General features: G+C 42.4%; 1 protein-coding gene across 2 annotated transcripts; it reads left to right on the top strand.

The window, feature by feature from the left end:
• Positions 1 to 11,673: 11,673 nt before the first annotated feature.
• Pik3cb (phosphatidylinositol-4,5-bisphosphate 3-kinase catalytic subunit beta) lies at positions 11,674 to 120,030 on the top strand. Of its 2 annotated transcripts, none has more exons than XM_038324013.1 (24): positions 11,674 to 11,877; positions 30,160 to 30,259; positions 48,505 to 48,691; positions 53,293 to 53,518; positions 61,336 to 61,559; positions 65,332 to 65,511; positions 71,017 to 71,187; positions 72,479 to 72,556; positions 81,681 to 81,932; positions 84,250 to 84,346; positions 85,240 to 85,370; positions 89,091 to 89,141; positions 91,630 to 91,818; positions 94,344 to 94,465; positions 96,569 to 96,712; positions 100,144 to 100,243; positions 104,314 to 104,492; positions 106,043 to 106,152; positions 107,297 to 107,375; positions 113,245 to 113,412; positions 115,376 to 115,499; positions 116,974 to 117,119; positions 118,770 to 118,902; positions 119,754 to 120,030. In XM_038324013.1, the coding sequence occupies exons 3-24, from the start codon at positions 48,521 to 48,523 to the stop codon at positions 119,889 to 119,891; spliced, it is 3,213 nt and encodes a 1,070-aa protein (XP_038179941.1). In that variant the 5' UTR covers positions 11,674 to 11,877; positions 30,160 to 30,259; positions 48,505 to 48,520; the 3' UTR covers positions 119,892 to 120,030. The 2 variants fall into 2 exon arrangements, with proteins under 2 accessions (XP_038179941.1, XP_038179940.1); XM_038324012.1 differs by having other exon boundaries at positions 84,247 to 84,346.
• Positions 120,031 to 121,896: the final 1,866 nt, after the last annotated feature.

The following is a 121,896-nucleotide window of genomic DNA, read 5'->3' as shown; positions in this document are numbered from 1 at the left end:
CTATACAAGTTTCTTTTGGTAGCCTTTTCTTTTGTTCAAGATTTATTTATGAGTGTGCGTGTGCTCTGGTGTACCCACATGTGTCATGTGCTGGGTGCTTGCGCCTGCGTGTGCAGAGGCCACAGAGGGTACTGAGTATCCTCCATCGCTATCCTTTGAGGCAGAGTCTCTCCCTCCACTTGCAGCTTGTTTTCTCCTTTAGCCCGAGAGCAAGTCCCATTGATGCCCTTGTCTCTTTCTACTGTGGAACTGGGATTACTGCTATACACCAGATGTCTGACTTGTTATGTAGGTATTGGAATCAAAATGCTGATCCTCGTGCTTGCACAGCAGGGTCTCAAAAACCAAAATACTCAAACAAATAAAAAACAGAGCATCAACAATGTTGAAATCAGAATATGTAGCCTAAGTGTGCTCTGGGAAAATGGGAGATAGAGACAGAAGGACCCCTAGAAGCTGGTGGACTCACTAGCCTGGTGGGAAAACAGCAAAGAGCGCCTGTTTCAAATAAGGTAGAAGGGGGTTACTGGCACCCAAGGTTGTCACTGACCTCCATACATGTGCCGTAGCATTCCTCAGATAAATGCATCCATACATACACATGCACACATCATACACACAAATATAATTAAAAGTAAAAGAAAGTTTCTAGGGCTTTTTTAACATTAAAAATGTATTTGTATTTGAGTGTGGGTCTACGTGAATAAGTGTACACCAGGCGCGCACAGGAGCCTTCCGAGGCCAGGAAAGGGAATGGGAACTCCTGGAACTGCAGTTACAGTGGTGGGATCCACACTGCGGATGCTGGGATCAAAACCCAGGTCCCCAGAAGAACAGTAAGCAGTGTTAGCAGACAGCCCTTCAGTTCTTAAAATGTCCCTCGGTAAACACTGTGGTCTGATGGGTGAGCTGCAGGCCAACAGGAAACCCTGTCTCAGAGTAGGTGGATGACATTCCTAAGGATGACCCCAAGGTTGTCTTCTGGCCTCCACCCACATATACATACATATATATATATATATATACATACACACACACATATATATGTATGTATATATATGTGTGTGTGTGCATGTGTGTGGGCAACTGCACACACATATTCATAAGCACATGCACAGAAACAGAATTTAACTGCAAAGCTTTGAGAAGCCCACACTTCAACTCTTGAGGGTGCATTCTTCTTTCCCTGAGCATTTTTCAATTTAAAAAAAAAACCTATTTTAATTTATGTATATGGGTGTTTTGCCTGCATACATGTCTGTGTGCCTGATGTTTGAGGAGGTCAGAGGGGGACTTCAGATTCTCTGGAACTGGAGTGACAGATGGTTGAAACCCGTCATATGGATGCTGAGAATCGAACTGGTTTCTCTGAAGAGCAATCTGTGCTCTTAACTCTCTGTCCTCCTTTCTTTCAATTTTTGTTTGTCTCTTTATTTTTTTTTTTTATTTTTGAAACTGGGCTTACAACATAAACTAGGCTGACCTCGAACTCACAGAGATCTGCCTGCCTCTGCCTACCAAGTGCTGAGGCTAAAGATGCACACCACCATGCAGGCCTTTCTTTCAAGTTTTAAACCTGAATTTTGCTTTATACTGACTTCTCCTGAAATTCTTTTCAGTGGCAAAGCTAATGATCTGACTTTAGGAAGTCCCTAAATGACTGATAGACCTCGCGTGGGCTGCTGTGTGGAGCTGCGCCTCTACCCCTACCACTGCTGATGAGGCAGCCCCTCTGCACAAAGAACTTCGATTTTGTATGCTATGTAGTGTGGGCTTTTTTGCTTATTTGGTAAAGCAGGCTTTCTCACACTTGCTCTGCTACCTACAAATTCATGAATAGAAAGTTACATTAGCGGGGCTGGAGAGATGGTTCCGTGGTAGAGAGCACTGGCTGGAGAGATAGCTCACAACCGTATGGGATCTGATACCTTTTTCTGCCTTAAAGGCATACGTTCAGATAGAGCACTCGTATGCATAAAATAAATAAATAGAATCTTTATATTAGCATCTTGTTTTTATGTTTTGGATTTCTCAAGACAGGGTTTTTCTGTGTAGCACTGGCTGTACTTGAAATGGATCAGGCTGCCCTTAAACTCACAGAGATACACCTGCCTTTGCCTCCTGAATGCTGGGATTAATGGCATGCACCACTATGCCCAGCAAAAGTTACATTAGCATCTTAAGTCTCCACTCTGAGGTGCCCTTAAGCCCGAGCCAGGAGCCAGATTTAGTAGATCGGGGTGGGGGTGTCCGTGTTACTGCCTTCCTCTTTGCCAACTTTTGTTTGTTTGTTTGCTTGGTTTGTTGTTGTTGTTTTTTGAGACAGGGTTTCTCTGTGTAATAGCCCTGCCTGTCCTGGATCTCACTTTGTAGACCAAGCTAGCCTGGAACTCAGAGATCTTGTGACAAGCCTCTGACTCCCAAGTGCTGAGATTAAAGACCTGTGCCACTATTAGCAAGCCATTTCTTTTCATATGCTAAGTTTATATGGCTTTTTGGAGGTCACTTTGTCCTGTTCACCTGCCTTGCTCCCAATGAGCTATATCCCTAAACCATCTTTTGGTACATTTGCAGAAACACCTTTGTCAATTCCATTCTGAAAGTTTCATCTGGATGGCATCTTTTTCAACACTGCTAGGGATTGATTGACTTTACCACTGAGTCATACCATAGCTTCTGTATGTGTAAAGTTTGTTGTTGTTGAGTTAAAAAATATTTTTCTTATTACGTGTGTGTGTGTGTGTGTGTGTGTGTGTGTGTGTGTGTGTCCCAGGGGTTGAACTTGGTTGTCAGGCTTGGCAGCGAGCACCTTTACCAGCTGAGCCACGCCAATGACCCCAGAGTGTGAACCTTGATCATGTAGAAGGAACAGCATTTATCTGTGCAGTGTGGGGGAACTGAAGATTAGGGAAGTCACGTCAATCATTTATCTTGTCCCCACCCTCTCGATTGAGCAAGACAGGTTTTTGTTTTGGAGAGGGTTCTTGTACCTGCAAGCTTTCTCATTCATTTGCATAAGAATTTTCAAGCTTGCCACATCTTTCGGATTCACTTAACTAATTATCAAAAGCTTGTACAAGAATTCAAATTGCCTGTTGGGACACGTTTACCATCTTAGGACTCGAGTCTAGAGAGGGGGAAGTGTCCCTAAGTCAAGGCAAGCCTGAGCTACATAGAAAGACCCTGTTTCGAAAACAAAAATGAAATCCAAACTGTCTTATAACTACTGCTTTCAATTCTTTTATTAATCTAGTTATTATTTTTTATTGTAGTATGCGGATACAGCTCTGTACCTTCTCCATGCTAGGCAAGTGCACTACTCCCAAACTGTCCCGCCACGTTCTGACTTCACCTTGTTATTTCTTCTGTGGTACTAGAGATTAAACCAAATGCCTCACATGCTCGACAACTGATCCACCATTGAATCAATCCCCTAGCCCTTTCTGGTTTTCAGTTTTGTTTTTGCCTTTGCTTTGTTTTGAGACAGAACTCACTTTGTACTCCAGGTTGTCCTGGAACTCAATATGTAGCCCAGGCTAGCTTCAAACTCATAACAATCCACTTGCCTATGACTCCGGAGTGCTGGGATTACTTTGAAGCACAATGCATGGCTATTTATTCATTTATTTTAGGGGCTCACTGGCTTTGGCCTCTTTGGGATATTAAAAACCCAGATTAGTTACACTAATATTGAGGAGCAAATTGTGGTTTAAAATTTAGCTATTGTAGGATAATCACGATGGGTCAAATGGTGCTGGAGAGATGGATCAGAGTTTAAGAGCGCTGGCTGCTCTTCCAGAAGACCTGGGTTCAATTCCCAGCATCCACATGATAACTCAGAAGACACCATTACACAGACATACATGCAGAAAAAACACCAATGCACATAAAACGAAATAAATAAATTGTGTTTTAAAAAAGTGCTGTGGGGTATTCACCAGAGAGACTGCTTAGACATGGTTTGAACCAATAGAAAGTCCGTATTAGCCAGCTGATGACTACATTGGGTGTTTGGGATCCCAGTGTAGTCCAATGCCTTTGGGTTGACATACTTCAGTTAACATGAACAGTCAGCCAAAAGCTGAAGTACAGAAGGCAAAAAGTAACATTAGTGCATTTAGAGAAGACTTTGATGGATTAGGCCTTTGTTTTAGTTTTGGCAGGTAGTGCTGTCTGTGTGCTGAGTTTTACACCCTGAATGGTACTTCCATCATGGAGTCAGTTATGCTAAGGTCTGGGGACCTACTAAGGTCTGGAGCCTTGTTGTAAGAGCATTGGCTGCACTTCCTGATGACCCAGTTTCAATACCCATCTCTCACATGAGGGCTCACAACTTCTATAATTCTAAACCAGGCGGTGGTGGCACACACCTTTAATCCCAGCACTTGGGAGGCAGAGGCAGGTGGATTTCTGTGAGTTCAGGGCCAGCCTGGTCTACAAGAGCTAGTTCCAGGACAGGCTCCAAATACAGAGAAACCCTGTCAAAAAAAAGAAAGAAAGAAAGAAAGAAAGAAAGAAAGAAAGAAAGAAAGAAAGAAAGAAAAAGAAAGGATGGCCCAGAAGAAGGTAAAGGCACTGCTGCCAAGCCTGACAACCTGAGTTTGATTTGATCCTCAGGACCCACAGAGCAGAGGGGAGAACAACCAGTTCCCACAAGTTGTAGCATGGATGTGTCCCCTTCCTACAGTAAATAAAAATAAATCACTATGATACAAAATTAAAAACAAACACCAATTTATGTAAGTCATTTATGAATAATCAGAACTTATGTGCAAATACACCTCTGGATAACTGTCTTCCCAGCTCACTTAGGTGTGCCCTTTCCCCTTCTTAATAAATGCTCTCCACTTCTGCTTCTATTCCATGTGTCCCTGGTCCATTTTCTTTCTCTGGGACACAAGAACCTGGAAACCAGAGGGTTCCCACACTCAACTCAACACCTGTGATATTCTCTGGCTACTTGGTTTGTGTGTGTATATAGTTTGATTTTTTAAATTTTCCAACAGAGTACTACATTATCTCTCCAAGTTGATAAATTGCCTTGCTGGACTGTAGTCCCCACAGACCCTGAACTTTTTCTTTTCTTTTCTTTTCTTTTCTTTTCTTTTCTTTTCTTTTCTTTTCTTTTCTTTTCTTTTCTTTTCTTTTCTTCCTTCCTTCCTTCCTTCCTTCCTTCCTTCCTTCCTTCCTTTCTTTTCCCCAAGACAGGGTTCGTCTGTGTAGCTTTGGCTCTTGTCCTGGCACTTGCTCTGTAGACCAGGCTGGCCTTGAATTCACAGAGATCCACCTGCCTCTGCCTCCCAAGTGCTGTGATTAATGGCATGTGCCACCACTGCCTGGCTAGACCCTGAACTTTCAAACCTCCTGCCTCAGCCTCTTGAGTAGCTGAGATTACAGATCCAAACCACCCGAGATGGCTCTGTTTATTGAGATAAAGATTTGAGAAACTGATTGTCTGCAATTGGAGAACTGAGGAAATGGAGACAGAGGGTCATAAGTTCAAGATTATCCTCAGCTACTTGTTGAGTTAGGAGCTACGTGACAGCACGCATCAAGACAGAGACAGATGGGGGTGGGGTGGAGGTGTTTTGTTTATTTTTAAAGAAAAAGGTTGTAATGAAGTCCATTAAAGCAATTCTCTTTGAGGCTATGGTTTTGTTTTTATAGGGACGTGTAAGCTATCTAGGAAGGCCTGCTGTATCCTAAGAATTTTCTTACGAGTTACCCAGAAAGAGCTGCTGGAAGGTCACTGGGGTTGTATGGACCTTTCTGCCTAAGTCCCTCCTTTCTTTCTCTAAGACTAGAGAGGCAGGCCTTCAACTCCAAAACTTCAGACCTTTCTCTCTCTCTCTCTCTCTCTCTCTCTCTCTCTCTCTCTCTCTCTCTCTCTCTCTCTCTCTCTCCACCCCCCCATGCTGGAGAATGAACCCTAATCCACCTGAATATTCACTCTCCTGATGGAGGAGCCAGCCAACAGTCGCTCTTTTCTTAAGTAGTTTGTAGGTTGTGTAAATTGTTTATTTACTTGCATTATCTTCCTTAGATAGAAAAGAAATTTAAATTGTAGTTTAGAGAGACTTGTCCACAACAACAGGGCAGTGCCTTTGTTGATAGATAGCTCACATTCCACAAGGCAGAGTCACACTTAGGCCTCTTGGGAATCAGGGCTATACTCTTTGATCCAGCTCCTTACATACTCTGGCACAAAGTGACCTGCAAAGCACCTGATTTATTATTCCTTCTATTTCTGTGCAGAATGATACCGCTCTAGGGCCACAAGTTTACAAGATTGGGTACTGTTTATTAAAATGCAGTGTAAAATGGCCTTCTCCGCAAGGCTAGTTTCCTGCTCCCTTCCCTTGGAGCTCCCCTTGAGGCCAAACTGTCTTCCTCACTAACCATCTGGCTTCCTGCTTTTGCTTTTCTTTCTTCAATAACAGTCATTTTCAATTACAGTCCTCCCATATTTTCTTTCTTCTCTTTTGTTTTTTGTTGTTGTTGTTTTTTTTTTCCAGACAGGGTTTTTCTGTGTAACAGTTCTGGCTGTCCTAAAACTCACTTTGTAGACCTGGCTGGCCTCGAATTCACAAAAACAAAAATCTGACTGTCTTTGCCTTCCAAGTGTTGGGATTAAAGGCCTTGTGCCTGATTTCAGATTAAATCTTAAATAGCCCAAGCTAGAACTCACTAAGTAGGTAGCAGAGGCTGGCCTTGAACTTCTGACCCTCCTGCTTCCACCTACAAAGTGCTAGGATTACAAGCAGGTGCTACCACTTAGAGAATATTTATGTTTTCTTATGCATATATATGTAAATACAAAGCAGATACTTTATAGTTATACTGTATGATAAGTGGTCGTGATAAAAAATGAGCAGGGGTGGCCCATGCCCTTAATCCCAGCACTCTGGAGGCAGAGGAAGAGGCAGAGGCAGAGGCAGGCGGATCTCTGAGCTGGAGGCCAGCCTGGTCTACCGAGAGCAAGTTCCAAGACAGCCAGAGCTGTTACACAGAGAAACCCTGTCTTGAAAAACCAAACATCAAACACCAAAAACAAAACAAAACAAACAAACAAACAAATAAATAAAAAGCCTTATGGGCTTACCCTTGACTAAGAAGGTCTTTGCAATTGACAGCTTCTGTGAGAGGGACAACTGGTTTTTTTTAATAGGCTCAAGAGTAGTTAATTCACACACAGTCCATTCTGTGTTATTTTATTTTAGAGAAAGAACACAAAGTTGGGTGGGTAGGGAAGTGGGAGAAACCTGTGAGAATTTGGAGGAAAGTAAAGAATATTATAAAATATACAGTGTAAAAATCAAGTTTAAAAAAGCCATTCATACAACAGAAAAACTTGATTCAAGACAAACATGGTGACTGATATCTGCTAGCCCCTCCTTATTTTAGAAACCCAGACAGCTGAATTGCAGAGAGCTGAAAGTCAGCCAGGATCACTTAAAAAAACTGAGACTGTCTCAAAAATTAAAAATTCAAACCAAATAAATAATAAACAAATCAACCAACAAGCCATGGGTTAGGGAAGTACCTTAGTGGTAGAGCACTCGATAAGATGTTTGAGGCCCAGGGAGCAGCCACCAGCAGCCACCTTCTCACCCTTAAAGGGCCAAGTCAACATTTATATACTTACAATCCAATAATGCCAGGTCTCAAGCATTCACGGAACTATGTTTTTCTTGCCAGAGAAAAGGAGAGATGGGTGGGGCAGCTTTCTGCTTCACCTTCTCCCTCCAAAGTTCCTCCCTCTCTTATCTGCAGATTTCCCCTGGCAGCTTGTTCACCTCCGCTCAAGGGGCTGCTGTTTATTCTTCCCCCGTCCCCTTCCTCTACACCCTGTCTTCTTTCTAGATGTCTTTCTCTTTCTACCCCTTTCCTCTCAAGGTTAATGGCACTAATATGGGAGCCTAGATCTTCTGATGTTTGAAGGGAAGAGAGAGGGGCGGCAGGGAGCAGGCCAACTGTACGGGTAGTGCAGGATGAGGTTTTCTTAGCTTTCTCTAGGATGTGAGGTCACCATTTAGGCTTTCCCCACAATTCTGTGAGAGTAACTAATTTATGCCATGTGCAGTTTTCCCCACTTTTCAATAAAAAATAAGTTAACATTTTAAAAATTACATTCACTTATATATTTATTTAATTTCAGGAACTGTATGTAGCTCAGTTGGTAAATGCTTGCACAGGCCCTGGGTTCCATTCCTAGCAGACATGGTAACACAGGACTATAATCCCTGCATCTGGAAGATAGAGGAATGAGTTCTAAGGCAACCTGGAGTATAGACACTCTCTCAACACCCCCATCCCCATCCCCCAATTTTATAATGAACGTGCTGTGCAGTTTGAATTCTAAGCCTCAAATGTCCAAGTAAATAACCAGTTAAGCCTGGATACATGCCTATAATCTCAGCACTGGGAAGGCTAAAACAGAAGGACTGACTTTTTTTTTTTTTTAATTCTTTTTTCTGTTGCCCTGGAACTTGGTATTGCAGACAAGGTTGGCCTTGAACTACAGACCTCCTCCTGCTTCTGTCTGGGATTAATGCCCCGGCTAGGAGTGTCTTTAACTTGAGGCCAGCCAGGATATGCAGCAGTCTACAAACATGGATGCCCTTTTGCCTAGTAAATCTGGTTCTCTTTTGAGATCATCTCACAAAGCCCAGGCTGACCTTGAACTCCTAATTCTCCTGGCTTTCTAAATGCTGAGGTCGCAGCCATGTGTTATGATGCCAGGTTTAATAATCTGTTAGAAATTTGTTCTCTCTCTCTCTCTCTCCCTCTCCCTCTCTCCATAAAAGTGGGGAGCGGGGAGAGAAGGAACATGGTGGCACTTGGGAGGCAGAGGCAGGCGGATATTTGTGCATTCAAAGTCAACCTGGTCTACACATTAAGTTCCAGGAAAACCAAGGTCATATAGTGAGACCTAGGGCTTGGGATGCGGCTCTGTGGTAGGGTACTTGTCAAGTATGTACCAGGTCCCGGGCACAGTCCCAACATTGCATAAAGACAAAACAAACGAACAAAAAGGTGGACATCATAAAGATACATAGTACACAAGTGTGAAATTGTCAAAGGATAAATTAAAAATATTCTTTAAAAAACATATTTTATCTCAGTCAGGCAGTGGTGGCACACATCCAGCACTCAGGAGGCAGAGGCAGGCAGAACTCTTGAGTTCAATGGCAGCCTAGTCTAAAGCATGAATTCCAGAACAGTCAGGCTTCCACAAAGAAACCATTTCTCAAAAAAAATAATAATAATTAATAAGAGTAACAATATTAATAGTAATAAATATATTTTATGTATATTGGTGTTTTGCCTGTATGTGTATCTCTGTACCACTTTTGTGTCTGGTGCTCAGAGGCATCAGGAGAGGGTGTCCTATCTAGTTCCTACCTGAACTGGAGTTACAGTTTTCAGCTGCCATCTGGGTGCTGGGATCCAGTCCAGGTCCTCTGGGTAGCAACCAGAGTTCTTAAACACCAAGCTATGTCGTAGGTCCCAGATATTCTTAAACGCATAAAACACAACCAAATGAAAGGCTTGAGAGGAGACAGCTTCATCCATACAATTATCTGATCCCAAGCCTGAGGACGGAAGTTCAATCCCTGAGAGAACAGATTCCCCGAAGTAGTCCTTTGACTTCTGTTGCCATACTGTACCCCCCATTAACAAAACCCCAAACCCACAACGGAAAGATTGGTGATAGGAATGGGAGCACACACCTTCAATCCCAGCACCTCAGACATCCAAGGTTGTCAAAAATTAATAAATAAAGTAAAAACCTCTAAACAACAACAACCCAAGGTGCTGGACTGCCAATCATGTTCCCCATTTCCAGTTCTTTCTGTTGCCATGAAAAGCACTATCACAATAAGCACTTGGGCTAGTCTTTTCTCTAGTTGAGGAAATGATTGCAAAATTTGTGCTTGAAAAAATCCAGAAACTTAGTTCCTCATAGTTTTAGACTCCAAAAGTGATGTCAAGATGTCTGCAAGGCTGGTTCCTTTTAGGGAATGTAAGCCTCTGGTTTATGTCCCTCTCCTAGCTTCTGAGGCTGCTAGGACTTTAGTGTCCTTAGGTTTTAAGATGTATTACTCCTATATTCACATTCTTCATTCCGCCTTTCTGTTTGTTCAATCAATCTTTCTTTTTATTTTATTATCATTATTTTGCTTTTCAAGACATAGTTTCTTTGGTAGCCTTGGCTGTTCTGGAACTCTGCCTGCCTCTACCTCCCTCTGCCTCTCTAGTCCTGGAGTTAAAGGCATGTGTCACCCACCACGCTGGAGCCCATCTCTCTTAAGACCAACACTTCTTAGTTCTCTTTAAAGCTGGAAATATCTTCTGTTTTCAAGATATCTCAATTTTTCCTGCCATTTTCGTTGCATGGACCGTAACATTTCCATAGTCCTTTTCTGCGGGCCTGAAAGCCATTTCTAGTCTCCTGCAAGATGTTTTTGTTTCTGTCCTAGGCCTGAGGCCGATCTTGTGGTGGTGGTGGTGTGAAAGCTTGGGACTTGGGTTGAGGGTCAAGTTGTGATGGTCCTTTACTGACATTTCTGGCTGTGAGCTCACTGAGTCTTCACGGTAATTTTATTCTTTGGACATCTGAAAAGACCCGGGGTTCACTGTTGGGTTAAGCATTTTGATGGCTCCATTGGCAATGGTCTGGAGCCTCAAAGGCCAGCTCCCCTTACAATTGTTTATAAAAGCCCCACACTCCTAGGAGAATGGTGCAATAGGTTAATGTCTGTTGTTTTTTGTTTGTTTGTTTTCTTGAGATAAGAGTCCTGCTTTGCAGCTCTGCCTAGTCTGGAATTCATGCAGTAACCCAGCTGGCCTTAGGGTCCTGAACGCTGGGATTTACAAGCTTGGACCACCAACCTTGATTTTCTGAGCTACATTCCCAGAATCAAACTGTTTTGCCACCTTGCTTCATTTTCGTTCTACTTGTAGATTCTATCCCAGACCATTCAAGTATTTGCCTGAACTGTTAAGAGTAGTGTTGGGTTACAGTAGGTTTATGATACGCAAACAAAAAGACTATAGGGATCCCACGCAGGACCTCAGGCATGCTGTGTGCATGCCCTACCGCTGAGCTCTATCCCCAGCCCCCAAGGTTTGGTTGACAGCAAGTGAAATTCAAGCTAAAGGAAGGACTATGAAATTTCCCGACAGCAGGGAGATGAGGCAAGCAAAAAGCGCTGGGCGAAGTATAAGGTTCGGCAGCCAAACGTCAAGTGTGGTCGTGTGGGGAGACAACACAGAAGTGTTTCAAAGGCTGGCCACTTCAAACCTAAAGGATCGTTCATATCGCAGGGAAAGGAAGGCCAGCTGGGCCGTGGGAACAAAGGGTGTCTGCGGAGGTGCGGCTTTTCCCGAAGGCGGCGAGCTGGGTGCTGCAGACACCGCAGTGCTCCGCAAGCCAACCCAAGCGCGCCCGCAGCGCAGTAGGAAAGCGGCGCAGACAGCCGCACAGAGAGAGGCTGGCGCGGACTCTCCCGAGGGGCGGAGCCAGGACCGAGCCTTGCGCGGTAAGTGGGCGGGGATGCCTGGAGGCGGGCGTCTGGGGATTGGCCCTAGAGGGTGGGCGGGGCCGGCCAGCAGGGAGGAGAGCCCGGGAGGCCCGCGCGCGCGCTCGCGCAGGCGCGGGCACGGCGGTGGCGCGCGCGTGCTCCGTCGGGCGGTGCAGCGGCTGCGACGGAGCCGGCCATGGTCGTGGGCGGTGGGCGGGTGTTACTCTGAGCCCCGAAGGCAGCAGGAGGCTGAGTGCTGGGCATGCAGGTGCCGGAGCCGGGCGGGCGCGGCCGAGGGAGCTGTTGATCGTGCTGCGGGATCGGGAGCCGGTGGCGGCGCGCGGGGCAGGTGAGCGCGGGAGGCGGCGGCGCGGGCTGCGGCGCTGGCGGCTCGGGCGGCGCTTCCTGCCGGGCTCGGCCGCGGCCGCGCGGGCTCTGAGGTACGCGGCGCCCAGGCCTCGGGCAGCGGACACCCAACAGCTCAGAGCGCCCGGGGAGCGATCATAAGAGGCGCGGGTGCAGAGCGGCCCGTCTGGCGTCGGTGCGGACGCCCGGCTGTTGCCGACTCTCAGGTGCCTGACCGCCGCGTTCGCGGCGCTATTCCGGGTTCTCCGGCTTCGGACCGGTCAGAGTCCCGGTGCCGCCGCTGACGCGTCCCGCGGCCTTGGCTGAAATACTCCGGGGAGATGTGGGGCGGGAACTGTGAATATTCACCTCCTGGGGTTGCGGGAGGCCGAGCTAACACTACTGTAGGTACTCGGTGGATCGGAGCTCTTGGGAGCAGCCCACTGCAGCATCCTTGCTGGCGCTGACTAGTTCCTTGGTGCAGGTTGGCATTGGGGATACTTTTATTTCGGAACTGCTCTAGTATTGCAATACGCTCAACTCGAGTTGCTTAATGCAGGAGCCTGTTATCTTACAGCGGCCAGAGTGGGATTCTGTAGTCTCTTCCTAGAATTCTGTAGTTTCTCAAAGGCTGATTTGGAAACCTGTCTCAGATATGAGTGAATTAGGGCAACAAAACCCATCAAAATTGCTTTGCTGTTTAACCCATCTGAAGTGGCACTTAAAATGTCACTTGTTACAGAGTATAAACACAGGAAGAGTATGGAAACATGCTCCTTTTTTTTTTCTTCATTGCTACATCCGAAGGGAGTGACAAGTGCTTTTGTAAACATCATTGTGGGCAGTGTTACTTACTGTGTGGTGAAGTCATCATAATTAAATTAGATGAGTATTCTGAAGTGTTGAATGGATGTTTGGAAATCTGGTTCCTAATAACATCTCCACGGGAGTCTGAGTTTCCAGTTCATTATCACTTGCTGATTTTGTGCTACTTTGTGTGTGAGGATTTTTGTTTTATTTTGTTTTGGATTTTATGAGACAGAGTTTTGCGGTGTTAGCCTTCACTGGCCTAGAATTCATTCTATAGAGTAGGCTGGCCTTGGGTTTGCATCTTCTCCTTTGTCCTTACAGAACTCTGTGAAGTATATCCACTTGTAATCCCAGTGCTCTCTAGGTCCCAGGGGTTGCTGGTGGACCTCCCAGCCTGTCAGAATCCTGGCACCCTACGCCAATGAGAGAGCATATCAGAAAAATGAGATGGACACCTGAGGTTAGCTTTTAGTCAACACACACACACACTTTTTTTAAAAAAAAAGAAAGCAAAAGTGTTTAGAAACACTCTCTATAATATGGCGGAGATCGAATACTTTGGATTAGGATGTTGCCCAAGTTTCAGAAGGCAAACCCCTGAAAGTGTAAAACTGAAATAGTATTCACTAAAGCCTAAAGGACTGAAGAAACATCTCTAGTTTGCCCTTGTGATTAACACACTGACTAGAACATTCCACCTTCAGGGTGTTTTTACAAAGTGGAAAAATCAGGTGGTTTTCTTGTGGTGCTAAAGATCGTTGGCCCGACAACAAGTTGAATGTTGGATGTTATTTTTTTGAACCTAGGGCTTTGTTATATTAGGCAAGTGCTGTACTTCAGAGCTTATATGTTCCCAGCTCTCTTGTGTATTTCAAACCAACAAACAAAAATCAGACTATTGCTCTGTAGTTCAGGCTGACCTGTAACTTATTTTGTAACTTTGGCTTGTATCTGGGCAACTCTGCCTCTACTTCCCTAATTCTGGAAGTCCACCACACACCTGTAAACTACACCTGTTTTTATGCTGAGCTGGGGATCAAATTCAGGGCTTTCTTGCATGGTAGGTAAGTAAGCACTTCCAGCTGAGCTACATCTCTATGGCCGCCTTGACTCAAAAGGTTGAGGCAGGAGAATCACCAAGAGTTCAAGGCTACCCTGCATTACATATGAGTTCTAGACTACTTTTACCACATATGGAGAGAGACAATTACCTTTAAAAAAAAAAAACAAACCAGGAACTGAACCTAGGTTCTCTGTAAGACCCATAGGTGCTATTAACCACCGAGCCATCCCTTCAGCCCCATTTGTAGGCATTTTAAATATAATATGGTCAGGACTAGATCTAGAACTTATGATCTTCCTGCCTGTTCCCCCTTTTGCTGGGATTATAGGTATGTACCACCATACCAGTCGGAGCATTTTTTACCATTCTGCTGTTCCAAAGGCTTCTCATTAAGAGAAAACCCAAACCTTATTTTCATATCTTCTAATTATTTTGCTTACTCTGTATGTGTCTCCTCCTTTTGAGACAAGGGTTTCACTGTATAGCTCTGGATAGCCTGGCCTTGCTATGTAGTCCAGGCTATGCTCAAACTCACAGATATCTACCTCTTTCTCTGCCAGTGGTGTGCTGGGATCAAGGGAGTGTGCCACTAGGCCTACCTCTGCCTGGTTTCTTGTTCCCTCTTTTACGATCTTGTTCCTCCAATATAATGAGTTTTCTGATGACAGAGACATTTTCTGTCTTCCTTGAGATATTCTCAAATCAGATCATGGCCTGGAACATTAACTGGTTTACCTATCCTGCCTACTGTTTTTTTATTATTTACTTATTTTTTGAGATAGAACCCTTCTTTGTGTTCCAGATTGCGCTCAAACTTGTGGTCCTCATACTTCTTGAATACGAGGAATGTAGGTTTGGGCCACCATGCCTACCTATAATTTTTGTTCAATTAGACAATTTATTTTTGAATCTGACACCTTCCATTGTACTTATATAAATGTATATGTGTGTGTAATCTTCTCAATCATTTGTTTCAGTTACCACAAATTGCTCTATTTGGAGAAAAATCCCTGTCAGTTGGTTTGTACTGACTACTTACTTGACAGTGATGTCGTACTGTATAAAAGTGCCAAATCATTCAGGTTTCTCCCTGTCTCTTCCTGAACTGTCAGTGCTGGAAATTGCTCAGGAGGTCTGAAAGCAAAGAAAGGTTATAGAAGAATCAGAAGTGGACCATGTCTGTAATGCCAGTGCACAAAACTGAAGTAGAGGGATGGCCCAGAGTCAAAGGCTAGCCTGCACTACTAAAGTATGTGACCCTGTCTCAGAAAACACAAGAGCAAACCCGAAGTATGCACGTCCGTTGTCAAAGTAGAAATAAACATTAGGGAACGCATTGGAATTCAAAGTCTTAGAAGAATAATTTTCAATGAAGATGAAGAACAAGGGAAGAAAAGCTGTGTCAGATGTTACCAGTTTGCGGCATGTGTGTGACAGCTCTCCTTATCCCTTTCCCTTCCTCTCCCCCACCTTACATTTTACTTATGCCCTAGATTTTGACTCTTGCATTTTCTCCTCTCTTCCCCTCTCTGTGTATTTCCTGGTTGGTTTGGGCTGTTTTGTGAGTAGAGTTTATGCTCGGGGGCAGTTCACAATGCCTGTACACCTGTGAGAGGCATCCTTCCAGCTGAAAGGGCTCTTCCTGCTCCATTGTAATCAAAGTCTGCCTTTCAAAGTCCCGACATTGGCTCCACTCTGGCCTTTTAGAATGATTCTAACTAGTGGATTTATTCTTGCATGTATTCCATAATTGTTGTGTTATCTCCAGGTTAAATAATTGAGTTTCAAGGTTGTAGTCAGTGAGGAAAAGTCAAAGATTAGATGCATGGTTGGGATTAGATGGTCTGTCTGGGGAGCCCTGGCTATCCTGAAATTTGCTATGTAGACCAGGCTGGTCTCAAACTCATAATAGAAAGATCTGCCTATCTCTGTCTCCAAAGTTCTGAGATTAAAGGTATGCACTACCACTCCTGGCTGACTAAAGAGATTTTTAAATTAAAAGACATTTCTTGTTGCTTTGATTTGCTTTGAGAATGGATCTTCTTAATATGTATCCAAGTCTGGCCTGGAACTTAGATCCTTGTGTCTCAGTGTGCTGATATTTTAGACTTCCTGACATGGTTGTGTCTGGTCATTTGTTTGTTTGTTTTTTAATACATTTCTTTAGTGTGTGTGTGTGTGTGTGTGTGTGTGTGTGTGTGTAGGGGTGGGGAGAGGCTGTCACAGTGCATGTTTGGAGGACAGAGAACAAATTATCTGGACTCATTTCTTCTGTTGTGTGGGTCTTTTTGGTTTCTCAAGATAGTGTTTACTTTGTGTAGCTTTGGAGCCTATACTGGAACTCACACTGTAGACCAGGCTGGCCTAGAACTCACAGAGATCCGCCCATCTCTGCCTGCTGAGTGCGGGATTAAAGGCATGCACCACCACTGCTTGGCACATTGTGTGGGTCTTGAGGACCAAACTCAGTTTGTTAGGCTTGGCAGGCAGTGCCTTTACCTGGTGAGTCATATTCTACCCCCACCTGTGATAAAATGGAATTTCCATAGATTTATTGTTAGCATGCCAGATAGTGTGGGGATCATGTTCTGAAGTCTCAGCCTTTCTCCTCCTCCTTCTCCTCTTGTTTTTGTTTTCTGTTTGGAGACAGGGTCTCTTTGTGTAGCTCTGGATGTTGTAGAGCTCTTTATGTAGACCAGCCTGTTGAATTCACAGTCTCCTGCCTCTGCCTCCTAAGCTGGGCTTAGAGTACCAGCTGGTGTGGTGGTACATGCCTTTAATCCTAGCACTTGAGAGGCAAGAGGCAGGTGGGTCTCTGATTTTGAGGCTAGCCTGGTCTATAGATCTAGGACAACCAGGGCTACATAGAGAAAGCCAGTCTCGGAAAAATCCAAAATAAATAAGTACATAAAAAAAGTAAAGACATGCATCACTGTGCCTGGCTCAGCTTTTCCTCATTACTGCTCTCTTGCCTTCTGTATACATTCTGCTAGCCTACTCATTTTATTCCAACACTTTTGTAGATAGTTTTCTGGTGACTAAGGGATAATACACTACCTCTGCCTTAGTGCATTGCAGATATAGTTGCTCCGTTACTTACTTGATTCCATCCGAACATGGTTAATTTAGGGATATGTTACTTCCTCAGAAAATATATAAATCTTTGATTTGTCTTTTGTTTTTTTTTTTTTTCCTTTGTTGGGGAATAGGGTCTCTGTCTCTAGCCTATACAACATTAGGGTTATAAATAAGTGCGTGACTTATAAAATAGTTCTTTTAATATTGGGCAGGTGACCTGAGGTTGAGGTCCTTCATTGGGACCTCTGGAATAATACACTGCTGGAACTGAACAGTCCTGTTTCTGGTATTGTCAAGAGTCAGGTCTCCAGTCCACAGTCCTCTAGAGAAAACCTAGGAGGGGCCAAGCTTGGCATCCCTCCCTTGTTCTATGGAGTGGTTGGTCTAGTGCCTCGCCACTGGGGAGACCACCAGACAAGTGACCATTTGCCCTAGAGGGAACTGTGATCCTGATTATCCATGCCTGCACCGGAGGATTAAGTAGATTAGAAGAAATCAGTGGTAATCCAGAGCTTTATTTTAAACTACAGTTTATCCACATTCCTGACTGTGGTTTGTCCCTGGGCATTTGTAATAACTAGCTAGGAATATTTCCTAACTGTGTAATATTTACAAATTGTGCTTTTTTGTCATTTGAAGTAATTAATAGCCATTGTGAAGTAGGGAAAAGATGGAAGGCCTTTAAGGAGTTAGATGATCAACCAGCATTGCCCAAATAATTTAGTGTTGACTGTGGTCAACCACAGTGATTGCTAGACTGAAGACATGAATTCCATGAATTCTTTACCTGCTGAGCCACTGGAAGGCATTTTCAGTGGCTGTCAACAAGAGGTCAAAGCTCCGTTTGGATACATTTATAGATTACTAATTTAAAGGATTGAATTTTTCAGATCTGAATAATTGGCATTTAAGACAACCAGAATCATAATTATAATCACAGTTGGAGTTTGCTTTGTTTAAAATAATCTATGGCAGGTTTTGTAGAATTTAAATACCCAGAAAGCCTGCCTGCTAGCTGAAGTATAAGAGACACCCCTATCCCCACCCAAGGTCTCACTCTGGAGCTCAGGGTGGCCTCAACCTTGTCATCCTCCTCCCTCAGCTTCCGAGGTGAGAGGTGCTCTCTTTGAGGCCAGGTCATTCCTACCTCGTACAAATTATATATAATAACAGGATAATTTCTATCATTAGTTGACATAGAACTTAAACTTACTTTTTTTTTTCAGTGTTGGGATTGGAATCCAGGGTTTTTTTGCATTCTGGGCAAGCCCTCTGCCATTAAAACACACTCTTACTTCCAAAATCTTGTTGTTTTCCTTTGAAGCAGGGTCTTACAGTGTAGTGAAGGTTGTCTTCAGAGTCAAGTGTTCTATTCCCCTGCCTAGGTACCATCACACCCAGGCCATCATTAACTCCTGCCGTGTGACTTCACCTTTATTCCAGTATTCTGTTTGTGTGCCTCTTGTAAGTACACAGTAAATGCTCTACCACTGGATACACCTTAGCTCTCAATTAATGTTTGTTTGTTTGTTGTTGTTTGTTTGTTTTATCCCTGAGACAAGGTTTTTCTGTGTAGTCCTGGCTGTCCTGGAACTCACTCTGTAGACCAGGCTGGCCTCAAACTCATAGAACTCCACTAGCCTCTAACTGTGAACCAGAACCACGCTGTCTTTTCTTGATGAGGAACTTCTGGGTGCAAGGTTCTCATGCTGTCTTTATGAGGAGCCAGCTTGTCACTTGTTCTTGTTTGGGGCAGGGTAGAGGATGTAAGGAATTTGATTGAGACAGTCTTGCTATGTAGACCTGGTAGGCCTTGCTAGTGCTCCCTGTGTGGCTCACTCTGGTTTGGAATGTTCAGCATTTTTCCTCTCTTGGTCTTCTAAGTGCTAGGATTGCAGCAGCTCTTGTCTAGTTTATAAGTGCTGGGGACTGAACCGGGCCTCATGAATGCTAGGCAAGCATTCTGCCAAGCGAATGACTGGCCTGTCTTTTGTGTTACGTTTTAGTTTGTGAAACAAGGTCTCGAGTGGTTTAGGCTGGCCTCAAACTCACTCTGTAGCTCAGCCTCCCCTCAAAGCCCTGATCCACCTGACTCTACCTCCATAGTCTGGTATTAATGATTCTTGCTTCTGTGCCTAGCACCAGCTTCCTCTTATCGCCTTTGCCTTTTAAAGCTGTAGCTGTGCATATAGTATATTAGAAAAACTCCCAAGTGTCTCCTACTGTGTATGGAGTTAAGCAGACCAAGAATAACAAACATTTATTGAATGCTTGCTTACATGTTGGGCTGTGCTAAGTGCTTTCTCTGTAATTTTTTAACAATTCTCTAATGAAGGTACTAAAAACATCACCCTTGGAGGAAATTTGAATTTCAGGAAATTACATGTCAAATGGAGCAAAGTTTTTAAGTGGTAGATTCAGATGTAAGAACAACATATTATTTTATGTGTAAGGATATTTTGCCTGCATGTATGTTTATGGATCACTTGTGTGCCAGTTGACCAAGGAAGCCAGGAGAGGGCATCTGATTCCTTGGGACCAGAGTTACAGACAGCTGTGAGCTGCCATGCCTTGTGGGTGCTGGGAGTCAAACTTAGATTCTCTGAAAGGGCAGTGTTCTTAACTCATCTCTCAGGTTCTGAGAGTCAAATTAAAAACAAAACAATACACACACACACACACACACACACACACACGTATGTTTGTATCATGTGCATGCCTAATGCCTATGGAGGCCAGAAGAGGACATGAGATCTCTGGAGTTATAGGTGGTTAGGAGCTGCCATGAAGGTGCTAGAAGAGGAGCCAGGGTTTTTAACCACTGAGCCATCTGTCTAGCCCCACTCTAGGTCTGTCTGGTTTTCTACTCTCCTGGGTATGCAGTCCAGGCTGGCCTGATCTTCTTCCCATACCAGCCCATCGTCATCACTACCATCATCATCAAGGCTGATCTTGTCTTGAACCTGGGGCTTCATGCACGTTAGGCAAACATTCTCCCACTGAGTTATAGCCGCAGGTCTTAACAAAAATTTTTTTTCTTTCTAAATGAGATTTAAAGTCTCACTGTAGCCTAGGCTAACCTGGAGCTTGGAGTAATCCTTTTGCCTCCGCCTCCTGAATGATGGTGTTACAAGTGTAAGGCACTATACCCAGCTTCCCATTCATTGTTTCATTCATTCATTCATTCATTCATTCAGGCTTTTTGATACAGGATTTCACTATGTAGCCCTGGCCGGGAACTCTACGTAGACTGGGCTGGTTTCAGATTCCGGGATCTGCCTCTTGAGTGCTGAGGTTAAAGGCGTGTACCACCACACCCTGATCATCTATTTATTTTTTGTGGTATTTTCTGGTAGCTATTGTAGCTCTTTTCTTGGTCTCTTTTCAAGTGTAATTTACTCTAGAGTACTTCTGAATAGGCCCTTCAGACCCAGGGCTTAGTGCAGGGCTCTGCCACTGAGCTGAACCCCCCCCACTTTTTTTTTAAATAGCTAGGAAGTTGAGTGATTCAGGTGTAGTAGTAGTTCACGCCTGCAATTTCATCTGTGCTCTACATAGTGAGTTCAGGCCAGCTAGGGCCACATAGTGAGCCACCTTGCCACCCCCACCCCTGCAAATAAAAACTTCCTAGTCTTAAATGTATCATGTTAGCATAGTTAAATATCCTCCTAAGCGTGTACAAATCAATGAAAGGTTTTCAGGTCAGAAGGCTGTGAGTATTTGGTTTTTTTTTTCAATCTTGCTGGGCTGCCAGTTATGGGTGACTGGAGATTTTCCTGAGCTTAATCTTAAAGTACTGGGCAGAAAGGAAGGAAACAGATTTGCTGTTGAATACCAATACACTGCAGTAGATAAACCGTGGATGCAATTGATAACCATTCACTTTAAAAGATGAATAGAGCAAATATTTACACTGTTAGACTTTTTTTTTCTTCCCTCGTTCATGTTTGAGAAGAGAGAGGATGTGCTAACATTACATCTGTCATCAGTGGTACCTAGACTCTAAGGGAGTTCCCTTTTCTTTGCTTTTTTAATTTGAAGCTTTATTTTTACTGTTTGAAATTGTGTGTGGGTGTACACGTCTGCATGTGTGTATGTGAGTGTGAGCGCAGGTGCCTGTGGAAGCCAGAGGCATTGGATTCCCTGGAGTTGGAGTTACAGATGGTTGCGAGCTACCTGACAGGGGCTGAGAACCAAATTTGGGTCCTTTGCTGGGCTATCTGTAGGCCCCATAAGGGGGTTTTCTTTAATTTTTTTAAACATTCATTTCATTGTGTGTGTGTGTGTGTGTGTGTGTGTGTGTGTGTGTAACTAGCAAGAGTTGGGTCTCTCCACCATGTGGGTTCAGGTAATTAAACTCAGGCTGCCGAGAAGAGCAAGCAAGCACCTTGCCCTACTGAGCCATCTTATGTATGGGCTCTTCTTTCCTTTTCTTCCCCCCTTTCCACTTTCCTCTCTTCCTCTTTTTAAATAGTCCTATTTTGTGATTGTTTGCCTGTGTGTATATACGTGCACCATGTGTATGGTTGTTTTTTGCCTGCATGTATGGCAGTGTACCATGTATGTGCTTGTCATCCTCGGAGATCAGAAGATGGCATCCTAAGACAACCTCACATCCCCAGGAACTGGAGTTACAGGCAGCTGTAGGTGCTGGGAACTGAATCCAGGTCATTTGTAAGAAAAGTAAGTGCTTTAGCTGCTGAGCCATCTCTCCAGCATATATTCTCTCTCTGTGTCTCTCTCTCTCTCTGTCTGTCTCTGTCTCTGTCTGTCTGTCTCTCTGTCTCCCTCTGTCTCTGTCTCTCTCTGTCTCTCTGTTTGTCTCTCTCTCTCTCCCCCTCTTTTTGAGATGAGTTTCTGTAGCCCAGACTGGCCTCAACTCTGTATATAGGCAGAGTGCAAAGCTGGGGTTACAGATGTAAGCAATAAATTACGAAGTGATAAGTATAAGCTGGGCTAGTAATGGAAGATACCTAGAAGCCAGACTTGAATTTTATTTATCAGAGACACATGTCGCTCAGGCTGGCCCGGAACTCACTATCCTCCCAGGTGCTGGTACTTAACCATCAGGTCCCAGATGCAGGCGCATAGGCATCACATACAGCTAAGATAAGATTTGTGTGATCTGCCTTGGAATTTCTAGTTTCTCTGGCCTGCTTTATGGGGGGACTGGTCAAGACCCAAACTGTGTGTCACACTAGAGTGCATCCCAGAAATAGCTCCTAGGGGCTTGCTTTTCTGATAGCTGCTGTAGTTCTCGTAGTTCTTCACTTGCTGTTGGTCTCTTCTCAGCTTTCCTGAATCCCATCATCATTCAGTCCTAGCCCTAACTACACTGGGTCTCAGCTCGGCCTGGGACTCCATTATCCGCGTGGGGGAGAATGAATATGACAGTGATGGTCTTGTACCTTTCTCTTCACATCTGAAAAAAATCACTGAAGATTTGTAAACAAAACAAAACAAAAACCAAAAAACGCCCCCAAACATTATATTTTTAATTGTTAACATCTTTCTCCCAGTCTATGTAGACATTATTGGTTCTTTCAATTTAATTGATGCAGCTCTCATAATCCTGATTTCTTTCTTTATTATCAATATTATTATCGACACTGGGTGTCTTGTAGGCCTGTGAGTTTCTTGTAGCCCAGGCTGGTCTCATACTCTCTAATAATAGATGGGGCTGACCTTGAACTCGATCCTCCTCCCACCTTCTAAGCTTTAGGGTTACAGGTGTGCCCCACCTTCCTTATGCTCAGATCTTCTAAAGCCTGTCTACAGTAGACCTTGGAATAGCAAGGTCTTGACCCCATGGGGCAGGGGGAGGGTGCTCACCAACCCTTTCACAGGTGTTGCATATCAGATATCCTGTTTACCAGGATATTTACATTGCAACTCATAACAGCAAAATTACAGTTAAGAAGTAGCAATGAAATAATTTTATGGTTGGGTGGTCGCTACAACATGAGATGTATATTAAAGGGTCACAGCATTAAGAAAGTTGAGAACCACTGCTTTGGAAGAAGAAACTGCGAAAATGTTTGGTTTTGTGATTTTGAGACAAGATCGCATTCTGTGGGCTGGAGAGATGGCTCAGCGGTTAAGAGCATTGCCTGCTCTTCCAAAGGTCCTGAGTTCATTCCCAGCAACCACATGGTGGCTCACAACCATCTGTTATGAGGTCTGATGCCCTCTTCTGGCCTTCAGGCACACATGGAAGGAATGTTGTATACATAATAAATAAAAAAATATTTTAAAAAAGATCTCATTCTGTAGCCGGGGTGGTGTTAAACTTCTTATTCTTCTGACTCTGCATCCCAAGTGTTTTATTCTTTATTTCTAAGATTTATGTTATGTTTATGATGCTCTATCTGCACACACACCTTTATGACAGAAGAGGGCATCAGATCCCCCTATAGATGGTTGTGAGCCACCATGTGGTTGCTGGGAATTGAACTCAGGACCTCTGGAAGAGCAACCAGCGCTCTTAACTGCTGAGCCATCTCTCCAGACCCTAAAGTGTTTTATTCTTAAGTATACAACAGGAAAGCCAGTAGAAACTAAGCATTTAAAAAATAAAAAAGAAAGATTGTTTGGTCAACCAAGGCTACACAGAAAAACCCTGACTTGAAAAAAAGTGTTTGTTTGCCTGTGTCTGCATATGAGGACCCCAGCTCTGGTCCTCCTCCCACAGCAGGCACCTTCAGCCAGTCGTCTCTCCAGCCAGACATTAAGAGTCCTTCAGAGTCATCTGTCCTTCATTTACTCGAGATACCAGGCCATGTGCATAAGCAAGCGAGAAAACCGTGTGTACGTACAGACATTAAGTAATTAGATATCATAAAGAAAATGTGGTAGCAGTATCAGCTAGTTTGTAAATGACCTAACCATAATTGGATGAGTTTCCAACATGATGTTTACATCAGCGAGTTGACTGATGAGGATTCAAATCATCGGGATACCGGATTTGTTCCAAGGGCTTGAGGCTTTCTGGTATCCAAGTTAAAGAGACTCTGAAAATCACAACAGTCTCTGCATTTAGGGGTTTATTTTACAGTTTGAGAGTAGAGGTGCAGAGGAAGCTGTCAGCTGAGGCGAAGGCTGCAGTGGCTGTGGGGGAGGCTGAGGATCGCCTATGCACTCTCCTGGGTCCTACTGCAAATAGCTTATTCTCTGTGGTAAAGGTGTTTCTTCAGATATTTAATAAACACATCTCGGTGTGCTGATATATCACCAAGGTAGTAGGCCAGATGTATTTGTTTATCGCATTTATTTTGGTGTGTGTGTGTGTGTGTGTGTGTTAGTGAGACTGGAGCAGCATGGGCCTCTACACACTCTCTACCACTGTGGTCAATCCCTACCCCAGTTTTTTACACTAATATTTAATTTAGTTTTGGTGGTGGTGTTTAAGCTCAGGGCCATGCCTGCCCTCTCCACTGATCTACACCCCAGCCCTATTTTATTTCTACTTTTTAACGAAATTTTCAAATACGTATGAATTTCACAGACTGCAGATACTTGTATTAGTCCCCATGGCTGGCTTCTCCCTACCTCCTCAGCACTGCCCCTCCCGCCCTTTAAGAACAGTGGTGTGATTGTCTCCATGCCGAGGTGGATGCTTTTTCGGTCAGAGCACTGGAGCTGTGGGTGTTTGGAGTTGAGTTGCCTTTGGAATCAGCTTTCCTTGTTGCCGTAGGGCAGAACTTTGAAGGTCTGCTCTACTGTGTCTACCAGGTCTGAATGTATTCTTTATTCTTCCTCTGGCATTGCTATCAATTTATCATGAGTTTTCTTTCATACAGTTCTATTGGTTGTGGGAAAGTCTACTTCATCAACATACACTTTTAACATTAAAACATGTGAGTATTTTCCTGTATTAATTTCTTCATGGAACATTTGTTGAGAGGATGTGTTCATGCTGTGTGAGGCACTGAGCATACAAAGCTGATGAAGGTTCACGAGAGATGCAGTGGACTGGTTGTGGTGCACACACGCCTTTAATTCCAGTACTCAGGAGGCAGAGGTAGGTATGTCCCTAAGTTTGAGGCAAACCTGGTCTATATAATTAGTTCCAAGGCTACATAGTGAGACCCTTAAAATTTTTTTTTTAGGTGCTGGAGGGATGGTTCAGAGGTTAAGAGCCCTGGTTTCTCTTCCAAAGACCTGGATTTAATTCCCAGCACCCACATGGCACCTTACTACCGCATGTAACTCCAGGTCTCGGGGAAGTCCTACACCCTCTTCTGATCTCCTCAACATACCAGACATGTATGTGGTGCGGAGACATACATGCAGGCAAAACATTCATGCACATAAATAAATAAAAATAAAAAGTTGTAGCCAGGTATGGTGGAGTCCACCTATAACTCCAGCACTTGGGTGGTGGAGGCTGAAGAATCAGGAGTTACCTCATCATCAACTACATAGAGTTGAGACGCTAGTCTAGGGCACATGAAACCCTATTGTAAAAAGCACACATTTTGTTGTTTATGTAACCCTGGTTGGCCTGTAAGTCGCTGTGTGTGGTAGAAGGTTGGCCTCAGACTCAGGTCTAACTGCCTCTGCCTTCTGAGTTCTGGGATTAAAAGTGTGCTAAAAATAATTTTAATGAGGCAGGGCATACAACTTAATAGTAGAGTTCTCGATTGCCATGTTCAAGGCCTGGGTAGGACCATAAAAAAAGAGCAAGAAAAAGAATTTTAGTAACATTTTCCTTTTTTAAAGGCAGGCTCTCACTGTAACCTTGGCAGACCCACTGGCCTTAAGCTTTCAGTGATCCTCCTCTGCCTCTTGGGTGGCAGGACAGCAGGCTTTCAGCACTATGATAGCAGATAAAGTAAACCTTAAAATTAGTTGTAATTAAAATTCAGTAGATAGCAATTGCTAGAATCTAATAATAAGCCAACTTCTTGGGACCTAAATTTATCTCTTTAAATTTTGAACTAGGGCTTCCTGCATCTTCTAGCCTAGTCTTCAACACACCACACGCCTGCCTCTGCCTTCTGGCCTTCCACTGGGATTGCAATTGCTGCTGCCACACCTGGCTTCTTCTTGCTGTTTTGATTAATGACTCTCTCTTTACTCACTGTAGAGCAGGCTTCTTGTACTTTTCTCTTGGGACTTTTCACCTGAGACACTTTTAGTTGACCCCTTTAGTACATAGGCATATGAAATAGTTATACAAACCAAAGGTCTATTGATAATGATGTTTATTTTAAAATAATTCTTTGGTATGCAGTTACTTTTTATATATTAAAGATGAAAGCAAAATTTCACAACAGATGGATATACTTGTTTATATTTTATCTTTGGCTTTTATGAGACAGGATTTCTCTGTGTGGCCAGGCTGTCCTGGAACTCGTTCTGTAGATCAGGCTGGCCTCGAACTCAGAGATTCACCTGCCTCTGCCTCCCAAGTGCTGGGATTAAAAGTGTGTGCTGCTACCCCACTACCTTGCATGCTTGCTTGCTTGCTTGCTTATTTATTTATTTATTTATTTATTTATTTATTGTTTTTTCGAGACAGGGTTTCTCTGTAGCCTTGGAGCATGTCCTGGAACCAGCTTTTGTAGACCAGGCTGACCTCGAACTCACAGAGATCTGCCTGCCTCTGCTTTCCGAATGCTGGGATTAAAAGTGTGCGCCACCACCGCCCAGCTAAAACAGGATTTTTTAAAAAAATATTTATTTATTGTGTATACAATGTTCTGTGTGCATGTATGCGTGCAGGCCAGAGAGTGTGCCAGATCTCATTACAGGTGGTAATGAATAACCATGTGGTTGCTGGGAATTGAACTCAGGACCTCTGGAAGAGCAGTCAGTGCTCTTAACCACTGAGCCATCTCTCCAGCCACTTACTTATTTTTAATGGCAGAAGTATGTATAAGGTCACTTCAAAAATTGTTGAAAATCATGTTCTAATCCCAAGTCAAAATATAAGTAGCCATTTCTTATGAAACTCAAGTCAGCAACTCAAAAAACAATTAAAAAAATGTTTTTTTCCTTTTGTTTTCTTCTCTTTTCCCTGACAGCTTTATACGTGTGTACAATGTATTCTGGTGATAGTGACTCAAATATAACTTTTCTTTGGTTTTTTGGTTTGGTTTTTTAGAAAGGGTTTCTCTGTATAGCCCCAGCTGTCCTGAAACTCTCTATATAGATTAGACTGGCTTCAGACTCACAGAGCTCCACCTGCCTCTGTCTCCTAGTGCTGGGATTAAAGGCATGTGCTACCAATGCCTGGCAACAGACTAGAAGATTTTGGCACAATCTAAAGACACACTAATTTGGTACTTAGCATGCTGAGGAGTAACAGTAGGAAATAACCAAAAGTGTTGGTTTCCATAATTAAATCATGTTTATAAGAGCAGGAAACCCTGTGTGTACAGTGGAAACCTTGTAATTCATAACATGCCGTAGTCTCAGATAGGCGTCGAGCTGTTTCAGGCAACATGATGACAGCGGGTGTCTTGCACAGCGTTCTTGCTTTGTTCAGAAGCAGGGTTGCAGCAATCTCCAGATGCAATGTGCAAGCTGCAGAAATACCTACGATTCATTAGGTCATTTCTAATTAATATTTGGCTGTTGCATGTTCACAGACCTTTTAGTATTGCCAATTTTTCTGTGATCCCCAGAAAAAACCTACATGTAGTCATTACTTGTAGTTAAAGAAACTGGGTTCTAGGGACTGGAGAGATGGTTCATCAGTCAAAAGCACTGGCTAGCCTTCCAGAGAACCCTGGTTCAGTTCCCAGCACCCACATTGCAGCTCACACCTGTCCTTAACTCCAGTTCCAGTGCTCCTAACATCCTCACACAGACATACATGCAGACAAAACACCAAACATGATAAAAATAAATTGTTTATATAAAAGAGAAACTGGGTTCTAGAGAATTTTGTTAAACTCTTATTCCCAGCTCCTGTGTTTGAGAATGGGTAACTTTCAGCTCATTGTAGTAAGCGGGCTACACCTTACATGATAAATTGAACAAGAGGGCTCAGGGACCATTTGTGTGTGTCTCATGGGTGTGGACCTTGGCATGTTTATCCAGGTGTATATGCGTAGGGAGTTCAAAGTCATATAGGCTACATGGGACACTGCTTTTAAAAGCTGAAAAGGGTCTGGGGACTGACTGTTTTTCCAGAGGTCTTGAGTTCAATTCCCAGCAACCACATGGTGTCTTATAACCATCTGTAATGAGTTCTGGTGCCTTCTTTTGGCTTGCAGGGATACATGCAGTCAGAATACTATATACATAATAAAGAAATAAATCTTAAAAAAGGTCAAAAAATAGGAAGAGTGTGTTTGAAGAACATGAAATTAAGACTGTTAGTGCCTGCCTGGAAGCCTAGTCACTTGGGAGGTTGAGGCAGGAAGATTGCAGGTTCAAGATCTGCTTGAGGTAGAGTGAGTTCAAGTTCAGTCTTAGAAATGTCTGTTTAAGACAGACACACTTACTGTCTTAAAGAATGTAAACAGGACCGGAGAGGCAGCCTATTGGTAACGGGTAGGGATTTTCCTAGTGAGATGCTGTGGTCAACTAACCGTCTGAGCGGAGTGGGGAATGGAAAGATAAATGTGATTTGTTGGGTTTTTTTTGCCATAAGTTTCTGATGTAGCTCCGACTGGCTCCAAATTTACTATGTAATTGAGAATGACTTTGAAATTGTAATTCTCCTGTCTCCACCTTCTAAGTGCTGTGACACAGATACATTCCACCATGCTGTACAGATAATGCTGTTCACTTAATAGTCAGCGTCTTTTTGTTTATTAATTTATTAGACAAGGTCTCTCTGTGTAGACCAGGCTAGCCTCAAACTCAGAGATACTTCTGCCTCCAAGTACAAAGATTAAAAACATGAGCCACCATGCCCTGAATTAGTGTCTTGACTGTGGCTGACATCGTGTGTGTAATTTGGGTTTCTTACTTAAGGAAGAACTGTGCTTAATTTAATACTAAGCCATCCTCTGTCTTTAAATTCTTTTATTTTTGAACAAGTAGCTCTGCATCATTCATAGATTCATTCATTTTTTTGCTGTGAGGTTTTTTGTTTTGTTTTGTTTTGTTTTTGAGACAAGGTTTCTTTGTGTAGCTTTGGCTGTCCGAGAACTAACTCTGTAGACCAGGCTGGCATTGAACTCACAGAGATCTGCCTGCTTCTGTCTCCCAAGAGCCGGGATTACAGGCGTGCACCACCACCGCCTGCATTCATTCATTTTTGAGACTGGATCTCAACTCTGTAGCTTTGACTGGCCTCAAACTCACAGAGATCCAAGTTCCCCTGCCTCCTGGGTTCTGGGATTGAAGGTGTGAGCCACTGTGGCTGGCTTAATTTATTCAAAAATTTTTAAAAATGTATTTTTAATTACATTTAAACCAGTGTGTAGGTGCGTGTACATGAATGCACGTGCCTGTAGAGATCAGGGTTGTTTGAGTTCCCCAGAGCTGGAGTTCGAGGAGCTTTGTACGCTGCCTGATCAACATCAGTTACTGGTACTCAAACTTGGGTCCTCTGAAAGATCAATACTAAAAGTTTCTTTCTCCAGCACTAAGTATTCTTACATTTAGAATTAGCTAGCTGGGCTGTGGTGATCATGACTTTGTTGACAATGTCCAGAGAATCCTAGTCAGCAGCCAGTCGAATGGATCCTGCCTTCCTCCATTAGACTGGACCCAGGGTGTTGACCTTGGTGATGTCAGTGTTAACACAGCTTCACATCCTGTTTGAGCTGGTGCTTGTTAGCCTTGACATTTGCTGTGAGCTAAGTGTCATTGTTGTCTTCTCTCTCAATGGTCAGGGGACACCTCGTGGTAGCATCACGGTTAAGCTGGTTTTTCCTGTGGGAAGATTTCCCAAAGCCTCTGAAACTACAGTAGTAATTGGCCACCAGAATGCAGACAGACCAGGTGGACTCTGCTCAGCTTGTGTTCTTATCCTCTAAGCTTTGCTTGGATTTAGACATATTTCCTTGTAGAACTATCTTAGGGTAGGAGTTTGCAATTTGTTGTTTTTATTTTTTTTAATTTTTTTTTTTTTTTGAGACAGGGCCTGGCAGGCCTGAGGGGTCCTGCATTTCCGTTTTATTCTACATCCTATAAATTACTTAGTTAGACTTGATCCTAAATATATAAGGAAAAGGTATCGGACTTTTAAACTGGTCCAGAACTGAGAACACTGGAGCACAGATCCACAACATAAAAGTTTTTCAACCTCATTAGATCTTCAGCCTGTTTATTACATGTGTGTGCTATACGCAGTCAAATGCCACATACATGCAGTGAACGCTTAACATTAGTCTGGTTTTAATGCTTGGCTTTCAACCTTTTATTTTTCAGTTTATCTTCTAATCTGAAAGAGTCTTCATGAATATTTCACTTTAAACACAAGTAATGTCACACGTTCCTAAAACACCGAAATGGGGGCTGTTATTCTGAGGTAAGTGTCCAGTTTTGTAGGTTTTATTTCTTAGTCTCTTACAAAGTTGAATATAGAAGGAAAGTTTGAATATTGTTTAGCTTCTAATTTTTTTTTCTATTTCTTGAGACAGGGTTTATATGGGGGCAGTCCTAGGCCTCCTTTTAAGGTAGACTAAGGGCCTACTGAGGGCTGCTTAATACAGAGGAGGTTTTTGTTTGTTTATTTGCTTTTGTTATTTGTTTGAAACTGTAGTCCAAGATGGCCTGAAATTGACCATATAGCGCAGGCTAGCCTGGAGCTTGAGCTCCTTCAGTCTGGAGGAGCCCTGGGTCACAGTAGTGAAACACTATTACTATAAAGGTGTTTTTATTATTATTATTTATTATTGTTGTTTTAAATAAAGACTTATCAGGTGAGCTGGGCGGTGGTGATGCACGCCTTTAATCTCAGCACTTGGGAGGCAGAGGCAGGCAGATCTCTGAGTTTGAGGCCAGCCTGGTCTACAAGAGCTAGTTCCATGACATCTAGGGCTTTACAGAGAAACCCTGTCTCGAAAAACAAACAAACAAAAATAAAAACATTTACCAGGTGGTGGAGTTACAAGAGCACAAGGCCATTCCTAGCATGGATAACAAAAGCAAGCATAAAACAGGCTGCCGTTATTAACCTATGAGTTTGAACAGTTTATTTTTTTGTGTATATGAGTACTTTGTCTGAATGTATGTGTGTGCAATGCCTTCAGAGGCCAGAAAGAGGGCATTATATCCTCTGGAACTGGAGTTATAGTCCGTTTTGAGCCACCACGTGGGTGGTGGGAATCAGACTTGGGTGCTCCGGAAGAGCAACAAGTGTTCTTCTGAGCCATTTCTCCAGCCCCCAAGTTTGGACATTTCAGAAGAAGCTAGATAATTTTTACTGACTTATTGCTCTTTTTGGATGTATGACAGTACTGGAGATTGAACCTTGGGTGGGCCAGTGCTCTGCCAGACAGCCTTAGCTTTACCATTGTTTTATTTTGCGGGCGTTTTGCATGTTTGCCCTGTCGACACTTGTATGCGTGACTGGAGTGACAGACAGCTGTGAGCTGCTGCGTAGATGCTGGGAATTAGGCCTGGGTGCTCTGGTAGAGTAAGTAGCCGGTGCTCTTAATCACTGAGCTGTCTTTCTAGCCCCATTTTTTGGGTTGTTTGATTTTTTTTTTTTGAGGCAGAGTCTCACTACCACTATGTAGCTCTGACAGGCCTAAAACTAGCTTCAAACTCAAAGAAATCCACCTGTCTCTGCCTCCTGAGTGCTGGGATTAAAATCATGCATCGTTTATGCCCAGCTGGCAGGTTTTTGAAGTAATCAAATTAGGGAAATTTTGAAGAATGATCAGGGTGAGTCAGGAAGAGGAATAAAACACATGATGTGTAAGTGGAGAGGGGAATACCGGGAGCGGAAGGGAACAACCAGCTGCAGGGTGGAAACAGGGTAGGCAGGGTGCATGTCAGGGCACCAATCCAAACTTAATACCTATGCATGAATATCCATAGGACTTGTTACTTTATATGCTAATTTAAAAGAATGGTCAGTGTGAAGATATTTATTTGAAATATGGGCTCACTCTGTAGCCCAGGCTGGCCTTAATTCAAGACTTTTCCTGCCTTAACTTCCAGAGTGCTGCGATTAGAGGCGCGCCCCACCATGTCTGTAAACAGTGTTAATGTTATTTTCTAGGCGCTACAGCCTTAACCCAGCCTCTCACACATACTAAGCGTGTGCTCTGTCACTAACTACACATCCAGCTGAATATAGCTATTATGCTTTTCCTTGGAAAATGACGCATTTAAAATTTGTTTTTGTGTGTGTGTGTGGTTTTGTTTTTGTTTATCGGGACAGTGTCTTGTGTAGCATAGTGTGGTTTCTAATTCTTCACTGTATCTAAGGCTTTCTTTAAACTCCTGATCTTTCTGCCTTTATCTCCCCAATGTTGGGGTTGGAGGCATTCACCGTCATGTTTTTGATTTTTTTGAGACAGGGTCTTATTTAGTCCATGTTGGCTTTAAAGCCATTATGTTGCTGAAGATAACATTGAACTCCTGAACCTCCTGTCTCCCTGTTCTAAGTGCTGTGATTATAGGCAGGTGCCACCAAGCCTGGTGCTGATCTGTTTTAATTTGAAAGTTTTTTATGTTTACAAACACTGAGTGAACAGAGTGGTCTAGTTTTAGCCTGCCTGCAGTGTTTGGGGGAGCTGGTGTCCTACCTCCAGTTCTGTTTCATTGCTCAAGGGTCCTTTTCACTAATAGCACTGTGTGTTTATACAGTTGGAAATGATGTTCATAAAGATATTATTGAGTGTCTACAGTTCTGGTCCTTTGATAATGCAGCGGCAATGTGCATTTTGCTTTTAATCAGAACATAACTGGTCAGATTGTCATGTAGTCTTCCTTAGACAGTAAGGACACTATGAAAGCTGTGACTGTCTGCATAGCATGACCTTTCAAAACTGTTTTTTTATGTTGCCAGAATCTCATTTAGCCTTTTGACAGCCACACGCTAGAGGAAGTAGTAGCTAAAGGGCAGTATAAATGTCTGCCTTGTTCTCAATCCAGTTTTCCAGTGGAAGAGGGTGTTGGATTGTCCGTGCTAGTTCATGCTTATGGCTTTATGTGAAAGCTTAGGTTAAGGCAGACTTAAATTATTATTATTATTAATAATAATACATATTATTATTATTAGTGTGTGTGTGTGAGAGAGAGAGACAGAGAGAGATGGTGTATGTTCCACAGTACTCATGTATTCAGAAGATATCTTTGTCTAGTTGGTCCCCTCTGTCCACCTTTATGTAGATTTCAGGCATCAGACTCTGGCTGTCTTTCCCTGCTGCTGAAAACACCTCTGCCTGTTAAGTCATCTCACTGGTCCAGGTTTGTCTGTTTTAGATTATTTTGTTTGTTTGTTTTTGTTTTTTGTTTGTTTGAGACAGGATTTTGCTGTAGTCTTGGCTGTTCTGGAACTCTCTGAAGACCAGGCTAGCCTTGAACTCAGCTTCACCTTCCTCTGCCTCCTGAGTGCTGGGATTAAAGGCGTGCACTATCACTATCTGATAGTTTATTTTCTATGTGTATTTTGCCCCCATGTAGATAGGTATGCCTTTGCATCACACATGTGCCTGGTATCTATAGAGGGCATGGAATAATGTGGAAGTCTCTGAAACTGGATTTGTGGACAGTTGTCAGCTGCCATGGAGGTGCTGATGATCCATCCCAGGTCCTCTGTAAGAACAAGTGCTCATAACTGTTGAGCCATCTTTCCAGCCCCAAAGGGTTTCATTTCATTTTTTTTAAATATTTATTTCTTTATTATGTATACAACATTCTGCCTCCGTGTATGCCCGCACGCCAGAAGAGGGCACCAGACCTCTTTACAGATGGTTGTGAGCCACCATGTGGTTGCTGGGAATTGAACTCAGGACCTTTGGAAGAACAGGCAGTGCTCTTAACCTCTGAGCCATCTCTCCAGCCCTCATTTCATTTTTTATATACTATGTGTGTGTGTGTGTGTGTGTGTGTGTGTCTGACTGTGTGACTATATGAACGCACATATAGTATGCCTGTGTGTACACATTCCAGCTAGAAGAATTTGGGTCTCCGGCTATCATCCTGTTCCTTTGAATCACAGTTTCTTCCTGAACCTGGGGCTCACATTTTTACAACTAGGCTCAAAACCATCAAGCCTGGGCAGCCCTCATCTCCATTCTCATCAGAGCTGAGGTACCGTTGGGAGCTATGAACCCCCAGATCCTGAATTTCTTGTAAACAACTTGTTTTCCTCTGCTCTGAGACAGCTTGCAGCTGCTCTGAGCACGAGACCCTCAGGAGTTCCTGATGGCAGGGGAGTGATTTCTGGTGGGTTTGGCTGGGGCATGGCTATCCCTATATAAGCTGCCCCTGGACACAATAAAGGAGGCATTCCTGTTTCAAGGATGACCCGTGTCTCTGTCTGTGTGTTTTTGTGTGTTTCAATTTCCAGCCCCTTGCCCAGTTCACGAACTGTATGGTAGCGCTTAGAGCACTGATGGACATGGTGCGCTACAAGGTATTGATGTGTGGCTATGCCTGGCTTGCTCTGTGGGTGCTGAAATACAAACTCCAGTCCTCATGATTATGCAGGAAGTGCTCTCATCTAAGGAGCCATCTTTGAAGTCCTGGAAGTTACTGGTTTAATGCATAACACAGGATACATATAGGATATATGGTTTTGTTTTTTTTTTTTGAGACAGGGTTTTTCTGTGTAGTCCTGGCTGTCCTAGATCTTGAATTCACAAATATCCACCTGTCTCTGCTGGGATTAAAGGTGTGTGCCACCATTGCCCAGCAGGATATATTCTAAGTGAAATTTTATAAAATGGATAGTACGAATTGAGTTTCCAATTCTGAAATGCTCCATAATCCAGACTTTGTGTGAATGGAGTATTGGGAATTGAGCCCAGAGCCTTATCGGAGCTCAGGTACCATTATAATGGTGTTATAAACATCAACTATCAGGATACAAAGCCTTGCTACAGTCTATAATGTGTATTCTGTCTTAAACTTTGGAGAAAAGACAAAGTTATAACAAGCAGTTGGACAGGTACATGATAGGAACAACTTAGAGGTGGGAATCATGCGGGATGAGTCCAGTTGTAGGGACTAGAGCAGACTGGAGTTTGGCTTTGTTAACACCAATACTAACACCATAGGCTGAGAGGACTAGAGAAAGAGTTCCCATCACCCGACTCTTCATGCCAGGCCTAGCTCAGTCGGTAGAGCATGAGACTCTTAATCTCAGGGTCATGAGTTTGGGCCCCATATTGGACGCCACTTTGTAGTAGGGAGCAGGGCCCCTTGTTTGTCCTGGCCGCCCTGCTAGCTTACACCTGAAATAATCACACAGAAATGGTATTAATTAAATTACTGCCTGGCCATTAGCTCTAGCCTCTTATTGGCTAACTCTCACATCTTGATTAGCCCATTTCTATTAAATCTGTGTATCATCAGTGACTGTGGCTTAATGGCAAGATTCTAACCTACGTCTGTCTCAGGCCGGAGATTCACGGCTTCTGCCACTCTGTCCTTCTTCCCAGAATTCTTTTCTGTCTTCCCTGCCTACCTGAGTTCCTCCGTATCAACTAGGCCAAGGCAGTTTCTTTAATAACCAATGAAAGCAACACAAATACAGAAGGACCTCCTATACCATCTCTGAAAGTTTGCTTACATAAAAAACATTCAGTGGGGCTGGGGAAGTGGCTCTCTGATTAAAGTGCTTGCCGTGCAAACAGCAAATGTAAAGACCCCCTCCTCCCCGAACCTAGGAACTGCTGGCTGGACCACTCAGCCTGCCTATAATTCCAGCACTGGGGAGGTGGAAATGAGGTCCCCTAGGTAAGCTGGCTAGCCCAGCCGTACCTGTGAGCTGGGGTTTAGCTGGAGAGACTGCCTCAGTGAATATTATGGAGAGCAATGGAGGAAGGCTCTTAAATTAGCCATCCACATACACACATTTTCATATATAAACACACATGCACATCACACACAAGAAGAAAAGAGACATGCCTGTGAAGACTTAAATTTACAGAAAACCGTAAAAATAAGACCTGTGTGTGATAACCCTGGGCAATAGTGCTTTCCTCTGTTCCTTCCTTTTGGAAGAGACATTTCACTGAGTTTTGTTTCATTTCCTTAGTTTGTTTTTATATCTTTATGATCGTGATCTGTCTTTGCATCTCTAATAATATTTACCTTTTTTGAGATCTCTCTGTATAGCTCCCCCCAGTTGGCTATAGACCTGGCTGGCCTCAAACTCACAGAGACCCACCTAATTCTGCCTCCTGAGTGTTTGGACTAAAAGTACACGTCACCATTCCCAGTGGTTTTGATTTTGCTTGTTTTGAGGCAGGGTCCTACTATGTAACCAGGCTGGTCAGGAACTTATGTTGTGGCCTGGAACCAGCAGTGACTTTCCCTGCGTCAGCCACCTACGTGGGTCACCATGTCTATCTCTAATGATATTCCAAACGTTAAATGTAGTTAAGTAAATTGAATCTTATAGTATGTGTTCTTTTACTACCCCTCCCTCCTTTTTAAAATTGAGACAGTGTCTCACATTATTCCAAACTGGTGTGAAACTGAGTAGCAATTCTTCTGCCTTAGCCCCCTGAGTACTAACAGACGTGAGTTCATGCCTGGCCCTTTTGTTTCTGTTAACTGTGGTCATCAATGGTGTGTATAGAGTTATATTTGATTATTTAGTGGGTTTTTTTTTTCTTTTTTGAGATAGGGTTTTTCTGTAGCTTTGGAACCTGTCCTGGAACCCCCTCTGTAGACCAAGCTGGTCTCAAACTCATAGAGATCACCTGTCTCTGCTTCCCAAGTGCTGGTATTAAAGGCGTGCAACACCACTGCCTGGCTGAAAAATTTTAGTTTTAATGTTCACGTGCCTCTAATATTCTTGGATAAGAGTATCATAGAATAAAGACCAGTGGAGTTTTTTGGTGTTCTGTTTAGAGAAGAATAATGCTTCTGGGTTATTTGGGCTTTGGTAACTTCTGGTTGCTTTGCTTTTTAAGTTGGGTTCATATTCCCTTGATAGTCCTTTTCACATTGTAGCTCATCAGCTGTGCAAGTTGTGTGCTTTGACTCATGGCCTGTTAAGTTTGGGTTTTGGTTAAGCTATATCCCTACCCCTAAAACACGCTTCATCTCATCATTTTGGTCTTGCCTCTTGAGTATTTTTCATTGGATCTCCTCTTGTTCATCTTCATCAGGAATAACACCACATGTACTCAGCCTCCTCTTCGCTCTGTGCCTGTCCTCTGGCTCTTCTGATGTCCTGGCTAATTTCCTGTCTGCCTTAAGTCAGATTCATATTCACTACACCTCTGCAGCTGTTTTGGAAATGGTGGTTTTCAGAGGTGCTAAAGGAGAACAACTGCTGTGTTCATTTCCACGGGGCGGGAGGGGGGGGGGGTTGTGCTCTGAAATACAGTGCCAAGTAATGACCGGAGGAAAGCGGTGAATGCCGGGTAGAAGCGAGGGCTTCACTGGAGTCACTGTTACCGATAATTCTGTTTCCTGTGTGGACGGAGAAGGGAAACGCTTGATATTGGACTACCCATGACTAATGATTCTGAGTTTTAATCCTAGCCTTGCCACCACGTGTGTGTGACTAAATTAGTGAAGGTCATTGTAACAGACTGAACATTAATAATGGTCAAACATAGCAGACTCTGTGTTTTCGCTCCAGAAGCAATTGCTTCCACTCTGTGGCTGTCATTTGTTGTCTATGGGTGTTGTAAGGGGAATGCAATGATGCAGGCAGTCGTCATCCTGAGGAACCTTAGTCTCTGCATGCGGTGGAGAGAACTTCATAATCAGCCACTTGTAACTTCACAGGAAGCTACAGTCTTTGCCTTACCTGGTGTTCCATCCCAGTTCCAAGTCTGTCACGGAGGCATGGATGTAGTTATCTTATTCCTTAGGCCCCAGTTTTAAATGTTTAAGTGTTCATACTTTTTCAATCCCAGCATTCAGGGAGTTGGAGGCAGATGGATCTCTCTCTTCTTTTAATTTTATTGATTTTTATTGAGCTCTACATTTTTCTCTGCTCCCCTCCCTGCTTCTCCCCTCCCCTTCAACCCCCTCCCAAGGTCCCCATGCTCCCAATTTACACAGGAGATTTTGTTTTTTGTTTTTTTTTTACTTCCCATGTAGATTAGATCTACGCATGTCTCTTTTAGGGTCCTATTGTTGTCTAGGTTCTCTGGGATTATGATTGTAGGCTGGCATTCTTTGCTTTATGTTTAAAAACCACTTATGAGTGAGTACATGTGATAATTGTCTTTCTGGGTCTGGGTTACCTCACTCCTCACTCAAAGTGATGTTTTCTAGCTCCATCCATCCAAAATTTAAGATGTTATTTTTTTCTGCTGTGTAAATGTATCATATTTTCCTTATGCATTCTTTGGTCAAGGGGCATTTAGGTTGTTTCCATGTTCTGGCTATGACAATGTTGCTATGAACATAGTTGAGCACATGTCTTTGTGGCACGATTGAGCATCCTTTGGATAAATACCCAAAAGTGGTATTACTGGGTCTTGAGGAAGGTTGTTTCCTAACTTTCTGAGAAATCGCCACACTGACATACATCCAAAGGGGCTGTAGCAGCTTGCACTCCCATCAGCAATGCAGGAGTGTTCCCTTTACCCCACAACCTCTCCAGCATAAGTTGTCATCAGTGTTTTTGATCTTGGCTATTCTTACAGGTGTAAGATGGAATCTCAGGGTTGTTTTGATTTGCATTTCTCTGATGACTAAGGAATGTTGCACATTTCCTTAAGTGTCTTTCAACCATTTTAGATTCCTTTGTTGAGAGTTCTCTGTTTAGGTCTGTACTCCATTTTTTTTTATTGGATTATTTGTTTTTTTGATGACCAATTTCTTGAGTTCTTTGTATATTTTGGAGATCAGACCTCTGTCTGATGTGGGGTTGGTAAAGATCTTTTCCCATTCTGTAGGCTATCGTTTTGTCTTGTTGACTGTGTCCTTTGCTTTACAGAAGCTTTTTATTTTCAGGAGGTCCCACTGTGCTGCTGGGGTTCTATTTAGGAAGTGGTTCCCTATGCTAATGCGTTCAAGTGTACTTCCCACTTTCTCTTCTATGAGGTTCAGTGTGGCTGGCTTTATGTTGAGGTCTTTGATCCATTTGGACTTGACTTTTGTGCATGGTGATAGATATGGATCTTCATTCTTCTACATGTTGATATCCAGTTATGCCAGCACCATTTATTAAATATGCTTTCTTTTTTTTTTTTTTTTTTTTGCTTCTTTGTCAAAAATCAGGTGTTCAAAGGTGTGTGGGCAGATGGATCTCTCGAGGCTAGCCTTGGTCTTCAAAGTGGGTTCTAGGATAGTCAGGGCTGTTACACAGAGAAACTGTCTTGTCTTAGGGGGAAAAGAATCTATACTTTAGGGCCAGCAAGATGCCTCAGTGGGTGAATGTGCTGTCAGCAAGCCTGAGAAACCTGAGACCAGTATGGTGGAAGGAGGAGATCAGCTCTCACAAGTTGTCCTGTGACATCACACATGCTGTAATGTACACACATGCCCCCATATGCTCTCACAAAATAAATATAATTTTAAAAGTAAAAATTCATATTCTTTTTGGTTTTTCAAGACAGATCTGCCTGTCTCTGCTTCCTGAGTGCTGGGATTAAAAGCATGCTCCACCACCACCCGGCCACCATACTCTCTTTTAAAATTATTTGTTCATTTATTTTTAATTTTGGGAGGGGGTTGGAGAGAGAATTTTTTTTGTGCAGCATTGAAACCTGTCCTGGCACTAGCTCTGTAGACCAGGCTGGCCTTGAACTCACAGGGATCCACCTGCCTCTGCTTCCTGAGTGCTGAGATAAAAGGTGTGTGCCACCACCACCTGGTTTTAAATTTATTTTTATTTTATTTGCATGTATGTCTGTGTGAGGATGTCAGATCTCGGAGTTATAGACAGTTGTTAGCTATGATGTGGGTGCTGGGAATTGAACTCAGGTCATCTGGAAGAGTAGTCAGAGCTCTTAACCACTGAGTCATCTCTCCAGCCCAAGAATCCATACTCATAAGCATGTGAGCATTTCCTTAGTGACTAAATCAAAGTGTTCCCAGGCATCTCCAGTGCACAGCCCGTGTTGTAGAAATTCAGGCTGTAACAGGTGGTCCTTACCAGCTTTGTTTTCACTGTCAGGCTTTCAAAGTTCACTGGCTTTCTCCAGAGCCTGATGCAGGCTTCATCTTGGAGCCAGGCATGGTGGCACATTCTGTAATCTCAGAATAGCAAATAGAATTTATTACATGAAATATAAGATTATGCATTTGTGCAAGTTGTTGGCAGACATATTAGTAACTGGCTTTAAAGTAAATTAAGAACGTTTAAAATAGTTGTATTCTTCGGAAAATATGACTGTTTCATTTGATTATTTATATTTTATTTTTTAAGACAGGGTCTCACTATGGAACCCTGGCTTGTCTAGAATTTATTGTGTAGACAAGGTTGGTCTTCTGTCTGCCTCTGGCTCTGGAGTGCTGGGATTAAGGGTGTGCACAGCACACATACACAGCACATACACTAAACAGGCCCTATGAAAACGGCATTGAGTCTCTTGAGAGGGTGGTGCCTGTACTCACCTGCCATACTTGCTTCTAATGGCCCCTCCACTTCACCTTACCTCCTAGCTCCTTGGTGTGGTCAGACAAATACTCTCTGTAGGCCTCTTTCCCAGCAGTCACCCTCATCTCCAGCGGCTGCGGCTCCTCTAGACCGAGGTGGAAATCACCGCAATGAACCATTTAAACCTGAGCTACCTTCTCATGTGTTTCCTTCATGTAAGAAGGAACACCCTCCAGGCAAAGCAGATCAGGCATGACTCCCACTTAACATCTGTGAGTGTTTGTGTGTATGACTGTGTGCCCTATGTGTGCAGTGCCCACAGAGGCCAGAAGAGGGCATTGGAGCTCAGGGACTGGAGTTAGGGATGGTTGTGAGCTGCCATGTGGATGTGGAAGATCAGCCAATACTCTTAACTGCTGAGCCATCTCTCCAGTCCCAGTGTTCTATTTTTTAAATCTTATCTTTCCTCAAATGTGTGGTGTACCTTTAACAGAATGAATGTTTAGTAAATATTAATTGAACTCAGGACCTTGTCTTGCTAGATAGGAATTCCACCTCTGGCTAGCCTCTCTCCTCCTCTTTGCTCAATGCTTTGCACTGAATGACACTGTCAGCTTGCCTTCTGTGGCTCACTGTATCCTCTAGAGAGAAAAGACGGTTCAAGGAGACTCCAGTGACAGACACCTCCATACTATTCTTAGTTCCCTACTTCCTCTTTGTATTTTGTCATTCATAGCCAGATACATTAAGAGGAAAATTGGTCACCAAGAGGAAAAAATTAAAACAAATAAATACTGTGTAAAGCAAAGATAAACCATTGTGCAAAAGAATAGAAAGCCCTGAAATGGCTGTGGAAAAAAAGCCAGTGTTGGTAACACTCTTTTAAATTGTATGCATTATCTCTTATTTTCAAACTGATAGTAGATAAATAGTTAAAAGGCCTAGAGCCTTAGCAGTGCTTTTTCTATAGCTGAAGCTATTTAAAATTCTTCTCATGTTGCTGTTTGCCATCCAGATGGCTTTCTGGCACCGGTTCAATTCCTAGATGTGAGGCTGTCGGTTACTCACGCGCTCCACTACACACTTGTGCAGTTTGGCTCTTGACTCATCCTCACAGCAGTTATATGTGGGTATCTTTGGCTACACAGTCTTTCCTGATTACCACGGTACTTACAAGTAAGAACCAGAAGTCCTTGGAAGATTTACTAACATTCACAAAAATATGCCCAGGAGCCTGTTAGACACAACCAGTGGAGTAAGAACCAGAAAGATGCCAGCTCTTAAGCAGTGAAACTTGTGGATCATTTCCTTTTATACCAGTCAAGATTTTTTCTAGCCTTTTGGGCTTGTTTTAGGTTTTGGGAACATGGTTTTTCTGTGTAGACCAGGCCGGCCTTGAACTCACAGAGATCCACCTGTATCTGCTTCCCCGAGTGCTGGGATTAAAGGTGAGCACCACCACTGCCTGGCTCTGCTTCTTATTGGAACTCTACTCATATCCTCCTTAGCTTCTTCCGTCTTCGAAGACCCATGTGACCCTTTGTGCCAGGCAAAGTAGTGTTTGGTGGTTAGCTTCAGGGACCATGATGGCTAAACACTAGTAAGATGTGTTTTGTTGTTGTTGTTGTTGTTTTAAAGAACTACTTAAGCAAAACTGTCGTAGATGATGTTTATGTCTGGACTTGGGTTACTGTTGATTGTCTTTTACAAGCACCCCTGACCCTGCAGTGCATGCTAGCAACTTCGTGACCAGGGCATTGCTGCTTTTGATTCTGTGCATTGGCTTATAGATTAACAACCTAAGTAAAAAGCCCTATTCTTGTTGCATGGCTTTCATTCACAAACAGAACAAAAAGCCATTGAGCACTTGTCCCTCAAATAAATGCTAAGGAAAGACCCGTGTCACAAGGCAGAGTTTCTAGGATGTACACAGCAGTAGGAGTAGCCCTGCTGTACATGGTCACATGATATATTGCCCTTGTCATTGAAGGAAGAATTTTTGTAGTAGCCCCTTCTATTTTTTTCTGAGCATTTTTATCACATTATCTTGTGTTTTGAAATGTTGTATTTATGTAAATTGTATTTGTTTTGGTCAGGAGGAATAAGATTTTAAAGTATGCTCCTTCTTTTGCTCTCCTTTTTTATAAACATTGTGTATGTGCCTGGGTGCTACATGGGGCCCGTGTGTAGATTCTTCCCACTTTTATGTGGATTTAGGATCAAGCTCAGGTTGCCATGCTTGCACAGCATTGCTGAGCTGTCTTGCTAGCTTGTAATTCTGAACTGATTTTGAATTGTTAATGCACTGCACTCTGATACAGAGTGACACCTCTAGTCCTTGATCCCAGAGGACTGATTAGGCACAGTAATAAAGAGAAAATTCAAATCAATAAAAGAAATCTCTGTGACAAATGAAGTCGAAATGTCATCACTAAGACTCCCAGCGTCCCATTAACAATCTGACTGTTACCCAAGAGAAATGAAATAATGACAGAGTGAGAAACCCTGCTCTAAATGCTTCCCCACCTGGCAATCCGGGGTGATGACTGGAAGCATGACTGACAGACACCGCTGCTGCTCTCACGGCAGAATGAATAGCTGGTCTTGTTAATATTAGCCCACGGGTAAACTAACATTCTTTCCAGGGCTTTTTAAATGCCAGGGGCTGTTACAGGTACATTTTGGGGGATATTCTTAAAAAATTTAATCCAGCTGGGTGGTGGTGGCGCACACCTTTAATTCCAGAACTCAGGAGGCAGAGACAGGCAGATCTCTGTTTGAGGCCAGCCTGGTTCCAGGATAGAATCCAAAGCTACAGAGAGAAACCCTGTCTCAAAAAACAACAACACCAATTTAATTCAGTTAATTTTTTGTAACAGTGTGACTGCATTGCCAAGGCTGGTCTAGAACCTTCTATATAGACCAGGCTAGCCTCAACTCAAGAACTGCTACTTCTTCCTCCTGAGTGCCAAAGGCCAGAGAGATTTAGCTGCTTGCTTATTCAAGGATTCAAGGTCATAACAACTTAAGTATATAACAGCTAGTTCCCAAAAAACATGGAGATAAAACCAGATTATCCAAAAGATCCCTTGAAGGGAGGGCCTCATGCCTTACCATCTCTGAGCAGCTATTGACAGTTAATGGTTGTCAGGGAACGGGAAGTTGTTTTCTTCAGAAGTGGCTACAAGTTACTTGCCCATATTTCAGTCAACACCTTTCCAACCATGCTCCTGCAAACAGCACTAATTTAACTTAGTGGGTCACCAAAAAAAGTAACAAAGCTGGACAGTAGTGGTGCCTGCCTTTAATCTCAGCACTCAGGAGGCAGAGGCAGGTGGATCTCTGGTCTACAGAGGGAGTTCCAGAACAGCCACAGCCACTCAGAGAAACCCTGTCTCAAAAACAACAGCGACAAAAACAAACAAAAAGCACTCCCATAACAGAAAGCTATGAAGACAGTCTTGCTGGGAAGAGGGGTTCATTAGGTGAGGGTCACCTGAAGGGAGTATAGAGTGATCAAACTGTAGTATATACATGTGTGAAATTGTCAAAGAATAATACATTTTGAAAAAAAATCATACAGAAAAAAGACAACTCTTGTGTTTCAGTAAAAATTATCTATGGATCTGGTTCAGTATTAGTGAGGTTTTAAAAAAGATTTATTTGTGTACTTTATGTATATGGGTGTTTTGTCTATTTGTACATTTGCACACTAGAAGGTATCACATTTCTTGGGACCAAAGTTATAGATGGTTGTGAGTCATTCTGTGGGTGCTGGGAATTGAACTCAAGACCTTTGGAATTGCAGCCAGTGCATTTAACTGCTGAGCCATCCTTTCAGCCCCGTATTAGTAAGTTTTATACTACATTAAAAAGTGATAATCAGCCAGTCATGGTGGCATGTCCCTTTAATCTTCAGAGGCAGAGGCAGGTGCAGGCGGCTCTCTATGAGTTAGAGGCCAGTCTGCTTTACATAGTGAGTTCCAGAACAGCCAGGGCTCTGTAGAGACTCTGTCTCAAAACAAAAGTGATAATTATAGGATTAAAAAGTCAAATATATGTTTAATGAGTTGTGTAAAATTAGACTTTGAACTTCATAATAAATTTACCTTTTGTTTTACATTTTGCACGTGTTCACATGAAGAAAAGTTATTTAGAGAGCTCTCTTCTAAGAATCACAGTGATTCAAGTAAAATGATTTTAAAGTGAAGCCCTTAAGTCTGGTGTGGCAGTTGTTCTGTGTAATCTCTCTGTGGTTTTGCTACAGAGGCAGGGAGTTTGCAGCAAGTCTGAGGCTAGGGCAGGTTACAAAGTGAAAATTCGTGCACCAAACAACAAACCTGCTAAGTTTTTACAAGGCTGATTACTATGGTGAGTGGGGTAGGTAGTGGAATGGGGATGAGCCCTAGTTGCATGCCGTCCCGTGAATTACCTCTGAAGGAAGCTGGAAGGCTGCAGTGGCAAACGTAGCCTTTGCTGCCAGTGGGTATGGCGCCTTCCAGTGTCGGGAGAGTAGGGCCCAGAGAGAGGCATCCAGATCAGCAGTACAGAATGTAGTTGGCAGAGAAAGGCAGGAAACCTTGGACCACCAGGGCTATGTGTAAAAAGCAGTATGCTCAAGGGGAGAGACCCAGTCTCCAGACCTATGGAGAACCATGGGACCCCCACCATTTCCTTCTTGTGCTGGCCTTCTAGTGTTTCCATTCTCAGGGCTGCCTTTCTCTGTTAGAGACTGTTTCTGTTACTGTCCATGTGCTCCTGGGCCAGCTTTTTCCCAGGACATGGAACCTGGAAGGCTGAGTGGGTGTCCTCTGTACTCAAGTCACACATGAAACAGTAGATGCTTGCCTTTCTTCTTGCTTTATCATGGAAACAGGAAATAATATTCCTTAATTTTCTTTTCATTCTCTCTCAAAGTTTGTTCCATTAGTTTTCAGAGTGTTTGCTTGTGTTTTTGTTCACTCATGTCAGAAGTGTGTGCTGGTCTTTCCTTGTCTCCTGACTTACAGACATTAGTGACTTTCCTGGCATGTCACTGGGAAGTAGAGGTCTTTCAACTTTTCCTCTTCCTCCAGTGGACAGATGGCAGCTTGTGTGCTGTAACTACTGTCTACAGGTTCAGTGGGGCTAGTTGTCCCTGCTGTGTTCTACACACTTAGAGCATCCCTGAAAAGTTGTTTTCATACTTTAAAAATGTTTCTTGTTTTCAGTGTTTGATCTTATGCTTTCATAAACTGAAGACCCCGAAGACTTGGTAGCCCTGTGAGAACATTTCCTTTAAAGGAGACAAGGGAAACATGGGCTAATTGCTTTGAAACTAAAACAATGCCCTCCTGCTCCTGCTTCTGTCTTCCTGAATAGGGATGTCTCTTGGGCCTTAGTTTCTTAACTTTAAAACGAGGAGAGTCTGTCGATCCTAGCCCAGAGCTCATAGACTGGACTCTGCATGTGTTGCTCTCTGTGAAATAAAGATGGCAGGAAGGCAAAGAGGAATCAAACACTTTACTTTCAATTTAGATGCAGCAATGGGAGATACAGGGCTGTGGACTTCAGGCATGCTAGGCAAGTCCTCCACCAATACACTACACTCAACAGTAGTAATTTTATTTTCCTAAAAGTATTTCTTTTTCCTTTTTGGAGGGTGGAGCGCTCTTTTTGAGACAAGGTCTTTATCATGCAGCTATGGCTGTCCGGGAACTTGCTCTCTAGACCAGGATGGCCTCAAACTCACGGAGATCTGCCTGCCTCTGCCTCCTGAGCGCTGGGATTAAAGGCATGGGCTGTCATGCCCTGTTTTAAAACAATCTTTCCTTCCTTCCTTCCTTCCTTCCTTCCTTCCTTCCTTCCTTCCTTCCTTCCTTCCTTAATTCTTTCTTCCTTTTGTTTTTGTTTTACATGGTTTCTCTGTGTAGCCCTGAAGCATATGCCTGTTTTCTGCCTCCAAAGTGGTAGGAGTAAAGGTTTGTACCACCACATCCAATTTAAAAGTATTTCTAATAGGAACAAGCATCATGGTGTATGCCTGTAACTCCAGGATTTGGAAGGTGGAACAAGAGATACTGACATTCTAGGCTATTCTGGGTCACATGAGGCTCTGTCTCTTAAATAATAAGTTCATTATATTGGGGATATACAGTTGTGTGTAGTGCTTGCTTAGAATATTCAAAGCTCTGGGTTTCATCACCAGCATTTGGAAAAATAAAATTCTGGGCATGGTGATAACACACTTGGGAAATCGAGGTAGGAGGAGTGTTATAAGTTCAAGGGCCAGCCTAGGCTAATATAGTGCAAGATCCCGGCCTCCCCCACTAACTCCTTAAACCAAGCCAAGTCTACAAAGCAGGGGGTGATGGCACACATTTGTTATCTAGTTCTATGGTAGGCAGAACAGTCTCCAGTTTGAGGGTAGCCTGGGCTTTATAGGGAGACCCTGCTTCAAGTAAAACCCCCAAAGCCAAAAACCAAGGACACCTCTACGGAAGCGTGTTGCTCTGTTGTCGAGGTTCTGTTGGATGTGCAAGCAAACACATACCACACAGCTGAGGTCTTTAAATCTGAATCATTGGAATATCTATATGTTTGTCTGTGTAAATTCTGAGTAGTGACGACTGAAAGTGACTTTAAATAGTTGATTTCTAGTGACTTTCTTTTTTTAGTTTAAGTGTTTATTTTTAAATATGTGTCTGTGTGGGTATGTGTGCATTATATTGGATGCCCGAGGAAGGCAGAAGTGTTGGGTCCCTTGGAGTTCCAACTACTTAACCTGGGTGCTGGGAATTGAACTTGAGTCATCTTTCCGGCCGTTTTTTTTTTTTTGTTTGTTTGTTTGTTTTGTTTTGTTCTTTTTTGTTAATTTTACTTTTTTAAAAACCAGGTCTCCCTGTGTAGACCAGGGTGTTCTTAAAGTCAATATAGTGGGATTACAGACATGAGCCACCATGCCTGCCTTTCTTTGGCTATTTTATTATTTTTAAATTTTTAAAAATCAGGTTTACATGTGTGTATGTACCCTAGAGGAAGTCCACTTGTGGGAATTTGCCGTGCACCGCGCCCCCGTGTCTGCGTTTGTTGCGCTGGCGCACCCAGTTCCCGAGCTTTGGGCAAGGGGCAGGAGGTTAAAATACACAGAGAGACAGAGACACAGGTCATCCTTGAATTCCCCAAGAATGCCCCCTTTATTGTGTTCAGGGGCAGATTATATAGAGAGAGCCATGCCCCAGCCAAACCCACCAGAAACCACTCTCCTGCCATCAGGAACTCCTCAAGGTCTCGTGCTCAGGGCAGCTGTAGACACTCAGATTAGGGGATAACAAGAAATTCAGGATCTGGGGTCTCATTGCTCCCAACAGGAATTGGTTTTCTTTTTTCCATGTAGGTCCTGGTGCTGAGCCAGCTCTCTAACTTCCCCTTTGCTTTTTTAAAATACCGCATTTAGGAGTCTGAAGAGAAGGCTCAGTGGTTAAGAGCACTAGCTGCTCTTCAAGAGGACCCAGGTTCAGTTCCCCCAGCACAGCACTGGATGGCACACAACTCCTGTAACTCTCGCTCCAGATCTTATGCCTTTGGCCTCCGTGGGCACCTTTATCCACATTCACATACCCCCCATACTTAATATAAGAAAAAAAAACCCCACATTTATTTGGTCAAATTATATTATTGTCTCTATTGAAATTAAGAACTATTTGTAGGGCTGTTCAAAGGTTTAAACCATTTGCTGCGCATGTAGAAGGCCTGAGTTTAGTTTCCAGCACCCAGTCTGAAGAGCTTAAAATCATCTGTAACTCCAGCTCCAAGGCACCCCATGACCTCCGTCAGCACTAGGCATGTACATGGTGCACACACATGCAGATACACATACACATAAAAAGAACTAGTTATAGATTGGTGGTTTTCCATTTTCTTTCTGAGAATCTTGTTGTGCTTCACACTCAAGCCTTCTAGCTCCTGGGCCCAACTGATGTTTCTGCCTCAACATTCCAAATAGCTTAGGGCTATACGTGTGTTCCAACATGCCTACATTGTTGTGTCTTAAGTAACAATTAGCTAACGGCTATTTTTCCATTTTCCTTGATGTCCAGGGCCCCGAGGTTATGAATGTGCTTCAGCTCTATAATGCCTCCTGCTATGGCAGACATCCTTGACATCTGGGCAGTGGATTCACAGATCGCATCTGATGGCGCTATATCTGTGGATTTCCTTCTGCCCACTGGGATTTATATCCAGCTGGAAGTACCTCGGGAAGCTACCATTTCTTCTATTAAACAGGTATGTTTATAGTTAGAATGTCCCAAGATTTAGCCTACTTTCTGTGTAACTTAGTGTAAATCATATGGTAAAGCTGAGAGACATTTAAATTTCAGACCATTGCATTTAAAATTTTTGATATGTCCTATTTTGTTATATATAAACATGTTTATTCTCTCACCTTTGTTTTTGATCCATATGTGATAGCTGTGTTAAGAAAGATTGACACTTGTCATGGTGATGTGCTGTAATCTCAGCCCTTTGTTGGGGGTGGTAGGAGATGGAAGCAGGATGGGGCATTCCAGGCCATCCTTGGCCTTAAGTCTAAGGTCATTTTGGTCTACCTAGTACACACTGCTGTGGAAGGGCTAGAAAGTTGAATGTGTTCTGCTGTTATTCCTAATTTTTGAGCTAGTCATACCTTTTTCTTCTGTGTGATGTTTTGGTTGTCCCCACCCCCCTTGTCATGAGCCTGGAGAAGAATTTCCACTAAAAATCAATGGATACATGAAATCCATTTTCCTTTCCTCTTTTCTTTCTTTCTTTCTTTCTTTCTTTCTTTCTTTCTTTCTTTCTTTTTTTTTTTTTTTTTTTTTTTTTTGTCAACAGAGTCTTTCTTACTCTGGCCCCTTACTGGCCTAGCACTTGTAGCTGACTTCCTGTCTCAGCCTCTCAAGTGCTCATGTCAGTGGTGAGGGCACAGACACAACTCCCCACTGTTGCATGAAGTAACCCAAGGAGTTTCCAATATTAAAAAAAATATGTGTATGACTGCATGAATGTCTGTGCATTGTGTGTGTTAATAAAGACTTTGTGTGGGGGTTGCTTTAAGACAGGGTGTCACTCACTCACTATTGTAGACTTGACTGGCCTAGAGCTTGCTATATAGAGTAGACTGACTTTGAATGCCACAGGAATCTTTGTGCTTCGGTTTCCCAAGTTCTGAGATCAAAGGCATGTGCTTGGCAAAGATGCTTCTGGGCTTCTTTTTGGTTTTTCAATACAGGATTTCTCTGTGTACCCCTGGCTGTCTTAGAACTCACTCTGTAGACCAGACTGGCCTTGAATTCAGAGAGATTCACCTGCCTCTGCCTCCTGAGTGGTGGGATTAAAGGTGTGCACCACCACCCAGCTGCTTGTGGGCTTCTTGAAGATAAAAATACTGTTAACTGTTATTTTTAACAGTAGTCACATATACTGTTTAGGGCTTGGAGGGCTCTTTCTTTTAATGGTTGCTAATGGATCTAAATAAGATCACCAGATGGATCCTGGGGGAAGCGGCAGCACTACAGTTGATAAGGGAAAGTCTAGATCCTAGGGATGCAGGAAACTAGCATATCTTCACTGTAAACACAGTTAACAGTTGTTTGAAATTCTAGGAAATGTCTGGGGAGAGGTGTGAGGCCCTGCCCAAGGTCATGTACTCTGGATCCTAAAGCCTGGTTCTTTGCCAGTCTGCAACAAAACACTTACAACCTTTACAGCAAGCTTTGCTAAGTGTCCTGAGTTCTTTGTCGGCAGCGTTTATTGATTTATTTTTACAAGTGTTTGTATTGTGTATTCACGTGTGTGTGGCTGCGTGTGCATGTCCCACTATTCATGCATGGAGGTCACAGAACAACTTGCCGGAATTGCCTTTTGTCATGTGGGTTCTGGTTATCAGAGTTGGCATCAAGGGCCTTTATCCATTGAGCCACCTTGCCTACTTTCTACAGTGCATTTACTACAAGACTAAGCATGAGGGAAATTCCCCAGGAACTACATCTAAAACACAGATGTTTGGAAAATAAAGTCTCATTAAATTATATGGTTCAACTTTGACTAAATTGAAAGTTGCGTAATAACATCAGAAAAGTTATGAAATATATTTTATAATAATTGATGCCTGAGAATTTTGTAATGTTTTTTTAAAAAATTTTATATGCATTGGTGTTTTGCCTGCATGTATGTCTGCATGAGGGTGTCAGATCCCCTGGAAGTAGAGTTGCAGATGATTGTGAGCTGCCACGTGTGTGCCGAGAATTGAACCTGGGCTCTGGAAGAGCACACAATGCTCTTAATCACTGAGCCATCTCTCCAGCCCCCAGTGTTGTGTTTCTTTCTGGGCTGAAATAAAATTTCTGAAGTAAAAAGAAAATACAGAATGTAGCTACTGCATCACTGCTGAGAGCTTCTATTTATTTGTCTTTTTGTTTTGAGTCAGTGTCTTTCTCATAGCTTTTGTCCTCAGTCTCACAGAGACCCCCAGCCTCCACCCCCCAGTGCTGGCATTAAAGGCGTGTGCTACCATGCCTGACTATCTGTCCCTGTTTGTCCCATCAGGGCTGTTTAAGTCCCTGTAGCCCAGGCTGGGCTCTACTTACTGTGTAGTTGAGGATGACCTTGAACCACACCAGTTTTCTTTTTTCTTTTTTTTATCAGTTGCCAGTGACAAGTAGGACATCTAACCTTGCCTGAAATTTAGTTTAACCATTGATACTTTCCAATTTTTAAAAAAATTATGAAATATATAGATAATTAAGATTTGTAATTTAGACACTTTTAGTTTCTCGTAGCTCACTCAGGCTGACTTTGAATTTCTATAGTGGAGGATAACCTTGAACTCCTGATCCTCCTGACTGCCTCAAGTGCTGGGGCTGTAGGTCCATTTCACCATCATACTCTGTTCAGTTTTCTTTTTTGATTCAAAGTTATTTTTAGGAATGTTAAATATCATTGGTTCTTCATGAGAAGTTTCTTTGCATATTTTGTGTTCTGTGTTATTACATAGGAATTCCCTATATAACTAATTCCCTGTATAACTAATGATATGTATCTGACATATATAACTAATAATTCCCCATATAACTAATAACTAATAATATATAACTAATAATTCACTATATAATTACTTTAATTTGCTGTTTCATATGGTTAGGAGAATGATCTACAGTAGCTATATTTTTGGTTTTGATTGAATGAACTTATTAAGTATATAGCAAACAAAGGTAAAAGAACAAATAGCAAGTAGCAGATAGATAGCAAAACATCAACAAATCCGGGCAAACAAACATCCAGCAGGAACCAGCTGGAGTCCTGATGGCTGAGCTTCCTCATGGATGAGCTGCCCATGGTTGAATTTCTGACTCCATTTTTGCTGCAGCCACCTCCAGGGGAGGAATGGTTCATCTTCTAGCTGTTCTCAAGAATACAGTTTTTTTTCCACTCGTGGGCTGTTTTGCTCTTTTCTGTCATCTTTGTCACTGAGTTAGGTGACCCCTATCCCATCCTGGACAAGGGCTTTAGAAGGTACAGTTGAGACAAACAGGTCTGAAATAGGGAAGGGAACAACCTAGCTTCCAGAGCCAACTTCTCAGTGAACTCAAACAGCACATAACAACTTAGCAATACACTGTACACATTTCTTTTTAAAAGGAAAGATAAGGAAAACTAACAAACAAGCCTTGCTAGGTATGGTTATTCATGTCTGTAATCAGGGACTTGGGAGGATGAAATATATTACTGTAAGTTGAGACCCATCTAGGCTGTGTGTGTGTGTGTGTGTGTGTGTGTGTTTCTATGACAGCCTGAGCTACAATTTGAGGCCCTCTCCACATATAAACTTATACCACCTCCTCCCAAAAAAGAGAACCATTGATCTATATGACACAAATTTCCAAGTCAGTTTTGTTTTGTTTTTGTTTGTTTGTTTGTTTTTGTCATCCCCCCACCCCATTTTGATTTTCGAGACAGGGTTTCTCTGTGTAACTTTGGAGCCAGCCCTGCTTTGTAGACCAGTCTGGCCTTGAAATCAGAGATCTATCCACCTCTGCCTCTGAGTACTGGGATTAAAGGCCTGTACCACCACCACCTGCTTCAAGTCAGGTTTTTTTTTTTTTTTTTTTTTTTGGTTTTTCGAGACAGGGTTTCTCTGTGGCTTTGGAGCCTGTCCTGGAACTAGCTCTTGTAGACCAGGCTGGCCTCGAACTCACAGAGATCCGTCTGCCTCTGCCTCCCGAGTGCTGGGATTAAAGGCGTGCGCCACCACCGCCCGGCAGGTTTTTATTTTTATTTTTGTTTTCGTTATTTTATTATAATCTGTAACTCAACTGGCAGGTCCTTACTGCTAAACATATAGCTTCTCTATGAGTTTGACTCTTTTCAAATATTTATGGATATCTTGCCTGCATGAATGTCTATGTATGACATGTTTGAAGTATCTGCAAAGGCCAGAAGAGGGTGTCAGATCTCCTGGGACTGGAGTTTCAGATGGTTGTGAGTTGTAGTGAGGGCGCTGGTGCTTGAGCCCAGGTCCTAAAAGAAAGAGCAGCTGGTTCCACCACCATTCCCAACACACACACATACACACAACCCCCTCAGGGTTTCTCTAGCACTGACTGTCCTGGAACTCACTCTGAAGACCAGGCTGGCCTGGAACTCACAGAGATCCACCTGTCTGCCTTCTAAGTGCTGGGGTTAAAGGTGTGGACCACCACCGACCTCAGGAGGTCTTTTCAGTTGCTAAGTCATCTCTAGCCCCCTGCGTTTTGACTTTTACAAACAGGTAATGGTCATCCTTGTGTATGTATCTTTGTATATGAGTGCCAGTATTCCAGATAATGTCTTACTATTTTTTCCTGCAGATGTTATGGAAGCAAGTTCACAATTACCCAATGTTTAACCTCCTTATGGACATTGACTCCTACATGTTTGCATGTGTGAATCAAACTGCTGTATATGAGGAACTTGAAGATGAAACTCGAAGACTTTGTGATGTCAGACCTTTTCTTCCTGTTCTAAAACTAGTGACAAGAAGTTGTGACCCAGCAGAAAAATTGGACTCAAAAATTGGAGTCCTTATAGGAAAAGGTAATGTAAAAGGTTTCAGTATGAATTCTCAGCTTTGTCTTTGTTCTGCTGTGGGAGTATATTCTAAGATATTATTTTCAGCATTTTTGTCCATGGACTAATATTGGTATGTTCAGGGTTTGGGACTAAGGTCTGTGAGAACTGAAGTTTGAATGTTTAGACACATCTGTAGCAATGTGATATTGCTGCAGCTCCCAAGGGCTTGCATTCTGTATGTCTTTTTTCTTTCCTGTCATGGTCTGCTATAATGGTGAGGTTTCTGTCTCACCACGTAGACCTAGCGAGGGCTTGAAATTGTTGTCCACGGAAGTGACAATGCGCACCTTTAGTTCCAGCACTCTTTGAGGCTGGACTGGCCTACAGAGCACGGTACAGGTCAGCTAGGGATGCATAGGGAATCCCTGCCTCAGGCAGGCAGGTTGGAATCGACATCCTTCTAACTCAGCCTCGCGGGTGCAGATATTGGACCCACTACCTAGTGTGCACTGTCCTTCTTGGTTGAGAAACTTTCCTAATAAGTGATTTTTATTTTACTTTTTTATAAACTACCTATAATCCCCTCATAATATGAATTTATTTCAGATATAATTTTTTACTAATTAAGACCATAAGTTGATCAATATTTCTATAAATTTTTCATGTTTTTTGCAATTTTACTGGTTATTTTTAATTAGAAGTTATCTTTGTATCAAATAAGATATATCCATGGTTCCTTAAATTTTTTCTAGGTGCTGGAGATGTTGCTCATTTGGTAGAAGTTTGCCTAGGATTCATGAATCCCTAGACCCATTCAAGCAAACAAACAGTAATGGCCAGTGTGATTGTGCTGGAATGTCAGGGGTTCAGAGCCATTCTCAGCTACATGGCAAGTTGGAAGCTAGTCAAGGGTTACACAAGACCCTGTCTTAAAAAAGAAAAGTTCTGGAGAAAGTTAAGAACATAGAGGAATTAATCCTCTCTTGCTATAGAAATCATAGTAGAGAAGATTTAATGTCTGTCAGTACTTTAAAGAAAGTGATAATCCGATTAGGAACTATACGGGGTTACTGAAGATAGGGCCTTGAAGATTAATCCCAAATCAGAAAGTCCCTTGGAGCTTTTTGGATTTGGCTACCTGCTTTGACAAGATGCACTATAGTAGATAGTAAGTTAACTTTTCTTTGGGGGGAAATAACTCAGTAAGATACTTACCTAGCACCCCAGTTTTTTTTAATTACATTTATTTATTCATACGGGTAATTGCTTAACACTGTATGCATGCAGCATACATGTGATTGAACTTGGGTCTTCAGCCTTGATGGTTAACATCTTTACCCACTAAGACATCCTATAGGCCCAAACTTAGATTGCTCTTAGTGGTCATTTAAATCTTAGATCTGGATTAACTAACCACCACTAACTACCTAAGCTTACCAAATTTAGCAGATAAATAGGAAATACAAATATTACATGGGATATACTTGCTAAAGCATGTCTTCAGGATTTATCTATGGTGCTGTCGAGCCAGGTGCTGTCTTCTCATTTGGCAGCCTTTATCCCCCTACAGCACAGGGGTCTGGTATAAAGCAATCGATGCTATACTTTATTTCATGCAGCATCTTGTGGCTTGTTGTCTGTGTTTTGTGTAATGTGCTCTGCTGGCTGACCGAGCTATAAACAGTGCATGGCACAGATTAAGTAGTTTCATGCTCTTAGCTGTTTTATGAATTTTGTATTTTAGCAGATCTGGCAGTTCTTTAGACTCCTGTGCTGAAAGGTAGTTTTTATGTAGGAAGTCTGTGCTTTAGAACAAGGCTTCACTCTTAATACCTAAGGAGTCGGTGTCCGCAGTTGCCGCTTTGTCCATAATGACTGTGTCCAGGGCTGGGTGAGGTCATGCCTCCTGAGAAAACAATAAACAATTACTTCAGTTTAACTTCAGGAACAAGGTTGCTGCCTCCTCTGTCCAAAGAAAACAATAGAACTTTTAGGGCAGAACTGCCCTGAGCAGGCTAAAAATACCGTTTCCTCTAGGGTGATGTGCTTGACATTTTCTTTATAGTTTATTCTAAATAATTGTTTACAGAGCTGCAGTTTGCGCTCTGACTGCCCCCTCCCGTGAAAGTGCGAGTTCTCCTGCTTTGTTTTCTACAGCACCCTGTAAAATGGAGTCACAGCCAGTGGGGTTTTATCAGGAGCCTGAGAGATGTTTGAGCTGGGTCTGGTTTCAGAGGTTTGGAATCGTAGATGCCTGAGAGACCAGGGAAGGATGATCACAAACTCAAGCCTTAAGGCTGCCTTGCAAGTCTCTCCGGAGAGAACTGTGAATGTAGCCCAGGGGTGGGCGCTGGCTTGAGATGTGACAGCCCTGGTTCAGGCCCCAGCTTCATCACCACACAGCAACCCTCCCTAACCAGGTTTGGGGTTTTGTTTTGTTTGAGACTGGGTTAAGTATCTTGCCCAGGCTGGTCTCCAGCTCTTGGCTTGATTGAGCTCCCATCTCTGCACTTCACCAGTGCTGACCGAGACTGCTTACCTGCCAGCTTGCCTGGTAGTATGTAGGAGTTTAATCATATTTTTAGTGTGACCAAACTATTTTCTCATGCTTTTTGATTGTATTATTTATCTATGCATCATACACTGTTTTCTATCATTTTTGTACGAGAAGGTATATCCAAAATTAAGTTTAAACTTATTATTTAGCCTAAGTTATTAATGGCATTTGCTTTTCCTGTCAGTGGTAGTCTGCCAATTAAACCCAATGCCCGAAGAATGCTAGGCAGGCTCATTTCTGAGGCATTCTCCAGCTCCAAACTTTTATTTATTTTTTTAATTGTATTTTACTGAAAGGATATTTTTTTCATACAATATATTCTAGTTCTCCCCCCCACTCCCAAGTACCCCTCCACTTCCCCTCCCATCCAAAGCCGCCCCCTTTCTGTCTTGTTAGAAAACAAAAAGGCGTCTAAAGGATAATGATAAAATGTACAATAAAAAACAAAGCAAACCAATTGGAATAGGATAAAACAAACAGAAGGAAAGGAGCCAAAGAAAAAGCACAAGCAACACATATAAATGCAGAGACACATGCTTCCACCCACAGGAATCCCATAAAATATACACAAAGGGCTTGTAAGGCTTTAAAAAGAAAAAGGGCCCTGACACAACAAAGAACCTCCAAAGATAAAGATGCCCTTGAGTTTGTTTTGTGTTGGCCATTTACTGCTGGGCATGGGGCCTACTCTTAATAGTTTGTTTCCCCACTGAGACTCCTTGTGGAAAACTATTTTTTTTTTTTTTTTGAGACAGGATTTCTCTGTGTAGCTTTGGAGCCTGTCCTGAAACTTGCTTTGTAGACCAGACTGGCCTTGATTTCACAAAGATCCGCCTGCCTCTGCCTCCCAAGTGCTGGGAATAACGGCGTGTGCTACCACTGCCTGGTGTAGAAAATTAATTTTTTTCATTTGCAAGTAGTTAGCAGTTGGAAATAGCTCTTGGTTAGGGATGGGGGCATATGTCCACTTCTTCTCTTAGTTCTCGGACCCCATTTGGTGTATTCCCCAAGCAAGCCCTGTGCATGCTGCCGCAGTCTCTGTGAGTTCGTATGTGCGTTGGCCCTGCTGTGCTGAGAAGGCCTTGTTTCCTTGGTGTCCTCCAACCTCTTTTACATTCTTTCCACCTCCGCCAGCTGCAGGTCTCTCAGAGCCCTGAGGGGGGGATTTGATGAAGGGATCCTGTGTAGGGCCGAGTGTTCCAAAGTCTCTCACTATCTGCACACTGTCTTTCCATGGGTCTCTGTATTTGTTCCCATCTGCTGCAGGAGGAAGCTTCTCTGATGACGGCTGGACAAGGCACTGATCTATGAGTAGAACAGAATATAATTAGGAGTCAATGCTACATTCCTTTAGTAGAACAGTAGTATTTGGTTTTCCTCTAGGTCCTTGGACTGTCTCATCTCAGGTTCTTGGTCACCCAAACATTGTCGGGTTTGGGATCCATCTCTTGGAGGGTGCCTTAATTCAAATCAGATATTAGTTGGTTATCTCACAAGCTTTGTGCTACCATTGCCCTAGCTTGTTGTGCAAACTGGTCACAATTATAGATCGAAGGGCTTGTAGCTGAGTTGGTGCTTGCCCTTCTGCTTTGGTAGCATGCAGAGTACTCTCTGGTGGCAAGAACACCAGCCATAGTAGCTTTATTTTTAAGATAGGCTTGCTATATCACTCAGGCTGACTTGGAGCCAGCTTATATGGACCCTACTGCCCTTAATTGGAGAGAGTCCTACCGTTACCTTCTGAATTCCTCAGATTACAGACCTTTGCCTCCTCCCCATTTACAATATAATAATAGTGATGGTAATAATAATAATTTTTAAAAAGACAGTCTCACTATGTCCTTCTTGCCAGAGTTAACCTGGAATTTACTATGTAACACACACTGGGTAGTCTTGAACTCAGAAATTCACCTGCTTTTGCCTCATGAGTATGCCACTATGCTGATTTTTAAAACATTAAGTTTTTATTATAAGTGTGTGGACTCATGAGTGCATGGTGCACTTGTGGAGTGAGAGGACAGCTTTCCAGTTGCTTCTCCCCTTCCTCTGAGTTCCGGGGTTGAACGCTAACATCTGTTATGTGCTGTGAGTTCTTCCACTCACTCAACCACCTCACTTGCTCCAAAATTTAATTAAAAATAGTTTTTGCATTTATTTATGTGTGCTTGTTTGTGCAAGAACAAGTTGTGGGGATCCATTCTCTCCTTTTACCACGTGGGTTCCAGGAATCAAATTCCGGCCGCCAGCTTTGGCGGCAAGCATCTTACCAAGCCATCTCACTGGCCCCCAAATTTTATTTTTGAAAGGTATTTATAGTGTTCTCAAAATTCATGAGGCGTTACTTTCATGAAAAGTGTACATCGGCCAGGTGTGGTGGTGCACATCTTTCATCCCAGCACTGGGAGGCAGAGGTATTGGAAGGAGGATCTCTGGGTTTGAGGTTAGCCTGGTCTACATAGCAAGTTCCAGAACAGTCAGGACTACATAGAGAAACCCTGTCTCAACAAACAAAATAAAACAGCAGCAACAAAATGCTGAGCAAATGCTTGTAATCCCAGCACTCAGGAGGCAGAGGCAAGAGGATCATGGGGTTTGCTGCCTACCAGTCTAGTCTAATTAGTGAGCTCCAGAGCAGTGACAGATTCTGTCCCAAAGGAAGGTGGAGGATGTTGCTGAGAACAACACCCGAAATTGTCCACTGACCCCCACATGCATATATGAACACATATGTGCTAAATCCACACATATATGAGGTAAAAAAGACATTATTGCCAGATCAGTAGTGACTTCCATTCTTCAATGTGTGTTGAATCTTTATACTCGGAGCTGCAGCTATGCTGTATGGAACTCACTGTGAGAAGTAATGGATCAGTAAGCAGGCAAGTAGAATGCAGTAAATACCCTGCCAAGTCACAAGGTCCTGTCTACGTGTACCGGAGAGTTGAGGAAGGCTGTTGGAGAGTGTAATTCTGAACAGGCATCCGTGCTGATGAGGAGTTTTGCAGGTGAAGGGGGTTGTAGGAAAGGCCAGCAAAAGGGAATGGAACCTGAAGATGGCCTTCTCGAATAATAACAAGAACTAATAATGGTCGTGAAAGAGGCCACAAAGATATGTAGCAAAGACTCTGTAGGTACACAGTAGCTCCGAGCAGAGAAAATCACTGAGAAAAGTTCTACTGCTAAGCTCTTGGGAACCTCTCCTCCTGTTACTTCCTTTTCATGTGTCATTAGAACAAAGGACTAAGCAGATGCAGCCCACTGCTTTACAGCAAACTGTTTCTGTTCCTCAGAGAAGCACGCTTGTCTCATGAGTTCACTTTGTGACACACTATCAAGAATATGTTCAAAACAATAGTCCCACCATTACCTCCTCAGATCTAGTGAAACGTTTGAACTTGAAACCATGAAAGACACCGAATCTGCTATGATGCCTTAAATTCCATTTGTAGTTTTAGTGGAACAAACGAACCCAGGATATTTATCGGTGTGGAAGGATTCATTTTATCTTGGTTGAGCTGGATTTTTTTTCCTAGATAATTCAAGAGAATAGGCAAAAGTTAAACATTCACACAAAACCTTTCCAAAAAGGACAGTGACATTCCAGAGGCCCATTTGCTGAAAGCTGACGACTGGGGTACTGTCTTAGTCCTATGGAGATCATTCTGTGAACAGTCTCTTGGTCCAGTTAGTGTCTTGGGCCCTTATTTCTTTTCCCTGGGAAATTAAAAAAAAAGTTTTATTTTTATTCTAATATGTATTTGCATTTGGGTGTGTGCATGAGAGTGCAGTGCCAGTGGAGGCTAAGAGTGGGTGTCAGGTTCTCTGGAGCTAGAGTTATGAGCCCCCCTAAAGTAGGTGCAGTGTGCAGGCGTGGTCTCTGCAAGACCAGCCTTTGGCAGTTGAGCCAGCACCATTCTGGGAAATTTTTATTGAAAGAATTTACATGGGAAGTAACATGATCAGGTTTGCATTTAAGAAGCTTGTTCAGACTGTAAGATTGGAGAGGTTAGGCCTCAAGTGAAAGGCAACAAGGCTGTTTACCGAATAAAGGCACCAGCTACTAAGCCACACAACCTAAGGTTGATTCCTGGTACCCACATGGCAGAAGGAGAAAGTGACTTCCACAGCTGTCTTCTGGTGTGCATGTGTGCATCCTGTGTTTGCACGTGTGTGCATGCTTGTGTGTCTTCCCTTTCATCAAACACATAAACGTAAGTTTTGAAAGGCTTCAAAGTAAGGAATCTATGAAAAAGTTGTGATAGTCACCTGGAAGAGAGATGCTGAGGGCTAGGATTAGGCTCCTGGCTGCAGAAAATGAGACAGGTAGGCAGTTTAGACATTTAAAGGTACTTTAGAGCTGGGTATGGTGGTACATCCAGCAGTTTGAGCAATCAGGCCAAACCATGGGGATTGCCTGGAATTTGAATTTGAGAGTAGCCTGACCATTTGGTAAAATCCTGTCTCAGACATTCCCCTATGCCTCTAAACCCCACAAAAAGAGGTGGATTAGACATAGTTCATAGTAAAGATTTTGTTACTGGGAACTCATTTGTTTCCTCCCTGTAGTACCTGTTATTCACCAATAGAAGAATGTTAACAGTGAACTCTAAAATTCTCATTATAGGAGACATGATATTATCACCTATAGAGTTCATGATCAAGAACCATGCAAAGGTCACCCCCCTCCAGTTATTCACTAATATTTTGTGTTGTCTCACATTTATAACTATCCTGGGACATAGATGGTTGGTAAGATATGGCTTCTGGGAGTCCAGATGTTTCTACTATGATTGCAGGTCTTTCACAGCTAATTTATAATAATGTATTTTTTGGACAGTGTATGACTATCCAGGACAATCTTTTATCATATGGTTTTCAATTGCATATTATGAATTTCATTTTTACTATACATGTATATACTTTTATGAGTGTGAGTGTATATGTGTTTACTTTGTGACCCTGGTTGTTCTGAAACTTGTAGTAGTTCTCCTGCCTCCATCTCCAAATTCTGCCAGTATTACAGGTGCGCCTCCATGTCCAGTTTTGATAGTTGTGATACTGATAAATAATCCATTTCTAACTAATATTTTAATTTGTGTGTTTTAGAGATCCAGTAGCATGTGTATTTTATACATGAGGCTTATTTTGCCTGTGTTTGTCATCTTTTTGTCTGCTTGGTAAAAGACAAATATCCAAGTTAGTTTGTATTGAAGATATTTGTGTTCTTTTTTTTAAAAATTGTTATTAGCTGCTTAAAAATAACATCTTTACAAAATTTCTGTAGGTCTTCATGAATTTGATGCCTTGAAGGATCCTGAAGTGAATGAGTTTAGAAGAAAAATGCGCAAATTCAGTGAGGACAAGATTCAGTCTCTGGTGGGGCTGTCTTGGATCGACTGGCTGAAGCACACGTACCCACCCGAGCACGAGCCATCCGTCCTGGAGAACTTGGAGGATAAACTATATGGAGGGAAGCTGATTGTGGCTGTGCATTTTGAAAATAGCCAGGTAGTGTTTGGTTATTGTTATTTTGTAATGAGTCTCTGATTATTCCTAGCTGCTACTCCATTGTTTTTTTCTTAAATAGCTGTTTTTTAATTTATTTTTTTTTTAAAAAAACAATCATTTCTCATTTTACATACCAGTGCCGATTCCCACTCCCTCCCCTCCTCCCACTTCGTTGTACTCCCACTCCACTCCTCAGAGAGGGTAAGGCTTCTCATGGGGAGTCAACAAAGTCTAGCACATGGCTTTGAGGCAGGACCAAGAAGGTCCTCCCCATTATATCTAGGCTGAGCAAGGTATCCCTCCAAAGAGAACGGCTCCAAAGAGCCAGTTCAAACAGCAGGGGTAAATTCTACTCCACTGCCAGTGACCCTACAGTCTGCCTCAGCAATACAACTGTCACCCATATTCAGAGGGCCTTCTCTGGCCCTGCACTGTTTCCCGCCACTGTCAGTCCAGAGTCAGTGAGCTCCCAAGAGCTCAGATAACTGTTTGAGTGGCTGGCCCCATCGTGGTCTTGACCCCTTTGCTCATACTCTCACTCCTCCCTCTCTTCAACTGGACTTTGGGAGCTCAGCCCAGTGCTTCCGTGTGGATCTCATCAGTTGTTGGATGAAGGTTCTGATGACAGGGAAGACCAGTTCAGGCACCCTCTCCACTATTGCTTAGGGTCTTTAGAAGGGGTCATCTTAGTGGATTCCTGGGAATTTCCCTAGTGCCAGGTTTCTTGCTCACCCCATAATGACTCCTTCAATTAAGATACCTCTTTCCTTGCTCTCCCTCTCTGTCCCGTCCCCTCATGTTCTCCTCCCCACTCCCATTTTCCTCTCTTCCTCTCCTTCTACCCTCTCTCCCCCCCATCCCCATGCTCCCAATTTTGTTAGGCGATCTTGTCTATTTTCCCTTTCCAGGGGGATCCATGTATGTTTCTCTGAGGGTTCTTCTTGTTACCTAACTTCTCTGGGGTCGTGGACTATAGGTTGGTTATCCTTTGTTTTCCGTTTAATATCCACTTGTGAGTGAGTACATACCATGTTTGTCTTTCTGGGTCTGGGTTACCTCACTAAGGATAGTTTTTTCTAGTTCCACTCACTTGCATACAAATTTCAAGATATCTATTTTTTTTTTTTTAACCACTGAGTAGTAGTACTCCATTGTGTAAAGGTACCACATTTTCTTTATCCATTCTTTGGTTAATGGGCATCTAGGTTGTTTCCAGGTTCTGACTGTTACAAATAATGCTGTGTTATGAACATAATTGAACAAATGTCCTTGTAGTATGATTGAGCATCTTTTGGGTATATGCGCAAGAGTGATATTGTTGGATCTGAGGTAGGGATTCCCAGTTTTCTGAGAAACCACCATACAGATTCCCAAAGTGGCTGTACAAGTTTACACTCATACCAGCAATGGAGAAGTGTTCCTCTTTTTCCACATCCTGTTCATAATACACTGTCATCCATGTTTTGATGGAGGAGGGTCTTCTATCAGTCTGTTGATTTCATTGGGGACAGGGGTTGGAGAGATGGCTCAGCGGTTAAGAGCATTCATTGCCTGCTCTTCCAAAGGTCCTGAGTTCAATTCCCAGCAACCACATGGTGGCTCACAACCATCTGTAATGAGATCTGGTGCCCTCTTCTGGCCTGCAGGCATATACACAGACAGAATATTGTATACAGAATAAATAAATGTTTAAAAAAATATGCTTTCTTTAAAAAAAAAAAAAGAAAAGAAAGCACTACCACAAACAAACAAAAAATACTTAGAGTTGATGGACTTTGTTTATAATTACATAGGACTGTTTAAAAAACAAACCTTTGAACAAACTTTTTTTCATGACTTACAGTAGTTTAGAAGTGAGTTGTCAAACTGAACTATGTAATTGCTTTTTTTTTTCTTTCTTTCTTTTTTTTTTTTTTTTTTTTTGGTTTTTCGAGACAGGGTTTCTCTGCAGCTTTTTTTTAGAGCCTGTCCTGGAACTAGCTCTTGTTAGACCAGGCTGGCCTCGAACTCACAGAGATCCACCTGCCTCTGCCTCCCAAGTGCTGGGATTAAAGGCGTGTGCCACCACCGCCCGGCTTGTAATTGCTTTTTACAGTTCTAAAAGAATGGAAAGTTTTAAAGAGATGTTTTAATTATTTTTGCTTTATGCATGAGTGTTTTGCATATATATGCACTGCTTGCAGGGCTGGTGTCCAGAGGCCAGAAGAGGACATTGGATCCCTCAGAACTGAAGTTACAAACAGCTTTGAGCCGCCATGTGGTGCTGGGAATTGAACCCAGGTTCTCTGGAAAAACATCCATTGCTCTTATCTGCTGAGTCATCTCCAGATATTTTAAACAGGAGAGAAAAAAATAAAAGCCTAGTCAATAGCCCCCCCCCCATTTTCCTACAATTTTCTTCCTCCCTCCCTCCCTCCCTCTTTCTCTCCCTCCCTCCCTCCCTCCCTCCCTCCCTCCCTCCCTCCCTCCCTCCCTTCATTTATTTTTCAGGCAGGTATATGGCCTTTAACTTTTGATCCTGCTGTCTCCTTGTCCCCAGTGCTGGCATTACAGGTGTGCATGCTAGCCTGGTTTATGCATCTCTGAGGTTTGAATCCACCTTCATGCCTGCCATACAAACACTTGAACTATAGCTCTAACCCCTGTTGTTGTTTGCTTGTATAGCTCAAAAGTAGGGCATTTACCTAGTATGCACACGGCCATAGGTTCAGTCTCTGACAACACACACTCACTACACACACTACACACACACACTACACACACTACACACACACACTACACACACACACACACACACACACACACACACTGTCTCTTACCCTCCCTCCCTTCTCCTTCCCTTCCTACATGTTATAAAATTAGACAAATCATTAATTTATGGCTTAATCAGTAATAAGGTAGGGCTCTTACCAATTACCAATAAAGAGCCCTCTACACACATACTGTGTCCTGGACATCAGAACCTAGGCCATGGCCTAGTGATGCACACCTTTAATTCCAGAGGCAGAAGCAGACATATCTCTGAGTTCAGGACCTGCCTGGTCTACAGAGCTAGTTTCAGGATAGGTAGGGCTGCACAGAGAAACTCTGTGTCCAAAACTGAATATTAAAGCAAAACAAACAACAACAATAAAACAAGCCAGGCCATCATGCTAGGTCAGTGGGCTGCTGCTGAGCTGCACCCCTAACCCCAGGCATTGCAAAAAGTAATAGTACACTATCCATTGGCCTATTACTGATTGTAAACTTCAGCTGATTTTTGGTGTGGGTCTTTTTCTTTGAAACAAAACAAATGATTATGACATTTAAATAATACCTTTGTGTAAAGGAATAGTAAACATTCATATATATATTATATTATTCTATTTTCATGAAGCCAGGAGGCACTTCAAGGAATATATATATTTAATGGCTACTGTATTTCTCAAAAGCATGAACTTAGTATACAGATTGAAAGTATCCAGGCTGGCCCCTAACTCCTGATCCCCTGGCTCCATCTTCCAAGTGCTGATATTATAGAAGAATGCCACCATATAAGCAACTTTAGCTAAATATTGAATTTACCCTGGGAGTTGTGACACTCAGAATATGGGAACATGGTTTACAAATTATCATGAAAACAATTTATATATGTACATGTTTAGTATGGAGAACAATTTACTGGACTGTATACACACATTATCATTGTGCATGCTGTTGCACTCTTTAAGTATAATTGAAATTTCTAGCCAAGCATAAGATGTATTAGATTTTCTGCCTTCTCTCTTTTTAGGATGTATTTAGTTTTCAAGTGTCTCCCAATTTAACTCCTATAAAAATAAATGAATTGGCAATCCAGAAACGCTTGACTATTCATGGAAAGGAAGATGAAGTTAGCCCCTATGACTGTGTGTTACAAGTCAGCGGGAGAGTGGAGTATGTATTTGGAGAATACCCACTAATTCAGTTCCAGGTATGTATGTTGACTGACTAGAACAGTGTACATGGTGCCTCTAACTTCCTCATCTTTAAGGAAGTGTCTGCAGCAGACTGAATGTTTGGATCCCACAGAAAGCTTTGCAGAAATATATATTAAACGTCTGTTGCTGGGCCGTACCCCTCGGAAGTCATTACTAAAGTTTGGGCAAGTGTTTGTGTTTTTAACCTGGTATGTTTTATTTGAGCACAATGATTGTCCATGTGAACGTGTGTCTATGTGTTTGCATTCTGCTTGTTCTTAACATTTTCCTGTAGCATTATGAATTCCTAACACAGTTTGTTATGTATAGCTGCTTGCTATTTCTTTATGCAAACATGGTGTAGTAGACCACTTGTTTGTTTCCTTGCCTCCCAGACTCCCGAAATAACCACACAGAAATTGTATTAATTAAATCACTGCTTGGCCCATAGCTCTAGCTTCTTATTGGCTAACTCTTAAATATTAATTTAACCCATTTCTATTAATCTGGGCATCACCACGAGGTCATGACTTACCAGCAAAGTTTCAGCACATCTGTCTCCAGCAGTGGCTCCATGGCTTCTCTTTGACTTCTCCTCCTTTCTCCCAGCATTCAGTTTAGTTTTCCCCACCTAACTCTGTTCCACCCTATCAGGCCAAGCCAGTTTTTTTAAATTCATTAATAGTAATCACACTATGCAGAGGGGAATCCCACATCACAAACATATGATTTAAGTGTTATATTCTGGAGGAAGTAAAAGAACCTACTTGTTAAATAGATACTTGTAAGCAATTCATAGAAAAAGTAAAAAGTTTTTTTTTTTAAAAAAAAAAAAAGATAGTTCAGCAGGTAGAGGTGGTTTCTGAGCAATACTGAGACACGAGTTTGGTCCCAGGAAGTCATGTAAAGGTAGAAAGAGAACCAATTTCTCAGAGTTGTCCTCTGACCTCCATATGAGAGCCATGGTATGCAAACATGCACACACAGAATAATAATACATTTTAAAAAGAAAAGATTCTTTTAGTTTTTTGTTTTTGTTGTTGTTGAGGACTGAACCCAGGGCCTTCTGAATGTTGAACATGTGCTTTACCATTGTCTGCATTCCAGTTCATTGTTATTTTCATATTTCTTAACCCTTTGTCCTTTTTTATAATTTCCACACGTGGAAAGAATCATGCAAGCATTAGTTTCCAATTGGCCTTCCATACATATTTTTTTCACTAATTTTTTGAGTATATGTTGTCTGCAGTGGCCAGTGAGGTAATGAGATGGTTCTGTGGGTAAAAGGTGTTTGCTTTCAAGCCTGATAACTTGAGTTTGATCCCAGGGACATACATGGTGGAAGTGGAAATTTTTCTCTGACCTCTACGTGTGTATTTTATGGCATACATCTCCCCTCTGTTCATAAGTAAATGAATAAACAAACAAACCTGAAGTGTGATCCTAATTAGACTTATCAATAGAAACCAGGAGTCAGATATCGGGGTAAAACCTGGAAGATCAGAGAACCAGGAACAGCTGCCAGTTGCTTCCTTCTCCTCTCATTCCTCAGTTCAAAAGGGTGAGATCCTGTTTACACTCCACCTTATCACTTTCTGCCTCCACCTCTGTGTGCTGGGATTAAAAGGGATTAAAGGCATGAGCTACCAGTGCCTGTCTTCTATGGTTAAATAGTAACCAGCTCCATCCTCTGATCTCCAGGCAAGCTTTATTTGTCAGAACACAAACAAAATATCCCACACTTCCTTCTTTTTGTCTAAATAAAGAAACGAAGGTTTTAACTAACTTAAAAACTATATACAATATGTAATAACTATATACAATTATATACAGGCAATAATCACATTAACAGTGTCTAGACCATATGCATTTGAAAAATTCAGAGAAAATACTCTATTATCTATCCTATCTTGGTGAATCCAGTGTTGTACTAATTCACTTTCTATCCTAACTTGTATTACCAACCCAAAGCTATCCTTTTATGTCTCTCAGCCCTATATATTTTACACCTCTTTTGTGAGTTTCTTTTCTGAATTTAATAAGGAAAACTATAACTGTCTAGTCTTCAACTCCATTAGAGATGCAAGAAGAAAACATTATTACTCAAGTAAGTATTAAGTATAAATAAGCAACTTCTTAAACATGTGAGAAATATCAGAAACATTTGGCTGCCTAGGTAGTCATGCAAGGTTCCTCTCTAATGTTGGGGCATCCTTCTGCAGCCTACAGGCCTAGAATATTTGACAGACTTATTTGTGAAGTAGGATTTTTGAAGGACTGTCCTATTTTGTCTTGGCAAAATTTGGCAATCACTTTCTTTTCTGTCCTACTTATCCAATTTGGATAGCACACTGTCAGCAGTTGAGGCAAGGGCAGTTTCTTGCCCAGTAGCCAACTTTTGCCGTAAAGAAAGTAAATTCCATATGGAGTTTTTTCAGTGCCCATCATCTTTTCCAAATTAGATTGGTGCTGCCAGGAGAAGATATGTCTCAATGTCATTTAAAAAAAAAAACAAAAAAACATAATTTGGGGGAGGGGTGAGACAAGGTTTCTCCATAGCTTTGAAGTTAGCTCTTGTAGATCAGGCTGGCCTTGAACTCACAGAGATCCACCTGCCTCTGCCTCTGGAGTGCTGGGATTTAAGATGTGCACCATCACTTCCTGGCTAAGAACCTTATTAACATATCTTAAGTGTCATAGTCTGTAGATCTCTGAAATGTTTGAAGACCACCTCTTTACCTAAAACATATCAGTTTGACCTTGAAAATATATTTAACATGACTACAAGTTTGATCATAATAGGTGACTATTAACCTGCATTTCTTTATTATCCTAAATAGTTTGTAATAATAACTTTCAAGGACTAGAAAAATATATTACATTGTTAAATGGATACAATACTTTGAACAAGAGTAGAATTTTATGTACAGTGTGTTCTAACAAAAATAACCTCAAATTTGCATCAGTATAAGAAATATATTAAACAAGAGTAGAAACATATCCCAGTATAACAAAGATAACCTCAATTTTGTATCAATATACAAAAATCCATACCATTGTAAAATATTTAAGACTAGTAGTTGCTTTTTTGATTAAAAATAGATTCAATAATCTACCCTTTTATCCAAAGACAAACCAGCTGTCTCACTCTCTCATTGCAAGAATTAAGCTGCCTTAAGTTGTTTCTGGAGTCACGTGGAGTCCACCTAAGAGATGTACAGTGCTTTTAAAATTGAGTGAGACTAGCTCTCACTGTGAATACCTGGCTGTCTTGTAACTTACTTTGTAGCCTGTACTTTGTAACTTACTTTGTAGGTGGATCTCCCAGAGATCTACCTGCCTCTGCCTTCTGAGTAGTGGGACTAAGGCCTGTGCCACCATGCCTGGCTCAAGATTTTTTTTGGAAAGGATCCATTCTTGGCTTTGTCATCAAGGAACTTAAAGATACTTGTACTGATTTGGAAATTAAAAAGCGTTGCTAAAGGAGTAGTAATTGAGTAAGGGCCAAGTTAGAGGTCAGTAGTAGCCATTTAAAGCTGAGGTTGTTTGTTTGACGTGTGTGTGTGGTAGTGTTGTTGCTGGTGTTTTTGAGACCAAGTCCCACTCTGTAGCCCTCAAGGAAGTAATCCTGCTTCAGGCTCCCAGTTGATGGCCCACACAATTGAGGTAGCTGACATGCCTGGCTTGTTTTATTCTGTTCTGTTTAAAGGGATAAGGCAGGTAACAAATATTGAGTGATATATGTATGAAAAGAAAGATTTGAAGCCAGGTGTGGCAGTGCCGCTCATGTGCTCCCAGCCGCCAAGCGGCCGAGGGAAGAGGTTCTGTAGTCCACAACCAGCCCAGGCTGCATGATATACCTTGTCTCAGCAGACAAAAAGAAAGCAGGGCTTGAGATTCACTTAACAGGTAACAAAATTTTATGCCCCCATCAAGGTTCTGGTGTGGCCCCTCTTCGGGAGGGAGGCTAGGACATAGGCTGTGTGCACAGCTTTGGTGTAATAAGTGATTAAACTTCAGCTGATCAGGAGGAAGAAGGAAAGTGCTTGGTGAGCAACCTGGAAGCAGAAACTTCTCTTCCTCGTGTTCTGCCATCTTGCAAGGCAATCTCCATCAGGCTAGCATAAAACACATTGGATCGTACACTGGATCTATAAAAGTTTAGTCTTTTGAACAAACAGTTCATGGTATTTATATGTTTTTGTTTGGAATCTTTGGCAATAAGAGTAGTTACTGTTAGCCAGGGGGTGGTGGTACACACCTTTAATCCCAGCACTCAGGAGGCAGAGGCAGGTGGATCTCTGTGAGTTCCAAGACAGGGTTGTTACACAAAGAAACCCTGTCTCAAAAAAACAGAGAAGGAGGGGGAGGGAGAGGGAGAGATAGTTTAGTACTGTCTAGAATTTAAGAAGAATTCTTTGTGGTGCTTGTTGGTTTTATGAAGCTAAAACAGTGCCTTAGGCTGAAATGATCAGAGGTCTTCTGAGTAAACTGCTGGTAGTGCTCACCTAGAGTCCTCTGCTGGGAAAGGGCGTTTCAGAGATCACATATGCCATTCCTGGCTGACTGACTAAAGTGTGACCTGGGCAGCAGACAAAGTGATTTATATTTGGGTTTTAGAAATGTGGGTGTATGAGTTTCCCTTCTGATTCTATACGCTGTGAAGTGGAACTTGGGCTCTTGGAGACTGTTATGAAGAATAATAATAATATAGGTTCCTTGGTAATTAGGTGCTCAGTTAACAATAGCTGTTTTATGTGGGGTTTGTCATTGGTTGTTTGATGTTGGCAGTTGGACTGGGTTTTTTGCACCTGCTGGGCAGGTGATCTCAGGTCTCTATTGCTAATACTTGGGCCAGCTTGCTGTTTTCCCAGGTTTCCCTCAAACTGTGATCCCTGTCTTTAGCTTCCCAGCAGTATACCACAAGGATGCATCACCATGCCAGTCACTGTGTTGAGATTTTATTGCATTTTCATTTATTTATTTTATGTGTATGTGTGTGCACCAGGGTGTACTTCTGGAAATCAGGGAACAACCTGCTGGAGTTGTTTCTCTCCTGCCACCATGGAGGTCAGGCATAAACACAGCTTTTTACCCAATGAGCCATCTCATTGGCTCTTGTGTTGTAATATTTTTTAAATTGTTAAATTGTAATATTTTTTAAATTGTTGTAATATTTTTAAAATTGTGTTGTAATATTTTTTAAATCCATGTGCATGGATTGTACCAATTGTATTCAGTGCCCAGAGTCCAGAAGTGGATGCAGGGTCCTTGTACCTGGAGTTACAGTTGTGAGCCACTATACGTGTGCTGGGAGTCCAATTCAGGTCCTCTGAACAAGCTGCCAGTAACCTGAGCCATCTCCAGGCTTCCTGTGTTGTGATTTCAAATGATTATAATTTTGATACTGAATTGTGTAGCATACCTACAACGTAAATTTAGTATAGTGTTGTTCAGATGATTTTGTTGTTGTTGATTTAAGTGTTTGCCTGAAAGCTGTGTCTCTTTTGCTACTGTAGTATATCCGGAACTGTGTGATGAATAGGACCCTGCCCCATTTCATCCTCGTGGAATGTTACAAGATCAAGAAAATGTATGAGCAAGAAATGATTGCCATAGAGGCTGCCATCAACCGGAACTCATCTAACCTTCCTCTGCCCTTACCACCAAAGAAAACGCGAGTTATTTCTGTAAGATTCCTGTTTCAGCCTTTGGTAACCTCAAAGCCACATGATTTTCAGTCTGTGTGTTTGCTCTCTCAGACCGTTTCCTTTGCTCACTTCTCCTTCTGTGAAAATCAACAACTTTCCCATAAGTTCAATGCCATTCATTCAAAAAGTAGCTTTCTTCTGCGTGTCATTTGGTGCTCCCACACCAAAATAGCAGATTAGATTGCGCTTTATCAACGCGAGCGTTTGAACACCCAGTGTAGTTTTGCTTTGTTTCTTCTTTTCAGACAGTCTTGCTTATAGCTCTGTCCCCTGACTTGTGGCAAGCTTGCCTCAGCTGCCTGAGTGCAGTATATTTCATTCTAACAGCTTAACCTGTTAAAATGTTTTGGGGTGAGTGTGGGGTTGAAACAGTCTTTGACTGTGGATTCAGGCTGGCATTGAACTTACTCTTTCGTTTAGGCCCACGGCAGTCCTCCTGTGCTGGAGTTACAGATGGGAGCCAGCATATCACCTCCTCCTACCTCTTCATTTCTTAGAATAACAGACATAAAAATCAAGTGCTAGTAGTTATAATGCTTAATTTGATATTTATGATATCTTTGTGGGGGATGGGGGATGGGGAGATGGGGTTCAAGACAGGGCTCTCAGTGTAACAGCTTTGCCTGTCCCAGAACTCACCGTAGACCAGGCTGGCCTCAAACTCAGAGCTCCACCAGCCTCTGGCTCTGGAGTGCTGAGGTGAAAGGTGTGACCACCTCTCCCAGCAGTGTGTGGTTTTAAACGTTAGGTCAGAGTTCTGTTTTCTTAAATTGCCCTGTGAGAGCTGAAAGACTTCCATGACTCGTACTTTAGGTACCATTGCTGTAATGAAGTGCTGTCACTAAAAGCAGCGTGGGGAGGAAAGGGTTTATTTGGCTCACATATCCCAAGTCACACACAGTTCACTGGGAGAAGCCAAGGCAGGAAAGCAAATAGGGCATGAACCTGGGGGCGGGAGCTGCTGCAGAGGCCCATGGCGGGTTGCTGCTTACTGGCGTGCTTTCCATGGCTTGCTCAGCCTGCTTTTCTCTACACTCCAGGACCACCAGCCCGGGGGTAGCACCACACACAACGGCCTGGGCCCTTCTCCATTAGTCTAGAAAATGCACTACAGGTTCCTACAGCCAGATATATGGAAGCATTTTCTCAGCTGAGGTTTCCTCCTCTCAGATGACTGTAGCTTGGGTTGAAATATGACTAGCCACCACAGCTATGGTGTCATTCATTTCTCTGACTGAACAGCCTCTGTATGTATTTTGTTCCTTTACAGCATGTCTGGGACAACAACAACCCTTTCCAGATTCACTTGGTGAAAGGAAATAAGCTTAACACAGAAGAAACTGTGAAAGTGAGTACTTGTTAAGGTTGCATGGCCCTGGCCCCACTTGTCCAATTGGTGGGCTCTCTGGTATCATTCATACCCATCAACTATGAAAGAGAGAGTGTAGCAATAAGACTATTAATATTCTTTCTGTCTTGGTTTTTAGAGATAGAGCCTCATACAATACAGACTGGTCTCTAACTGTGTAGCTAAGGCTGGCTTTGAACTCCTTGATCCTCCTGCCTCTGCAGGCATGAATCACTGTTTAATAGCCTTTTAGTTCTAAAGAATTATTTGACTAGTAAGGTTCTACTGGAATGCCTGATGTTGTTTGTAGTGTATGTCCCCGGATATTCTGGCTTCAGATCCAGAACTAGGCAGGAAGAAGCTTGTATTCTACTGATGGCCTCCTTAAGTTACTCAGATATGGTAAGAGTTTGCTGTGCTTGAATGTTGGAAGTAAAGCTAAAATGTATACAACTTACAGATATTGTTTGGGCAGCTGGTGTTAAAATAAGTGCTTCGTGTTTATCTCAGCTCAGTTTTTCTTTTTAAACTGTGTATTTCTGGCTCATTTGCAGATTGCCTGTTTTCTGTTTTAATGGTATCTTTTTCTTCTAATTTAAAATTTCATCATTTTGCTTTCTTTATTTCTCTTTCTTCCCTTTCTCCCTCCCTCCCTTTTTTTGATGGTTTCTCAATATAGCCCTGTTGCCTGGCTGTCCTGCTAGAACCAGCTCCGCAGACCAGGTTGGTCTCAAACTCAAAGAGATCCTCCTGCCTCTGCCTCCCCAGTGCAGGGATGTATCACTACACCTTCCCTCCTTTTTAAAAAAATTATTTTTAATAGGGACAGTTTCTCATATGGCTCAGGTTGGCTTCAAACTACGTCTTGTAGTAAAGATGTCCTTGGACTTGCCAAGCTCTGGATTACAGGCATATGCTGCCCTGCCTTTATTATTTTTTCAAATTCAAAAAATGTGTCACAGAACCAGATAGATGGCTCCATGTCAGAAAGCACTGAACTGCTCTTACGGAGGACCCAGACTCAGTTCCCAGCACCGACATAGCAGCTCACAACTGTCTGTAACTCCAGTTCCAGGTTATCAAATACCCTCTTCTGACCTCCATGGGCTCCAGTATGTTTGTGGTGTGCTTTAATTGACACAGGCACATACATGAACATGTGAACATGCACACATGCATGCTCACACACATGCATGCATACAAATAATAAAATTGTAAAATGTATATCATGACTTCTACAGCAAAGTATGAAAGGATGAAGAAATAAGAGTCCGTGTTTTCTTGTCATCTTTTTGCCATCAGAAGGGAATCAAACTCAATAAGCCCCATCAGTATCCTCTGTGTTTAAACCATTACATAAACACATGGGATGGACAGCAAGGATGTTAGCTTTTTTCCCTTCCTTCTTTCCTTCCTTCCTTCCTTCCTTCCTTCCTTCCTTCCTTCCTTCCTTCCTTCCTTCCTTCCTTCCTTCCTTCCTTCCATTGAGTGTTGTTAGAAAGCAAATATTTCATGATTTATTTTACTCATCTTTGAAGACACCTTGGGTGTTCCTGTGGATTAGTAAACATTCAGTAGAGTTCCTTAAGGATTCTTTCCCTCCCTCCCTCCCTCCCTTCCTCTCTTTCTTTCTTTTTGGTTTTTCGAAACAAGGTTTTTCTGTGTAACAGCCCTAGCTGTCCTGGAACTCACTTTGTAGACCAGGCTGGCCTCAAACTCACAGAGATCCGCCTGCCTCTGCCCCCTGGGTGCTGGGATTAAAGGAGTGCACTACTACTGTTCGGCTCTGAGGATTTCATTCTGAAAAGCAGAAATTAAACACAGTGGTAGAATGTGGTGGTATGACCTGTAATCACAGCACTTAGGTGGAAACAGGCAGGAGGGTCAAGAGTTTAAACCAGTTTGGGTTCCATGAGACCCTGGAAAGAAGCACGGGCAGAGTTCGTGTCATCAAATCTCCTTCAAGTCCTTTGAGACATAGTGTATATTTTATATTTTATCCATATGTGTGCTTTCACTCAGTGATTTCTCTACAGCCGGATAGTGTGTGTGGTACAGAGGGGCTGCACCATTGTTCTTTGCCTGTAGGCTACTGTGTCTGACTTGCAACGGTTCCTTTGTTTTAATATTAGTTGCTTTTTGACTTTGTTTTGAATTGGCCCTAGGGCCTTGCACATAAGAAGGAAGCCCCCCCCCCCACTCATCAGTTCTTTATTTCTTTTAAAAATTATTACATTTTATTTGTTTATTGTGTGTGCACATGTGCGCACACGTGAAGTGAGAGGACAACTTGCAGACATTGGTTCTCTCCTTCCACCATGTGGGTTCTGGGCATCATTGTGCACCGCAGCAGACACTATTGCCTGCTGGGCCATCTTGCTGGCCCAGTTCTTAGCTGCTTTTGTGGTTCATTATTATTATTCAGTAATAACAGCCTTTTTACTTCTATTCAGTTTCTTTGTCTAGATGATTAATCAAGCCTCCAGTATGTGCCTTATCTTAGGGTTTTCACTTCTGCTTGTGGGAAATATTTGGCTACACTTTCGATTTTGAAGAGTAGACCAGACAGGAGTCTTACAATGCAATGTAGGGCTTCCAGTAGCCCTCCTGCTCAGCCTCACCATTGATTATAGGCATGTACTTTCTGACTAACACACTTCCTTATGTGTGTAGCCTTCGTGTTGGCCCAGATGAAATGAGGGGTCGCGATGGAGTTCAGTAGAATGGCTCGTCAGGCATCTGTTAGCATGAGGACGATGGACGGTGGGTGGGTGAACATGGCTGTATGGACAGGCAGACAGTAGTTGGATGGATAAAGTAGAGAGCTCTTTCTCCTGTCTGTTGTCTCTTATTTAACTTTTTGGATTTTTGTTTGTTTGCTTGCGTGCTTGTCTGTTTTTGGTTTTGAGACAGTGTTTCTCTATGTAGCTTCAGCTGTCCTGGAATTTGCTCTGTAGATCATGCTGGCCTTGAACTCAGAGATCCTCCTGCCTCTGCCTCGAGAGTGCTGGGATTAAAGGTGTGCATCACCACCACCCAGCTCTTTTTTCTTTAAAAATTTGTGTGTGTGTGTAAAGGAATGCCACATGTGTCCCCGTACTCCAAGAGTCTGGAACCCACTGGAGTTAGAGGAAGTTGTGAGCCACGCTATGTGGGTTCTGGTGATGTAATTCAACTCCTCTTAAAGGGATTACAGCTAGTGCTCTCAACCACTGAGCCATCCCTTAAGCCCCTCCCTCTTCCCCCGCCTTGTCTATTTTCTAAATAAGGTAATAAAGTTGTTCTTTTTTTCTTGCTTAAATGTTTGAAAGAATTTACTTCAAAATTTCTGATCCTTGATTTTTTTTGCGTGTGTGGAAAGGCTTTGATTAAGAAAGGTGGTGCACATCTTTAATCCCAGCACTCAGGAGGCAGAGACAGAAGGATGTCTGTGAGTTCCAGGCCAGCTTGGTCTATAGAGCAAGTTCTGGAACTGGCTCTTTAGCTACTGAGAAACCCTGTCTCGAAAAAAAGAAATTTGGAGTAGCGGGTGGTGCAGGCCTTTAATCCCAGCACTCAGTTTGAAGAGGCAGGTGGATTTGTATGAACTGGAGGTCATCCTAGTCTACATAGCGAGTTCCAGACAGTGAGAGAAAGAAAATAAAATTGGATTGGGCTCGAGAGTTCAGTTCCCAGAACCACATTGAGTGGCTGACATCACCTGTCACTGCAGTTCCTAGGGATCTGACACCTTTGTCCTCCACAGGTACCTGCACTTACATGTACACAGTGCGCACACACACACACACACACACACACACACACACACACACACACACACACACACACTTAAAAGTAATAAAAACAAATAAAAGAATTTAATTTGGGGTGGGCCAGATGTCTCAGCAGGTATACTCTCTTGCTATCACGCCTGATGACCCGAGCTTGACTCCAGAAGTGTGGTGGAAGGAGAGAATTGACTTCTGCAAGTTGCCCTCTGACCTGTACATGTGCAACCTGGCGTGCGCGCGCACACACACACACACACACACACACACACACACACACACACGTGCATGTAAATGTAAAAATTTAAACCTTTAATTACATGTTCACAGTGCATTGAACACATCCATAAATTGTTACTAGTTAATTTAAAATTTTAAAGAAAAAATTTAGTGTTTTCTCTGAGGCTATATAAGAAGTAAAATTTTCAGTTTCTTTGGTGTCCATTTTGGTAATTTTTGTCTTTCAGAGAAGTATCTACTGATGTATAGGGTGCTCCCCCACCCTTTCTTATCTGTTTGGTTTAGAAGCATGATCTCACTGTGTAGCACTGGCCATCCTGGAACTCACTATGTAGACTACAGTGGTCTCAACTCACAGAAATCCACCAACCTCTACCTCCACCTCTGAAGTGCTGGAATTAACGGCATGTGCCATTACAGTCGGCACTTATGGGGGGGGGCAGAGAAGGGGAGGAGAGGGAAGGAAAAACGAGGGGAGTGTGTCTGTCTGTCTCTGTGTCTGCAGGTGCGTACTTGTATGAGTGTGCATATGCCATGTTAACATAGGTTCCCAAGGAGGCCTGAAGAGGTGGTTGCAGGCTGCCCCTTTTAGGTGCTAGGAACTAAACTCAGACCCCTGGAAGAGCAGAGCTCCTAGCCTGCTGAGCCATTCCTCTGCAGAATCCCTTTAAAAAATTGCCAAGTAGGCCAGGCTCAAGGAAGATAACCTCCTTCTGTGAAGTTGGTACTTTCATGTAGCACATCTAATCACGAGAGCTTAGTCCATCACTGTTAGAGGATCAGAAGTCATACAAGGTTCTATGAGATCTGAGCAGAAAACTCGAAATGCTCAGTGATGATTCACGACTCGTGGCTACCCTGGATTGTGTCCTAGCCATGGCAAAGAGGGTGGATTCTATGTCTTGATTCCTGGTCAGTCTTTGCCCAGTGCTGTGTTTTCTCATCTTTTGTGTGTACATAGTTTTGTTTGGTTTTTGTGACAGTGTCTCGTGTGGTCCAGGCTGGTCACAGACTCGCTGTGTAGCTAAGGATGACCTTAGACTCTTGATTCTCCTGTCTATTTCCAAAGTGCTGGGGTTATAGGCATGTGCTGCCACACACATGTACATCTTACTGTTCAGCAGATGCCTCAGCTGACTGTTGCTCACAGTGCAGAAGGTCACTTTGGGAGCTGCCCTAGTGGGCAAGCATCTTCTGAATTCAGAGGCAGCAGAGATCTCACCCTTGCTTCACTCTCCTTTTTTTTTCTATTAAATTAATTTTAAAAAATCTGTTGTGTGCATGCAGGTGCAGGCATGTACAATTTGTGTGGCGTTCAGTATAACTTTGAAAATTAGGTAGGTTCTCTCCTTCTTCTGTGGGTTCTGAGGACTGACCTCAGGCTGGCAGGCTTGTGTGGGAAGCACTTCTACCCACTGAGCTCTGGCCAGCTCATGTACTGTGGTAGCAGCAGTAGCATAGACAGCTTCAAGGATGGGCAGAATCCTAAATCGCAAGAGCTGAAGTTTCTTCTCCATTAGAGGTGCTATAATCTGAAGAATATGGTACATCAGCAGGGGCTTTTCTCCCTATCTCTTTTGAACAGAAAATGCTTAGCATGGCTTGCAGGAAATACACATGAATAAAACTCCAACCTTCTGGTTGTATAAAAAAGATACTCAGGTTACAAAAAGGAAAGTACATGGAAGATTGCAGGGAGAGAGAAGCTTGAAAAGCATGGTTAAATTTCATATACTGTTCAGCTTATTCCTTGCCTGTGCATATAAGGGTCTGAGTCTTCAGTCTCAGACTGGCTCGTGTGTGTGTGTCTGTGTGTGTGTGTGTGTTTGCACACACGCACATGCGTGAAGTAGCCCTACAGAAGCACTGAAGGCCTGGTGAACATTGGAACTGTATCTGACAGCGATGGCAATGGCTCATTCGAATGCCTCAGATAAAAAGGCAGGGCTCTGCCTTGGATGTGCACACAATCCAACATTTCATTCCTGCACCTGGAATGGAAAGACCCAAGAAAATTTCAAGTTGTAAGGACAGTGACAGTCATCAGATGCAATGCTAAGGTGATTCAAGTGTCAAAGAGACATTAGAAAAGTTGTTATAAATAAGCCCCTGCAACCAAGGGCAAACACAGATTCTAAACAGAATATGTAAAAGAAGAAACAAGCTAGAGTTGTACGATGACACACTTTTGTGATCTCATTACTCAGGAAGCAGAGGCAGGGGGATATTCCAGACCAGCCTGTCCTATATAGCCTGACCTGTCTCCAAGATAAACAAAAATCTGAATCAAGAAATAGAAGCTAAGTGAGGCATGGTGGCTCTTGTCAATAATCCTAACACTTTGCAAGTAGAGGCAGGAAAATCGGGTCATCCTCTACTACATAGTAAGTTGAACTATAGACCAGCCTGGGATATAGGAAGCTCTGTCTCAAAACCCCAAAACCAAACCTAAAGAGTGCAATATATTAGATTTTATATGAACTAAGAATGCTGTTGCAAAATGGTATTAAGGAAAACGTTAATGAACTTAAAGATTAATCAATAGATTTGCACCACAGAGTAAAACAATGTTGGGCAGAATAGTATGTGTTTCAAAGGTTGTGAGGCAATCCCAGAAGGTCTAGCAGCCTTGTTCTCTGGATTTCAGAAGAAGAAAAGCAGAAAAAAAAAATTCATAAAAGTAACACAGGAAGCCTTTTCATGTTGGCAAAAGATATAAGCATGCGGAGTCAAGAACCAGAGCACAGCCGTTAAGTTCCGCCTGGCCCCCAAGTTTCTCTGCCTTCACCTTTGGGTTATTAGAGTTCAAACTCTTTCTTCAAACTTCTGCACAGTATGCTGTTCTCCAGCTCTGCCGTTAACCCATTCTGGAACTGGGGGTGGGGGGTGGGGGGGAAGCATGCCACTGCTGCTCTCTCCTGGGGAAATCTGAATTAACATCTCCCTGGATGTTGGCACCTGCTGTGCCCCCTTTCCCCAGCCTAGGTGGCCTCCCCTCGTGTGACACCGCCTCCACCATCACTTAACTTCTGCCACAAAACGCCCATTGGCGTGAGTTTCTGTTTAACAAATAAAAACAGTTAAATCTTATTTAGTGCTGAGTGAATAACCTGCTATAGAACTCAATTATTTCTTAATAAATCTTGATGTTAAATACTGTAAAAAAAAAAAAAAAAAGAAACTGCCTGTACCCAGGCATGATACAGGCATCCTCTGCATTACATATATTAGTCATTCATCGCAACTTCCTTGCTTTTGTGATGTGATTTTCATGTAGGTTTCAGCATCCCTAATAATTTCAAATATATGTAAGTAGAAAACATCAAAACTCTATCTTTTTATTTCTCTCCTTTAGTGTCTGGGACACTAAATACTATGTGTGGTGACTTTGCACATTTAATGTAGCCATCGCCAACAGCGCCACATGGCTGGGTAGTTTTCCTCTTCTAAGTCAGAACAAAGCAGCCTCTTGACAGATTGTGATGTAACAAATTAACCTTTGGTCTCTGGCACAGCTTCTAAAGCCCACATCATTTCCTGAATGATAGGAGAATCCTAACTATTGGGCAGTGTGGAGATAGGGTCTCATGTAGCACAGGCTGGCTTTGAGCTCTCTCTCTTCCTGCCTCCACATCTCAAGTGCATCTCAAGTTTTTATTTCTACATTTGCTCACATTTTTTTTTAAGTAGGAGATTTTGTTTTGGTTTACTTTTGTTTTATTTGAAATACGGTTTCTCTGTTTAGCCCTGGCTGTCCTGGAACTTGCTCTGTAGACCAGGCTGGCCTCAAACTCAGATCCACCTTCCTCTGCCTCCCAAGAGCTGGGATTAAAGGTGTGTGCTACCACTGCCTCATGCTTTTGCATGAGGGTTTAGAGGAAGAGGTGCTCAGAAGAAAGGCAGGTGCCCAAATACTGAATACAGACTCCTCAAAGGAGAGTTCAATCTCTCTTCTGGATCTCTCTTCTGGTGGATCCCTGGAGCTCACTGGCCAGCCAGCCGTGCTGAATTAATAAGGTCCAGCTTCTCTGAGAGAACCTGCCTTTTAAAGTACAACAGAAAGTGAAAGAGGAAGATATCCAATGTAGCCCTCTTCCTCTGTTTGCACACACATGTGAGCATATATGTAGATGGAGCTGTGGGGCTGTGTCCCGCCACCTGGCTCCGCACGGCTAGCTTTACATCTGAATACACGGAAACTGTATTCTTTTAAACACAGCCTGGCCCATTAGTTTCAGCCTCTTACTCACATCTTGACTAACCCATATCTAATAATCTGTGTAACACCATGAGTGGTGTCTTACCGGGAAAGATTCAGCATGTCTGACCTGGTGGCTGGCACGCACACACATCTACAAGTGACTGAATGAAGTTAATTCATTTTCATTTTTTATTTCACTTTTATTTTCCGTGGCATTTCTTGTTGAATTGGCAAGCAGTTCCTACATGCCTTGTCAAGGTCCAACTAAATGTACAGGAATGAAGGATAATTAGAGAAGATGTCCATTTTAATTTATGTGCAGTGCAGGGAATCAGAACAGAGGCTTTGTGCATGCTAGGCAAATGCTCTGCCACCTAAGCTACATCCTAGCACAACTGAGTAAATCTTATTAGACATTTTACGTGTGCTCTGCATTGTCCTGCATGTGAATCTTCAGAAAGGCCAGAGATGTGTGTGGGGTGATTAGATTGTCTTTAACTGTCTATTGACAAATAATGACAAATTCATATAATTTTTACTTTTGTTTATTTTTTTTTCTGAGATAGGGTCTCATGTAGTCCACGTTGGTCTCAAAATTTACTATGTAGCTGAGGCTGACCTTGAAATTCTTTTCTTCTTGCTTCTGCCTCCTCTATATGTAAAATATCATTCTTACTGTTTTAGTTTCTCTACCCCATTCCTCCGTGGAGACCACTGGTGTTTTGACCATTATTTGATGTTGTAGTTACTCTATTTACTAACAGAACACTGGATTAACTCACCGTCATGTCGCAAGTGCTCACCGACATCTGTATACAAGTGGCTAATGTTGCTGCTCTGCTTTTCAGATCTTGTTGTCCTTGAGAGGGGCTCTTTGGTTGTGCAACACTCCTGACTGCTTTCGTCCCCTTCACAGGTTCATGTCAGAGCTGGTCTTTTTCATGGAACTGAGCTCCTATGTAAAACTGTTGTAAGCTCGGAGATAACAGGAAAAAACGACCATGTTTGGGATGAACCACTGGAATTTGATATTAATATTTGTGACTTACCAAGAATGGCTCGATTATGTTTTGCTGTTTATGCTGTTTTGGATAAAGTAAAAACGAAGAAATCAACAAAAACTATTAATCCCTCTAAATATCAGACCATCAGGAAAGCTGGGAAAATGGTAATTATATAATTTCAGAAAATTGTTTATATAATAGGATATTTTGAGGCTCTGAAATAATTAAAAGGAGTTAAATTATTTTGTGTGACTTGAACCCTAAGAACTAATTTTAAGAAGATGATAAAGGGAAATGGGAGGTGGGGAGGAGGTGGAAATTTTTAATAATAAAAATAAATTTAAAAAAAATAGCATATAATTCTGTCTTCTCGACAGAATTATAAGGGATTTGTTTCACCTTACTTAATTCTTCTGATTTATAACCTGCCTTCCTTGATTTATTTGCATCAGTATAAAATGTATGGGCTCCAGTTACTGATAAGTTATGTACAATTTGGAGAAGAATCCAGGAAGATCTCTTTATAAGGTTAAGACTATTGCTTTTGGGATAATTGCTATTAATTTCTCCAAAAAAGTTAGCACAAGCCCTTTGCCAGGATTGATTATCTCCCCATAACTTTTTTATTTCTTCAGCAATAAAAGGCATTATAACCTCAAAAAAAAAAAAAAGAAGATGATAAAGTTCCGTGTTCATGTCTTTTCTCAAATTTGAGGCAATTTCATGATACAGTTGTCCTGTTATAGAAGCAAAAAAATCTAGGGGCCCAGCACTCACCCTGTAGCTCAGCCTACCCTGAACTCAGTGTGACAGTCCTGCCTCAGCCTTGGCATGACAGGACTATCATGTGGAGCCACTGAGCCTGGAAAGTGGCAACATTTTAAAAACAACTAGTCCATAGTACCTAAACTAAAATTTCAAGTATATATATTTGAAAATTGAGATTTTTTTTTATTTTTGAAAAAATCATAGATTGCACCTCACTCAGCACACTTGATGTGACTTTAAGACACAAATGCCTGATTGGACATCAGTTTTGGAATGAAATAAGACTATTTGTACTCCATGTGAAAAAAATCAAGCCTTTTTGCTAGTTTTAGACAATCTCTGCTTCTGATTTGCTATCACCTTAGTATAAACACATTTAACTTTCAGAAATCTCTTGAATTTTGAAATCCTAGCTAAAGGATGTTAGACCTGATGTCAAATGGTCATCTTCTGTATCTCTACCTGCGCACACGTGTGTGTGTGTGTGTGTGTGTGCATGCACACATAAATATTTTAAAGAGTTCTGGCTGCTCTGAAAGTCACTGTGTCACCTAGCTTGTCCTTGAACTCTCAACCCCCTTGCCTCTGCCTATTGAGTAAAAGTGTGTGCACCTGAGTAGTCTCAGAACCAGCAACTTTCCAGCTCTGGTGATTGAACCAGGGCCTTCTGTGTGCTCGGGTTTACCCCTGGCCCGTAGTCCTAGCCTTTCTATTTCATGTTATTAGTCAAATGTGGTTTCCCACCCCCCACCAAAGTCTCTCCTGTCTTACTCTCTCTAGATAGGGTTTCTCACAGACCAGACTAGCCTGAAACTGTCTAGATCTCTAGGTAGTCTACTAGCCTACTATTGAGAATGACCTTGAACTTTTGCTTGCATGGCGTGTAAGACCAGCCTGGTGTGTAACAGAACACTAAACATGGATATATAAGCACTCCCTCTGCTTATTATGATACATTCTTCTGAAAATAAAATTTAATGTCTCAAATGTCATAGAGGGGCTAGTTCCTATGTGGACTTTCCTATCTTTATAATAGAATTCTTCTCCAAGATTTGAAAAGAAATATATGTACACACACACACACACACACACACACACACACACACACACACAACTAGGCTGGCCTCATGATAGTTCTAACCGTGTAGTGCCACCTTTGTTGTTTTCCAGACAGGGTCTTGTAGGTAGCTTTGCTGGGTCTAAAGGCATGTGCCACTCTGCCTAGCAAACAGCAGCAACAACAAAAAAGCAGGTTCTCATTCTGTAAACCAAACTGGTCTGTAGCTTGCTGTGTAGCCCAGGGTGGCCCCATGCTAACAGGAATCCTCCTTCCTCAGCCTCCTGAGCTGGGATTGCAGGTGTGAGTCTGACACCAGCCTCCTTTTTAACAGTGTAATTTCTGCACTGTCCAGAGGCACAGCTTTCTCCCATGCTAAGACATGCTGTACACCCGCACTGTGTTCATCATCTAAAAACTCTTTTTCACTTTCAAAATTTGAAACAAAATTTTCTGTTTTGTGGGCATATTGTTTTATTGTGGTATATTAATTGCCCTGTAGAATTTTTTCTAATACTTGTAAAGATAATCGAAATTGTGCTCATCTATATCTTCTTGTCATTTTGCATGAATTGGAACTTCAGAAATTTCATGAGCATTGTCACACCTTGAAGTCCATTCTGGTTTGTTCATGTAATGATACTTTTTTTCAGCAGCACTATCCTGTAGCGTGGGTAAACACGATGGTTTTTGACTTCAAAGGACAGCTGAGATCCGGAGACGTCATACTGCACAGCTGGTCGTCCTTTCCTGGTAAGGTGTACTTTCCTAGTGCTGGAGAGCAGCTAGCACTTCACTGTGCATGACTCGGGGGTTTCTTTGATTAATTGCTGCTGTTGTATTTCAGTAAAGAAATTGTCTTTGTTATTTATTCTTTTTTGTTGTTTTGTTTTGTATTTGAGACAGTATCTCTTTGTAACTCACTCTGTAGACCAGGCTGGGCTCAAACTCACAGAGATCCATCTGCCTCTGCCTTCTGAATCCTTGTTTTAAAGGCATACCCATTTCCATCTGTTATTTATTCTAATTGACGTGCAATGAGTATTTTGCTACAGACAAGTTTGTGAGTGTATTTTTTTTATTTAAAATGCGTTCTTATTTTAAACATTTTATTTTTGTCTGTGTTACGGAAACCTCCTAGGTAACAGTGTCTTCTGTAACCAGCTTAATTGCTCATAGTCGTCCTGGTGAATGAGCACCCTGCACAGTTAGTTAGCAAACAGTGAAAGGCTGTGTTTCCCAGGTAAACTAAGCTTGATGGCCAAGATAAACGAAGTCCTTCAAATATGCCTAAAGGCCTCCTGATTCAATTTGCTAACTTTTCTTAGGTGACACAACATTTAGGACATTTTTGTGAAAGAAAATCAGTTCTAGACTTTCATTATTGTTTTTTTGTTTGTTTAATAACTATACTTCATTTTAGTTTTATTATTATTATTTTTTTGAGACAGGGTTTTTCCGTGTAGCCCTGACTGTTTTGGAACTCACTCAGTAGATCAGGCTGGCCTTGACCTGACAGATTTACCTACCTCTGCCTCTCGAATGTTAGGATTAAAGGTGTACGCCTCCACCACCTGACCAGACTTTTGTTTTTTAAAGTTTCAAAAATTTTTTTCTCACAAATTCAAATTATCTGCATGTTTTAGATGAGCTGGAAGAGATGCTAAATCCCATGGGCACGGTGCAGACGAACCCATATGCTGAAAATGCAACTGCCTTGCATATTAAGTTCCCAGATAATAAAAAGCAGCCTTATTATTACCCTCCTTTCGATAAGGTAAGCTAACTGAAAGTCCACCATGATGAAGGAATTGATTATTCCTGGATATGAATGTTCGGTCCATGTTCTTTGAAAACTCTCCATACGTTGACTCTGATCCAGTTGAAGGCTGTGCAGTACAGCAGTTGGTTCCGGCTCATCTCTGACCAAGTGAAACACGGTGTCTGGAGTTCAGGGGCTGTGTTTATAAAGAGGGGTTGAATTGTTCTGAGTTCTTTTCTGATTTCAAGAGCCTCTTAGGTGTATTCACGTAGAATTCTATGTAATGTGTTCTGTGAAACACGCCTGGCATATTGATTCAGAGAGAAGAGATAGAATGAAAGAAGAGATGGTTCATGCTGAGTGTTACTGTCATCAGGACTTTGAGAGCAGCGTCTCACTCTAGCCAGCGTGAGCTGGAACTCGCTGTGTAGTCCATGCTTGGCCCTGCGTCCACGACAAGTCTTCTTGTCTCCGCCCTCACAGAGTCAGGACTACAGGTTTAAGGTGCCATGCCTGGGGATGACTTCAGGAGACTCTGTAGGAGGGTTTCAATTTCAAATTATGTCCTTAGTATACTGTTTTTGAAATGAGACTGTTTACTGGTGGCTGAAAACAGAACTGAAACATTCTTTAAAAAAAAAAAAAAAGCTGAGCTGTCCTGCACTTTCTCTCTCCAACCCCCTACTGAAAGTTGAACCCAGGTCTTTGATGCAAGTCCTTAACCACTGAGTAGCACCCCCAGCCCTCTGTAATGTTCTTTTGATTTTATTTTTTATTTCATCTGTATGAGTATTTTGATTTTACATATGAATGTACATTTTGTGTGTGCTTGATGCTCACGGAAGTCAGAAGAGGACATCAGATCCCCTGAAACTGGCATTACAGACTGATGTGAGCCACCATATGGGTGCTGGGAACTGAACTTGGGTTCTCTGGAAGAGCAACAAGTGCTCCTAACCACTGAGCCACCTCTCCAACCCCCTCTAATATGTTTTGATTATCAGGTTTGACATTACTCTTTTAAGTATGATTAGTATTGCTTTTAATATAGAAATCTTGGGCAAATCCCCAAAACATACACCAGAATTTCTTGATCCAAATGAGGAAAAGCTACTTTTAAAGTTCTAAATAGTATCTACGTAAATCCACTCACAAACTCCATTTTAATACAGAGCACTACCAGAAGTGTATAGAAGACCTGTATGTACTGAAACTGTTGGGGAGGTGCTGATACTGGACCTTAGTGCCTCACAAATGCTAAGCATAACTCAGACTATATACTTTAAGCTATATACTCAATCCCAGAGATGGATTTTAGAATATTATGCAAATTTAATTATGTAATTCAATGTTGCTTTCTTCATTTGTACTTTAAGTGAATTGTATCCACCCAAGAGCCAGGTTATCGTTACAAGGTCTTTGGTTTTTCTGCCCAGCATGGTGCTTCATGCCTATCATCCAGCAGTGGTGACACCGAGGCAGGGGGATTGCAAATCAACCTGGGTTGCTTATAAAGTGACTTTTTCTCAAAAACATGAGCAAAAAAAAAAAGCTGTGGACACAGCTCAGTGGTAGAGTTGCTTGCAAGCATGTGCAGAGTCCAGGTTCAAGGGCCAGCACTGTAAAGTAAGTGAATTTAAAAATAAGATTAAAATACTGTTCTGATTGGTAATTTAAAGCCAAATTAAAAGTTGTGCTTCTTAAAACAACTGCTGAATATGTTAAGAACTTTCCATTTTAATACATACTGAGTAGGGGGAAACTACATTTTGATTCATCTTACATTTCTGTGGTATCTGTAGATTTCCTTAGATAGGAAGTCGTGGTCCATAAGCCACTGCTCCATGTGCTGTATCCCATTATCTCATCTGGTGACTGTTACCGGCTATGGTGTATGTTCATTGACCTGTTGCAGTTTATTGGGCATCAACTTAGATGCTTCTTAAGGTATTTTTCAAGTCTAGCATGCTATGAAAATATTTTTGCATTTATCTAATTTTAGAGAAGTCAAATTTCTTTAGATGTGTAGTTTCACTATTGCTACTTTCATTCTTACATAATCATCTCAGTTCCCATGCCTCAGCCTGCTAAGTACATGAAGAGGTTTTGGATTGGTTTGGTTTTTTGGTTCTTTTTCCCTGGGATAAGGGGTAGATCCTTGGGCCTTCTGCATGCTGGGCAAGTCCTCCATTGAAAAGTCCGGGCCTCACCAGGTATTTCTGCCTGGCCTCCATTTAAAATTTCTTTTGCACTAGGGTCTTACAAAGTTGCCTGGCAGACCTTGATCTGCCCTTCTGCCTCAGTGAGTTGTTTGTGATGCTCACTAAATAGTTAAGGGATGTAAAAGACAAATCTCCCGGCGCTGTGTTGTTACTTAGGCTGCCACTGGCAATCACCTGTCTCTTGTATAAGTCAGTGATTGACTCTTGCTTAATTTTAGTGACTATACTCTTACCTGATCTTAGAAAACGCCATTTGGAACAGGCTGCAAGTCACCACGTTTAACACATGATTTCATAGGTCACCTACTTAGGACTGTAGAGCTCAATAACAACATGGAACTTCTGATTCTCTCCTCCTTTCCTGGAGTCAGTAAGTTCCTGTAAACTGAGGGAACTGAGAAATACTTCTCAACTTCTACCATGTCATTACTGCTACATTATTTTTTATTGTTTTTATTGAGCTATTCATTTTTTCTTACTCCCCTTCCTTCCTCTCCTCGCCCCTTCCACCCTCCCCGCTGCCCTCCATATTCCCAATTTAGTCAGGTGATCTTGTCTTTTTCTCCTTCTTAGGCAGAGCCATGCCTGTCTCTTAGGGTCCTCTTTGTTGTCTCAGTTCTCTGGGCTTGCGGCCTGTAGGCTGGTTGTCCTTTACTGCTGCATTATTTGCAATGGCAGTGCTGGGGACCAAACCCAGATGTTAGGAAACGCTCTACTACTGAGCTATACCTCCAGCAAGCCTAGCCTTCCTCTTTAGTGCCTGTGTTTTGTTTATTTCCATCTCCTTTTTATCCCAGAACATCCCTACTGTGTATCCTGGACCGGGCTCAGACTTGCTATCCCCCTGCCTCAGCATCCTGATGCAGAGCAGAGGCATGCACCACCACTCCTCAGTGGATTGTGAGACTTTTGCTGTTGTTTGGGACCTTATGCATGACTCTTGACCTGCATACACCTCTCCCTTGATAGCTGTTGATTTTGAAAAACCAAATATAATGATAAGGCTTACCTATTCTACCTTAGTAACTGTTTTAAAAATTGTTTTAGATTGTTTTTATTTTATGTGTATAGTGTTTGCCTACACACATATTTTTGTGTACTATAGGCCTGCAGTCCCCAGGGAAGCCAAAAGAGAAACTGTGGTGACAGATGACTGTGAGCCACCACGTGGGTGCTGGGAACCAAATCCAAGTTAATAGCAAGTACTCTTAGCCACTGAGCCATCGCTGCAGCCGCTACCTTAGTAACTCTTGTTTACAGTCTGAGAGGGCCACAGTCTCTTCAGTGACACCGTTCTTTCTCATTATCAAGGGTTTGAAGCACTTTGGGAAACACTGGGTTTTTGTTGTCTTATTTTTAAAATTTGTTCCCATTTATAGAGGCTAGAAGTGCCAAGTGTGTGCAGCCTCTAGTCATTGTCATTCACATGCAGAGTAGTCATTAATATTGAAAATTTTACAAATATCAGAGCCAAAATTTAACCTTTATTATTATTATTATTATTTTAAAACAGATCATTGAGAAGGCAGCCGAGATTGCCAGCGGCGACAGTGCTAATGTGTCAGTAAGTATCGGGCTCATCTGGTCCTTCCTGCAGACTGTGTGCAGTATGAGGACTGACCTCATCCACCGTAATGAATGTACGGGGACACAACTCCAAAGCAGTCTCACGTCCAGTGCCGGCAAAATGTAGCTCAGTTTTTGGTGACTTGCATGTGAATGGTAAACCCTATTCTGCACAAGTTCAGGGTTAGTGGCCCACAGTGGATGCTGTTAAACCTCATAGATTTCCAGCATTGTCTTAGCATCATTTAGCTAACTTAGGAGGCCATTCTTTCATGTAGCAAAGCCAGTATAGTATGGATTATCTTTACAATGGGGGACCTGGGTCTTCTCCCTGAGAACTCTGCCAAGTTGAAAATACCATTTCTGTTTTATGATTTACTATTTCTGTCCCCGCTTCCTTTTTAACTATATTACAGAAGCAAGACTAGAGTCCATATAATTTATTTTGAGGCTATTGTTAATATTATTTTCTTGTTGTTTTTTGAGCTTAACATTTAATGGTTGAGCCATCTATATCTAGCCCATATATCACATAATTTATTCTGAGGCTATTGTTAATATGTATATTGCTCACACCTCCTGGGTTAGACCCTGGACACATGACTAGGCCATAAGTGAGGCTGGACAACATGGTCTCTTACCAGACTGCCGTGTTCTTGGCTAAGAGTAAGAGGTGCCAGTACTAAAGGAAAGTAAAGGGATGGGGGGCTTTGGCCAGATAGTGTTACTGTGTCTTCAGACTGGCCTTGAATGCTCAGTGTTCCTGCTTCACTCATTGATGTGTTAGGAGCAAAGCTGTGTGACTGTTGAAGCCTTGCATGACAATGCATGCCTGTAATCTGGCAATTGGGAAATAGAGGCGATATAGAAGGTACCAGAACAAACAACAATAAACAAACAAAACAGTACTGGACTGAACTTCAGTCTCATAGTCTCTTCCTTCATTACTAAGTTACAGATTTTAAGCATCTTCAGTAAGGGCATTCTTCTATAGAACAAAGTGGAGACGTTGTTTAAGACTTATTGCTTCCTACAGAGTTCAGTCTGTGTGAGATGGTGTCTAGACTGACTAAGCAAGCTTCCAGAAGCCACCTGCTCTGGCTTCTTCATGGATGGGGTTACAGATGCATGCTAGGTCTGGCTTTCACACAGGTGCAGGTCTTTGTGCTTGCACAGGATGCACCCCACCACCCCGGTTGAGCAACCTTCTCAGCTCATCCATTCTGAACTACTACTACTTATTATTCATTTATCTATCAATTGATCTATCATCTATCTAACTATTTATTTATTTTGGGTGTTTCCTCGGTTGTGTGGATTCTTGGTTTCCCTGTTCCTATGTTTTAAACTCTGGTTGTCTGCCTGTTCACTGTACTGTGCCTTCAGGATGAAGTCTGCTACCTGTAAGGTCCCCAAGCATTCAGGGACCGGGTGGGTCCCGGGACTGAGCACTTTTACTCTTCAGCACTGACAGTTTCTGTCTCAGCATAAACAGGAGGGGGCATGCGTGGCCGGCAGCACTGTCCTCTCCTCGTACCTTCCTTCTCTCACCGTAGGGTTCCCGTGAGATTCATGTTGACACTCCATCCCCAGTTTTAGACACGTGTGTGTAGCTGAAGATGCCTTGCATCTCCTGCCTCTATCTCCTAAGTGCTGGGATTGCAGCTCTGCAATTCACATGTGGCAGGTGTTGATTGTTGTTGCTGTTTGATCAGGATCAGCCTATGTTGTCTTGCACTTTGAATCCTTCTGCCAAGACCTCCTCAATGCTGTGTTTACACCATCACCGTGAAATTCAACTTCTTCATTTTTGTTGTGTCGGATCAGAGGCCTGTGCACGCTGGGCCAGGGCTCTAGCACTGAGTTGGCATTCTAAGACACAGAGAGTTTTCTCTGTTGTTTTGTTTTATGATCACAGGGTTCCTGCTGTATAGAAATTTTTATGCCTTTAAACCAAGGCACAAGCAAGAAGTTCTCTATTTAGTGCTTTTACTTCACTTCTTATATGTTTGGGTTATCTTGTGTTTGGGGTAGGTTAGGGAGGGGGTTGGTAGAAATCACAAATGGTGAAATGTCTCAGTGGATAAAAGTCTAACAATCTAAGTTAGATCCCCAGGACCCATACGGTGGCACCTGAGTGTGTGTGCGCAGGGGAGGAGGGCTTAAAGAAGAAATTCCACTCAAATAATAGTGAATTTATACGATAAGCTATGTTAAATAAGATGAATTTAACCTAAAAGCAATAGTGCCATCTAGTGTTTGCTCTTGGTTTTAAAAACAAAAAAGGAGAACTTTTTTTATGTGACTCATAAAGTTAATATTGAGCAATGCAAACTTTTTAAAAGAATGTATTTTAATCTCTGTACAGAATTTCAGTTTTTGTTTCAGTTGGTAAAGCTCAAAATTATAAACTCATTGCATATAAATTTGCTGAATGGTTGCCTGTGGCTTGCATAGTTAAATAATAACTATTTTACTTTCTTAAGAGTCGTGGTGGAAAAAAATTCCTTGCTGTACTGAAAGAAATCTTGGACAGGGACCCCCTGTCTCAGCTGTGTGAGAATGAAATGGATCTTATTTGGACTCTACGGCAAGACTGCCGAGAAAATTTCCCACAGTCACTGCCAAAACTACTCCTGTCAATCAAGTGGAATAAACTTGAAGATGTTGCTCAGGTAACAGAAAATCCTTCCCTCCCTCCACTTTTTCCCCCTCCGCATCCCTTCCTCTCCACGCTCCCCCCACTTTCCTTCCCACATAGAACAAGAACAACAAACCCTTTCTTCAGCTTTTTGTGTGTGTTTGTGTGTATATTCATATACTGGTTGATTTTGTGTGAAGTGTCTTTCCACAGGAGATTTCCATTTGTTGGATAAATTTTCTATTTTCTTTTTGTTTTGTTTTGTTTTTGTTGTTTTTTGTGTTTTTTGGGGGAGGGTGTTTTGCTTTTTTGAGACAGGTTTTTGTGTGTAGCTCTGGCTGTCACTCACTCTGTCACCAGGCTGACCTCAAACTCTGAGATCTACATTCCTATGCCTCCTGAGTGCTGGAATTAAAGGCATGCACCACCGCCTCCCAGCTTTTTAAAGATAGATTCTCATTTTGTAACTGTGGCCGCTCTCAAATTTTCAATCCCCCTGTCTCAGCCCTTAAGTGCTAGAATTGTAAATGTGCACCATAATACCTAGCTTTTTGGGTGATTCCCTGCTTGAGCTATTTTTGAGGTTTTAAATGCTTACTTATTCTATGTACCATCCAGAAACTTTGAAGACTTCAGGGATCCTGGAATCTGGTGGGGTGACCATGCCCAATGTTAACAACAATTACAATAGTAGTTTAAGAGACATCTATCAAAGGGGTGTAGTCAGTCCTGGGTACCTTCTACCAGTTTTATTGTAGTGAGGAGCTGTGGGCCGGCTTCCCGCCACCCGGCTCCCAGCCACCGGCTAGCTTAAAACCCAAAATAACAACACACAAATTGTATTCATTTAAATACTGCCTGGCCCATTATTTTCAGCCTCTTACTCACATCTTGACTAACCCATATCTAATAATCTTTGTAACACCATGAGTGGTGTCTTACCGGGGAAGATTCAGCATGTCTGACCTGGTGGCTTGCTCCATCGCATCTGGCTCCCTGAGCAGAGGCATGGCAGTCTGTCTAACTTAGGAGAGGTGTAGCATCTGACTGAGCCATCTACCTCACTTCCTTCTTCCTGTTCTGTCTACTCCGCCCACCTAAGGGCTGGCCAATCAAATGGGCCAGGCAGTTTCTTTATTAGCCAATGGGAATCCTCCATCATTTTATCATAGGATCTCAAGTGGTTTTATTGTCTTACTATATAGCCCTGGCTGGCCTAGAACTTCCACACCCTGGCCTCAAGCTCACTGATATCCACCTGCCTGTGCCTCCGAGTGTTGGGTAAAGCCGTGCACCACCACGCCTGGCTGAGTTGCTTTTGAGATAAGCAGCCAGCTCAAGGGCATCCTTTCACCACTGCAGTTTAAGAGACGGAGCTCTCTAGTACTGATCTTACCCAGTAAATTGCTGTCAGTGGTGCAGGATACTCAAGAACACCCAACAAGAGATAGCGAATACTAAAGAGAAAGACTTTGCTAAGCACTGAGCTTTGCAAGGCAGAAATCAAACTCTTTTCCCTACTCACCCTCTGAATCAGCTTTCTTCCCAGATGTCTGTCCCCATGAGACTGTGCCCTGTAAATGTATCATACCCACTGGAAGAAGGCTCTACATTGCACAGAGCCATGGCCAAGGCAGCTCAGAGTCCTCTCCAGAAGACTCAGGTGTAGCCACAACTATACATTTTCCACGTGTAGGTCCAGCTCTTGCCCAGGAGTCTTGGTTGTCTGATGTCCAGTTGGCATTTGTGAATAAGATTTATTACCCATTAAAAAAGAAAGTAGCCATTATTTAGTTCTCATGAATTACTTATATTTATTCTGATTTGAAGAACTCAATTGTGTTCTGATTAATAATAAAAGATTCTGTAAAGTAATAGATTCTTTAAAAATTCATTTAAAACTAGCAGGGCTTGATAGTACATGTGTATGCCTTTAATTCCAGCACTTGGGAGTCAGAGATAGACTGCCTCTGAGTTCTAGGCTAGTCTGGTCTACAGGGGAAATTCCAGGACAGCCAGGGTCTACAAACCTGAAACCCTGCCTCAAGCAATCAAACAAGGAAAAAGAGAGAGAGAGAGAGAGAGAGAGAGAGAGAGAGAGAGAGAGAGAGAGAGAGAGAGAGAGAGAGAGAGAGATATTAAAAGTGAGAGATATTAAAAGTGATATTTGTAATTTTATTTTGAGCTATTAACGCCCTCCTTAGTCTAAGTCTCCGGCTAGATTGAGCCCTAGCTTAGGTTTATACGTGAGCTTCACCTTTACATGCTTCTTGGTTGTTTCTGTCTTCTTCTTTTGTCCTTAAATTATATCATGGCTAATGGTTGTAGAATCTACATCTGAAGTGTCTTACTCTGTTCATTAAGCACATAGGAACCTTTTAAACATATGTATATAGAATGTTTCAGAAACAAAACCAACCTTTGTTAGTCTGCCTCTGCCAAGACGTTTGAGGTATCAGTAGTTAAGTTTTCCTTCTTTTGACTCACTGTCTCCCGTATGCCAGGAAGATGCAGTACTTTTGTCCGCCAAACTTCTGACCCAGTTTTAACTTTAAACAGCTTCAGGCACTCCTGCAGATTTGGCCCAAACTGCCCCCCAGGGAAGCACTGGAGCTCCTGGATTTCAACTATCCAGATCAGTACGTCCGGGAATATGCTGTGGGCTGCCTGCGACAGATGAGGTATCTCTTTATGGGACCAACCTGGGGCACGGAATTACCTGGGTGGGTAAGAAAGAGGGTGGCTCTTTGAATGTGGCATAGGACAGGTAAGGGCCAAAGGAAGCTTGTTTGAGCTGTGGTGGCCAAGTCATGTAGTGCCCTCTGCTGGCCCTGCACAAACAGTTTAGGTACAGTAAGCCTCACTTCCCATTTACTATAGAAAAGAGTTCTGAAACCTTCCTTAGTTTACTAATGTCTGCTCCAGGCCACCCCATAGGCCAGCTTTTTTACAGTGAGCAGCCATAACAGTGTTGCCTCTTTCCTTCACAGTAGTCTATTACTCACCCCATATGAAAAGGGTTAGTATTTTGCAATGGAGGAGTATTTGTTTATTTTCAGAAAGGGTCTCTCTGGCTGCCCTTGAACTCATTGTAGCCCAGACTAGCGTTTTCAATCTCAGACTGATCCCCCGTCCCCAGGCCTGTCAGTGGTCCCTTCTCGCTTTGATCTGTTTAAATAGTTTGGTGGGCAGAAGGACCTATGTAAACTCTCTAAAGTGGTCTGAGAAGCAAAACCAGATATATAAGGGAAGCAGCCTTCCATCTTTATGCTTCTGTTTGTAGTTTTTTTCTTCTTCTTCTTTTTCTTTCTTTATAGTTTATTATGGGGTGATTTCTGAGACTCTGTGTAGCCCTGGCTGTCCCAGAACTCTCTCTGCAGCCCAGACTGGCCTCGAACTCAGAGTTCTGCCTGCCTCTGCCTCCTGACTGATGAAATTAATGGCATGCATAACCACCACCTGGCTTATACTTCTGTTTTTAATACTAGCTATTAGTTTTTATAAGTGGACATGGATCATCATAATTAATTAATTAATCAATTAAGATTGATGTTTAGGAAGTTTTAAAAATGAAGCCCCCAGTTGCTTTGTCTACCTGTGTTTGCACTGGAGGCCTGACGAAAACACTTTGCGATTTGGGTTAAGTGTTCAGTTTTGGAGGGAGATACTGAAATAGTTGTGTTGCCCCATGTGACCAATTCTGACCCCTCCCTCTGGTGAATGCTAGTGCTCTGAGCTCTGTTTCTCATTTAATGCTGTGGTTTGGCCCCAGTTTCATCTCAGCTACCCATTTTTGTAGCTAGTTGTTGGGAAGCGCTGTGTATAGTAAAAGGACTGGGTATTCTGACCTCCTGAATGGCTGGGCTTGCCTGTGATGGCAGAGGCCACTGACCAGAGTATATTCAGTCTTTTAATAATAATGTGTTATGAAGTGAATCGTTATAATCTCTGCCTAAAGGTGCATTCATTTCCTTGTTCTTCAGTCTGTTTTATATCAAGATTTTAGTTTACTGATGTAAAGGAATGAATTACTTAAAACCACATGATAGCAAAGAAAAAAATAAATCATTAAAGCTTTCATTTTAAAAATACTTGTTTGACTAAATGCAAAATGTGTTAGGGAGATCAGAGTTGTTCTCAGGGACCTGTGGGTTAGTAGCTCAGGAAGTGAAACTGTTTGGTCGAAGCCTCATGTCCTGAATAACCATGTAGAAGGAGAACGAGAGAATTTGCTCCACCATGTTGTCCTCTGACCCGCACATGAACACTGGCACACACGCCACACATACATGTCTCACGTACAATAGAAATAAAGAATTATGTTCAAGTAGCTATTTGAGGGCATGGGTGTTACTCCTGGCTGGCTATATTTGTAAATCATCAGTTGTAACAACTTATGAGGTTTGATAAGAATGTTCCATGTGCCAGGCGATGATGGCCCACATCTTTAATCCCAGCACTCGGGAGGCAGAGATAGGCAGATCTCTGTGAGTTCGAGGCCAGGCTGGTCTACAGAGCGAATTCCAGGACTGGCTCCATAGCTACTGTACATACATATGTATGTATATGTACATATTCCATGCATCTGTTCTTTGATGCTGCTCACCCCCTCCCGCATCTGAAATCTTCATCTTTTGGTCAGCATCCAGTGTGGTGCAGCGAGTGTAAACATATGACTAGCCTGGCTCAGAAGTCTCATGTGTTGTTACCAGTTAGCATATGGGTTTGGTAGTGTCTTTTTCTGTCACCAGTGGCTGAGTTTCTCTCCCCTTTGTTTCTTTCAGTGATGAAGAGCTCTCTCAGTATCTTCTACAGTTGGTGCAAGTTTTGAAATACGAGCCTTTTCTTGATTGTGCCCTCTCTAGATTCCTGCTAGAAAGAGCACTTGATAATCGAAGGATTGGGCAGTTCCTGTTTTGGCACCTTAGGTGAGTCTTTCATATTTCAGTCTGAGACCTTGGTGTGCTTTAATACCTGATCCAGTGTGATGTAAGGCATTCAGTGGGACCGCCAGAGGCTACGTGGTCTCCACTCCACATGTAACTTTGCTCTGTTTTGGTGTCTTCTTCTTTCATACCCAGAATCTACTTTTGCCATTTGGGAAAGTCAATCAGGCAACTATCCCATGATCCTTTCTGGATTTTAACTAAAACCCATAACTGATATATTCATTTTCCATTTAAAATATTTAATACTTATACTTGCATATGTGTTTTGATCTAATCTACTCCATCCCTCCCCCCAATTCTTCTGTCCCTCAGTCACTTTTCCCTTCCAACTTCATGAGCTCTTTCTTAAAAAATGAACTAATTGTCTTAATATGTGTTAGCTATATGCTGTTCTATTCCTTTCAGAAATTTGTGGATAATATATACTTTTAAATTTTATGCGTATGGGTGCTTTGCCTGCATGTATAGACATACTTGTATGTCTGGTACTTGTAGTGGTCAGAAGAGGGCATTTGTAGATGGAAGTTTCTGTCCCACCTAGTTCTGCAGCCTTTCAGTCCCCCCCCCCAGAAAACCACAGAAGCTTATGTTAATTATAAACTGTTTGGCCTATTACTCAGGCTTACTATTAACTAGCTCTTACACTTAAATGTTTAGCCAATTGGTGTGGTACCTTTCCTCAGTGAGGCATTCTTATCTTGCCTCAGTCTGGCTGGTGACTGACTCTGCCTTACCTCTTCCCAGAATTCTCCTAGTCTGGTCACCCCACATGTATATATACTTGGGCTTTTGTCCAATCAGCATTTTATTAGACCAATATGAGTGACTTATCTTTACAGTGCACAAGAACATTATCCCACAGCATTTCCCCTTTTTTTCTTTTCAAAATAAAAACCCAGAAACTAATCTCCTTTGTATAGCTTTTTTTCCTGATCATTATCCATAACATCTTGTAACCAACACTCTAAACAAAGGCAAACATTCATAATCCTTTGGGCAAGGGAGGGGGATGTAGGCATAGTTTTCTAGGCTACTTCCTGCTGATTGGGGACACTGATGATCTTCTGGAGACCCAAAGAAAATTTAGGATTATGGTCAAGTCCTGACTGGAGTATCCAGTGAGGCTTGATCATCTCAGCCAGCAGTCTTGAAGCTGTTCTGGATGCAGAACTCAGACGAAACTGCAGCAGAGGTCCTCTGAGATGTTGGATCATCTGGGCCATCTGCTCCTACCAGAAATTTTTTTAGGGGATGTTCCTTGCTCAAACTTTATTTTTCTTAATCCAGAATGAATCCACAGCATCCCATTTCCTGTGGAAACGAAAGCAAAACCTCCAAAGACTTATTATTATCTCTTACAACTTAACCTATAATTCTTATCTATGTTTGGCTATGTGCTCAGTGAGGCATTCTTATCTTGCTTCCTCTATGTCTGGCTGGTGACTGCATCTCTGCCTTTCCTCTTCCCAGAATTCTCTTAGTCTGGTCTCCCCACCTATACGTCGTGCCTGGGTTCTGGCCAATTAGAGTTTTGTTTAACCAGTATGAGTAACAAATCTTTACAGTGTACAAAAGCATTATCCCACAGCAGGCATTGGGTACCCTGGAAATAGAGTTATAGACAATAGTGAGCTACCATGTAGAGTGCTGGGAATGCCCCCTGTGTCCTCTGGAAGAGCAGCCAGTGCTCTTAACTACAAGTCATTTCTCCAACTCCAGTTTATGACTTGTATTATTATCACTGCTGTTACTAAGTAAAGCCAAAGTTTTACTAACGCAGTAGCAATTTTATTCATGTATTTTACACTGTGTTTGTTTACATGTCTTTTTACATGGAGTACAGATGGCTACAGGGGCCAGAGGCCTAGGATCCACCTGAAGCTAGAGTTAGAGGCTTTTGTTAGCCATCACTATGCATCTTGAGAACTGGACTTAGGTCCTCTGCAAGAGCACTACAGATGCTTAACCTCTGAGCCATCTCTCCAGCCCATATTTGTGTATCTGTTTAACTTTGCAGTGCTGGGACTTGAACACAGGGTCTGGCAAATGTTTAGCCAGTGTTCTACCATTGAGCTACATCCCTAGTCAGTGACTTTATTATATTGACTATGTCATTTTCAGATGCACATGCGCCCGTCTCACTAATCAAGCAGCAGTAAAATCAGGAATAAAAACTAAAGTTACTCCTTTGTTTGACCATGAGAGTCGTGGATTCTCCTTTTTTCCCTCCTCATTTGTACTTCACCATTGAAGCTTAAGTTTATCAGAAAAAAAATGCCTTCCTCTTTGGCTAAGCTTTCCTAAGAAAGTATGAGCTCTATAATACTTTGGTATTAATTTTAGTGTATTTCCCCTGAAGTGGCTTCCTTGTTGGTAGATTTCTTTTCTTATTTATAATTTGTCTTCTCATCCAAGTCAGTACTATTTTGAACCCTACAGAGAACGACAAAATAATTATTCCTTCTTTTTTTTTATAAATTGTCAGCATTCTTTTGTTATTGCTTTGTTTTGTTTTGTTTTGTTTTTTAAGATGGGGTTTCTCTGTATAACCCTGGCTGTCCTGGAAATTGCTCTGTAGACCAGGCTGGCCTCGAACTCAGAGATCCGCCTGCCTCTGCCTCCCGAGTGCTGGGATTAAAGGCGTGTGCCACCACTCAGCTTTACACCATTCTTTAAGTGAGAAGAGAAAACTAGAGCCAGCAAGATGAACTTGGTTTTTGCTGGGCAAGCTTGGCGGCCTGAGTTCAATCCCTAGAACCCATGTAAAGGAGGAAGACCAACTCTCCACAATTGCCCTCTGACCTCTGCGTGCCCCCTGTGGCTGTGCCCCACTGATGTCATCACGGTTGTCCTCTGACCTAGCATGCCCCCTGTCGCTGTGCCCCACTGACGTCATCACAGTTGTCCTCAGATATCCGCGTGCCCCCCGTGGCTGTGCCTCACCCATGTAATCACGGTTGTCCTCTGACCTCCATATGTCCCCTGTGTCTTGAACCCCTGTCATGCACACTCAGCAACAACAGGAAGAGAGGAGAGAACTGGCTAACGGCTAATCGTGGCATCAGTCTTACTGACTCCAGCCAAATAGACTTCTTTTTCTGCCCCATTCTCTCTAAATTCCTAAGTTACATTTCTTTTTCCTTTCATAAGGCAGATCAAGTAAAACATGGAAATGTTGGTTTTTAGAATTAACAGAATTTCAGAATTACAGAATTAACTACTAAACACTCAGAATGTCTAAGTCATAACCCTTAATACATTAGGGTGTGATATCTTACTATTAAGTGCTTGGGAGCAGCTCCCTACCTGCTTGGGATGAGTATTTCATGGTAGAATAAAGAAGACAGTGTTCCTTTTCCATGGTCTAAAGTGTTTGATAAATAAACCAACTGAATATTGCCTTTCTGCAGGTCAGAAGTGCACATTCCCGCTGTGTCTGTCCAGTTTGGGGTCATCCTTGAAGCGTACTGTCGAGGAAGCGTAGGGCACATGAAAGTGCTTTCCAAGCAGGTATGAGCTTCTGTTTATTCAGTTTTGTGCACAGTGATCAATTGAGCTTATCAAATGCTATTTCTCTGACTACATATTTCATTGCCCGTTCAGTCAGTTAACCTGATCAATACTTTATGGGAAAGGACCGAGTCTCGTAATGCCCAGGCTGGCCTTGAGCTCACTATCTAGTTGAGGAAGACCACGGCCAGGAGATCCCCCTGCCCCTAGACTTTTGAGTCCTGGAATCCCTGCTGTCGCATGGTGCTGTGTCTTAATTTACGCTCTGCTAGGGACTGGGCTCAAGGCTTTGTGCTTGATAGACAAGCAGTCTACCACTGAACTACTTCCCAGCCTTCATCACGAGTTTTAGAAAAGCCTGTCAAGAAAGGAATTTTCAACAAGCTTAGAATTAAAGCATAAATAAATAACAAATGGAACACAATTAGCCAGGTTTCTCATATTTTATATATTAATAAGATGCCTAAAATTTTAATGGTCTATACATATTTCATGATGAACACAAGGGAGCCAGTCTTTGACTGGTTTTTCAGACTGAGATTATTGAGGTGTAAGCCCACAGGTACCATGATTCTGTAATTCAGAATCCTTGTTACCATTTCGAACTATATGTTCATGCCTAAAATTCTGATATGTCAAGAGGTATTGTTGATATTACTGTTAAGTTACTAAATAGTTACCAAGAATCATACTGTTTATACTGCTTTAAGTATGCTGTCTTTTTATGCTCCTGATAATTCACCAGTATGTACGTAAAGTCCAGGCTGCCCTTGAACTCATGATCCTTCTGCCTCATTCCCCTGCCCCAAATGCTGAGATTACAAGAATGTGTCACCATTTCTAGCTCTTTTGCCTCGCTAAACAAGTTTCCATAGGCTTTTAGGAGATGGCTATACCTTTTGGAAAGCCCACTGGGTATGTTAGTAATAGCTAACATTTATTCACAACATGAGATTAATCCCTGCAGTTCAAAACCCAGTGTTTATGGTGGCCATCCTTGTGTGACCACCTTTTCCCCTTCCTCCATTCACCCTTAATTCCAACCCTGCCCTTTGCACCTTCCCTCCCCTGCAAGCCTCTGATAAGTGATCTTTATTTCCAATCATATTATTTTCCTCTTTAAATCCCTACAGTAATTTTTCATAACACTGAAAATCCAGATTTTCTCCCAAGGTCCCACTTGGTTCCTACCTGTTTGACCTCATCTGACCACTCTCTTCTCTTGCTCATTGATTCCAATCACACTGCATATTATCTTCATTCTCTGGAACATTTAGTACAACTTCTAACAAGGCATATGTAATCAGCCCCTCCCCTCTTCCTCTTGTGTCATAGGTGTACACTCTATTGCTAAGTTGTAGCCGCATCCCAATTTTTCCTTTTTTTAGAGTGTGTGTGTGTGTGGGTGTGGGTGTGTGGGTGTGTGTGGGTGTGTGGTCGCACAGGTACAGATACAGAGGCTGGAAGGTGGCATCAGATCCTCTAGAGCTGGAGTTAAAGGTGGTTGTAAGCTGTCCACTATGAGTTATAAAAAACTCCAATCCTCTGTAAACACACTTAAACACTGAGCCATCTCTTCAGGCCCAGTCTCCACCTTGACCCACCCTGTATTTTCTATTTAAAAACAAAAATTCTATTTTGACACAGTCTCACTTTTTAGCTTCCTGAGTAAAAGTGATTACAGACTTGTACCACCTGGCCCAGCCTTTACTGTTTCTATGACTGATGAATTCTAAGAGAAAGACTCTGTGCCCTTTCTATGATGGGTGGGGGTGCAGGCTTGCCACATGGCATGTGGAAGTCAGAGGATAGCTTGTTGAGGTTGTTTTCTCCTTCAGGCAGTCCTGGGAATTGAACTCAGATCTCCAGGTTTGGCAGATCTACTAAGCTATTGTGCCAGCCCACTATCACTATAAAGTTATAAAATGACAATTGTTGAAATATTACGATATTTTCGGATACTATTCCAGGCAATGAATATCAACACAATTATCAATGGGGCATAGCAGTTACCAACTGTACAACATGGAAGAAATCCTAATTTGAAATAGTTCAGAAAGTTCTGGTTTCATAGACCAGTTTTCATCTGGTTACCTTGTCACCCGTGTTTGTACAGCCCGAGTCTGTTGAAACATGGAGTGTCTGTGGTTTTGACAGATGGCTAACTTGGCAAGCACCAGCCATCTTGATTTTATCGTCAAGTTACATAAACCCATCTTAGTTTTCTATGAGCGAGGTCTCAGCTTCTCTTGGGAAACTGCGTGCTGTTTTCCCACGTGTAGGAACTGCATCCACATCCTTTCATAGTCGTAATGGTTTTGCATGGAAGCAAAGTTCAAAGTTTTAAAATGAAAACGTGATGCAAAATGGATTTTCTGATAATGGGATTTCAAACCAGTGTATATTATATTTGCCTCATATAGTTTATGTTTTTCTCTATACGTGTTTGCTATTATTTGTTGTTTCTAGTTTTAAGGATATATGAAACATTTCTTCTGGTTTTTGATTGGCTATGATTATTGTGTCTTAATTGTTTTATATAATACAATGTGAATGGAACTTACTATGTTCTTATGAGTTTTATATAATATAATATGAATGGACCCTCAGTTATTAAGTAATAACAGGAACTTCTGTGGGGATAGTAGGATCTTTATAATTGCCCTGTCTGGCTAGGAACTTGCTGTGTAAACCAGATTAGCTGTTCTTCTGCCTCTGCTTCCTGAGTATTAGGGTCATATGTGTTCATGGTCAGAACTGACTACAGTGAGTGTTTGTTTCCTTGTTTGATTGATTGAGACAGGGTCTCACTGTATCCTTGGCTCACTTGAAATGCACTATGTAGACCAGGCTGGCCTTGAACTCACAGAGGTCCCTCTGCCTTAACCATTTCCCCGCCCCCTCATCACCACTACATACACAGTAATTAAAGGCATACACTATCATGCTTGGCCAAAGTGACTTTTATGAATAATGTTTTTGATCTAGTTGGCCATTACTACACTACGAGTATAATGTTTATTTTGGCTTAAGTTTTGTTAGCCAGAGTTATCCCAGATTCTAGGGCTAGATGATGACTCAGTGGCTAAAATCACTTGTTTTTATAGAGGACCCAGGTTCAGTTCCCAGCCCCCATGTCAGGCAGTTCACAACCACCTATAATTTCAGTTCCAGGGGATCTGGCATCCTTTTCTTGCCTCAGTGGGCACCTCCATATACATGGTACATATACTCAGGCACGTGCACATATACACATTTAATAAAAATAAAACAAATCTTAAAAATAAAAGCAATTTGTGGAGGCGGAGACAGAGTTACTCTGTAGGGACCTGGCTGTCATGGAACCCATTTTGTAGACCAGGCTGGCCTCAGACTCAGAGATCAACCTGTGTTTGTCCCTAACCTCAACCCCCAAGTGCTGGAATTAAAGGTATGCACCACTGCACCCAACTTAAAAGCAAGCAGTTTCATCTTGGATAACAAATACCTTGAATCATGATCTGTTCTTGTCCTGGCAGTAGAAAGACAACAGGCGGAGATTCCAGGCACATGACGATGGGCTTTGCCAGGCATGGTAGCACATATCTTTAATTCTAGCCCTAGACAGGCTGAGTAGCCTGAGCTACATAAAAGGCTATGTCTAAAACAACAACAGAAAAACAAGGACATGGGAGTAGGCAGTAAGGTTTCAGTACCAGGGCCAGCAGGTTACATCTGTATATAGCCCCCACCCAACCCCATGCCATTGCGTAGACCAGATGGAGTGGTTCAGATTAGATATTTCAGATTCCCTTACTCAGTGAACTGTAAAGTTGAATACAGTTTCACACCTGTCTGAAAATACCCAGTCTGTGCCTGCTCACTGTCTCAAATTTATAAGATATCATTTAATAAAGGACTTAAAAGTGATACCTTGGCCAGTAAATGATAGTAACTTACTGTGTGTGAAATTCTTCTTAAATGAAGGATTGTGTATGTGTGTTTGGTTAGAGCTACTGATAAATGTGAGTGTATAATATATTATTTTTAACCCTATATGAATTTTCGGGGTGGGGAACCTTATTTTTCAGGTTGAAGCACTCAATAAGTTAAAAACTTTAAATAGCTTAATCAAATTGAATGCCGTGAAGCTCAACAGAGCTAAAGGAAAGGAGGCTATGCACACTTGTTTAAAGCAGAACGCTTACCGGGAGGCCCTCTCTGACCTTCAGTCGCCTCTGAATCCGTGTGTCATCCTCTCAGAACTCTAGTAAGTGGCCGTCTCTGCACAGTGAGGAGCCTACGAGCGTAGCAATGCAGAAGATTTCTGAGTCGCTATGTTGGGGAACTGGTGGGACTGGCTGTTAACCCAAGGTCGTCCAATGTAACTAGGGAAGGAAAATCTCAAGAGTCTTTGGAGACCGTGTTTATATTCATGAGGCTGTAGAGCTACTAGCTAGATTTATCTGTGGGATTAGTAATATTGTGAATTAATTTCTTTCAATTATACATAATTTCAGTTGTGTATAGGAACATACACAAGCCAGCTTTAAAAACCGATTTTATTATTTTTAATTGTGGGGGTGAATTCAGTGTTCACAGTGGCCAGAGGCATTGAATCCCCTAGAGCTTGAGTTACAGGCTGTTATAAGCTGCCTGCCTGACTTGGGTGCTAGGAACTGAACTTGAGTCCTCTCCAAGAGTATATGCTCTTAACCACTGAGCCATATCTCCAGCCTAAGTTAGTTTTAATACCTGGTCTTATAAAGCTAGCCCAGGCTAGCTTTAAACTCTTTGTGTAGCCCAGGCTGACTTTGAACACATAATCCTCTTGCCTGCTGAGTGCAGGTAACACGGGCATGTGCCACCGTTTCTGGACATATTTATTTAAGATATTTCTGGACATACCCATTTTTAAGAACTGAAAATCCTGTATGAGCAAAATGTTGGAAATCATGACACATTATTAACTGACTTCCTATTTTAAAACAAGATTTAAATGAATCTCTAAACTATTTCCCATCTTTTCATTCATATAGAAGTGGAAAGTTCTAATTTGTGTCAACAGCAGTATTCAGAATTGAATCCTCGTTGTGAAATAAAAAAATCCAGGCTTGAGATGTGGCTCAGCATTTAAGAGCCCTTGCTGCTCTTGCAGAGGACCAGGGTTTGGTTCCTGTCAGTCATGTCAGATGGCTTACAATAGCGTGTAACTCCAGCTCCAGGGGACCCGACACCCTCTTCTAGCCTCTATACTGAGCACATATATGTACATATACACACATAAGTAAGATTCTAGCCTCTGTACTATACAGATGTACATATACACACATAAGTAAGATTCTAGCCTATGTACTATACAGATGTACATATACACACATAAGTAAGATTCTAGCCTATGTACTATACAGATGTACATATACACACATAAGTAAGATTCTAGCCTCTGTACTACACACATATACATGTACATATACATACATAATAAGAAATGTCTTGTAAAATGAAGAGTTTTGTAATCCTAATTTTAATGCAGTAGTGTATTCTAATCTTTTACTCACTAAACATAAAAAGTTAAGGAAGTATGAGAAAACAAGGAGAAATTTCAGTTGGAGGTAATCAAAGGTCAGGTGCCAGGTTTCCGCTTCATCCATTGGCATCAGTATATGCCAGCCAGAACTGACCTCAGTGTTCCTTTCCTACCCAGAGAAAGTTCTCTGACTGTGACTTGTGTAGACTCTGAAAGAAATTGGTGAGGGGTTTGCATGCCTGATGCACATTGTTGTACTGAAGTGGTTGATTCCCCCTTGCTGATTTCAGTGTTGAAAAGTGCAAATACATGGATTCCAAGATGAAGCCCTTGTGGCTGGTCTACAGCAGCAGAGGTTTTGGAGAGGACTCGGTTGGAGTGATCTTTAAAAATGGTGATGGTAAGTCCTGGAATTTTCACAGCATATTGGAAAGGTGTGTGTGTGTGTGTGTGTGTGTGTGTGTGTGTGTGTCGGTGTGTGTGTCGGTGTGATAGCAGCCAAGAGGCCACTGCCAGTGCTCACGACATTAGCTCCTTTCTTTCTGAGAAATCACTTCTACAGTTCAATTAGTTAACTAATAAGCCTCCCTATTTTGTCATATAAAATAAAAATATTAAATCTTTCGATGAAAAACTTAAAAGGAAAGGCTATCTCTGTACATTTATGCATCCTGTTACATATCATTGCCAGAGTTTCATGTTTGGATTAAGCTAATGATCCAGACGTGATAAGGAAACACCAAAGGCTGCCATAGTCTGTAAGCTCCACAGCCACAAGGAAGCCCTACAACTGATTAGCTCTAAGGTCTTCATCTCGTGAGGGTATAACATCTCTGTACTAGAGTCCTTAAAGGATTCACAACAAATAACTTATTTATATGTGCTTGCAACTTCTTAGTAGAACTTCTTCAAAGTGGTTCGAGTTGCTTGAGATGATAGTGTTTCATTCTGTCGCAAAGACTGACCTCAAACCTGTGGTCCTGACTCCGCCTTTCCAGAGTGGAATCACATGAATGTGCCCGCATAGCCAGCCCTCATGATGTATTGCTAAATATTTTACTCCAGTAGATTATACAAATAGTATAACTTGTTATTACTTTGATATTATTTTGTCCATAAGTACTCTTTGGGAAGCAGAGAGAGAGGAGAGACAACTTTATGTAACCCAGGTTGGCCTTGAACTCTGCTACATTCCCCACCTCCAAGTACTGAAATTACAGTGTATACCATCATGTCCGACTGAAAGTACTCTTTAACTTTTATTATTTGTTATTATTTTGGCCCAAAATCTCACTATATAGTGGCAGCTGGCTTCAAATTTTTGATCTCACGAGTGCTGAGACTAAGAAGCACTCATGGACATGGGAAATGCTGATCACGGAGCCTGTTGGATGCAGTGAATATGGGCAAGATTAAAATTGGAGGGAAAAGTTCAGTGCTTGGTAATGGGTTTAGCGAATCTGACTAAATGTCCAATGTTGAGTTAACGAGTGGGGGCACAAGATGGCAAGTGCATCTAACTGAGAGGCATTTATTTCCCTTAGATTTGCGGCAGGACATGCTGACGCTGCAGATGCTACGCCTGATGGATCTACTCTGGAAAGAGGCTGGTTTGGACCTTCGGTGAGCACTCCAGTGCATCTGCTTATTTTGTGGTGTTTTCCTCAGCCTTCCCTTCCCTTTTGATTATTGTTCATAATAATAGTTTGGCCTTTTATAGTGTGCTGCCCAATCATTGCTCTATTTGAGTTTCATCATACTTAAAACTGTGTGTGCTTAAGATTCCAGAGAAGGGATTTGGACTTTAATATGATTGGGACAAGCATCCAGAATCAAGTGCCAGGTTATAGTTTCAAGATTTGTGGCTTTTATTTTGAGACAGGGTTCATTATATAGCTCAGTGTGGTATTGAACTTGCTATACAGGCAAGATGGACATGAATTCATTATCCTGCCTCAGTGTCCCAAGTGCTGGGATTCCATGTGTCTTTGCACCCTGCAGAACTCTTTTGTAAAAAGATTTGAGGTCATTGCTGTGTATTGACTAACAAAGGCACTTTGTTGGCTTCATATAAATCATTTCTTACAAACCTCACAGTTCCATAAGGTTGTGTTTCTCTTTTTAGCATGTGACAAAAATCAGGACGGTAATGATTTTAAAACACAGGATAAAGAAAATATTAAGTAGTGCCCATTTCAAATCCAGGACTGTCAAGACTCTGCATTGATGTCTTTCTATTCGTTTACTGCCCTATCAAAGTGAGAAAGCAGTATGGGAAGACATGTCCGGTAACCCTCTGTTTGCCAAAATATGATGGTACTCAAAATACCTAATTGCCTTCTTTGTGTTTTATGTTTTTAAACATTTGTGTGTATGCACGTATGCACATACATACATCATGGAGATACATGTGGAAGTCAGAAGATAGCTTTTGAGAGTTGAGATTTTGGCTTCTATGGATCCTGGGGATTAAACCTCAGGTTTTGCAGCAAGCACTTACATCTACCAAGTAATCTTATCTGCCACCTTGTTTGTATTTTAAAGGAAGAATCTTTGTTTCTAGATCCTTCTGGAATATACTTTTCCAGTCCTATTAAGTAAGAACAATATAGTGTGATGGTTTTTTTTTTTTCCTTTCATGGTACTGTAGCTGTGATTGCAATGTGATGTCTGTGTTTTGCCCTTTTATTGAAAATAGCTTTGTCCCCTCACAAAATAAATCCTGATTGCAGTTTCTCCTCCCTCTGCTCCTCTTAGCTCCTCCTCACTTCACCTACCATCTAGAACCAGCTCCTTTTATTTATCATTAGAAAACAAACAGGTTTCTAAGGGATAATAGTAAAATAAAATATAGTAAGTAGGAGGGAAACAGGCAAAGTGAAGGAAAAGACCCACAAGAGAAGGCACAAGAAACAGACCCACTTGTTCTCACACTCGGGACTCCCGTAAAAACTCTAAACTGGAAGCCATAATATACATAAAGGACGTGAGGGATAAAAAGAAAATAAAAAACATAAAATTAAATCTAGGCAGTGGTGGCCTATACCTTTAATCCCAGCACTCAGGAGGTAGAGGCAGGTGGTTCTCTGTGAGTTTGAGTCCAGCAGAGCAAGTTCCAGGACAGCCAGGGCTACACATATGTTGCAATTTATAATAAAATAGTTCCACACTAGCCCAGAATGGAGTATAATATAGGTTTATTTAATAGGGGGTAAACTCATAGAAAGGGTAGCTATCCGCTTTACACACAGAGGAAACCCTGTCTCAAAAAAAAAAAAAAGATAAAATTAAAAAAAGGAGAAGCCCTGACATGACATTATGATTCTGTTGAGTAATTTTCTGTTGGCCATCTACTTCTGGGCAGGCAGCCTACCTAGGAGTTTGCTTCCCCAGTGAGACTCCCTTGGAGGAAATTAAATTTTCATTTGCAAATGGTCATCAATTGGACATAGCTTCTGGATTGGGGATGGGAGCATCTGTCCACTTCTTTCAGCTCTAGGATGCCATCTCAACCATCACCCAGAAAGGACCAAATGGTCACTATATGTGGTGTATTTTCCTTCACCTTAATGAGTTTCTGATTAACTACTTAAAAACACTACCATGTGTGAATGGTTGTTTTCTCCTTAGCCACTCATAAGGAATATATCACAGAGAGAGTTGAGTATGTTGCTTTTGTTATTGTTGAGACCAAATTTCTACGAAGAAGTAACATAGGGGCCAGTGAGCTGTCTCAGTGTGTAAAGGAGCTTGCAGCACAAGCACACTTGGCTCAGTTCAGTCCCCAAATGCCATGATGGAAGGAAAGACACCGAAGCACAGTCATATAGACACAAGAATATAGTAACATGAAGCAGCTTGAGGGAAAAAAGGTTTATTTGGGGCTAATGGTTCAGAGGATATCATTCCACCATTGTGGGGAACTCACTGGGGCAAGACCAGCTCCTAGCCTTAGACAGCAAGGGGCTGCTTGCTGGGTGATCTTCACAGGTTGCAGGTTTAGCCATAGGATGGGCCTTCATCAGTTGCAAAGACTGAGCTGAAGACTGGGTGCTTAGTGCTGCTCCGTAGTCCAGTCAGCCTTGTTGAAAACCCCAGCCCAGTTGTCTCTGCTTTGGTTTTGTCCATTCCATCCAAAGTTGGCATACATTTAGTGTCATGAGCGTCATTGTGACCTCAGATAAGGGAAGCAACCATGTGCGGGAGTTCTGGGTGTGTGCTCAGCTGCTGTGCAGTAGCAAACGTGAAGTGTCCAGTGGGATATTACTGGCACTTTGTCCTCTGACCCCATATTTTTAAAGTGTAGGGCTTTGAGTTCTTTCAAACGCCTATCTCTTTCTCACCAAACCTTCTTTACTGTTTCTATAAATATCTGTGCTCCAGTGTGCCTTTTGTGTTTGTTTTTCTTTTGAGCAGCTGTTCAGGTTGAACTGGGTCATGCAGCATGCACTCCCAGTCACTCCCAAATGTTTGGGTACCTCCTATATGTTACTATTTTAGTAACAATGCCATGCTTCCGTTAACGAAAATACTTTTGCTCATTTAAATTTTCTCTGATATCTCATGATACTCTGGTGTCTTTCATGTCAAAAGCAGAATGTTCATAAGGCATAAATATGTTGACACCATGTCTTTTGCTTAACAATTAGTTGTCAGTTAGCTTTTCCTGTCAACTGAAAAGTTGTCAACCTCCAATCTGCCTGACATTCAGTAGACTTGACAGCCCTCTGCATCCTGTGTCCCTGTGCTGCATGTCAAATAAAAAATTGAGTAGTTGTCTTCACTTACACATCTGAGTTTTGCTGATAGAATTTTTTGAGACAGGCAAAGGGGGCAGGAACTCTCCATTATGTAACTGGCTGTCCTGTAACTCATTCTGTAGACCAGGCTGGCCTCAAACTCACAGATCCACCTGCCTCTGCCTCCTGAGTGCTGGGGTTAGAGGTGTGCCACCATGTCTGACTCTACTGATAGAATTTTCTCACTTACAAGAGACTGTGCAAAAGTTGTATATAAGATATTCGATGCTATTGGTGTTGGCAGGATCAGGAAAGGAAGCCTGTACAAGCAAGGGAGAGTTTACACTCTGACCTTCGCCACCCTGACTGTGTGGCAAAGGAGGGATAAAGGGCTGCTGCTACCTTCCTCCCTCAGTGCAGCGTGTCCCATGCTGTTTTCCCATGAAGGTTAACATTGTCCTTAGGTCAGAGAGTGCAAGAAAGAAAGGTAAATGGCAGAAATGTTGCCGTGTGCTTTATAAAAAGCTATAGACATTCAGGGCCAAGAAGGCCCCAATGAGATGATTAGGGAGGGTTCCAAGAGTTTGCCCCCAGCATGACTTCTGTCAAACTGTCTTTCAGATGAGGGTGTTTTTTCCTTCCCATTGTGAATGTTCCATCCTTAAGTAACTGATTGCTTTCATCATTGCTTGCTTTTGAAGAGGAAGTTGTTGGACTTGTGCCTAGTTTGGGCTGTAAGTGGGTTGCAAGGGGGTGCAGGAAGCAAGAAAGTGCACTTTAACCCGACCATGTTTGCTTTACATGGGTTGTGTCACAATAGGCTGCCAGGCACTAGTGAAAAATTTAATGTTCTTCCTTAGTTGTCTTTTTAAGAAAGAGAAGTAAATTAATAATATAGGCTTAGTATTTCAGTCTGCCAGAATGTAGTTCGCCAGTGGTGTTCTCACTTAAAGGAATATATAATGACTGAATTGTCTTTAAGAAGTAATGCTAGAAACCAGCACAGTCTATCCTCTTATCTCTGCTATACACACTAATGCACTCATGCTGCCCACACAGTTTCAATCCTTGCATGACCTGTAGGAGCCCCATGCCATCTTTTCAGCAAGTCATGTCCTCTCCCCACTTTGCTCGTGTATTCTGCCTAGCCCTGTCTTCTAGCCTTCCTGTCCTCCCTCCTAGACTGTTTAAATATAGGGCTTTGCTTAGCTCCTCGGGTTGGCCTTGATCTTACTGTGTAGCTCAGACAGCCTTCAAGTCTGTGGACAGGGCGATGTGGGAGGAGCATGCTCAGAGCCAGAGGAGGAAGTCCAGTGTCCAGCTCGATCACTCTCTACCTTGTTCCTTTGAACAAAGGTCTCTCACTGAACCTGGAGTAGGTTGTTGGCCAGCAAGCCACACCAGCTCCCCCAGTCTGGTCTCCACACCACACCCAGCAGCTTTCTATGTAGATGTTAGGAAGTCTGAACTGAGAGCTCACAATTGCATAGCAGACATTTTCACCCACTGAGCCACCTCTTTATCTTACAGAGATCTTTTAAAAAGATTTTTAAATGTCTAATTATGTCTATTTGTGTATGTCTGTGCGTGTGAGGGCAGGTGTCCTTAGAGACCAGAAGACACCAGACTCTGGTGCTGGAGTTAGTTACACGCTGTTGTGAACTGCATGATGTGGGTGTTGGGAATTGAACTTCCATTCTCTGTAAGAGTAGCGGGTGCTTTTTTAAAACTAAGCATTCTCCCCGCCCCATCCACGGAGGTGTGCCTGGACTTCTGCCAAGACCTCTCTTCATAGTGACCACACTCCCATTGTGCCTTGTTGCTTCATAAGCTCAGGGAGGATAGGGACTGCTTACTTCTGAATCATGTCTGACGTCTGGTAGAACGTGTGCCACCTGACAGTTTACTGAACCCCTGCATCCTGTCCTTCGGTTGGTTGGTTGTGCTAGGGTGCCATAGAGACCTTTCACTAGAGGAGTGGTGTGGTGACATATTAAGCAGGTCTTGCTGCTGTGGAAAGCAGGAAGCCCAGCTTAGAAACTGTTGAGAATTCTGAGGTAAAGGTTGATAGTGACTTAGACTGGGGTGTGAGCACGTAGGGTGCAAAAGCACTAAGATTCTGGGTTTGTGTTTTCTATTTCCTCCACTTCCTCATTTCCTTCCCATTTTTTCCCTCCTGATCCTTCCCCCTTCCTCCTCTTTCTCCTTCTCCCACATCTCATAGCCCAGAACGACTTTGAACTTCCAAACCTGTCTCACTTTCAAGTTCTAGGGTTACCATTCCTGGGTCTGAATCAATTTTAAGTCTGGTAAACTAAATGTTGGCTATGAGGAGAGTGAAGGAAGGCCATAAGGTTGTAGATGGGAGTACTTGGAGCGTGAAGTTACCTTAATAAAGATGCCATTACATGTTTCATAAAAAATGATCCTGGTCCCAAAGATTTAGAGAAAAAGGCAATGACTCCTTGTTTATCTAATGTGCTTCTGTCCATCAGTTCAGGCAAATCGAATATTTCACAAGCACAGTTAGGTAGCAGACACTGCATTAGTTGCAGCATTCTGGTAAATCATCCCATCTGCTGACCCAAGTTTATTCTCTAGCAGAAGATAGAGCTTCTATTTTCCATGCGGTGTTACCAAATGATGACAAGTCTGAACATAAAACTCTTCTCTTCTATGTCAAAGGAAGAACTTAGAAAATTAATGTTTCCCCCATGGAAAACATGGTCCCTTATATCTATTTTTTCTTCCAGGATGCTTCCCTATGGCTGTTTAGCAACAGGAGATCGCTCTGGCCTCATTGAGGTTGTAAGCACCTCTGAGACAATCGCTGACATTCAGCTGAACAGTAGCAATGTGGCTGCCACAGCAGCCTTCAACAAAGATGCACTCCTGAACTGGCTTAAGGAGTACAACTCTGGGTGAGTGTGTCACCATCATTTCTTTACACGAACACAAGCACAGATAATAGTGAGCAGACAGAAGTGTTTGCATTGCTTTGTAGAAGAAGTGGCGGGCCGCTGGCTAGCTTTTCCCAAAATAATTACACGGAAACTGTATTCATTTAAACACTGCCTGGCCCATTAGTTTTAGCCTCCTATTGGCTAATCCTCACATCTTGTTTAACCCATATTTAGTAATCTGCGTAGCACTACACGGTGGTGGCTTACCGGGAAAGATCCTAACCTTGAGAGAGGAGAGTCATGGTGACTGCCTCACTGCCTTCTTCCCCCCAGCATTCTGTTCTGTCTTCCCTGCCCACCTATGTTCTGACCTATCAGGCCAAGCAGTTTCTTTATTAATTAACCAATAAAAGCAACAGATAGATAGAAGGCCCACCTACATCATTGCTTATTGCCTCAGTCACGACAGAATGCCTCGTGAGCATTATTAAAATCTTAAAACATCTACTTTATCTCAGTGTTTAGAAGCTTTTCACTGTTAGAGTGTGTTTTTAAGATAGCGGGTTGAAGCTGTTGTTTACAGCATCAACTTATATGTGACTATATGAACTTAGGTTTCTAATAGGTTAATTCTTTTTAAAAGATTTGTTTATTTTTGTTTTGTTTTTTGGTTTTTTTGAGGGGGGTGGAAGGGGAGGTTGAATGTCTCTAGTCCTGGCTGTCATTGAGCTCACCATGTAAACCACAGAGATCCTCCTGCCTCTGCTGGGATCAAAGGTGTGTGCTGTCACTCCCAGCCTTATTGTTATTTCTAATTAAATGTACATGTGTGTGGGTATGTGCACATGGGTGCAGGTGCCCAGAGAGTCCAGAAGAAGGTTCAGATGCCCTAGAACTGGAGTAAGTGTAACCAAACTCAGATGCTCTAGGGACCAGCAAAGCTCTTACCTGAGAAGCCATCTTTCCATCCCTAATATGCTAATTTTATGATTTAAGTAAATGAGTTTGTATAGTCTGTGATCTTTCCAAACTAAAAGAAAAATATTTAAAATTTTGTCCTTGGCTGAGGATATAGATCAGTTGGTAGCATTCCTAATATTGGCAAAGCCCCGGGTTTGATCCCTAGAACCACAGGTATTTACTTAGTGACACATGCCTATAACCTCAGCATTCAGGAGGTAGAGGCAGAAGAATCAAAAAGTCTAGGGTCATCCTGAGCTATAAAACCATGAGACCCTGCTTCAATATTAATATAAGAAGAATAAGTTTATTTATGGTAAGGGTGATGAAATATTTTGCTGTGAAGGAAAGTGTTTTACAAGTACTTTTGGCTAACCACTTAAATCAGATTTAAATTTTATCATTCACATTGTTCAGGGACTTTCATGTGAGAATCGAATCAATTTCAGTCTAGCAGCCTTCCCCAAAGGGTCTGGATCCTGGCTTCTGATTGAGGTCACTGACCAGATGGTGAGAATGGCAGTGTTGACTCTGAAACCTGGGTGCTAATCTGAGACCACCCCGACTGAAGTGGCTTCCTCCTGTAACCCCAGCATTTCAGAGTCTAAGGGAGGAGGGGATTGCCATGGATTCAAGGGCAGGCAAGTTCCTTGGTGATTTTTGTGCCCGACTGGGTTATAGAGTAAGACCTTGTAAACTTAAAACTGAAACAAAAGCTAGTTTAAAAAAATATTCCTAGGCCCCAGGATGGTTAGCAAAGCCATGGTGGCTCTCACAGAACCATTCATGTAAGCGTGAGTCCCACTCACACAGGACTCCCAGGACATAGGGGCTTAAACAGCAGAGGCTCAGTGGGGTGAGGTCCTGAAAGCGGCCTGGCTCTCCTGCCTTTCAGGCACCGTGTGGTCATTCGGCCTTCGTTTGTTGGTGCGAGTTCTCTGCATGGTTGAGAGCATCAGCATGATGTAGGCCTCTCCCCCACACTGGAGGCCTGATCAGCTGCTTCTCTGTCTGTCTCCAGGGATGACCTGGACCGAGCAATTGAGGAGTTCACCCTGTCCTGTGCTGGCTACTGTGTAGCTTCTTATGTCCTTGGCATTGGTGACAGGCATAGTGACAACATCATGGTGAAAAAAACCGGCCAGGTAAGTTGCACTGCAGAAACCATGGGCTCGGGTGGCATTAAGTTGTGTTTTGTCTTTCACCTTTCTCCCAACCCCATTTCACACACCATTTGCTTTACATGATCAGTTGTTCACAATTAGGCGGTGAGCATTTATTTAAATGTTTAACAATTCTTTTGCTATTATTTAAAAGTAACCTGTTCTCTCATTTCAAAAATTTGTATTTGGCTCTGTGAGTTCAAGGCCAGCCTGCTCTACAGAGCTAGTTCCAGGATAGCTAGGGCTGTTACACAGAGAAACCCTGTCTCAGAAGACTGAGGCAGGAGAGTTGCTTATTTGAGACCCTGTCTCAACCTATGTAAGTGAAACTGGAAGAAAATAACAAGGTGGGGGCTGGAGAGATGGCTCATTGGTTAAGAGCACTGACTGCTCTTCCAGAGAACCCAGGTTTGGTTCCCAGCTCACAACTGTCTGCAACTCCAGTTTCAGGAGATCTGATAACTCCTTCTGGTTCTTCAGGCACCAAACACATGTGTAGGCAAAGCACTCAATACAAATAAAATAAAAATAAATAAAATCTTGTAAGAAAACAATGCTTTGAAAAAAGAGTAGAATCAAAATGTACCACCTTGTCTTTTTTTTTTCTTTTTAAAATTTACTTTCTGTATAGTTATTTGCCTGTATGTATGTTTGTATGCCATGCGCATGCCTAGTACATATAGAAGCCAGAAACGGGTGTCAGCTCCCCTAAGACTGGAGTCACGGAGAGTATTAAGCTGCCATGTGGGTGCTGGGAACCCAGACTGGGTCATCTCCTGAAAGAGCAGCCTGTGCTTTTAATCACTGGTCACTGAGCCATCTCTCCAGTCCCGAGTTTTTTGTTTTAATTTTGGAACATTGGACTTGATCACTGTAGGAGTTGGGAGAAATGCAGGTGGTATCTTTCTAAGGTAGCTAGGGAAGCCAGATGAGGTGATTTAATTTCAGTCTTTTCTCAATTATTTACAACAATTAGGTTTTATCCATAAAGGTTTTTGTATTGTGCACAGGCAGAGAGAGTAAGATGGTTCAGTGGCTCAGCAGAACTGAGAAAATGGAAGCCTGACGGTCTAGAAGAGCCATAGCTGGCTCTCGAAAACCGAGGAACTAGAGCAGTGCTCTCAACTTGTGGGCCGTGACCCCTTTAGGGGTTGTGAAACAGGGGTTTCCCCGAGACCATCAGAAAACACAGATGTTTACATCCCAATCCATAACAACAATATTACAGTTATGAAGTAGCAATGAAAATAATTGTATGGCTGAGGGTCATTTCAACATGAGGATCAGGGGAATGGCTCAGTACGTAAGGTGGGTGCTGTGTAGACTGTGCTGGGGGAATCGCTCAGGTGGTGATACATTACATTGGGACCTGATATTAAATTGGTATGACAGAAGTCATACCAAATAGAAATATTGAAGAGGCACCGGGAAAATAAGATCCCATTTATTTTTACAGCTCTTCCACATAGATTTTGGACATATTCTTGGAAATTTCAAATCTAAATTCGGCATTAAAAGAGAGCGAGTACCTTTTATCCTTACTTATGACTTCATTCATGTCATTCAGCAAGGAAAAACAGGAAATACAGAAAAATTTGGCAGGTGAGTATTGCCCTTGTGTCAAGAAGTATCTGCCGCGTCTCTGACCAGGTCGCTCACATTTTCTAACTCTTCCTGTGTTTCTATCCTGTGTCTGTGATAAAATGCTCTGACAAGAGCAACCTGAAGCAGACAGGACTTATTTTGGCTCGAGTTTAGGGGTCTTGCGGTGGGGGAGTCACAGTGGCAGGAGTGTTGGTCTGCAGAGAGCAGCATGCTGCTGCTCACTTTCCGTTCTCTGGCACCCCAGCCAGGGGGCAGCACCCAGTCCTCCCGCTGATTAGTGTCGCAGGCCTGCACAGAGGCCTGTCTCCAGCTGACTCTAGACTTTGTCCAGCAGGCAGCATCAGGCATCACACTAACAGGGTTGTTTTGGTCTGGGAGATTCTTGGTCTGGTAACAGAAGATTCGGGTTCTTCGCCAGTTCAGAAGTGACCAGGAGGGAGACAGAGAAAATGCTAACATGTGATAAGCTACTGTGTTTTATTGTGCCTTCTACCTGTTTCGGAAAGTTTTATCTCCAAACTACAACGCGTTTGACAGTAAGATGCTGGGAGAACAAACATTCTACTGTCACTCTGTGTAGGGAGCAGTAAAAGAGCCTGGGCTTGAAGCAGACGTTACTGGCAGTGTGTTCTCTAGCATTTATCTTCTTGCCTATGTTTTTTTTTTTTTTTAATCTTAAAATGTGGACAAAAGGGGTTGAAGAGATGGCTCAGTAGATAATGGTGCTTGTCAACAAGTTTGGGTGGTGGCACACGCCTTTAATCCCAGCACTCGGGAGGCAGAGGCAGGTGAATCTCTGTGAGTTCGAGGCCAGCCTGGTCTACAACAACTAGTTACAGGATAGGCTCTAAAGCTACAGAGAAACCCTGTCTCCAAAAAAAAAAAAAAAATGTGGACAAAAGGGGTTGAAAAGATGACTCAGCAGGTAATGGTGCTTGTCACCAAGCTTGGAATTTGATTCCCAGAATCCCATGTGTGAAGAGGGAACCGATTCCCTCAAACCCTACACACACACACACACACACACACACACACACACACACACACACACACACACACACACACACACTAAATAAATAAATAAATAAATAAATAAATAAATGTAAACAAAAGTTCTAACGAGAGCAAAAGTAATGAGTGAAGTAGAGGTATGTATCACGTGGACACTCTACTGCACGCTCAGTAAAGGCTGATACGAACATTTCTTGTTTTGTGGGAATTGGTTGGATGACTCTTGCCATTATCGTCTTAAAGGGGAGAAAGCAAAACAACAAGGAGTGCACAGCATCGACTCTGCTTTTAGGGACGGAAGAGATTAAAAGGCAGAGCCTAGGCGGGTATTCAGAAATGCCCAGGCATTATAACAATCGCTTGTTTAATGTGTCCGTGTTTTGTGGTATGTCATAGCCCAGGTTGTTGCATTGTCTATTCCTGTAAAAGATTCTGATTTGAAGAGAGAGCCCTATGGTTTTAGAGAGTTTGATGTCTTTATGTAAACTGTAGTCTGGGGCTGTTTTCAAAGCATCACACATGAGCTGAAGCTTTTGCTCATGGGGATGCCCTAGCTCTAAAGATACCTGATTTTCTTTCCTTTGCAAATGCCCACCTCCCTTGGACACCACACACATGGTATTACATCAACTCAAGGTTTCGCCAGTGCTGTGAAGATGCCTATCTGATTTTACGGCGGCATGGAAACCTCTTCATTACTCTCTTCGCACTGATGTTGACTGCAGGGCTTCCTGAGCTTACATCAGTCAAAGATATACAGTATCTTAAGGTAAAAACCCTCTTCTCTGTGTGTTTGTTGGCGTTTGTGAGCACAGAGCTCAATTCGAGCTCCATTCAAAATGTCCACAGGGAACTGACAAAATGGCTCAGATGGGAAGGCTGCCGGCTGCCAAGTCTGAGGATCTGAGTTCAGTTCCTGGAGAAACTGACCTCTTAAAGATTCCCACTAACCTCTGTGTGCATGTGCCCATGCATGGGCACGCGCATACACACACACACACATACATGGACACATACACATGGGCATGTACACTCACACAAAATAAATGTAATTATTATCATCATCATTATTATTATTTTACAAAGAAGACTTAAGAAATACCAACCTCCAGTCATTTTTTTAAAAAAATAAAACATCCCAAGGAGTGAAACAAAGTTGTTTCCTCTGGCTTTTAGCCAAAGGGTGGAAGCGGGTAATCTGTGAGGTTCACGTGAAGGAGCAGCTCCTAAAGGAGTTGTTAACTTAGAAAATTTCTCCACAATAGAAGGGGCTTGCAGAGGGGAATTCTAGGCCGGGACTTGTTGCCCACATGCTAGGTTAGCAGCTGCCCGACACTGGTTTACACCGATTTGCCTTTGACTTGCTGTGCTATGGATCCTCATTCATCTGACCAGAAAAGCAGCTCAGTGTCTTACATTAATTACAAATTAATTTCACCCTCAAAAACCCTTTGCTAAGGCTGTATGGTCCTTCTTCCTGGGTGTTCATCTTGCTCTGCAGGTGACATTTATATGGGAACATGAAAGTGTCTGGATGGGGGACTGGCCATACCTCCCCATAGATTAGCATGTCTCTGTCAAGGGTGGATGAAGTCAGACATTTTTCTCTTTCATCTTTAGGACTCTCTTGCCTTAGGAAAGAGTGAAGAAGAAGCACTCAAACAATTTAAGCAGAAATTTGATGAGGCCCTCAGGGAAAGCTGGACTACCAAGGTGAACTGGATGGCTCACACAGTTCGCAAAGACTACAGGTCTTAGCGTAGGCCTTGGCTCCCAGTGAACTTGTCAGTTTGTTTCCTTTCCATTTTGCACTTGCACTAAACATGACCCTGCCAGAAATGCAAAGGGAATGAAATCCTGGAACTCAGAGTGAAATCAAGAACGCGGCCTCCACGGAGCCTGATCTGAACCGTCCCCTGCCCTCCCCACGGAGCCTGATCTGAACCGTCCCGTGCCCTCCCACGGAGCCTGATCTGAACCATCCCCGTGCCCACCCTGGTTCTCATCCTGAACATTGCCAACAGACAGCACGGAGGACCCTTTCCTGCTGCCCTTGCACGCCGAGGAATGCTACTAGGGACTCTTTGGGATTTTTTTTCCTTCAGTATTTGGTACTTTACCAGAGGTGTAAATACTTCTTTTCAGTGTTGTGACCAAGTGCTGCCACTCAGCCAGCAACTCACCATAACATTTGGGGGCTGGAGCTGTTCTGACTGTCCAAACGAGGCTTCAAAGAAAGGTATCTCCCTTCCCTTTTTAAATTATGTAAGCTACAAATTACATTGATTATGTTGAATTTAATTATTTTTTAAAGGAAATATTTTAAATCTGTGAAAACTCACTAATTTTGTTAATATTTATCTATCATGATAGCATCATTCCAGCCAGACTTGCTGAGAATCTATTGGTGGGGCAAATATAATATAATATATATATATGCTGCATATATATTTATAAAATTTCTAGTGGGAGTTCTATATAAAAAGATGTTTCTTTGGTATTCTTCAGCCTGTGTTTTAAAGTTTTACAAAAGCAGAGCTTTTCCTAAGTTACTTTTCAGTTGACCGTGGATCCAGGTCTTCCATCCGCTTCAGTCCTGAGGCACATATGAATGCAGTTTCTCTGCGTAGCTCTGAGAGTTCATTTCATAGAACACAATACTTGAGCAGATGTATCCAAGGAAGCGAGCAAATGAAAAGGAATCTATTTATGGAATAAACTCCAAACCCAAATTTCAGTATTTTAGTAATACGCCAGCTGTTCTTACTATATTTATTGAAATGTATAATAATGTGATTTTTTTCAATGGTATTTGTTGAAATTGAAGTGGATTCATGCCACATGGGAATCTTAATTTATTTGTTGAGGTACCATACAGTTAGGGTGCTAGGTGACAGGTGATGCTAACATGTGCAATAGGAACTACTGGTTGGTGTGTAGATGGATGTTCTTCCTGAGTAGTGGCGGAGTGCTCGCCTTAGCAGCACACATACTGAGTACTGTCAAGATCCAGCAAAACTACTGCTTTTTCTCCAAAGAAATGGGGAGCCCTCAATCCTCAGTGACATGGGAAAGACAACTGAGTACTTGCCCTGTGACTTCAGTTTTCTATAGGAATTTTATTAAAGATTGTTTAATTTTGTTGTCCTTCTTAATGTTCTCTGTCAAATAAATGGGTGGTTTCGGCTGTTTGGGAACATGTGGGCCTTTCTTTGTGGGAAACACAGTCTTTGGAACCTGCTGCTATTGGGACTCTCCCAAAATGGCCAATTCAGTAGAGAAGCCAACCTCAGGAGTGGGCTGAGGCTCAGGACCTCTGCCCAGCTTCCCCTTGCTCCACCATGGACAGTCTTGAAGGCCTCTTGGACTGACGGAAGCCTAGGGGCGGGGTTTTTTCATCAGTCTGCTGTTGTAACCTCAGCTCCTGCCTCTACTGCATTCATGTGCACATACTGTGGGAAAGCCAGCCAGGATTGTGTGCTTCAGTAGGTAGAGACAGACAGACACTCCATCCGTGCTTGCTGAGTTGCTCGTCTGAGAAGAGAAGGCAGAAGGCAGAAAGCTAGCCACCTTCTAGAATGAATTAGCACTCTAAGCTGTAGAGATAACTGCTTGAACAAGGACTGGCTAACCAACAAGGTGTATCCCACATTTCTCTACATCCTTGAATGCCACACTTGTTATATAACACATTTTCTCTCTCTGACTCTGAGCCAAAGGCCCAGACTTCTTCCAGGTTGGCTTTGAGAACTTGGTAGTAGTA

The sequence above is a fragment of the Arvicola amphibius genome, chromosome 3, assembly GCF_903992535.2.
Source record: "Arvicola amphibius chromosome 3, mArvAmp1.2, whole genome shotgun sequence".
NCBI lineage: Eukaryota > Metazoa > Chordata > Mammalia > Rodentia > Cricetidae > Arvicola > Arvicola amphibius.
The sequence above is the reverse complement of the archived record's forward strand: the minus strand, read 5'-3'. Positions and strand labels throughout refer to the sequence as shown.

What these genes read in the sequence shown, in the direction of transcription:
- Pik3cb (XM_038324012.1), top strand. Translation starts at nt 48,521, where the DNA reads ATGTGCTTCAGCTCTATAATGCCTCCTGCTATGGCAGACATCCTTGAC. An exon ending in CCATTTCTTCTATTAAACAG is followed by an intron (nt 48,692 to 53,292) that starts GTATGTTTATAG and finishes TTTTTCCTGCAG; the next exon opens with ATGTTATGGAAGCAAGTTCA. An exon ending in TCAGGAAAGCTGGGAAAATG is followed by an intron (nt 81,933 to 84,246) that starts GTAATTATATAA and finishes ACTTTTTTTCAG; the next exon opens with CAGCACTATCCTGTAGCGTG.